This window comes from Panulirus ornatus, chromosome 3 (genome assembly GCF_036320965.1).
Source record: "Panulirus ornatus isolate Po-2019 chromosome 3, ASM3632096v1, whole genome shotgun sequence".
Lineage (NCBI taxonomy): Eukaryota > Metazoa > Arthropoda > Malacostraca > Decapoda > Palinuridae > Panulirus > Panulirus ornatus.
The window spans coordinates 19,454,190-19,598,368 of NC_092226.1; the positions used below are offsets into that span (position 1 = coordinate 19,454,190).

General features: G+C 41.8%; 2 protein-coding genes across 2 annotated transcripts; one reads left to right on the forward strand and one right to left on the reverse strand.

The window, feature by feature from the left end:
- Positions 1–5,747: 5,747 nt before the first annotated feature.
- LOC139761164 (aconitate hydratase, mitochondrial-like) lies at positions 5,748–49,404 on the reverse strand. The gene is made up of 14 exons (XM_071685140.1): positions 49,304–49,404; positions 40,253–40,410; positions 36,866–37,091; positions 36,548–36,673; positions 36,073–36,231; positions 33,050–33,236; positions 23,890–24,107; positions 19,767–19,973; positions 14,827–15,072; positions 14,616–14,708; positions 14,379–14,504; positions 12,280–12,514; positions 11,446–11,657; positions 5,748–6,956 (listed from the first exon to the last, which is right to left on the reverse strand). Exons 1-14 carry the CDS (start codon positions 49,337–49,339, stop codon positions 6,816–6,818), a joined length of 2,370 nt encoding a protein of 789 aa, XP_071541241.1. The 5' UTR covers positions 49,340–49,404; the 3' UTR covers positions 5,748–6,815.
- Positions 49,405–49,851: 447 nt separating this feature from the next.
- On the forward strand, positions 49,852–79,390 carry CCT8 (chaperonin containing TCP1 subunit 8). Its single transcript, XM_071685097.1, has 9 exons — positions 49,852–50,010; positions 51,174–51,344; positions 56,274–56,519; positions 58,539–58,718; positions 62,838–63,017; positions 69,654–69,907; positions 75,778–75,898; positions 77,224–77,361; positions 78,802–79,390. Exons 1-9 carry the CDS (start codon positions 49,951–49,953, stop codon positions 79,090–79,092), a joined length of 1,641 nt encoding a protein of 546 aa, XP_071541198.1. The 5' UTR covers positions 49,852–49,950; the 3' UTR covers positions 79,093–79,390.
- Positions 79,391–144,179: the final 64,789 nt, after the last annotated feature.

Genomic DNA, 144,179 nt, shown 5'->3' on the forward strand with positions numbered 1-144,179 from the left:
CAATTATAACTGATGAACACTAATCTTGAGCTGTCAATCGTAGTCTCAATTATTCAATGTAAAATTTGTAAGTAAGGATGGGTCGAGATCACCATTGGCCGAGATTTTTCTTTTTTTCTCTACGTATTTAATACCTAATGACGTTATATATCATCGAACACGGTATTAATCACTGTCTTATCATCACTAAATGACATACCAGTAATAAGGGTGGACCGAGCTAAACATCTCATGGTCGATAAAGGCCGAAGTCTAGGACTATCATATAAAAGGAGGCATTATGGATGGTATACAATGTTATTGTGGTTTACTTTGATCATTACGGTATAAAAGCAAGGGCATCAAAACAATAATAAAAAACGTTTCACAACTGCACTGTTTTTGGAGTTTAACGCTATCTTACCAAATACGCTCCATCCCCATTTTTGTTTTTATGCCTTTAAGGTCAAATAAGACCTATATCCGCGCTTTTTGGTTGTTATATAATAATTATACGGTAACTGATTTTATGAAAAAATAGTTCTCAGTGTAAACACGATGTATGCCGATGTTTGGAAAACCGATATGGTAAGTGTTTACATTCTTCTGTGACTAGCTGCAAACTTTTTCATTTTACGTCAAGCACAGGTCTAACAGCTTTGATTCAAATACAACTTGAGCAATTCGGAAGGCATACAATGTGCTATTCTGGTCTACTTTGGCAAATTTCGGGTTTGGTTGCACCGCTCATGAACAGGGTCATGGCCTAAAATAACATAATCTCCGCCTAATGCCTTGCGTCCCCACCAGCAGCCAACATTGATAAAGGATACGTGGATGAGGTCGCACTGAATCATACGGAGGAAAATCAAAAGCGTAAGCTATTAATGTATACCAGATGAAATGGAAAATACATACGAACGCAAATAAATTTACCTTACCAGTAGCGCCAAGAAGTACAGAACTATAAATTTACGACAGAATGGAGGATTTAAAAAAAAAATGGAAATATTGGGGACACCTTCAGCAACTATGTAAAAAAAAAAAAAAGAAAAAAAAAAGCAAGCAGACAAGGCAAAGCCTGTGTATCCCCAAATTATACAGCTTTTAAAAGCACAAACATAAAAAGATATATAACAAAAGCAATGGTCCTTCTCATTCTTGAATACCCACCAATTCCTACACAATCTCTGAGCAACTGACAAATCGAGATCTTACAAAACGTGCAGGACTATACCCTAACATTTGCTAACTATCGAAGATTTTCGTACACCTTGAACACATAACAGGTACTAGTCACAACTGAGACAACTACTCTTAACAGAGCAATTCAAGTCTGGAAGACACTAGAACAGAGATGACACTACCATACACATAATTTAAAATATTCACCATAACACGATTTGGGGATCACAATTGGTTTCCAAGGAGCAGGATTAGAATTGCTCGCCATTCCTCGTCTGTTTCCTTGCGCTACCTCGCTAACGCGGGACACGGCGGTTAAGTATCATATATATATATATATATATATATATATATATGAACCATGGTATGTGAAGCGTCTGGGGTAAACCATGGAAAGTTCTGGGGGGGGCCTGGATGTGGAAAGGGAGCTGTGGTTTCGGTGTATTACACATGACAGGTAGAGACTCAGCGTGAACGAATGTGGCCTTTTTTCTTTTCCTAGCGCTACCTCGCGCACATGCGGTGGGAGGGGGCTGTTATTTCATGTGTGGCGGGGTGGCGACGGCAGTGAATAAGGGCAGACAGTATGAATTAAGTACATGTGTATATATGTATACGTCTGGGTGTATACATATATATATATATATATATATATATATATATATATATATATATATATATATATATATATATATATATACGCTGAGATGTATAGGTATGTATATGTGCGTGTGTGGACGTGTATGTATATACATGTGTATGTGGGTAGGTTGGGCCATGCTTTCGTCTGTTTCCTTGTGTTACCTCGCTAACGGGGGAGACAGCGACAAAGTATAATCAATATATATATATATATATATATATATATATATATATATATATATATATATATATATATATATATATATATATATATAATGCTTTGTCCCTGTCTCCCGCGTTAGCGAGATAGCGCAAGGAAACAGACGAAAGAATGGCCCAACCCAACCACATACACATGTATATACATACACGTCCACACACGCAAATATACACACCTATACATCTCAACGTATACATATACATACACAGACATATACATATATACACATGTACATAATTCATATAGTATGCCTTTATTCATTCCCATCGCCACCCGCCACACATGAAATAACAACCCCCTCCCCCCTCATGTGCGCGAGGTAGCGCTAGGAAAAGACAACAAAGGCCACATTCGTTCACACTCAGTCTCTAGCTGTCATGTAATAATGCACAGAAACCACAGCTCACTTTCCACATCCAGCCCAACAGAACTTTCCATGGTTTACCCCAGACGCTTCACATGCCCTGGTTCAATCCATTGACAGCACGTCGAACCTGGTATACCACATCGTTCCAATTCACTCTATTCCTTGCCCTCCTTTCACCCTCCTGCATGTTCAGGCCCCGATCACTCAAAATCCCTTTCACTCCATCTTTCCACCTACAATTTGGTCTCCCACTTCTCGTTCCCTCCATCTCTGACACATATATCCTCTTGGTCAATCTTTCCTCACTCATTCTCTCCATGTGACCAAACTATTTCAAAAACCATCTTCTGCTCTCTCAACCACACTCTTTTTATCACCACACATCTCTCTTACCCTGTTAATACTTACTCGATCAAACCACCTCACACCACATATTGTCCTCAAACACCTCATTTCCAGCACATCCACCCTCCTCTGCACAACTATATCCATAGCCCACGCCTCGCAACCATATAACATTATTGGAACCACTATTCCTTCAAACATACTCATTTTTGCTTTCCGAGATAATGTTCTCGAATTCCACACATTCTTCACTGCTCCTAGAACTTTCGCCCCCTCCCCCACCCTATGATTCGCTTCCGCTTCCATGGTTCCATCTGCTGCCAAATTCACTCCCAGATATCTAAAACACTTCACTTCCTCCAGTTTTTCTCCATTCAAACTTCCCTCCCAACCGACTTGTCCCTCATCCCTACTGTACCTAATAAGCTTGCTCTTATTCACATTTACTCTCAGCTTTCTTCCTTCTCACACTTTACCAAACTCAGTTCTTTCACCACATTAGCATAAGCTGTGACAGATCTCTGAACACCTAATGCAATTTTGCTTGCCTTATAGGGTGATGTTAGAACACAACAGTATTTGATTTCAATAAGAATTAGCACCTTGAATAATATAATCATTGGGTTTTCTTCTTTTATCTTGAAAATCCTCGGAATCAGCCTAACCATCTTTCTACTTTCTAAAGGAGGCAACCATTGTTCTGCTGCATTCACAGAAGGTTCAACGGGTTTATAATAGAATCTGTGTCTGTCAAGTATGCATTCTGTTTTGTTTCTGGGTCCTTCATTTGCTCCATAATGGAGTTGAAACTTAACCCAAGTGAAAAGCATGTTGTTCTCTGTTGCCTAGATATCGTTTATGCCTCTCCGTAGCCTTTCAGTATCCTCTGTTGAGGTGATTTTCATACTTATTCTTGTATCATCTGCAAAGGGTGATGAGAAACTGTAGTGCATGCTTGTGTCAGTGTCAGATGTACGAAAAGGTTTCAAGGACAGTTCTTGGGGGACAAGCTTTTTCAGCATGGAGCAATGGCATGGTTTACATGTTGTGATCTGTTGGTTTAAATATTGTATATCCACTGGCCAATTTTTCTGGTTATTTCCATCTTTCACATTTTTATACTATGACATCATGGGTACATTTGTCAAATGGTTTTTACGAAGTGTGTAAATCAGGTCAAGCATTTTATTTGCTTTCCAGAGCTTCAACAAACCCATCACAGTTATCAAGCAACTGGGAAAAGCATGATCTTATCATGAAACCTTGTTGTCCTGAATTATATAGATTGATCAGTTCTATTAAGTCAGTTTACCTCTTAAGACTCTTCTGAAGATTTTAAAAATGTGCTATGTTAATAACATAGTCAATTTTGTTTTTGGACTGCTTTGCTTCCATCTTTATGGAGTGGAGCAATGCAAGTCACTTTCAAACTCTTGGGAATGATGCCAGAATCTAGACTTTTTCACCAAAGGATATCTAGTGCTTGTGTTTAATGGTTTGTATTCCTTTATGAAGACTGAGTTCCACAAGTACTGGCCTGGGACTGAATGCACTGGCATTCTCTCAATGGTCTTCTCAAAATCCTTTATTGAGGTGGTATCAGCTACATTCATCATTGAGGGATTACTGTTTAGGCAGAAGTCTTTTGGGTCATCTATCTTTAAAGTGGTTTTTGGCTGGATGAAGAATAATTCATATTGCCTTTTCAGAATCTCACTCATCTCATGACAGTCATCTGTAAAAATATGTTCTATTCTATGCAGGATAATGGAGGTTCTGGTCCTGAATTTGCACTTTGCATATGAGTAAATGGTTTCAGGTTATTTCTTATTTCATTAATATTTTTCTTCTTCCTTTTTCTTTGTTTCAAATGACATTTTGAGTTTATGGTCTCTGTATGATGTTTCACTTGACAGGTTTTCTTGCCTTTGGTGAGTGAACTGTTGCCTCTTTTGAAAGTTTGCCATTCTTTTTTGGTGAACTGTGGCCTCTTTTGAAAGTTTGCCATTCTTTTTTGCCTCCAGTAAATTGCTTATCTTTCTTGTTCTACCCTAGACCTTTAGTGATTTCTTCTTGCATGTGTATGTCTTTTGCATATTAGTCAGGTCATTTACAAACTCCTTTGTTTTTGTACCCAGGTTCCCTTTTGTGCCACAGACATCTCACTGATCACATACTCCTGTCTTATATGTTTACTATTAAATCTAAAATTATGGAATACACCTCAATTGTTAAACATATCATGTCTAGGCGGTGTTGCATTCAAACTTGTTTAGGTTGTGATCAGATAACAGGGAATTTGAGATGGTGATATCACATATTAATGCTTACATGCAGCAGACATATCCTTTTTGTATACCTACTGTTTGATCGAGTAAGTATTGAAAGGGTAAGACAGATGTGTGGTAGTAAAAAGAGTGTAGTTGAGAGAGCAGAAGAGGGTGTATTGAAATGGTTTGGCCACATGGAGAGAACGAGTGAGGAAAGATTGACAAAGAGAATATATGTGTCAGAGGTGGAGGGAATGAGGAAAAGTGGGAGACCAAATTGGAGGTGGAAGGATGGAGTGAAAAAGATTTTGAGCGATAGGGGCCTGAACATACAAGAGGGTGAAAGGTATGCAAGGAATAGAGTGAACTGGAATGATGTGGTATAATGGAGTTGACATGTTGTCAGTGGATTGAACCAGGGTATGTGAAGCGTCAGGGGCAAACCATGGAAAGTTTTGTGGGGCCTGGATGTGGAAAGGGAGCTGTGGTTTCGGTGCATTATTACATGACAGCTAGAGACTGAGTGTGAACGAATGGGGCCTTTGGTGTCTTTTCCTAGCGCTACCTCGCACACATGAGGGGGGAGGGGGTTGTTATTCCATGTATGTGGGTGGGTTGGACCATTCTTTTGTCTGTTTCCTTGTGCTACCTCACAAATGCAGGAGACAGCAAACAAAGTATAATATAATAAAAGACACTAAATAAATCAACCCTCAAGGTGGCACACAAAACATCTATGTATTAATTACAGGTTTTATTAACAACTATGTACAATTCTCACTGGTCTGAATATATAAGGTATTTGAGCATGAATTTTGTAGTTGTGTATCTAAAACATTGTCAGAGAATTTGGCTAGGACCCTGTATATACCAGTGCCAAGAACCACAAATGTAGAACAACTGTTACTTATGTACTAACAAAAGGTAGACTACCAAATGAACCATTTCTGTCTACCACCAACCCAAACATTCACCACCACAGGATCACCTCAGATTACGATAATGGTTAAATCAACAAAGAAAAAAATCAGTAACCATATTAACCAGAAAACACTAATATGGCACTAATGACAGGGTACCGAGAATATGGATTCTTCACTTTACAAAGACATTAGAGGTTGTATGCATGCTCAATGATTCTGGTGCTTTGGTAATCACCATAGTGTATATTGCTACATCTTGGGAATTCAAGAAAATTCTAGCCTTAAAAACAAAATTACCAAGATCTTCAAGAATAACGAACTTAGGTAATCAATAAACACTTAGGAACACACTTGAGACTAGTCGTTACATACCAGTTAAAAAATTAGATCAGATTTTTTCGACATCAATTTTACATCAACGCATAAGAAGGCTTTAAGATTATATACATTCCAATATTCTATCATGATGAAGTCTATTCTATCTCCCACCACTCTTTGTGGGGTGGTAGTCTACCAGCTTCAGTAAAATGTGGCAGTCACCAGTTTTGCACATACATATGAAATAATACTTAAACAGCACTATTTAGCTACAGGGCCAATTGTCTATTCCATGGGATGAAAGAAGCACAATATCACTGTGCACAATTCATATACTTGCTTTTTATTCCCTTAAGTCTACTTCAGTTCAAAATAAATATAACTTCTATTCACAATTACATTCTGGTAAAAGATCATGATCATAGTTTTTAATGATATTTCAAGAATTATGTACGACACACTATCTACATATCCTACAAAAAACTACAATTCAACATTATCTCCTAATCAATGAATTTCATAACATTTAGATTTATGTACAGAACAATATAATTTTGTACCTTATTCTACTGGCCAGCAGCTACCTCCTTCATACGATTCAGGGCTGAACCAGCCTTAAACCAGGTTATTTGCTGCTCGTTGTAAGAGTGATTTAGGAAAATTGTTTCAGTAGAACCATCAGGATGTTTGATGCGACACTCAACAGGCTGAAAGATGATCAGTAACATGTTAGAACAGATACTTTTTCCTATATTTATTCAAAATGCCTCATCTTTTCATTGCTGTGGTTCACTTAGAATCTTTTCCATACAAAGCCTAAAAACACCCCTTTAGATTTCTATGTTCATTCTGTCCTTTCAAACCACCCTTTTTGGTTCTGTGATTGTACATTTTTGTCTTCTTTTATCACACTTGTTTGCCGTTTCCCAGATTAGTTGGGCAGCATCAAGAACAGATGCAGAACAGCATAATTTGTTTACATCCACTCTCTAGCCATCATGTATGATGCAATGAAACCAGAGCCCCCACAGACCATTCCATGAGTTTCTCTGATCACTTCATTTGCCCTGGTTCTGCCAACTCATTTATTTTCCCCATCACATCAACAAACAAACTGAACAGGCATGGTAATATTGCACACCCATGATGCAGATCCACCTTCAACTGAAACCACTCACCTTCCCATGCTAGTTGCACACAGAGCTTACTTATCTACAAAAAAAAAAAAAAAAAACACTCGCTCAATTCCCTTACAGATGATAACAACAATAATAATAACAATAATAATAATAATAATAATAATAATAATGTGGGAAATGGTAAATATGTATGAAAAAAATAATAGAAATAAATTTACTTTTATTTTTTCTACGTGTTATTGAAGGCGACATGGGCAGAACTGAGGGGCTGTACACCTCCCTTCTTGTATTTCAGTTTCTAAAAGATGGAAAAAGGAGCCAAGTGTGGAGTGCTCATCCTCCTCAAAGGTTTAGGCTGGGGCATCTGAATGTGTGTGGATGAAACAAAGGTGAGAAAAAAGGGGAGACAGGCATGCTTGAGGAAAGAAACCTGACTAATCTGGCTATGAGTGAAACAACGCTCAAGGGTGAAGGTTAAGAAAGGTTTGGGAATGTCTTAGGGGTAAAGTAAAGGGTTGGTGTGAGGGCAAAAGCTATGGAAAGGTTAGCAATACTGCTAAAGCTGGAGTTGTGGAAATGTGTGAAAGAGCACAGAGAAGTGAGCTCCACCATGATGAGAGTACAAATGAAGGTGGACAGAGTGAAATGGGTTATTACATGTCCTTATGCATCTGGCCAAGAGAAGAAAGATCAAAACAGGTAAGTCTTTTTTAAGAAGCATCAGTAGTTTTTATGCAAGAGAATGGGTATTTGTGATGGATGGTTTAAATGTGAATGAATAAAACAGTGGTTGAGGGTATAACTGGGAGGAATGGGGTAATCAGTAAAAGAATGGAATGGTGAACAGCTTGCAGAATTGTGAGAGTAGGAAAGACAGTATGTGAGCATTATTGGATAACAAACTAATTGACAGGCATGCAAAACAGACTCCTGGATGTAAATGTCCTGAGAGGGACAGCTGGTGGGATGACTAATTATTAGCTGGTGGAAGTGAGTGTGAAGATATGCAAAAGTTTTCGAAAAAGAAGAAACAATACGGGTGAGAAGAGGGTAGCCTGAGTGAATGAACTTGGAAAAGAGGCTTGCGTGAAGAAATACCAGGAGTGACAGAGCAGAATGGCAAAGGTGAGAATAAAGGAAGCTAGAGGAGTGGATGAGGAATGAGAGGTACGGAAGTAGTGCTGGCATGTGCGACAGGAATGTGTGGCAAGTGGAAGGTGGGCTGGTGAGAAAGGGTAACTGGTGGAATGACAAAGTAAAGTTGCTAGTGAAAGAGAAAAGAGAGGTGTAAGGGCAGTACTTGCTGAGATATGGTGCAAATGACCAGAAGATGTACAAGAGAAAGCATGAAGTCAAGAGGAAGGTGCCGGGGTTGACAAAGAAAGTAAATGAGAACAGGGTGACTGAGTATCAGTGAACATCAGGGAAAATAAGATATTTCGGAAGGAGGTTAATACTGAGAGAAAAATAAAAAAAAATGAAAAGGAACATCAGTGAAGGAGGCAAATGGGGAACTGGTCACAGACAGTGATGATGTGAAGGGGTGATGAAGTGATTATTTCAATGGACTGCTGTATGAAATTGTTGACAGGATGACAGATGTAAAGTGTGAGGGTATGGGAGCTATGTTAAGTGAGAGAGTCATGGCAAGTCGTGTGGTGAAGAAAGAAAGAAGAGGTGGTGAAAGCTTTATGTAAGATGAAATGCAGCAAATAACTGAAGCGGATGGTATTGCACACGGATTTCATGAGAAAGGGAGTGACTGTGCAATGGATTAGTTAGCTAGGATTTTCAAAGTATAAATGGATCAATGTGAGATGTCTGAAGATCAGCAGAATTCATGTACAGTGTCACTGTACAAAGAAAAGGGGGACAAAGTTGAGAGTTTGAACTACAAAAGTATAATGTTTTCTAGTGTACCCAGCAAGTGCAAAAGAAAATAAAAATGAGGGAGGTCAAGCAGAAGGATGAAGGAGAGCAAGTATGAATATGTATATGTGTACATATGTACATGTTTGAGGACAATGTGTGGTGTGAGGTGGTTTGATCGAGTAAGTAATGTAAGAGTAAGAGAGATGTGTGGAAATAAAAAGAGCGTGGTTGAGAGAGCAGAAGAGGGTGTTTTGAAATGGTTTGGGCACATGGAGAGAATGAGTGAGGAAAGATTGACCAAGAGGATATATGTGTCGGAGGTGGAGGGAACGAGGAGAAGTGGGAGACCAAATTGGAGGTGGAAAGATGGAGTGAAAAAGATTTTGAGTGATCGGGGCCTGAACATGCAGGAGGGTGAAAGGAGGGCAAGGAATAGAGTGAATTGGATCGACGTGGTATACCGGGGTTGACGTGCTGTCAGTGGATTGAATCAGGGCATGTGAAGCGTCTGGGGTAAACCATGGAAAGTTGTGTGGGGTCTGGATGTGGAAAGGGAGCTGTGGTTTTGGGCATTATTGCATGACAGCTAGAGACTGAGTGTGAACGAATGGGGCCTTTGTTGTCTTTTCCTTGCGCTACCTCGCACACATGAGGGGGGAGGGGGATGGTATTCCATGTGTGGTGAGGTGGCAATGGGAATGAATAAAGGCAGACAGTGTGAATTGTGTGCATGGGTATATATGTATGTGTCTGTGTGTGTATATATATGTGTACATTGAGATGTATAGGTATGTATATTTGCGTGTGTGGATGTGTATGTATATACATGTGTATAGGGGTGGGTTGGGCCATTTCTTTCGTCTGTTTCCCTGCGCTACCTAGCAAACACGGGAGACAGCGACAAAGCAAAATAAATAAAATAAAATAAAATGTACATGTGTGTACATGTGTACATATGTGTATATGTACGAGTATGTTCATATATGTATATGTGTGTATGCGATTAGATGTGTCCTTTTTCATGTTTCTTTGTGCTACCTTGCTCACTCTCAGCTAAATATATATATATATATATATATATGGTATCTATCTATCTATATCTCTGGTGCCTGCTCCCTTCTGGAACTCCTTCAAGGGGGTGGCCATGGTAAAAAAAAAAAAAAAATCCATAACTAGTTAACTCCTGTGCCACTTCCAAGCCTTTACCACCACACCCTTAATAGGCCTCGGGTAGAGGGAAAGTTCAGCGCATTGTTTGCAAAGGCTCCTACTCAATGTTCCTATTGACTACTTCTATCTAATATTCCTTCCTACTACTTCTACATAACTATTACTACCTAATGCTCCTTCCTACTACTTCTACCTAATGATTCTACCTAATAGTCCTACCTAAATGTTCCTACTTAATGCTTCTACCTATTGCTCCTACCTTTCTGACAAAAGGCAGAGCTAACACATAGCACTCACCACAGGAAAATCTAGAGCTATGAAAATTAAGCTGTGTGAGCGAAGTGTTGTCAAGTGTTATGTGTGGGTGAGGCAGAAAAAAAAGACAGCTACCTGGGTCAGAGGAATGCAACATGACAGCAACTGAAGTGCTGGCTCACTACGCAGCTGCCACTAACCCACCTGATACCCAAGCGGGAGGTACTGGTAATATACCTCCCTGGTTGTTGGCTGCCTTCCAACTGCTACCATCTTGTTTTATCTATTTTTTCATTTATATCCATCTCGTCCACGATATATCTAACCGTGTCGACGAGTGTAAACTTTGTGAACATTACAGCACTCTTAAAAACTAACATAGGCTTGTCAGGACTTTAATAATTCTCTTGAGATATGTTTCCCAACCATCCTCCCTCAGTTCAGAAAATTCCATTTTCTCTAGAATTAAGTAAAGAATATATGGCATTCTAAAGACATCAACCAAAAATGACAAACTGGTGCTTACTGCATTATATAAATACCACCCTAGAATAAATGAATGATAGTGCACTAATTTGTATGACTTATCTGACTATTTTAACACCTGTTATTAGTTAACAGGCCAATGTTTACTACAGTTTGATATTAAAGTTCAAGATAATTATAGAGAGAATGTAAGTAAAAAAACAATAAAAACTGTGACAGTAATCTTTTGTGAACATCAAATGTCTGGAATTTTCTTAATGTCTACCATACTAACCTTGCCAGGTGAAAGTCCAGCTAAGTTTAGAAGCGTAATTTTGTCATTAGATCCAATCTTGTCATAGTCTGCTGGGTCAGCAAATGTGAGTGGCAGCAAACCCTGCTTCTTCAGGTTAGTTTCATGAATGCGAGCAAATGATTTTACAATAATTGCACGACCACCTAGGTGACGAGGCTCAAGAGCAGCATGTTCCCGAGAACTTCCCTCACCTAAAAAGAAAACAATCATTAGCATTAAACTTAGCTACATATCATTGAATGCCTAAGATACAATAGGTGGAAAATAAAGGCTTCTTTCTACCATAAAGAATTCTTTTCTCTGGCTATACCCAAATTTAAAAGTCTGTATTCTATTAGATATTCATATAATGTACTAGCATTCAACATTAATATCAATACAGTATGGTTTAAGAAAGAACTATTCACTAGGTAATTCTGTTGTAGAACTCAGGGATTTCAGAAGTGAAGCCTTTGTGAATGACTCTGGCTTAGAAGCCAGCTATGATTTTAGGTTAAAGAAAAATTTCATCATTGCTGTGTAGGATGTTTCAGGGAATGGTGTCAAATGCTTTGCTGACTGTGAAGGGCTTGTGGTTTATTTCCAAGATAAGATAAAGCAGAATAATGAACATACACAAAGAGAGATGTACTTACAAGAATATGCAGAAGTGGCAAAATAATGATTCCAAGGAATGGGTAGGAGCATAATCAAATCCATGTAATAGCGAATTATTCATGTTCTGACTTTATCCATCTTACCTAGCTTTACATCACATTCTAACTGCATAAACAGGAAAAAAATATTGTGAACAAAAACAGTCATTTTCCTCACCATAGTTATCATCACCAATGACACACCATTTGATGCCACTGGCCTTATAAGCACGTGCAGTGGCTGGTACAGGACCCCATTCTCCTGTTGCCTTGTTTTCTATTTGGTTCATTTCACCATTCTCTGCATTGACAGCTGTGAGGAACATATTATTAGAGATATTATCTAGGTGGCCACGGAACTTGAGCCAAGGGCCAGCAGCAGAAATGTGGTCTGTTGTGCACTTCCCTTTAACCTGTTGGAAAGAAGACAACTCTGTACAACACATTTTTGCAATCTAGACTTTCAAAAATACATGAACTTACTTTGTAGTTAGAAATATGAGATACTTAAAGCAGGAAAACCAAAGAAAATACATTGAAATTCATAAACCATGAATCTATATATAATATAGTGCTTTCTCAAGTTTACCAAGTGCACTCTGTCATGCCTCAACCTGGTTAATTCTTGGGCCTTACTCCTGCACTTTTTAGCATGTTAAGCTGAAACATTTACAAAACTTCTACACACTATAAAAGTGAAACTTGGACAAGACATTCTTCTGAAGTCATTTTATTATTGTTTTATGAATATTTTGGAAACTAAGAAAAAAAATATTTTTACTCTACATGAAAAATAGATTCACTGGGTTGGAGAGGAAAACTCAGTGAGGAGTTCTGGAGTTAGGAACGATTTTTCTTAAAGAGTTTTAAACTGCACTGTAATACAGAAAAGTACAGCAGTGTCCAGCCCCTTTCTCACTCACTAAGCAAATTTCAGTCCACAACACTTTGCTGCACAACCACAGTTTGCAGTACATACAGCCTTTCTGCTTCCACTATCATAAAAACAACCACAGTTTACAGTACATACAACCATTCTATTTCCCCTATCATTAAAACCACTGATCAATTCATCTGTTTTCAAGGTCAAATGATGTGATTATATTACGATTTAGGTCATAAACATTTTCCACATTTTTCAGCATGAGCAAGGTAGCGTCAAGAACAGATAAGCTTTGCTCTTTACTATAGAAAGAAGTCAAAGAGTTGAGGACTTCCAGCTCCCCTACTCCCACCCCTCTTGGCTGATTTCTATAACTTGAAAGGAAAACATGGGCAGTATTCTTTCTTTCTACTCCTATAAAAATGCTTCTCTATTGTATGAGGGATGTTACTGAGGATAATATGGATTAATTTACAGAAAATGTACCTAAAGGCAACTCTTTAGGAACAGAACACTTCCATAAATCAAGGACTAAATGTACATAGGGAAAAATGCTTTCTCATGGCATTTCTACAAACCACAGGACTATCAGCTTGCCCCTTGAATATCTCTACAATAAATAAAGGGCTCAAAATTCAAGTTAATAGGGTGAGGGGACTGGTAAACCAAAGGGCTGAATTGAAATGCAATGGCATACATTGCACTGAATTGACATACCTAAAACAAAGCAGCTGTGCTGGTAACTAATTTGGCATATAAAACACATCTAAAACAGATTTTTCCTTGAATTTTCTCCACTAGCTTTTACTGTGATTTTTGGTACCTGAAAGATGCAAAAATGTATCAACAACCAGAGACAGTTCAGGTATGAAAAAATGTCTCCATGGAGTGTTCACCAGAACAGCCAGTTTCTGAACCATTTTGGTTTTCAGGATCAGCTAATGGTAAAAAAGTTGGAGGTACAAGGAAGAGGAGGTTGATATAAGAGATGCTGTGAGGAACTAATTATGACAATATTTCACATGAGGAAGCCAGTGGAATAATCAAGGATGAGATAAATTTATAAATATTTCATTTATTCAACTAGTGTGAATGGATATGTTGGTCTAAATGAATCAACTTATGCGTGAAAACAGCAAAAGTAAGAAGCACATTTGTAAGTGTCAAAGTTGGCATTCCATTTCAAATCACTGGGCATTTGTTAAGTATGTGTGTGAATTGAATGTACCTGATTCATCCAATGGAATGGACAGTACAGTTCACAATGAAAAAAAGAAAGAAAAAAAAATGCTACAGCTGGGGGTAGTAAAGGATAATAATAATAGAAAAGTACATGGTGAAACTCTAGCAACCTATCTAATCTTTGTCATAAATTATGAAACTGAACTACATACCTTTATAAGAATGGTCATATCTTCTAAATCCTTGCCATTCCATTTATCAAAAGGTGATAGAAGCTGTAAGCGTTGAGATTCTGGGCTCACGTCAACACTCACATGTGAGCTATCATCTGGGGGTGACTGTGAAATTTCTTTGTAAGACTTCAAAGTTACAAACTAAGAACAAAATTATAGCAACAAAAAATAACAATAATAATAGCAGTAACTAATATTAGCCGGCTTTGTGCTCACCTGATAGGTATCTTCACCGGGGTCAAAGCCACGTGGTGGTAGTTCCTCAGCATAAGGATCCTTCAGCTTAAACTCCTTGCCATCAGCTCCCACCTAAAAGTGATCAAAATGAAAATCAACAATACTGGAAAAAAAAAGAGGAGCCAATTTTCAATCTAAGAATGAATGATTTACCGAGTAGCATATTTCAAAATGAATCATCATAACTTACCAATGTGTCACTTCGTGGGTCAAAGTCAAGCCTGCCAGCAAGAGACATGGCTGTGACCAGTTCTGGTGAGGTGACAAAAGCATGAGTGGCAGGGTTAGCATCATTACGGCCAGTAAAGTTGCGGTTATAAGACGTAACGATAGTATTCTTCTCGCCCTTCTTGACATCTTGACGATCCCATTGACCAATGCATGGGCCACATGCATTTGCTAACACAGTTCCACCAAAGGAACGGAGGGTCTCTGCCTGATGAAGGTAAAAATAATCCCAAATAAAATTCATATTAAAGTTGATGACCAAAAATTAGTTTCTACTGTATATGACCTCAACTAAATGTCGTATCAACATAAACTTTCTCCAACATTAAAGACTACAGGATACTTTTAATAATTACAATCAGCTTCACATATATCTCATATCACTTACAAGGGTTCCATACATAAATGAAATCCTAAAACTCCCATGTGAGTATCTGGTAACCAGAAATTCTTTAGGAAGTGGAGTGCTCAAGTAAGCATGAGCTCCTATGTGTAAAATGTTGATGTGCTCATTATTTCTTACTTTAATATCAATCTATCTATATGCATGAAGCCTGTTCCCATGGCAAAAGAGTCCACTTATCCCTGTTCTCACATGTCTCCCTTGCAAACTCAATTCCACACATTCTTCCACCATTTCTCTCCCTCCAGTACTCTTCAACTCTATTTTCCCATGTCATAGGCAGTCTTCCTCTCACACTAATTGTACAATCATACCCTTCTCACTAATTGTACAATCATACCCTCTCCTTGTAAACTCCCTATCTTGGATTCTTTTCACATGCCCAAACCACCTCAAAGTATTACATTTCACCCACTCTACCACTCTACAATTCATTCGCTTTGCATTCCCTCCTATACCACATCTCTCATACATCCTCTCATTTCTTTCTTCAAACTATCTAATCATATCACAGGCTCCTCTCAAACAGTTCATTTCCACAGTCTGGATTCCCAACTTTTTTGACTAGTTCCATGTGCATGTTTTGGCTGCAGAGGTCAAGGTCCGGAGGACTATTCTGTCCCTTTCTTCACTTCCATACTTACACCTCTATCCTTCATTATTCCATTAAGGGACCCAATGACTCTTTGACCCAGTACTGCTCTCTCTTCCATATCACCACACTTACTCAAGTTAGCTCCTAAATAATAAAATTCTCTTATCTCTTGCAGTCTTCTCCCCATATCTCTAAAGCACAGTTTAGTAGACTTTCTTCTTTCATTCAACAGGGTTTTGTAAAATCTACATTCACTCTCTTCCCTTTCAAACACCATTACTTTTTTCTGCATTTATCTTAAATCACCTATGCTTACACATTATAAAACACATCTACAATTCTCTGAAAATCCTCTTCACTCTCATCAAACAATACAGTATCATACAGAAACAGGCATGTCACTATCCATCATACCTCAACACCACACTCCATCACTGCACCTACTTTCCCTTGCTTGTTTCATGTTTCTTACCACTCCAACCATGTACATGTTAAAAAGCCAAGGTGAAATCAATCACACAGCCCTACTTCACACTCACATGTATATCAAAACATTCATTCAACTCTAACTCTCACAAATGCATTTGCTACTTTATAGAAGGCTTTCATACCATCCAATGGGGGACTTTAGAAGGCTTTCATACCATCCAATGGTTGTCCCCTACCCCATATATCCTTAGCATATCCCATAAAGCATCCCACTCAACTCTGGTGTATGCTTTCTTCAGATCCATAAATGCTGCACAAAGCTTCTCGCCTTTTGCTAGATACTTTTCCAGTCATTTTTACCACAAAAATCTGATCCACACATCCTCTACCTTTCCTAAAACTCCCTTGCTCCTCACTCATTCTGCATTCAGTCACTTCCATCACTATCTATGAACACTCTTGTATACAATTTTCCTGGGATACTTAACAGGCTCATTCCTCTATAATTGCTATGTACACCCTTAACACCTTTTCCTTTGAATAAGGAAATAATAACAGCTTTCATCCAACCCTCAGGCACAACTTTCTGTTTCTAAACAAAATTACATATCAAATGCATCAACTCATTCAGATTTTCTTCAACATTTCATCCACAATCCTATCCACTGCAGGTGCCTTTCCTACCTTCAACCTCATTATCGACCTTTCTACCTCACTTCTTGCTATAGGCCTATGTGCTTGTATCCTTTTCCTTTCATCCTCCAGACTCATTAATGTAACACATGCTGCCCCACCTCCCACATACATCAATTCTTCAAAGTACCCTTCATTTCACATTGTACTCATGATTCAGCAACTCCCCTTTCTTACATTTCATTCCCATTCTTACATCTAACTCTTTCCTTTTTCATCTCCTTCCAGTACAATTTTTAATTTTCCTCAAACTCTTTACTCAACTTTCTTCCAAATCTTCATCGACTCAGTTTTTCTCTTTCAGCTTCTTAACATTTTGCTTAAAGATCTTTATTCTCCCTTCCTCCTTTGCTGAACTTCCACTGGTAGTAAATTCCTTTTCACCAATCTACCATATGCCTTTTCCTTCTCTTCCACAGCATTTCTGATCCCAAATGTCCACAATGAACTTCCCTTTCTATTCTTATCTCATGACCTTGCATCAAACTACTAATTCTACAACAATTAACAGTCCTTCTCTAAACATTTTAAGCAACTCATGACTGCAACTCATGGTGCATCCCACTCATGGTGAGGTGCCTGAGGATTGGCGGAATGCTTGCATAGTGCCATTGTACAAAGGCAAAGGGGATAAAAGTGACTGCTCAAATTACAAAGGTATAAGTTTGTTGAGTATTCCTGGGAAATTATATGGGAGGGTATTGATTGAGAGGGTGAAGGCATGTACAGAGCATCAGATTGGGGAAGAGCAGTGTGGTTTCAGAAGTGGTAGGGGATGTGTGGATCAGGTGTTTGCTTTGCAGAATGTATGTGAGAAATACTTAGAAATGCAAATGGATTTGTATGTAGCATTTATGGATCTCAAGAAGGCATATAATAGAGTTGATAGAGATGCTCTGTGGAAGGTATCAAGAATATATGGTGTGGGAGGCAAGTTGTTAGAAGCAGTGAAAAGTTCTTATCGAGGATGTAAGGCATGTGTACGTGTAGGAAGAGAGGAAAGTGATTGGTTCTCAGTGAATGTTGGTCTGCAGCAGGGGTGCGTGATGTCTCCATGGTTGTTTAATTTGTTTATGGATGGGGTTGTTAGGGAGGTGAATGCAAGAGTTTTGAAAAGAGGGGCAAGTATGCAGTTTGATGTGGATGAGAGAGCTTGGGAAGTGAGTCAGTTGTTGTTCGCTGATGATACAGCACTGGTGGCTGATTCGGGTGAGAAACTGCAGAAGCTTGTGACTGAGTTTGGTAAAGTAAAGAAGAGAGCTGGGAGTAAATGTGAATAAGAGCAAGGTTATCAGGTACGGTAGGGTTAAGGGTGAAGTCAATTGGGAGGTAAGTTTAAATGGAGAAAAACTGAAGGAAGTGAAGTGTTTTAGAAATCTGGGAAAGGATCTGGCAGCGGATGGAACCATGGAAGTAGAAGTGGATCATAGGGTGGGAGAGGGGGCAAAAATTCTGGGAGCATTGAAGAATGTGTGAAAGTCAAGAACGTTATCTTGGAAAGCAAAAATGGGTATGTTTGAAGGAATAGTGGTTCCAACAATGTTATTAGTTGCGAGGCATGGGCTATAGATAGAGCAGTGTGGAGGAGGGTGGATGTGCTGGAAATGAGATGTTTGAGGACAATATGTGGAGGTGGTTTGATTGAGTAAGTAATGAAAGGGTAAGAGAGATGTGTGGTGATAAAAAGAGTGTGGTTGAGAGAGCAGAAGATGGTGTTTTGAAATGGTTTGGTCACATGGAGAGAAAGAGTGAGGAAAGATTAACAAAGAGGATATATGTGTCAGAGGTGGAGGGAACGAGAGGAAGTTGGAGACCAAATTGGAGGTGGAAAGATGGAGTGATAAGATTTTGAGCAATCGGGGCCTGAACATGCAGGAGGGTGAAAGGCGTGCAAGGAATAGAGTGAATTGGAACGATGTGGTATACCGGGGTCAACGTGCTGTCAATGGATTGAACCAGGGCATGTGAAGTGTCTGGGGTAAACCATGGAAAGTTGTGTGGGGCCTGGATGTGGAAAGGGAGCTGTGGTTTCGGCGCATTATACATGACAGCTAGAGACTGAGTGTGAACGAATGTGGCCTTTGTTGTCATTTCCTAGTGCTACCTTGCACACATGCGGGGGGAGAGGGCTGTCATTTCATGTGTGGTGACAGGAATGAATAAGGGCAGATAGTATGAATTATGTACATGTGTATATATGTATATGTCTGAGTGTGTATATATATGTATATGCTGAGATGTATAGGTATGTATATGTGTGTGTGTGGAAGTGTGTGTATATACATGTGTATGTGGGTGGGTTGGGGCATTCTTTCGTCTGTTTCCTTGCGCTACCTCGTTAATGCGGGAGACAGTGACAAAGTATAATAAAAAATAATGACTGCACCATACATCTACTGCACTTTCATCTAAACTTTCAGTCATCCTCCTTTCATTCTTTTTCCTCTATAAGCTTTTTAACATTCTGTTTACAGGAAGCCTCTTTTCCAAGCCCACTCACTTTCACCACCCTCCTCTCAACCATAACATTTCCCCTATCTATGAAGCCACTATAAACTTTCATTCTCACCTCCACTGAAAAATGGTAAGAGATCCCACCATCTGCCCATGTAAGTACACTCATGTCTCTTTAGCATGCCTATAATTCAGTACATAATCCAATAATGCCTGCTCAACATTTAGCTTACCCACATATAATTATGCACAATATGTTCCAGTAATTAATTACATTATCTATTTGTTCATGCTTGTACAATGATACAAAATCAAATTCATAACTTACAATTCCATCACGTTCAATGGTAGCACGGATCTGTTCTGATCCTGGCGTAATGTGGAAAAGAGTCTTAGCCTTAAGGCCGTGGCTCATAGCTTGTTTGACAATAGATGCACAACGACCCATGTCTTCATAGGAGGAATTAGTGCAGGAGCCAATAAGGCCAGCCTTTACTTCAACAGGCCAACCTTTCTCTCTGGCTGTATCCCCAACCTACAGAAAATACACATAATTGCATAAAAGAGGAGCAATGGTAATAGTGAAACAATTGTAAAGCATTGAAACTATTAAGGAAAAAAGAATATATAACAGCAAAAAGGTTATAGAGCTTGACTAAACTTATCCAAAACCAGCCTTTTACAATGACTGAAGCTGGAAATCCTTTTATTGTAAAATCACTTTTGTCCAAAAATGCTTGAGGAATCTGCTACTTTGGATAAAAAAAATACAGATTTTAATCTTTCATTCTTTAAAACATTTCCCATGCTTGACTGCCGTTTCCCGTTAGTGAGGTAACACTACGAACAGATGCAGAAAGGCTACATCCACTCACATCCATTCTCTAGGTGCAGAAAGGCTACATCCACTCACATCCATTGTCTAGTTGTCTGTAATGTGTAAAGCACTGAATCCACAGCTTCCTATCTATAACCAGGCCTCACAGAGCTTTCCATGGTTTACCCCGTGCGCTTCACATACCCTGGTTCAGTCTAATGGTAACATATCGACCCCAGGATACAACATTGTTCCAATTCACTCCTATCTCTTGCAAGCCTTCCACCCACCTCACTATTCAGGCCCCAATTGCTCAAAATCCTTTTCACTACATCCTTTCATCTCCAATTTAGTCTCCCTGTTTTCCTTGTCCTCTTCACTTCTGACACATATATCCTCTTTGTCAACCTTTCCACACTCAATTCTCTTCATATATCCAAACCACTTCAGCACATCCTTTTCTGCTCTCTCAACCACACTCTTTTTATTACCAAACATCTCTCTTACTGTTTCATTACTTAATCGATTAAACCACCTCATATCACATATTGTCCTCAAACATTCATTTCCAATACATACACCCTCCTCCACACAACCTAATCTATAGCCCATGCCTTGCAACCATATAAATTGTTGGGACTACTATTCCTTCAAACATACTCACTTTTGCCCTCCTAAAAAGCATTCTCTCTTTCCATGCATTCTTCAGTGCTCCCAGAACCTTCAGATATTGCCAATATCTCGTTTTATGTAGAGGATATGTTCTGCAAAAACACAGAGAAAAATGTGATGTGCAAAGCAGCTTCATGGTCAGCATTGGTGGATTCTATCGTTACCTTCACATTATGTAGCTTCTGACATCAAATAAACTTTTCTCGCAATCTTCTATTTGCTTAAAAATGCTCTGGCTCTGCTATATGGTCTTTTTTTACATAAATGCTCATAAATCTTCAGAGCTGAAGCTGAATGTTGGCAAGGCTGCTTTTCTTCCTCATTCCATGTTCTATGTACAATGAGAGCATTTTCTCCATAAGTGGATTTCTAATCCTTGTGGTTACTTTGGCATACATTGGAGGCGAGTGGACTACAGCATCAAACTTTCTCTGCTTTCATCTTTATGTTGTAGATTCCAGATTCACCAAGGTTGTAAGCATGCCCAAGCACTAATGCTCCCTCAACAGCATCAGTGAACAGTAAGATTCATTTCTAAGGTGAGAGAGGTTCTCTTCTGTTTAATAGCTGGTTCTGGGGTAAAAGATAATGTTGGATGTTTGGATGCCATATCAACAAACACAAAAACACAGCAGGTTTCAAGAAAATCACGCTATCAAGTATACCCAAATTGCACAGATCTGCATCGAACATTGGGAACTGTGAGACTGACCCTCTGATCAGAATGTAGCGTGCTCCACCCAGGAACCATGCTTACTCCACCCACCAACCCTCATGAAAGTTTTGACAGACCTACTATGCCGTGGCTCCCTCATCAGCATCGGTGCACCATAAGACCACTAGCTTTATTTCGTAAGTTACAGAGGTTCTCTTCCCTTTAACTGCAGACCCTGCATAAGAAATGTTGCTAGATATTTGGAAGCCATATTTAAAAAGCATAAACATAGCAGATTGCGGGAAAATCACATCAGCAGGTATATCCAAACTGACAAAGTAGCACATATCCACACACAATAGTGGTAACTCTAAGATTGACCTGCTAGCAGGAATGTGGGGAGCTCCACTTGGCCCACACCTACTCCACTCATCAACCTTCAATGAAGTTTTGGCACACTTTCTACTGGACACACACACACTTTAAAACATTTCACTTATTTGTAAATAATTCCTATAAAGGAGATACTGACATACACATATATATAAACATAAGCACTACCTAATGTTTCAATCTTATGCTTCTGCTTGCTGATGCCATAAATAGTCTTCATGCTTTCATGCTAATGGTGAAGTCCACCATAAATGCCACCTTGGGCTTGCCCTTAGTCTGCCTCCAGCATTACTCCATCTTCTTTTCATGGGTCAAAACTTTTCTCTTGCCCTTCATATAAGATGTAGACAGCCTCGAGGTGTTGTCAGGTAACTGCTAATAATGCCTGAAGGGCAATCAATGGTGCACAAAACACTCAATGTCCAAGACCAGTAGAGAACACCATGTCAGAAAGTACATGGGAGATAGCAAACAATCACCAGTGCCATAAAACACAAGGTGTTGAGTTGAGTTCACTAATTGCTGCAGTGCAATGCGCTCATGATCTGAAATATTTTTGCATAACTTTTTTAACTTTTAAAATTTTTTTGAATATTAGAAGATTGCCAACAGAAACTGAAAAACATACACTGGTATGAATATTTCATTGTATGGTTTTCTGCTGTTTGCCAATGTTTTTTGTTCAATTAATTGCAAATCCACACAGAATTTCTACAGAGCAATTTTCCTATGACTTGCATTTGCCTTGTGGGTTTTGATGATCAAAATTCATTGTGCACCACAAATGCAAATAAATTATTTATAGTGAACATTGAAGAAATCTCCTGATGAGCCACGAGCCCTGCTTCATAAAAACATATTGCTACAAAAAAGTGTTCCTGTATGCATATGATCCATCCAATTAAAAAAACGAAATGGAATTAAAAGATACACCTTTTACTACCTGTACACATGAATGCCTTTCTTGCGTCAGAGAGGAAGCATCAAGAACAGACAAAAAATGGCCTCATTTACAGAGATACATTCTCTGTGCTGAAACCAAAACCTATTACCCACAGCCAAGCCCTATAAACTAATTCCAGTTTACCTTGATTGCTTCAAATGCCCAGCTTCAACCTACTGATGGCACAGCAGTGCCCCCACTCCCATACACTGCAATGAGTCCATTTATTCTGCTTATTACATGTCATCTCTCCACATAACTGTTCAGATCCCTAGACTCCAAAGCCTAATAGATAACATCCATCCATCTCCTTTTAGATCTATCCCTTCCCATTGTTTCCTTCATATTTCTGAACCACTTATGCACACCCTGGTTGACCCTGTCAATCTTACCTCTCTCATGCAGTCATTCCTTATTTTATCAACCTGCCTCACACCTCAGGCATTTCACTTCCAAAACACAGATAGAGAGATAAATAGAACGCTACAGATATGCTTCTGTGGTGAAGATCCCAGTCAGGTGAGATCACAAGTGTTGTGAATGACCTATAAGTTAAGTCATGGACCAACATCATTTGGTACAATATTCTCTCCAAACAAAATGGTTAAACCATTTCTGAGAGACCTACTTCCAAATTCTGCCAATAGCAGTCAAAAGCAGATGAGCAGAGCTGGTGTTATGCTGTTGTAAACAGATGAGGGCTAAACTGAGGCTTAGCTTCATATACAGACAATAAAGCATATGCCAATCTATTACACATCCCTGAATTCTAACTGGTTGCCTCTTTACAGCAGTTTGTTGCTGGTAGTGCTACGTTTATTTACACCAAGTGACTAAATTCTGGGGCTCTCAATTTGGGGTGAATAAACATAACTGAGTCAACTCTAGAATTCAAAGGTAAACAGCATTTAGCAATGAACATTAAAAAAGAAAAAAATTGTCTTCATACAATGAAACAAGTAACTACTAACTGCATGAACAGGGTGAGCCAAATCTGGTGTGAAAGGACCATTAATATGAGGTTCCAATTCAGACAAGTTGATTTCAACAAGACGGTCATACGGAGAGCCCTCATCCGCAGTCAGCATTGAGGCATTCTCATCAGCTAGTCTGGCAATATCTTCTCGGCTGGTGGCTACAAGGTAGTCCCTCATGCGGCTATTGTATGGAAAGACTGATGTTGTAGCACCTGTGTGATGAAGAGTATTTTTTGCAGAGCATATCAATTATGTCATCACTAGGTAAATTACTAAGAGAGTAAGGTAAAAAAACAATAAAGATCAGATTAGAACTGGCAGTAAGTCTAACAAAGAAGAAAAAATGTATGATAATCACAATAGTGATTGGACAATCGATAAAGAAGCCCACAACTCAATGTGGAAAAATGTTTCAATTCAACTTGAGTAAATTACTATACATCCCAAAATTTGTATGGATTTTATCAATGATGACAGTTGGCTAAAATGTTTCCACTGGTATATAAAAAAAAATCTACAAATCAAGACTTCCAATAAACATGTTAATCATATTTGCTGGGGTTGTATATACTATAACAGCAACATGCTGGATGGGCATACTCCAAGAATTTCTATATTGCAGATATTTGGCATATTCATAGTATACAATTTCATGTCCACCACATTCACATCTAAAACATTCTTCAAATAAAGCAATGGAATTATACAAAATGAGGTTTTATATACCAAATAGTCTTTCAGAAGAGTTCACACCAAATTTCCAAAAGCAGGATTTGCATGTACATGACAACTTTATTTACCAAAAAGTTGCTTATATACTCAGTCTGAATCCACACTTACACTGGTGCATAAAAATTACTTGTTTAAAATAAAAACATTCATTTCACACTTCTCTGGAATATCTTAAAAGCCTATCAAATAATAAAATACAAAAAAATTAGTGAAGCATGGAAAAGAATAAGACACTAAGATGAATAAAAAGGAACTTGTATTAGGTTGTCAGTGAATCATGGGAACTGCAGCATACAATGCCACTACCACATGGTACTTAATAATTTTTTATTCTTGTTTGCCATTTCCTTCTCAGTGAGGTCCTTCTCAGTGAGGTAGAGACAGGAACAGATAAAGCTAGTCTTACTCACATCTGCTCTCTAGTTGTCACATATAATGTACGAAAAAAATAGACCCCCTATCCACAACCAAGCACCACAGGCCTTTCTATAGTTTCCCCTGATTACTTTATATGTCCTGGTTCTACCCAGTGATGGTATGTTGCCCCCTGTACACTGAACCATTCCAATTCACTTTATCCTGTGCACATCTTACATCATTCTACACATTCTGGCTTTAACCCCACAAAACATCTTTTACTCCATCCTTCTATCTCGAATTCAGTCTCCACCTTTTCCTTGCTCCCTACACCTCTAACCCATACATCCACCTAAGTCGGTCTCTCCTTGCTCATGCACTGCATATATCCAAACTATTTGAGCACATCTGCTTCAGCCCAACCATATTCTTGTGATTACCACACTTCTCTCATACTCTTGTTTCTTACTTGACCAAACCTCTTCACACCACATTCCTTACACTTCTACCATCCTGTTCTTTTTGATTTTGGTTCCTGCCTCAAATCCATGCAACACTGTGGGGACAATTATGCCATCAAAAATATTCATCTATGCATTCAGAGACACTGAGGGTTGACAAGTTAGTTGGGATATAAGTTTAAATGGAGAAAAATTGAAGGAAGAAGTGTTTCAGATATCTGGGAGTGGACTTAGCAGCAAATGGAACCATGGAAGCAGGGTGGGGGAGGGGACAAAGTTTCTGGGAGTGATGAAGGATGTGTGGAAGGAGAGAACATTATCTTGGAAAGCAAAAATGGGTGTTTGAAAGAATAGTAGTTCCAACAATGTTATATGGTTGCAAGGCTTGGGCTTTAGATAGGGTTGTATGGAGGAAGGATGTGTTGGAAATGAAAAATTTGAGGACAATATGTGGTGTGAGGTGGTTTGATTGAGTAAGTAATGAAAGGGTAAGAGAAATGTGTGGAAATAAAAAGTGTGTGGTAGAAAGAGCACGTGTGCTGAAATGGTTTGGACATATGGAGAGAATGAGTGAGGAAAGGCTGACAAAGAGGATTTATGTGTTAGAGGGAACAAGGAGAAGCGGAAGACCAAATTGGAGTTGGAAGGATGGAGTGAAAATTTTTTGAGCAATTGGGGTCTGAACATACTGGAGGGTGAGAGGCATGCAAGGAATAGAGTGAACTGGAATGATGTGGTATACCTGGGTCGATGTGCTGTCAATGGAACGAACCAGGGCATGTGAAACGTCTGGGGTAAATCATGGAAAGGTCTGTGGGGTTTGGATGTGAATAGGGAGCTGTGGTTGTGGTGCATTACATATGACAGCTAGAGACAGCATGAATGAATGTGGCCTTTTTTGTCTGTTTTCTTGGTGCTACCTCATTGAAGCATGGGGTAGTGATGCTGTTTCCTGTGGGGCTGGGTAGTGCCAGGAATGGATAAAGGCAAGCAAGTATGAATATATACAAGAGTATATATGTATGTGTCTATGTGTGTATGTTGATATGTATAAGGATGGGCCACTCTTTGTGTGTTTTGTTTTCTGGAGCTACCTCGCTGATGCGGGCAATAGCGATCAAGTACAATAAATATATAAATAATATGTTTGTTGAGTATGCTGGATCAGTTGTATGGGAGGGTATCGATTGAAAGGGTGAAGGCATGCACAGGGCATCAGACTGGGGAGGGGTAGTGTGGTTTCAGAAGTGGTAGAGGATGTGTGGATCAGGTATTTGCTGTAAAGAAAGTGAGAGAGGAATACTTAGAAAAATGGATGGATTTGTAAGTGGCATTTATGGGTATGGAGAGAGAGAATATGACAAGGTTGATAAAGATTCTTTGTGGAAGGTCTTAAGAATATATGGGAGGAAAGCAAAGAGATGCAGAGATTTTTCTTATCAAGGGTGTATGGCTTGTGCATGAGTAGGAAGAGAGGGGAGCAAATTGTTTCAAGCTAAGGTTGGTTTGGGGCAAAGGTGTGTGATGTCACCATGGATGTTCAGTTTGTCTGTGGATGGGATGGTGAGGGAGATAAGAACATACTGGAGAGAGGGGTGAGTATGCATTCTTTGGTGGATGAGAGGGCCTGGGAAGTCAGTCAGGTGTTGTTTGATGATGATATAGCACAGGTGGCAGATTCATGTGAGGAACTGCAGGAGTTGGTGTCTGAGTTTGGAAGAGTATGGGAAAGGAGAATCTGAGAGTGAATGAGTTTACAATAAAAACAAGGCTATTAGGTTCAGCAGGATTGTGGGATAGGTTAGCTGGGGGGTGTGAGTCTGAATGCACCAAAATTGGAGGAAGTGAAGTGTTTCAGATCTCTTGAAATGGACATGGCAGCCAATGGAACCACAGAAGTGGAAGTGAGTCACAGGGTGGGGTAGGGGTCGAAGGTTCTGGGAGTGCTGATAGCACTGACAAACGTGTGGAGAGAGAGAACGTTATCTCAGAGAGCAATAATGGGTATGTTTGAAGGAAGAGTAGTTCCAACAATATTGTACGGTTGCGAGGCATGGGCTATAGATAGGGTTATACGGAGAAGGGTGGATTTATTGGAAATGAAATGTTTGAGGACAATATGCAGTGCGAGGTGGTTTGATGCAGTAAGTAATGAAAGGGTAAGAGACGTGTAGTAATAAAGAGTGTGTGGTTTGGGAAACAGAAGGGGCTGTGTTGAAATGGTTTGGACATATGGAAAGAATTAGTGAGGAAAGGTTGACAAAGAGGATGTATGTGTCAGGGGTGGAGGGAACAAGAAGAAGAAGACCAAATTGAAGGTGAAAGGATGGAGTGAAACAGATTTTGAGTGATCAGGGCCTGAACATGCAGGAGGGTGGGAGGCATGCAAGGAATAGAGATAATTGGAACAATGTGGTATCCCAGGGTCTATGAGCTGTCAATAGACAGAACCAAGGCATGTGAAATGTTTGTGGCAAACCATGGAAAGGTCTGTGGGGCCTGGATGTGGATAGGAAGTTGTGGTTTTGGTGCATTTCACATAACAGCTTGAGAGTGAGTGTGAAGTAATGTGGCCTTTTTGTCTGTTTTCTAGTGGGGCAGAGTGGTGCCGGAAATGGATGGAGGCAAGCGAGTATCAATATATACATGTGCATATATGTATATGGCTGTATTGTGTGAGTATGTCTATGTATGTATAATGTATATCTTGATATGCATATGTATGTGTATGGGTGTGTATGTATATGAGTAGATGGGTTTTTCTTTGTCTGTTTCCTGGCCCAACCTTGCTGTCATAGGAAATGGCAATCAAGTATAATAATAATAATAATGATAATAATAAAAGGGGAAACAGAAGAAGGAGTCATGCAGGGAGTGCTCATCCTCCTCGAAGGCTCAGATTGGGGTGTCTAAATGTGTGTGGATGTAACCAAGATGAGAAAAAAGGAGAGATAGGTAGTATGTTTGAGGAAAGGAACCTGGATGTTTTGGCTCTGAGTGAAACGAAGCTCAAGGGTAAAGGGGAAGAGTGGTTTGGGAATGTCTTGGGAGTAAAGTCAGGGGTTAGTAAAAGGACAAGAGCAAGGGAAGGAGTAGCACTAATCCTGAAACAGGAGTAATAGGAGTATATGACAGAGTGTAAGAAAGTAAACTCTAGATTGATATGGGTAAAACTGAAAGTTGATGGAGAGAGATGGGTGATTAATGCTGCATATGCACCTGGGCATGAGAAGAAAGATCATGAGAGGCAAGTGTTTTGGGAGCAGCTGAGTGAGTGTTAGTAGTTTTGATGCACGAGACCGGGTTATAGTGATGGGTGATTTGAATGCAAAGGTGAGTAATGTGGCAGTTGAGGGAATAATTGGTATACATGGGGTGTTCAGTGTTGTAAATGGAAATGGTGAAGAGTTTGTAGATTTATGTGCTGAAAAAGGACTGGTGATTGGAAAACCTGGTTTAAAAAGAGAGATATACATAAGTATACGTATGTAAGTAGGAGAGATGGCCAGAGAGCATTATTGGATTACGTGTTAATTGATAGGCACGCGAAAGAGAGACTTTTGGATGTTAATTTGCTGAGAGGTGCAACTGGAGGGATGTCTGATCAAGGTGAAGACTTGTAGAGGTTTTCAGAAAGGAAGAGAGAATGTTGGGGTGAAGAGAGTGGTGAGAGTAAGTGAGCTTGGGAAGAAGACTTGTGTGAGGAAGAACCAGGAGAAACTGAGTACAGAATGGAAAAAGGTGAGAACAAAGGAAGTAAGGGGAGTGGGGGAGGAATGGGATGTATTCAGGGAAGCAGTGATGGCTTGCGCAGAAGATGCTTGTGGCATGAGAAGCGTGGGAGGTGGGCAGATTAGAAAGGGTAGTGAGTGGTGGGTGGGATGAAGAAGTAAGATTATTAGTGAAAGAGAAGAGAGAGGCATTTGGACGATTTTTGCAGGGAAATAATGCAAATGAGTGGGAGATATATAAAAGAAAGAGGCAGAAGGTCAAGAGAAAGATGCAAGAGGTGAAAAAGAGGGAAAATGATAGTTGGGGTAAGAAAGTATCATTAAATTTTAGGGAGAATAAAAGATGTTTTGGAAGGAGGTAAATAAAGTGCATAAGACAAGGGAACAAAAGGGAACTTCAGTGAAGGGGGCTAAAGGGGAGGTGATAACAAGTAGTGGTGATGTGAGGAGATGGAGTGAGTATTTTGAAGGTTTGTTGAATGTGTTTGATGACAGAGTGGCAGATATAGGGTGTTTTGGTCGAGGTGGTGTGCAAAGTGAGAGGGTTAGGGAAAACTATTTGATAAACAGAGAAGAGGTAGTAAAAGCTCTGGGGAAGATGAAAGCTGGCAAGGCAGCAGGTTTGGATGGAATTGCAGTGGAATTTATTAAAAAAGGGGGTGACTGTATTGTTGACTGGTTGGTAAGGTTACTTAATATATGTATGATTCATGGTGAGGTGCCTGAGGATTGGCAGAATGCGTGCATAGTGACATTGTACAAAGGCAAAGGGGATAAGAGTGAGTGCTCAAATTACAGAGGTATAAGTTTGTTGAGTATTCCTGGTAAATTATATATGGGAGGGTATTGATTAAGAGGGTGAAGACATGTACAGAGCATCAGATTGGGGAAGAGAAGTGTGGTTTCAGAATTGGTAGAGGATGTGTGGATCAGGTGTTTGCTTTGAAGAATGTATGTGAGAAATACTTAGAAAAGCAAATGGATTTGTATGTAGCATTTATGGATCTGGAGAAGGCATATGATAGAGTTGATAGAGATGCTCTGTGGAAGGTATCAAGAATATATGGTGTGGGAGGCAAGTTGTTAGAAGCAGTGAAAAAGTTTTTATCGAGGATGTAAGGCATGTGTACGTGTAGGAAGAGAGGAAAGTGATTGGTTCTCAGTGAATGTAGGTCTGTGATGTCTCCATGGTTGTTTAATTTGTTTATGGATGGGGTTGTTAGGAGGTGAATGCAAGTGTTTTGGAAAGAGGGGCAAGTATGCAGTCTGTTGTGGATGAGAGAGCTTGGGAAGTGAGTCAGTTGTTCGCTGATGATACAGCGCTGGTGGCTGATTCTGGTGAGAAACTGCAGAAGCTGGTGACTGAGTCTGGTAAAGTGTGAAAGAAGAAAGGTAAGAGTAAATGTGAATAAGAGCAAGGTTATTAGGTACAGTAGGGTTGAGGGTTAAGCCAACTGGGAGGCAAGTTTGAATGGAGAAAAACTGGAGGAAGTGAAGTGTTTATAGATATTTGGGAGTGGATTTGGCAGCGGATGGAACCATGGAAGCGGAAGTGAATCATAGGGTGGGGGAGGGGGTGAAAATTCTGGGAGCCTTGAAGAATGTGTGGAAGTCGAGAACATTATCTCGGAAAGCAAAAATGGCTATGTTTGAAGTAATAGTGGTTCCAACAATGTTGTATGGTTGCGAGGCGTGGGCTATGGATAGAGTTGTGCGGAGGAGGGTGGATGTGTTGGAAATGAGATGTTTGAGGACAATATGTGGTGTGAGGTGGTTTGATCGAGTAAGTAATAATAAGGTAAGAGAGGTGTGTGGTAATAAAAAGAGTGTGGTTGAGAGAGCAGAAGAGGGTGTTTTGAAATGGTTTGGTCACATGGAGAGAATGAGTGAGGAAAGATTGACCAAGAGGATATATGTGTCAGAGGTAGAGGGAACAAGGAGAAGTGGGAGACCAAATTGGAGGTGGAAAGATGGAGTGAAAAAGATTTTGAGTGATTGGGGCCTGAACATGCAGGAGGGTGAAAGGCATGCAAGGAATAGAGTGAATTGGAATGATGTGGTATACTCGGGGTCGACGTGCTGTCAATGGATTGAACAAGGGCATGTGAAGCGTCTGGGGTAAACCATGGAAAGTTCTGTGGGGCCTGGATGTGGAAAGGGAGCTGTGGTTTCGGAGCATTATTACATGACAGCTAGAGACTGAGTGTGAACGAATGGGGCCTTTGTCATCTTTTCCTAGCGCTACCTCGCACACATGAGGGGGAAGGGGGATGTTATTCCATGTGTGGCAAGGTGGCGATGGGATTGAATAAAGGCAGACAGTATGAATTATGTACATGTGTATATATGTATATGTCTGTGTGTGTATATATATGTATGCATTGTGATGTATAGGTATGTATATATGCGTGTGTGGACGTGTATGTATATACATGTGTATGTGGGTGGGTTGGGCCATTCCTTCGTCTGTTTCCTTGAGCTACCTCGCTAATGCGGGAGACAGCGACAAAGCAAAATAAAAAAATATATAATAAAATAAAATATATAATAATAATAATAATAATAATAATAATATACATACAAGTATATGAAAACTTAGAGCGGAATTTTCATCAATAAGACAACCTTGGCATTGGCTGGAGCCAACAAAACTTTACTGTGGAAACAAGTGTTTACTTGAACCAAATTTACTAAATGCTAGTCTTTCTTAAAAGAGCAATTAGTGATATGAAGTAGGAAAACCAGCAATTGTCTTTCTGTCTCGGCAAAGTAGCATTGGGAAGAATATCCTCATTTTCACACAGCCATTCTCCAGTTGCCATGCATACTGTACAGAAACCAGACTACCTTCCACAGTTAAGACACACAGACTACTTCTTTCTGAGCACTGGCTCAACCCACCAGCAGTATACTTCTCATGTGTGATCAGACTAATATGAGGGTCTAATATGAAATCCTAAGGCAACTGCATGGCATATTTAGTCTGGCAAGGTGAAAACCCATTAAAATTGACTTTGGGATGCAATAGAATAATTGCCAATTAGTTACCAAATGCAGTCCAGATCACTTGATCTTAGTCCATGATGCTGGGCATCACCTCAGAGCACATTTTTAGTAATCTTATTCACTTATAATGTTCGCTCTGCAAACACACAAAATTTTACATGATTTTCAATAGTTTAAAATCCCCTCTTCCACCCTGTAATTCACCACATCCCTATGGATCCATTCTTTGCCATGACCACTCGTAAGTACTTACTCTCACCACTTAAACACACTAAAACCATCCTACCTCACTCCCTTGCTATATCTTATAAGTTTGCTTTTGCTCACATTTGCTTTAAGCTTTCTTTTTTACACACACGCCTATGTTCTAATGCCACATTCTGGAGTTTCTCTTAGAAGTCTGTAAAATACCAGCTGCACCAGTTGGATGCAGTGTTGTCAAGGTCAAGATGGTGCTGGCAACACTGCCATCACTATTGCTAGAAACACCTCCTGCCCCACCTTGACCAACTTTTTTGGAGGAATTACTGTCCTTAAAATAATTCTCCATATGATCCAAAGATAGATAATCATTATCATCAATTTAGGATCATCTTGGTTCCATTAATCTAGCTAAATGCTGCTTAACTTCTTTCTAAGAAAACTCAAGAAAATGTACACTCATTTGCATGGTGGGGGATGACTAACTTTGGGGAGAAATTAATGTGCACTGCAAACTCGACAACGATCCAGTTCTGGTGGGTGGCTTTAAAATAAAAGCATAAAACTTCATGGGTAAATTACACTGAGAGGAATCACTCATCTCATATAAATATCCACATAAAGGAGTTAGGGGTTTAAGCACTCACAAAACCAATATCAACTTACCAATTTCAGCACCCATGTTACAGATTGTTGCCATGCCTGTGCAAGAAATGGAATCAACACCAGGTCCGAAGTACTCTACAATTGCTCCTGTGCCACCTTTCACAGTAAGAATACCAGCAACCTTGAGTATGATGTCTTTGGGTGAAGTCCACCCACTTAGTTCACCTGTAAGTTTCACACCAATCACCTGTAATTAGAAGGGATAAGTCATATAAAATGCTGAGATATATCTAGTATATCATATTTACAATCAAGTGTACTATTAAAGTTATATCTACAAACAAATGTACTATTACAGTTTTGAGTTTCATTTTGTCAAAGCCTCTGATAATTCTGAATACTTGTATTAGATCACCTCTTAACCTTCTCTTTTCTATGCTAAACAGATTCAAGTACTTTAATCTGCTCTCCCATGATTTATTTCTCAGTCTAGGAATCATCTTGACGCTGTACTCTCTCCATTCCATCTATGTTTTTTTATTTACGTTGGGAGACCAAAACTGAATATAATTTTCAAGATATGCACACCCCAATAAACTGTAAAAAGTAATGGTGATTTCCCTGGACTTCTATTCGAAGCCCTTCCTATAAATCCAAGAATTTTGTTTCCTCTTTTCACTGCTTGTGTGCACTGCTTATTTGGTTTTAACTTCCCAATCTTGCACTCTTTCCAAATGCCCAAACCATCACAAAGTATCAAGCTTCACCCAGTATAACACTCCACAATTCATTCTCTTTCTTTGCATTTTCTGTCTTACCAAATCTCTTATACATCCCCTTATTACTTTCATGCCATCTTTTTCATTACTAGATCAACCCTCTTCAAGCACATAATGGCTTCAAACACTTCACTGCCAACCAATTTACCTTATTCCATACATTCTCATCTACAGCCCATGCCTTTCATCAATACACCATTGTTGGCAATACTATACCTTTAAACATACCCATTTTTGTCATGGATTTTGACCTCTCTTTCCTAAAATTCCCTAATGCTCCCAAAAGTTTTGCACCCACCTTATGACTCAGCTTCCACTCCTACATTAACTGTCATGTCCACTCGCAGATATCTAAATTAATTCACTTACTCCAAATTTTTCCATTCAAACACATCTAAACTAACCTGTCTCTTTGCAGAGGAAACCCTGATAATCTTGCTTTTACAACATTTACTCTCAACTCTCTCCTTTCACACACTCTCCCCAACACAGACACCAACTTTAGCATTTTGTCCCTCAAATCTGACACCAGTCCCATGTCATCAACAAACAATTACTGACTGACGATACAGGTCCTTTCACCACAACAAAATAAATCCCTGTCTCTCTCTCTCCAAAAACCTTGCATTCACAGATCCACCATCATCTTGAACCATTCACCCTTATTTCTATGCACTCAAACCCGTACCTTACTCTCTTGGTAAGAATTCCTCACCGCTTCAAATAGTTTTCCTCCACATCATATATTTGTAACAATTTCCACAAAGCATTTCACTGAACCCTAGCATAAGCTTTCTGCAGATCTATTTTGCCATGTAGAGATTCATCTGTTTATTTCTCATCCACATTCTATAAAGCAAAACTTGATGCACACATCCTCTACCATTCCTGAAACCACATTGCCTCTCCCCAATCTGATGATCTGTGCATATCTTCACCCTCTCAATCACTACCCTCCCATACAACTTAACCAGGTACTCGTAAGTGAACTTACAGCTCTGTAATTCAAACACTCATCTTTGGCCCCCTTGCCTTTATAAAGTGGCACTGCAGGTAACTTCATTTATTCAAGTTTGATTCAAGCTATTTTTTGAATAATGTGCACAGTACATTTACATCTTTTATGAATTTACATGAGCTTAAGTTTGGAAAAACTTAGTCATCATTGAACTGGCAATGCAGTGGTGTGATGCTGCTGGTGTCGTGATAGAAGTGCACATATGCAACGCATGAATATGGTTATAGTCACAAAGTGCTACAGTATTGTGTTGCATTATACTGTATATGAGATGTGTTTTGCCCGTCATTAAGCCATCAAAGCATCTTTTTAAGTTCTCCAAGTACTAGTGGAGCTAAGAAGCATAAGGGTATCACCCATGACGTTAAGATGGACGTGCTCAAAAGTTATAAGGGAAGTGAAAGAATGGGTGATATTACGTGTGCCCTTGGACTTAGTGAATCTACTTTATGAATCATTCCTGAAAGTTGAGAAAAGAGCAAGGATCATCGCATCTAAGATCAAGTATTCCCAAAGATCAATCATGGTAAGAATGGAATGAAAGTTGAGCACATGGATCGAACACCGACTTCATGAAAATGTTCCAATAAGCATACTTGTGATACAAGCAAAAGCCTGTTGTAAATATGATGGCCTGGCTGCGGAAGAAGGATCAGCAAAGACACTTCAAGCAACTCTGTCCTGGATAGTTTGTGAATTTTAGGAAATGGTACAATTACCACATCTAAATGACCAGTGAGACTACTTTTGCTAATGCCACTATAGCTGAAAATTTCCAGGAACCCTCAAGACCATTAGAGAGGAAGGTGTTTATTCTCCTAAACAGGATTTTTAATGTGGATGAGACTGGTTTATTTTGGAAGAGTATGCCTTCGAGAATGTACATTTCCAGTGAAGCTAGGAATACACCACAATTTAGTTAAGTTATTTTCTGCTTTTATCAAAAAATTCATTGTACCATAAGTATATCAAAGTATTTGTATATTTCCTGGCACGTGTATTTGGTAGTTTTTCAATGGTATAATACTCGGTACTGCCTTATTCCCCTAATCTCAAACAGTATCTAATGTAAGCAACCATTTTCAAGGATTTAACTACTGCATAAATTGAGAGGTCCCTGTATACACATGGTCTACCAATCCTCAGGCACCATACCAAGATCCTTCTGTATAATGACGATACCAACTAACCAATCAACAACACAGTCATCTCCTTTCGAAAGAAATTCACCTGCAATACCATCCACTCCAGCCACATTTCATCAAATGGTGTAGTAAAGAACATACCTTTGGGCACTTGAGCTCCCAAGGTATATCAGCCATTACATCGACAGCATCTGCCCCACCAACTCCAATGCAAAGTCCTCCTAGACCACCACCATTAGGAGTGTGGGAGTCTGTTCCAATCATGAGGAGACCAGGAAAAGCGTAATTCTCCAAAATGATCTACAAAAGGAAATGTAATTTGTTTTACCTGAAAATTACTGTACAGCAACCAACTTTATATTAAGTTGTGAAAATGTTGTTTACAAAAGCAACTCGCACCTGAATTCCATGTTAAGGTATTAGATGACTATACAATTCATAATGTGAGAATGGTTTAAGGTGGGGATATTCTCCAATTTCTTTTGAAAATACAAATGAAGAGAACTGAGTATGTTTACTACCCTACTGTTATTAGACACTAACATTTACATAATACAAAGCCTCCTAGGAAGGAAGAGGAAAGATGAAAATGGAAAGGGATTAGATGTTATCACACCTGATGGATAATGCCTGAACCTGGTTTCCAAAAGCCAACCCCATACTTGGCACCTGCAGTTGAGAGGAAATTGTACACCTCTTTGTTTAACTCTATGGCTCGTTTCAAATCCTTAGGTCCATCAATCTGAAAAGCAAGTTAGATATACAATGATTAAAAGGTTAAACTCAATCCTGGTATTCAAGTAAGGATGATATTTCAGTAATAATAATAAAAAAAATCATCGGCTAATACAATGCTCCTAATTTCAACAGTTGTACAACAGTTGGGCACTTTTAGATTAATGGTTAAAACTATTCAGTTAAAGGTGAAACACACCTGTGCTTGAATGAGGTGATCACAGTGAATAGTTGAAGGCACAGCCACACGAGGAAGACCTGAGCTAATGAACTGCAACATCGCCATTTGTGCAGTAGCATCCTGCATGGCCACTCTATCAGGCCGCAGTTTCAAATAAGACTCCCCGCGTACTATGTCTTGACCAGCAGGATCATCCAAGTGGGAATACAACACTTTCTCTGATAGTGTTAGAGGACGACTCAGCCTGAAATATCGCATTTTTTCTTGCAATCAGTAGTTCAGCAAACAATAAAAAACAAAAATCATCACATGACCAATATATGCTACCCCTGTTGCTACTCTGCCCCACAGGAAACAGCATCGCTACCCCCTTCTTCAGCAAGGTAGCATCGAGAAAACAGACAAAAAGGCCACATTTGTTCACACTCAGTCTCTAACTGGGGACTGGGGAGATAGAACACTTCCCATGTATTCCCACATGTCATAGAAGGTGACTAAAGGGGGCAGAAAACCCCCCTCCTTGTATCAGAATTTCTAAAAAGGGGAAACTGTGAATAATTTGTTCATGGTTGGGGTGGTTTGGGAGGTAAATGCAAAAGTTTTGGAGAGAGGTGTGAGTATGCAGTCTGTTATGGATGAGAGGGTCTGTGAAGTGAGTCAGTTGTTTGCCGATGATACAGCTCTTGAGGCTGATTTGTCTGAGAAACTGCAGAGGTTGGTGAATGAGTCTGGAAAAGTGTGAGAAAGGAGAAAGTTGAGAGTAAATGTGAACAAGAGCAAGGTTATTAGGTTCAATAGGGTTGAGGGAAAAGTTTACTGGGACACAAGTGTGAAAGGGGAAAAACTGGAGGAAGTGAAATATTTTAGATATCTGGGAGTGGACTTAGCAGAGGATGAAACCATGGAAGCAGAAGCGAGTCACAGGATGGGAGAAGGTGCGAAGGTTCTGGGAGCGATGAAGAATGTGTATAAGGAGAGAACGTGATCTCATAGAGCAAATATGGGTATATTTGAAGGAATAGCAGTTCCAACACTGTTATGTGGTTGCAAGGCATGGGCTATGGATAGGGTTGTATGGAGGAGGGTGAATGTGTTGGTAATGAAATGTCTGAGGACATTATGTGGTGTAAGGTGGTTTGATTAAGTAATGTAAGGGAAAGAGAGATGTGTGGAAATGAAAAGAGTATGGCTGAGAGAGCAAAAGAGGATGTGTTGAAATGATTAGAACATATGGAGAGAATGAGTGAGGAAAGATTGACAAAGAGGATATATGTGTCATAGGTGAAGGGAATAAGGAGAAGCAAGAGACCAAACTGGAGGTGGAAGGATGGAGTGCATTCCTGGCACTGCCTCACAGGAGCAAAGGATATCGATGCTGTTTTCCTGTGGGGCAGGGTAGCAACAGGAATGGGTGAAGGCAAGCAAGTATGAATATGTACATGTGTATGTATGTGATCTTGGCATATGCATATGTATATGCTGATATGTATGTGTGTGTATGTGGGCGTTATGTACATATATGTGTATATGAATCGATGGGCCATTTCTTTGACTGTTTCCAAATGGCATGCAATGAATAGAGTGAATTGGAACAATGTGGTATACTGGGGTCAACGTGCAAGCCTTTCACCCTCCTGCATGTTCAGGCCCCAATCACTCAAAATCTTTTTCACTCCATCCTTCCACCTCCAATTTGGTCTCCCACTTCTCCTTGTTCCCTCCACCTCTGACACATATATCCTCCTTATCAATCTTTCCTAACTCATTCTCTCCATGTGACCAAACCATTTCAATACACCCTCTTCTGCTCTCTGGACCACACTCTTTTTATTACCACACATCTCTCGTACCCTCTCATCACTTACTCGATCAAACCACCTCACACCACATATTGCCCTCAAACATCTCATTTCCAACACATCCATCCTCCTCTGCACAACCCTATCTATAGCCCATGCCTCGCAACCATATTACATTGTTGGAACCACTATTTCTTCAAACATACCCATTTTTGCTTTCCAAGATAACGTTCTCATCTTCCACACATTTTCAATGCTCCTAGAACTTTTGCCTCCCTCCACCACTGTGTGACTCACTTCCGCTTCCATGGTTCCATCCACTGCCAAATCCACTCACAGATATCTAAAACACTTCACTTTCTCCAGTTTTTCTCCATTCAAACTTACCTCCCAGTTGACTTGTCCCTCAACCCTACTGTACCTAATAACCTTGCTCTTATTCACATTTACTCTCAGTTTTCTACTTTCACACACTTTCCCAAACTCAGTCACCAACTTCTGCAGTTTCTTCCCTGAATCAGCCACCAGCACAGTATCATCAGCAAACAGCAGCAGCAGTGCGTGATGTATCAATGGCTGTTTAATTTGTTTCTGGATGGGGTTGTTAGGGAGGTGAATGCAAGAGTTTTGGGGAGGGAGGCAAATATGCAGTCTGTTAAAGGATGAGAGGGTTTGGAAGCGAGTCAGCTGTTGTTCACTGATGATACAGCGCTGGCGGCTGATTAAGGTGAGAAACTGCAGAAGATGGTAACTGAGTTTGGCAAAGTGTGTGAAAGAAAGCTGTGAGTAAATGTGAATAAGAGCAAGGCTATTAGGTACAGTAGGGTTGAGGGACAAGTAAATTGGGAGGTAAGTTTGAAAGGAGAAAAACTGGGAGAAGTGAAGTGTTTTAGATATCTGGGAGTGGAGTTGGCAGTGAATGGAACCATGGAAGAAGTGAGTCACAGGGTGGGGGAGGGGGTGAAAGTTCTTGGAGCATTGAAAAATGTGTGGAAGGCGAGAATATTATCTTGGAAAGCAAAAATGGGTATGTTTGTAGGAATAGTGGTTCCAACAATGCTATATGGTTGTGAGGCATGGGCTATAGATAGGTTTGTGCAAAGGAGGGTGGATGTGTTGGAAGTGAGATGTTTGAAGACAATATGGGGTGTGAGGTGGTTTGATCGAGTAAGTAATGAAAGGGCAAGAGAGATGTGTGGTAATATATATATATAATGCAACTTCCCACGGTAGTGCTATGACAGAAGAAGAATGGTCTCATTGCTCACATCCACTCTCTAGCTGTCATGTATGATGAACCAAAATCAAAGCAACATAAACATAGATATAAACAAAGGTGTTACTGGACTCTCATTTGCAATGGATGTACTGTACAGTCTTTGTCAAGAACAATCTTGCTTATGTGTAGGGTGTAGCCTCAGAGCAGCAGGAGCCTTATAAAGGGATTTTCTGGGTTGCACGTCTTAATATACATAAATACAAGAAGATTCCTTTAAGCTTCAGCTCTTGGCTTCAACATCGTCTTAAAATTACTGAAACATAAACCTGGGATTGGTAATCATCTTTATACTCTCTTGGTTAATTGACATAAATTCAATTTTCTAACCTTTGTTTGACGATAGCAAGATTGGCCTGGAGTTTATCATAAGGCATTTCTGTTCCAGGGTCTAAATGGGACATGGCCACTTTTTGGGCTGCAGTAACCAGGGGAGATACATGAAAGCATCGTGCCTGTAACTGCCCTTTCACCACACTGCTCAAGTTCTGTAATAAAGACATTAATTTGCTTGTAAGACCTGTTAACTAATCAAAAACTTTGTCCATAAAATCATATTCAAAGATAGTCCATTACTCTTTACAGATTTCTCTTATTGAAAATTCCTCTACATCAAATAGTATTACCAGTGTACTGTAGCCTGAGGTACATACAGTGCAAGTTTTACCTGATATCTGTTCACTTTACATATGTGTAGATCAAACACGAGCATTTTAAAAATCTAGGCAAAGTGGTCCTTTTGTTTCTGTTGTCTTTCCAAGTTAAGGTGGCTTTTATTGGGTTCTTATAACTCTGCTACATGATTATACACTGGCCAACATGGTTAAAATGTTTCATGTATTTTTGCACAATAGATCCAAGTGTTTTCAGAATTTCTCTGTCCACAGTTTTTTGTTCCAGCATACTCGCATATCAGTACATACAGTATGTATGTACCAGTGCTCTGAGGAGCATCTGAAACAAAATGTTTAATAAACACTGCTATTTTCATTGTTTTGGAAATGACATAAGCTTCTTTTCAAATGCACAAACCTAGATAAATAATTCATCAGGGGCCTGAAGAAACAAGACTGGAATGTTGGGATATTCAAACAGTGCCCACTCCCAAGTGGCAGTTCTCTGTCGGATACAGGCTAGAACTCAATGTGTACAGTGTCTTTTCCACTCTGTTGAAAGATTGTACTTTTGCGCTGATACACACCCACCATTATAATGCTAAGAAACTGTATAAGTAGTCTGAATCCTTTCTGCTACGTCTGTGGTGAATGGACATTCATACAGAAAAAAATGTTTTTTCACACCCCTCATTAAAAAATGCTATAAGCATTACTTTGGTTATAAGGTGGGTGATCAGGATAAAAGCTGAGCCCCCTGTATTTGATGTGTTACATGTGTCAGGCTTCTCACAGCATGAGCAAAAGGTTCACATGTGCCTTTTGCCATCACCTTGGTTTGGAGTGAACCCAGAGATCACACTTCACACTGCTACTTCTGCCAAACAAATATAGATGGTATTTCTATTTCATTCATTATACTTATTCGCTGTCTCCCACGTTAGTGAGGTAGTGCTTAGGGAAACAAATGAAAGAATGGCCCTACCCACCCACATATACATGTATATATATAAACGCCCACACACGCACATATAAATACCTATACATTTCAAAGTATACATACATATACATACACAGACATATACATATATACATATTCATATTCATCCATTCCCGTCGCCACCCCACCACACATGAAATGGCACCCCCCTTCCCCCACATGTGCACAAGGTACCACTAGGAAAAATACAACAAAGGTCACATTCGTTCACATTTAGTCTCTAGCTGTCATGTGTAATGCATCGAAACCACACCTCCCTTCACACACCCCAGCCCCACTAAACTTTCCATGGTATACCCCAGACGCTTCACAGGCCCTGGTTCAATCCAGTGACAATATGTTGATCCTGGTATACCACATCGCTCCAATTCACTCTATTCCATGCACGCCTTTCACCCTCTTGTATGCTCAGGCCCCGATCGTTAAAAATCTTTTTCACTCCATCCTTCCACCTTCAATTTGGTCTCCCACTTCTTGTTCCCTCCACCTCTGACACATATATCCTTTGTCAATCTTTCCTCACTCATTCTCTCCATGTGACCAAACCATTTCAATACATCCTCTTCTGCTCTCTCAACCACATTCTTTTTATTACCACACATCTCTCTTACCCTCACATTACTTACTCGATCAAACTACCTCACACCACATATTGTCCTCAAACATTTCATTTCCAACAGATCCACCCTCCTCCGCACAACCCAATCTACAGCCCATGCCTCACAACCATATAACATTGTTGGAACCACTATTCCTTCAAACATACCCATTTTTGCCCTCTGAGATAACATTCTCGCCTTCCACACATTCTTCAATGCTACCAGAACCTTCGCCCCCTCCCCCACTCCGTGACTCATTTTCACTTCCATGGTTCCATCCGTTGCTAAATCCACTCCCAGATATCTAAAATACTTCACTAGCTCCAGTTTTTGCCATTCGAACTTACCTCCCAATTTACTTGTCCCTCAACCCTACTGAACCTAATAACCTTGTTCTTATTCACATACATTCTCAGCTTTCTTCTTTCACACACTTTACCAAACTCAGTCACCAACTTCTGCAATTTCTCACCAGAATCAGTCACCAGCGCTGTATCATCAGCGAACAACAACTGAAACTTCCGAAGCTCTCTCATCCACAACAGACTGCATACTTGCCCCTCTCGCCAAAACTCTTGCATTCACCTCCCTAACAACCCCATCCATAAACAAACAACCATGGAGACCACGGCGCAAATTGACATTCACAAGGAACCAATCACTTTACTCCTTCCTACTCGTACACATGTCTTACATCCTCGATAAAAACTTTTCACCGCTTCTAGCAACTTACCTCCCACACCATACACTCTTAACACCTTCCACATACATTCCTCAAAGCAAACACCTGATCCACACATCCTCTACCACTTCTGAAACCACACTGCTCTTCCTCAATATGATGCTCTGTACATGCCTTGACCCTTTCAATCAATACCCTCCCATATAATTTCCCAGGAATACTCAACAAACTTATACATCTGTAATTTGAACACTCACCTTTATCCCCATTGCCTTTGCACAATGGCATCATGATTATACTCTTTATCTATTTATCTATCTATTTTGCTTTGTCGCTGTCTCCAGCGTTAGTGAGGTAGCGCAAGGAAACAGACAAAAGAATGGTGCAACCCACCCACATACACATGTATATACATACATGTCCACAAACGCAAATATACATACCTATACATCTCAATGTACACACATATATACACACAAAGACATATACATATATACACATGTACACAATTCTTACTTTCTGACTTTATCTATTCCCATCGCCACCTCGCCACACATGGAATAACATCCCCCTCCCCCCTCATGTGTGCGAGGTAGCGCTAGGAAAAGACAACAGAGGCCACTTTCGTTCACATTCAGTCTCTAGCTGTCATGTAATAATGCACCGAAACCACAGCTCCCTTTCCACATCCAGGCCCCACACAACTTTCTATGGTTTACCCCAGATGCTTCACATGCCCTGGTTCAATCCATTGACAGCACGTCGACCCCGGTATACCACATCGTTCCAATTTACTCTATTCCTTTCACGCCTTTCACCCTCCAGCATGTTCAGGCCCCGATCACTCAAAATCTTGTTCACTCCATCTTTCCACCTCCAATTTGGTCTCCCACTTCTCATTCCTCCACCTCTGACACATATATCCTCTTGGTCATTCTTTCCTCACTCATTCTCTCCATGTGACCAAACCATTTCAAAACACCCTCTTCTGCTCTCTCAACCACACTCTTTTTATTTCCACATATCTCTCTTACCCTTACATTACTTACTCGATCAAACCACCTCACACCACATATTGTCCTCAAACATCTCATTTCCAGCACATCCACCCTCCTACACACAACTCTATCCATAGCCCATGCCTCGCAGCCATACAACATTGTTGGAACCACTATTCCTTCAAACATACTCATTTTTGCTTTCCGAGATAATGTTCTCGACTTCCAAACATTCTTCAAGGCTTCCAGAATTTTCGCCCCTTCCCCCACCCTACGATTCACTTCCGCTTACATGGCTCCATCCGCTGCCAGATCCACTCCCAAATATCTAAAACACTTTACTTCCTCCAGTTTTTCTCCATTCAAACTTACCTCCCAATTGACTTGACCCTCAACCCTACTGTACCTAATAACCTTGCTCTTATTCACATTTACTCTTAACTTTCTTCTCTCACACACTTTACCAAACTCAGTCACCAGCTTCTGCAGTTTCTCACATGAATCAGCCACCAGCGCCGTATCATCAGCGAACAACAACTGACTCACTTCCCAAGCTCTCTCATCCACAACAGACTGCATACTTGCCCCTCTTTCCAAAACTCTTGCATTCAATTTCCTAACAACCCCATCCATAAACAAATTAAACAACCATGGAGACATCACACACCCTTGCCGCAAACCGACATTCACTGAGAACCGATCACTTTCCTCTCTTCCTACACGTACACATACCTTCCATCCTCGATAAAACCTTTTCACTGCTTCTAACAACTTGCCTCCCACACCATATATTCTTAATACCTTCCACAGAGCATCTCTATCAACTCTATCATATGCCTTCTCCAGATCCATAAATGCTACATACAAATCCATTTGCTTTTCTAAATATTTCTCAAATACATTCTTCAAAGCAAACACCTGATCCACACATCCTCTACCACTTCTGAAACCACACTGCTCTTCCCCAATCTGATGCTCTGTGCATGCCTTCACCCTCTCAATTAATACCCTCCCATATAATTTACCAGGAATACTCAACAAACTTATACCTCTGTAATTTGAGCACTCACTCTCATCCCCTTTGCCTTTGTACATTAATGGCATTATGCAAGCATTCCGCCAATCCTCAGGCACCTCACCATGAATCATACATACATTAAATAACCTTACCAACCAGTCAACAATACAGTCATCCCCTTTTTTAATAGATTCCATTGCAATACCATCCAAACCTGCTGCCTTGCCGGCTTTCATCTTCTGCAACGCTTTTTCTACCTCTTCTCTGTTTACCAAATCATTTTCCCTAACCCTCTCACTTTGTACACCACCTCGACCAAAACACCCTATATCTGCCACTCTATCATCAAACACATTCAACAAACCTTCAAAATACTCACTCCATCTCCTTCTCACATCACCACTACTTGTTATCTCCTCATTAGCCCCCTTCACTGAAGTTCCCATTTGCTCCCTTGTCTTACGCACTTTATTTACCTCCTTCCAAAACATCTTTTTATCCTCCCTAAAATTTAATGATACTCTCTCACCCCAACTCTCATTTGCCCTCTTTTTCACCTCTTGCACCTTTCTCTTGACCTCCTGCCTCTTTCTTTTATACATATCCCACTCACTTGCATTTTTTCCCTGCAAAAATCGTCCAAATGCCTCTCTTCCCTTTCACTAATACTCTTACTTCTTCATCCCACCACTCACTACCCTTTCTAATCAACCCACCTCCCACTCTTCTCATGCCACAAGCATATTTTGCACAAGCCATCACTGATTCCCTAAATACATCCCATTCCTCCCCCACTCCCCTTACCTCCTTTGGCCTCACCTTTTTCCATTCTGTACTCAGTCTCTCCTGGTACTTCCTCACACAAGTCTCCTTCCCAAGCTCACTTACTCTCACCACTCTCTTCACCCCAACATTCTCTCTTCTTTTCTGAAAACCCCTACAAATCTTCACCTTCGCCTCCACAAGATAATGATCAGACATCCCTCCAGTTGCACCTCTCAGCACATTAACATCCAAAAGTCTCTCTTTCGCACGCCTGTCAATTAACACATAATCCAATAATGCTCTCTGGCCATCTCTCCTACTTACATACGTATACTTATGTATATCTCGCTTTTTAAACCAGGTATTCCCAATCACCAGTCCTTTTTCAGCACATAAATCTACAAGCTCTTCACCATTTCCATTTACAACACTGAACACCCCATGTATACCAATTATTCCCTCAACTGCCACATTACTCACCTTTGCATTCAAATCACCCATCACTATAATCTGGTCTTGTGCATCAAAACCACTAACACACTCATTCAGCTGCTCCCAAAACACTTGCCTCTCATGATCTTTCTTCTCATGCCTAGGTGCATATGCACCTGGGCATATATGCACTTATCATCTACTCTTATTATCTCAATATTTACCAGCTGTGTCCTCAACTGTTACCACAATACCACGTCCAGTCTTCAACAAATCTGTCTTATCTATGAAAGAATCTGTGCATCTTTTCCTCTGTAACAGTACCAGTGTAACACACCTCCAACCCTATCATACACTACATTCCTGTCTCACACAATGTTTAAAGAATTGTGTATACTGCCTGCCACTTCCCTCAGCATCTCCCCATGTATGTGGTCAATTCCATGAGCTTCCTAATTTTTAACTCAGCAAAACTTTTGAAGAGTCCTTAATTCTGTTTTCTATCATAGGTAATTCATGAGCAACTTCTGATTTTCATTCCTGCATAGCCCCAGGAACAGATGACAAACAGCCTCATCTGCTTACTTCCAAATGTACCAAAACCATGGAAATACTTGTTATTGTTTAATGGATGGCTTGTTTGATCAAAAATAAATTTTCCTGTATATTTTGGTAAGAATGTGGTAAGAAAAAGTGTTTTTTTACTAAGCTGGAAAAAAAAGAAGACATTTTAAACATGGTAAAACAATGATCAAACTTTTGATACTAAATAATTCCTCTAGACAGAGGAAAGTTTCACACTCACAAAAATGACATACAGTTCTGCATGAATTACAATTTCTAGGTGCAAAGAAAACAAAGACACAAAATTGGGTTAGTTTAGTAAACAGGATCTTATCACCATTACCTGCAGCACTCGAGATGATTGTCCTGCTATCACACTGCAAGATCTGGTGAACACACTGTAAAGTGGTCATATTGAGTCTGTTCCAGTTGTGGATGTTCAGAAAAGAGATCCAAAATATATTAGTCCCATTACAGACTCTAAGATGTTCTTGCCTATCATTTCTACAACAGTCTATTCTTAATGACAGAAGTCAGGAGCCACCCTAAAATTTTCTTAACAGGGATTGCTGAATTTCAAAATCCACCCAAAACTATTTCATAACCATTTCATAAGGAAAGAGATGACGATTTGGCTCAAAGGCCTTGAAAGGACTGCTTTGGAAGGGTACCTGTGCCTGTGATGAGTTTGGCCAAATCCACTAAGGATAATCCTGACAAGAACAGAACACAGGGGGAATGGAGAAACTCTCCAGAATTATCCCTTTTAAAATTATCCCTTTTGAAGAGGCAGGGTTAATAATAACAATCATAGGGTATATTTGGTTTATCTAAATTAAAATACCAGAAATCAAGATATACCTCGGGAGCTAAAGAGGTTAGGAAATGTTTTCATGTGTTCTGTAGATCTCTTAGCTTTCAACTACTTCAACATTAATGGTATAGTATGTATACAACCACCTACAAAAGAAAAGTATGGCAGCATCTTGTACTTCTGTTTGTACTATGAGAATTTTATTGGTGATATCACATGCATATCACAACATTTTATGTATGATTGCCTACAGCAAATGTCAGGAATTGCAATGACATGTACCATTACATTCACAAAATTCATTATTTGACTTGTTTTACAACAATACAAGTGTATCTCTGAGACCCTACTGAAATCTTTCTGATTTTTGGTAAATTTCTCTGTATTTTGGTTTTAGAGATACCAGTGAACAACTATATGAAACCCAATGGAAAATCAGTCTAAGTGTTGGTATATTTCTACTATTTTTCTAACAACCAGGTAAGGTATTTAGTGGTTCAGCTGCTATTTCACAAGAGTATTACCAACTATTACATTAATTATCCCTACATTTTCCCCAAGATCTATAACTCTTATCACTGATGTCATAATTGATACTGTTCATTAAACTGTAATGCTCTGCAACTTTTTTTGTATTCTTAATGCACTACATTGTTGAAGAAAACTACTCAATATCCTTCAAGATAACAGCACTGAATCTGCGATAAACTTATAACCCCATTCATTCAAAAGTACATTAAAACTCTTGTGTTCCCATAGAAAACTTTTCCCACGATGCAGATAAATATTCTACAAAGTATAAGATCGCTTTCAAATCTATAGTGATATTATAACCCTCAGTACCATTACCGTTTCGGACATCCATAGAATTTTGGAATCTTACAGAGTTGAAATCAGTACTCTCAGCAATTCTATGACCCTTTTCTTCTAGGCCATTTCTCCCGGAGATTATTACTTCCCTATGAAATTACAATATTGTTGGAAAATCAAAGTATTTTTTTTGTTTTTGCAGTGACGTGCGTCTAACCAGACGACCTCAAATTCCAAGTCTCCCGAGTTTCATTAAGCACATCTGTGAATACGTTACGGTAAGGTTACTACGGTAGCCCATGGTGAGGTTAGGTTTGATTGGAATGAAATGGCTTCTACGATGGTGATATTTGAACGATTCGAAACATTTCCATTGCAAATCACTTTTTGTTGATTCACCCCACCCAAAACTCCGGTTCCCACAGGGGAGGGGCCCCCATCATCATTGGATGAAGGGGAGGATATCCAAAATGGGTATTGATTTGCGGCAGCAATAAAGGTCAGATTCGTGCAACACACATCAATAATCTACGGTAAACCATAATTTCCACTTCGGAACAGATGGATGTTCGAAAAGGTAATTTTACCACATTCATAATTTCTCAAGTTTCACCTTTTCCATATTTCAATACTCATAAGTATACTGCGACATACTAATATATTTCAACGTTCATAAGTATACTGAGAAATAGTGCAAAGTTCATGCAAATGCAACATAGCCAGAGGGTCTCATTCATCTAAACAATTACCCAAGCTATGACGCACTACACATTTCTAGTCCATTTCTTCTGCAAACGAATACCTCTGTTACTATATCATATGAAAAGCTATCCACACTGTTTACACCGCTATTTCTAGACTATACATTCCCTGAAAGAGAAAGTTGCGTCATAGTCAGAAGCAGACCGGAGTCAGCTGATTGCTTCCTTCAGAAACCGGTGATTTTACCAAAAATTATCCGTTTCACAGGATTATTCACTCAACTTTACATCTGTTTTAAGAAGATTGTATCATCAAGAATAATTTGAACAAATGGTACTGAGCTTAAACTAAAAAAAATATATACAATAATAAAAAATACTGACTCGAGACAGATGCCGGGCCAACCTAACCGCCATCATTGTACCTTTACTACTGTAGATGCTACTGCCCTCTTCTGGCCATTCCCCTCTCAGGGATCATGTATGTTTAGTTTTCATCAAGATATACTTCCACCTTATTTATCGACTATAATCTTTGTAAATTCTTCAATGTATTCATCAACTTTTTATTTGTATGGTTAATTATGTAGAAGTGAGGATTATTCAAGTAATTGATCTTTATATATTTTGAAGTCTTGCACTTATGCGATATCATAGGGATGAAATTATTCACGCATAATATCCAGAGTCTAGACAGAGTACCAGTCATATCTAATTCAATGATATGAGTAGAATAACTTCCAAAAAGAGAGAACCATGGCAACCAACTTCACCGAAACCTTTACTATTCTCAAACATCGTAATTACGGCATCATAAGCATGTACACATGGAAGCTGAACATAATCATGCTCAGAAACGTAACTCAAATGACTAAAAGTGTCTGATTTGGATACTAGATGGCAGTCATATCTCAAATAATGGAATAGTCTGGAATGTTCATGAAGGATATTGGCAGGCCTGACGTGCCGTCTGCTGGGCGGCAGGCAAGACTGAGGCTGATCATCACAGTTGAACAAAATCATCACCGAAAATGGCGTTACATGTGCCCAAAGCACCTGGATTTGCATCCATGTTGAAGGATGGTGCCAGGGTAAGTCAACCGGCAATGGTTTCTGTTTGAATACTGCATAATTATATGTAGAAGTTGCGTTATATTCATTGATATACTTGCGATGAATCAGCGGCCCACATGTCCCAGCTCCCAGTCTGACACATGAAATTGTAAAGTGTTATTAAACTAATATGATCAGGATTCCTGACGTCTAGGTTAATCTAATTGAAACAGCGAAAAGTAATTTGTAGTTCAGTCGGGGTTTTAAGTTCAAAGTCAAATATGTATGGTAAAATCAATGGTGACTCACCGCTCTTTATTTGCTTGAATTATTTACTCCCCAGTAACGTAATGTATTGCTTTAGATAACGATTTCCCGGCGATTTTAACCTTTAATTATATTTGTAGCTCTAAAAGTTAAGATAATGGAATGTTATATACATTCTGTGATATTGTAACGAAAGTACAGGATGCAGTAGTTATTTTGCCGACTAGGATTCAATTGATCTCGACCAGTTCGGGATAATTGTGTGGAATGGCTCCACATCGCTGATAGTTTTTCGTATTGACTATTGGAATGCTTATGTAATGTTCAGGAAATATAGTTATGTTGATATATATATATGAAAAGTTATTGATTGTGATCAGGATTAAGGTTAATAGTCTAGATTAGTTAAATGCAATTACCCTTGAATATTGAGTCATTGTATATTGCAATGTAGTGTTAAGAGAATGGTATCTAGAGTTATTTTTTGGTGAAACATATATTTTAACCACCAAAGATATCGCTTAAGGTATATTCATGTATACTCACTTTTAATGTTATCCTCAAAATACATTGAAGGTAAAAAATGAAATTAAGTATCTTTTTGATATTAACCCTGGTGTGTGGGGCTTGGGTCATTTGCCTGTTTCAAGGCCCTTTTTGTCTGATTACGTTGTGACCTGCACTTATCATCATATCTGTATGATGCCAAAGTAATCAGGATGACTGACCCACAGACAGTTCACTTGTGAGATATTTTTCTGGTTTTTAGGACCTACAGTAATACAAGTTTGTATAGGGCTTAATTAGATCACATAGATCCAAGTATCAAGTATGTTGCTTTTTCTAATGTGTACTAATTATTGTCTTAAAGGTCAGTAAAGTGTTAAGTGCAATATAAGAAAGTTATAAGGATGGGACATTGTTTTGTTTTCAGCACTTTTCTGGGCTAGAGGAAGCAGTTTTCCGCAACATTTCGGCATGCAAGGAATTTAGCAAGACATTAAAGACTGCATATGGACCCCAGGGTCGCAATAAAATGGTCATCAATCACTTGGAGAAGCTTTTTGTTACTAATGATGCTGCTACAATAATCAGAGAGCTGGAGGTAAGATCATCCATTATTGATGTACGAAAAGTTTTCATGTTTACCATTCTGACATGTTATCTAAAGCTGACATCAGTTTGAGTTGATTATATTTCATTATTGTGCTCTGACCAAATAACTGGATGGTTACTAATTCTCATGTTCACAAGCTGAGTGGGTGTTCTGTTTACAAGATGCTCCCTTGGTAATTTATGAGAAGAATCTTTCCACCTTTTAGATAACTATATATATATATATTAACATTATTATACTTAGTCACTGTCTCCCGTGTTAGCGGGTAGCGTAAGGAAACAGACAAAAGAATGGCCCAACCCACCCACATACACGTGCATATACACAAACGCCAACACAAGCACATAGGCAAATACATTTCAACGTAATGTATGGGTGAATAGATGAATAAATGAAAAAACAACATACATATACATAGACATATACATATATACACATATACATATTCAATCTTGCTGCCTTCATCCACTACCATCGCCACCCCGACACCTGAAACAGCTCCCCCAGTGCGTGAGGTAGCGCTAGGAAAAGACAACAAAGGCCACATTTGTTCTGTCTCTAGCTTTCATATGTAATGCACTGAAATCACAGCTCCCTTTCCACATCCAGGCCCCACAAAACTTTCCATGGTTTACCCCAGACGCTTCACATGCCCTGGTTCAATCCATTAACAGCATGTCGACCCCATTATACCCCATTGTTCCAATTCACTCTATTCCTTGCACGCCTTTCACCTTCCTGTATGTTCAGGCCCCGATTGCTCAAAATCTTTTTCACTCCATCTTTCCACCTCCAATTTGGTCTCCCACTTCTTGTTCCCTCCACCTCTGGCACATATATTCTCTTTGTTAATCTTTCCTTATTCATTCTGTCCATGTGACCAAATCATTTCAATACACCCTCTTCTGCTCTCATCCACACTCTATTACCACACATCTCTCTTACCCTCTCATTACTTACTTGATCAAACCACCTCACACCACATATTGTCTTCAAACATTTCTTTTCCAACACATCCATCCTCCTCCACACAACCTTAACTATAGCCCATGCCTCACAACCATATAACATTGTTAGAACCACTATTCCTTCAAATATACCCATTTTTGCTCTCCGAGATAACATTCTCGCCTTCCACACATTCTTCAATGCTCCCAGAACCTTTACGCCCTCTCCCACTCTGTGACTCCCTTTCGATTCCATGGTTCCATCCGCTGCTAAATCCACTTCCAGATATCTAAAACACTTCCAGTTTTTCTCCATTCAAATTTACCTCCCAATTGACTTGTCCCTCAACCCTACTGAACCTAATAACCTTGATCTTATTCACCTTTACTCTTAGCTTTTTTCTTTCACACACTTTACCAAACTCAGTCACCAACCTCTGCAGTAATATAAAATACATTACTGCATCATATTTTTTATTTTTTCAGAATACAGTATTGTCTTCTTTCCTTTGTATCATTGAAATATTTATGGTAATTCAATACAATTAGCTCTTAATTGTTCATGAGCCTGGGTTCAGTTCTGACAGTGTTTGTGAATGGCTAAAATTTGCAAAATTTAGAATTTTTACGGTATGTAGAAAAAAAGGATTAGGGACCTAAGTTGCAAAAACGAAAAAAATAATTGTCACTACTTTAAACAGTAAATACTTTGTATTTATAGTATGATAAAGATTTACCGGTAAGTGCATGAATTGAAGGAAATGAAAATAAAAAAAATGATAAGGTGATTATATAAGTATACATGGGTGAATGGGATTGGCAGTAACCAAGCATAATTGGGATACTTTTTGATTGCCACATGTGTATAGGAAAGGCTGCTCTGTATATGAATGTACTGAAAATCCTGTATGGTGGAATTTCATCATTTCATGGTAGGGGAAAGTGAAATTTTTGGTGAGTTTAGGAAGAAAGGAAATGGTGTATGTGTGAAGGAATTGCTTAATGTTAGTGTGTATAAGAAGAGTCTTGTGTGCAGATATACTGAGGGATTGAATGAAGGATGGCATACAGTAAGATTAAATGAAACCAGGGTATTGGAAGAGGACTGGAAGGTATTTAGGAAGAGAAGCAATGCTGAAATGTACAGACTGTGCATGGTATGCAGAGGGTAGGATCTGGAAATACTGTATGAACAGAATGGTAATGAACAGTCCTGATAACATCTTCCAATATGTGCGGAAGGAATATGCAAAGGCTCTTCATAGGTCACTTGAAATATTGTTTGCTTGTTGTATAGAGGAAGGAGCTGTTCCAAAGATGTGAAAGAAGGCAAATGTCTTGCCTATACACAAGAAAGGTAATCGAGAAATTGTGGTGAACTGTAGGTCAGTCTTCTTTACAAGTTGGTGTGTGAAACATCAGAAGGGATAATAAATATGAAAGTTATTCCTAGCTGGGAGACAACATGGTTTCAAGGAAAGGAGGTTGAGCAGTACATTTCTGCCAGACATATATGACAGTGAGCTCTCTCTTAGATCCAAATGTTGTTAGGATAGACTGTGTATTTGTCCTGCCAGGAAGCTTTTGGCACTGCACACCATCAGAGGTTAATTTACAAACAAGATCTTCTGGTTGGAATAAAGGGTAGATTTCTCAATGGGCTGAAGATTACCTTTTATACTTCCCAACTTGCATTCTTTCCACATACCCAAACCACATTAAAGTATTTTACATTTCACCCACTTTACCACTCCACAATGCATTCCCTTTGCATTCCATGCTATACCAAATCTCTCATACAATCCCCATTTCTTTCTTCATTTCATCTAGTCATGTGGCATGCTCCTATCAAATAGCTCATTTCCACAGCCTGAATTCTTGACCTCTGTGACTCATTCTATTTCCATGCTTTGGCTTCACCTGGCACTTTTTAAAACAGACAGACTCCTAAGATGTACTGAATTTTTAGTTTTTTGAACAATCTGAGAGCCACACTGCCCCTGGGAAACACTGCATTAGAGTTACTTGTTGCCATTGGCATGTCATGGCTGAACCATTAAAGGCTAATCAGAGGCTTTGGAGTCCACCAATTATGCTGGAGAGTAAAAGGGATGATGGCTCTGAATGTTAATGAAAAGACTGGCGAGAGTAAAAGGAGGAAGCTCATGGAGAAATCTATAAGTTAAGTTTGGAGGTGCGAGGGATTGGGGACACCTACATCCTTGAGCAGGGTGTATGGATTGAAAATGGAGCTGATGAATGCAAGTTATGGGAGGATGTGGAAGGGGTGGTATGGATGATAATGGATGAAAATTATCAGAGAAGAGGACTGTTGCAGTTATGCTATCGCTGAGAGTATAGGCAAGTGTTACAGAGCATGCATGGCATAAATTAGGAATCATGAGGTGAAAGGAAAGATTGGAATTATGAAGTTTACGTGGGTATGTATATATGCTTTTGCAAGGAAGAATGGAGAGGTTAGCGAGTGAAGTGATGAATCAAAAAATGCATGGAGGAATATGGAAGAAGGGTGACAGAAAGTTTAGATGAAAGTGCAGTAAATGTAGGGATGCAGTTATGGGTGAATAAGGTGTTATAAATGTTTCAAGAAGCTTTTAAAGATTATATAATTAGTAGTTGGATACAGTGTTGTGAGATTTAGAATAAAAAGAGAAATCCATGGTGGATGGATTAGATTAGAAATGATGTGGAAGAGAAGAAAAGCATGTGGTAAATTGTTTGAAACAAATGTACCAGTGGAAGTTCAGCAGAGGAGGAGAAAAGAATATAAATGTGTGAGCAGAATATTAAGAGGCTGATAGAGGAAAGCAGAGAAAGAGTAGATGAAGATTTTGGAAGAAAGTTGAGTGAAAAGTTTAAGGAAGGGGTTGAAAAAGGAAAGAGGTGGATGTCAGAGTGGAAATGTAAATGTGGGAAGTAAGGAAGGGGAGTTGCAGAATCAAAAGGAAGAAGGAAACAGTATTTTAAAGAACTGATGAATGTGGGAAAAGGTGAAGCAGCAATTGTTACATAGAATGGAAGGGCAAGGATACAAATGCAGGGATCAGCAGCAAGAAGGGAGGTAAAAAGGGTGTGATAATGAGGTTGAAGGGAGGAAGGATATGCAGGTGGATGGGATTACAGCTGAAATGTTGAAGTGTGGAGGTGCAATTGTGATACATTGGATCCATGTAATTTAGCATGAAAGTAGAAGGTTTTGCTTGAGGATTGGGTGAAAGGTATTATTGTTCCTTTATTCAAAGGAAAAGGTGCTAAGGATGTATGTAACTGTTAAAGGAGAATAAGTCTGTTAAGTATATCAGGGAAAAGTGTATGCCTATGTTCTTGATTGATAGAATGATGGAAGTGACTGAATGGAGAATAAGTGAGGAGTAGGGAAGTTTTAGAAAAGGTAGGGTATGTGTAGATCAGAGAACATGGTTTTTTGGTTCAACTCTCAAAAAGTGAAGGAAAGTGCTGGAGGACTGTTGCCATTGTTGTTTATTAATGTTAAACCCTTACTTCGAGGCAGTGCACTGCATGCAATTTTCCTTCTTGCCCTACCTGGCCTTCCCTTCTTTTTGAAAAACCTATCTCTGCTTTGTGTTGACTACTTTGGGTTGATGCCAAGATCTGTTGAATTAGTTCACTGGCTTTGGAGAGGTAAAGGGATGATTACATCAGCCAGTGGTCATTCGCTGATTGGCTGAGAGAGCGTAACCTTCAGATGTGCAGAGGCTTTCATGATTTGAATCTGCTGAAAAGGGGGGTGAATCTGAGTTTCATTTCTGAGTTGGCGAGGTTAGAAAGACACAGTCTTCTGGAAGTAATATCTCAGTACTTGCAGGGCACCGCTTTGGAGAGGAAAGGTTTTTCACTCTTCAAGACCATTCCCTCTGGAGTGATTAGTTTTAGAGTATGTGCAATTTGTGTAGAGGTATAAATGATATATTTTTTGTGTTATTTACAGATTGAACATCCAGCAGCCAAATTGATGGTTTTAGCTTCCCAGATGCAGGAGCAGGAAATGGGAGATGGCACCAATTGGGTAATCATATTTGCAGGAGCTTTACTGGAAGCTGCAGAAGATCTGATCCGCATGGGTCTCACACCCACAGATGTAGCTGAGGGATATCAGTTAGCTCTCCATAAAGCTCTTGAAGTTTTACCCAGTCTAAAGTGTTGGGAAGTTACTGACCCACATAATGTTGAACAAGTAAGTTGTACATGATAAAGATAGGAAGTGCAAGAATGGGATTTTTTTCATATGCCAGATGAAGACTTAGTTGTCATTTTACAGCAGTGTGTACCAGGCTTCGTAGACTTTGACACGACTGAAAGATCATGATATTCTTAATTTTCATCATGACTTACAAATCATTCTGAAATTCAGATGAGTTTATGTAGTTATGTAAGTTAAAGAAAACTGATGAGCAATGAGCACCAAAAAGCTGTACTGCATGTTTGCATTTTGTATGATAGGACAGGTAGTGGCATGCTTAAGGTACTTGGGAGTAAACATGGAAGGTAAAGCAAGTCAAAAGAAAGGGGCCTAGGGTCTTCAGTGCATTGTGGAGTGTGTGGAGAGAGAGGTTAGTGTCTGTTATGGCAAAGATCGACATGTTTGAAGATATAAAGTTCCAGGAGCATTATATGGATGCCAGTCTTGGGCCCTTAGTGTAGAATGGAAAAAGTTGGATATTTGGGAAATGATTGCTTGAGAACAGTATGTGGTGTGAGGTGGGCTAATCATGGAGGAATTAAATGTAAGACTGAGTTGGTGTTTAGGGCCGTGAGTTTGAAAGACTTCACCTACTTATGCTGAAATGGTTTGAACACAAGGAGAGGATGAATGAAGAATGACTGACCCAGAGCATGTCCATGTCAAATGGAGGGAACATGGAGGAGGGGGAGACTGAGAAAGAGATGGAAGGATACAGAGGCTCTGAGGTATTGTGGCCTGAACATTCAGGAGGATGAGAGGCATGCATGGGATGGAATGAATTGCACTTAAGTGGTCCACAAGGGGTTATATGCTGTCATTCGGCTGAACCAGGGCATTATTCTATGGAACTTGGTTCTGGATTTCGTACATAATAATGAAAGCAAGAGAGTAGATCTGTGCAATTGAGGTTGTTGTTTGCTTCTGATGCTGTCATGATAATGCAGAAGTGGTTCAAATGTGAAAAAATTAATCTGTCAGTCAGACTGGAAGTTGCCACAGGTGTTGTGTGCAAATGGTATTGTGTTTGCAAAAAACAGAAGTGCTGGATTGAATAATGAGTTGCCTCAGTGATATATTTATACTGTATCTTACCTTATGTAGGAGGACATGGCTGAGTATGAATGTAAATGAATGTAGAACTACTCTGTGAAAGATTGGAAATCAGAGTATTATCATTTTTCATGATGAAGAACTAAAAATTATGAGTGTAATTCATATTTAGGTGCAAAGTTTCATAAGGATGGTTGTGGGAAATTAAGCAGAGAGGTTGCAGGAAGCTTGCTTTAAGGAGTACATGTTAGACTGAATTATGGACCTGAAACTTAAGTGGTTATTGGTCTGGACACACGAAAAATAAGAATAGAGAGTGGGATGTCTTGCATAGTATAGTTAGAAGTAGGAGGATAGATAGAGAAATGGTGTGAGAATGAAATGTGGCATGAAATCATTGGAAAGTTGCATAATTAAAAAATGTTATAACTATAGAACAAAGTAGATGAGTGATTGGTCAAGAGGATGATAGCACTGTTTAGTACAAGGGAGAGGTAGGCTGAAGGAAAGATGGGTAGATGTAATGAGAGAATTGATTAGGGTTACAAGTATGTCTGATGTCAGATGAATGACTGGATTGAATGCAGTGAAAGTATTTTGTGTACAGAGTTTATATGAATGAAGATTATCTCGCATGACACATCAATGTAGTACACAAAGTAAGAAAGCTTCCTTATCTCACATGACACATCAATGTAGTACACAACGTAAGAAAGCAAGAAGCACTTTAATCAGTGAAAATGGCTTTTTCACTTTAACTTTGACCAGAAGTTGAGAACATGTATGAAGGAATGATTTCAGTCAGTATACTCCTGATCCATCCCTTGAAATTGAGAAGGGAGTTAATGATGATAGATGGTTGAAAAATAGTTTTAATTTTTCAGCAAAGTATTCGTGCTATGTCATAAGTTACTAACACTTCATGATAGTCATTAATTGTTTCTTGCATGTTAATTACAGGTAACTAAAGCTCTGCGCACATCTATAATGAGCAAGCAGTTTGGCAATGAGGATTTCCTTGCCAGACTTGTGGCCCGTGCCTGTATTGGCATTCTTCCTGAGAAGACAACCTTCAATGTTGACAATGTGCGGATATGCAAAATTCTTGGCTCTGGAGTCCACAAGTCTGAAGTGGTGCAGGTTGGTAGAAGATGAGTTGATTTATATTATTTGTATAGTGGTAGATACTCGATGGTTGGATGAGCACAACCAGAGAAACAAAAGAAGGATGGGAAATTTAAAAAGAATTGAATGGAACTTGAAAATTGATGAACACCATTTTTGCATTCCTTAGATTCTAGCTTTTTTTGTTATACATAATTGCTGTTTCCTGCGTGAGTGTGGTAATGCCAAGAAACAGATGAAGAATGGGCCATCCACTCATATACACATTATTATTGTATTATTATTATTATACTTAACCGCTGTTTCCTGCGTCAGCGAGGTAGCGCAAGGAAACGGACGAAGAATGGCCCAACCACTCATATATACATTATTTATTTATTATATTTAATTGCTGTCTCGCATTAGCGAGGTAGCGCAGGGAAACGGATGAAAGAATGACCCAACCCACTCGCATACACATGTTTATACTTAAATGCCCACACACGCACATATACATACCTGTACATTTCAACATATACATATACATACACAGACATATACATATATACACATGTACATATTCATACTTGCCGCCTTCATCCATTCCCATTGCCACCCCACCACTTTTGAAATCGCACATGAACATACAGGTGCTGTTTCCTATGGGGTAGGGTAGCGACAGGAATGGATGAAGGCAAGTATGAATATGTACATATGTATATGTCTGTCTGTGTATGTGAGTAGATAGGTCTTTTTTTGTCAGTTTCCTTGTGCTACCTCACTAATGTGGGAAATGGCAATCAGATATGAAAAAAAGTTATTGTGTAACCCAAGGATTTTTTTAAGTTCTGCAATTTTAAGGTTGCACTTCACTGTGGAGCAAGTAGATGAAGGACTCCTTATGAGTTGAAAACATCTTGGTGAGACTGTATTCCTTTTCATCCATTGACAGTTACATGGATAGTAACTCTCGCTTGCAGTGTAATCATTTGCAGATGGAGTCTGGTGACACCTCTATGTATATATTTATTTCATCTTTTTGAGTGAAAAACTGCAGCAAATAGGTATTTTGTTTCGCTGTATACATGCACATGCTGATGTTGCTGGTGGGTAGTAGTTGGTTGGCACCCACCAGACAGGAAGGTATATACTGGTACTACCATGACAGCTAGAGACTGAGTGTGAATGAGTATGGCCTTTTATTCTGTATTCCTGGCGCTACACCGCTGAAGCAGGGGATAAGCAATGCTGTTTTCCTGTGGGGCGGGGTAGTGAGAGGAATGGATGAAGACAAGCATGAATATGTATATGTGTATGTTGGTAATGTTTGTATGTGTGCATATATGTTTACCAAATGGCGTCCTAGCTTCGTCTCTTCGATGTATATTAACTGACTGTTATATTTCTCTTGTGTCTTCCCTGATGATGTGATTATTACACAAAAGTGCACTTGGGAACTTTTCGTGTTTCATTTTCCCCGTGGACTCATAGGAATATCTTGATCACACGCAAAATTGTGATCCATTCCAATATATATATATATGTGTGTTTGTATATATTAGTGGATATGGGAGGGTATTGATTGAGAGAGTAGAGGCATGTACAGAGCATCAGATTGGGGAAGAGCATTGTGGTTTCAGAAGTGGTAGAGGATGTGTGGATCAGGTGTTTGCTTTGAAGAATGTATGTGAGAAATACTCAGAAAAACAGACGGATTTGTATGTAGCATTTATGGATCTGGAGAAGGCATATGATAGAGTTGATAGAGATGCTTTGTGGAAGGTTTTAAGAGTATATGGTGTGGGAGGTAAGGTGCTTGAGGCAGTGAAAAGTTTTTTTACCAAGGATGTATGTCATATGTATGAGTAGGAAGAGAGGAAAGTGATTGGTTCCCAGTGAATGTCGTTTTGCGACTGGTGTTTGATGCCTCCATGGTTGTTTAATATGTTTATGGATGGGGTGGTTAGGGAGGTGAATGCAAGAGTTTTGGAGAGAGGGACAAGTATGTAGTCTGTCGTGGATGAGAGGTCTTGGGAAGTGAGTCAGTTGTTGTTCACTGATGATACAGCACTGGTGGCTGATTCTGGTGAGAAACTGCAGAAGTTGGTGACTAAGTTTGGTAAAGTGTGTTAGAGAAGAAAGTTGAGAGTAAATGGGAATAAGAGCAAGGTTATTAGGTTCAGTAGGGTTGAGGGACAAGTAAATTGGGAGGTAAGTTTGAATGGAGAAAGACTGGAGGAAGTGAAGTGTTTTAGATATCTGGGAGTGGACTTTGCAGCAGATGGAACCATGTGAGCGGAAGTAAGTCACAGGGTAGGGGAGGGGGCGAAGGTTCTGGGAGCGTTAAAGAATGTGTGGAAGGCGAGAACGTTATCTTGGAGAGCAAAAGTGGGTATGTTTGAAGGAATAGTGGTTCCAACAATGTTATATGGTTGTGAGGCATAGGCTATACATAGTGTTGTCCGAAGGATGGATGTGCTGGGAATGAAATGTTTAAGGACAGTATGTGGTGTGAGGTGGTTTGATCGAGTAAGTAATGAAAGGGTAAGAGATGTGAGGTAATAAAGAGTGTGGTTTAGAGAGCAGAAGAGGGTGTGTTGAAATGGTTTGGTCACATGGAGAGAATGAGTGAGGAAAGATTGACAAATAGGTTATATGTGTCAGAGGTAGAGGGAAGAAGGAGAAGTGGGAGACCAAATTGGAGGTGGAAGGATGGAGTGAAAAAGATTTTAAGCCATCTGGGATTGAATGTACAGGAGGGTCAAAAGCGTGCAAGAAATAGAGTGAATTGGAACGATGTGGTATACTGGGGTCGACGTGCTGTCAGTGGATTGAATCAGGGCATGTGAAGCGTCTTGGGTAAACCATGGAAAGGTCTGCGGGGCCTGGTTGTGGAAAGGGAGCTGTGGTTTCGGTGCATTACACATGACAGCTAGAGACTGAGTGTGAATGAATGTGACCTTTTTTTTGTCTTTCTTGGCACTACTTTGCAAGAGGGGGAATGCTGTTTCCAGTGTGGTGTGGTGGCGATGGGAATGAAGGCAGCAAGTATGAATATGTATATGTGTATACATATGTATGTGTGTGGGTGTTTATGTATATACATGTGTGTGTGGGTGGGTTGGGCCATTCCTTGCCTGTTTCTTTCTACCTTGCTAACGCAGGACACGGCGATTAAGTATAATAAATGAATAATGATTATGAATGATTGGGGCATTCTTTGTCTGTCCTTGTGCTACCTTGCTGATGCAGGAAACAGAGATTATGTATAATAGTTATTGATAGATATAACCCACATGGGTATCGGAAGTCTTAGTAATAGCTGTGTAGTGAGCTAGCACTTCACTGGTTATCAAGCTACATTCCTTTGACCCAGGTAGCTGTCTTTTCTTGCTGCCTCAACCACACGTAGGCTGCTGGCATTATTTCCACAAACATACAATCCCTCCTTGTCACACATAGCAGTTGACAACACTTGACTCACACAACTCATTCTTTCGTAACTATTTTTCCTGTGGTGAGTGCTGTTTGTACACAGAGTGGTAGGAGCAATGGATAGAAGTAGTAGGTAGGAACATTAGATAGAAGTAGTAGGTAGACATAATAGGTTAGAAAATTAGATATACCCATTAGGTAGAAGTAGGCAGTAGGAACAGTTGGTAGAAGCCTCTGAAAACAATATGCTAGAGTTACCCTCTGCCAGTTTCCTGTTAGGGATGAGGCACTAATGGTTAAAAAGTGTTACTGGAGTTCACCAATTGCGGAGACTTTTTCCTTGGCCATCCCCTTGAGGGAGTTTCCAAAGGTAACAGGTGTCAGAGATATAGATAGATAGATAGATTGATAGATAGATGATAGATGTTGATGTTTCATGGTGGTTGATTATTCAGAAAGTTATATTAGGATTTTTAACTTTTTGATTTTAATGTTACATCTGCCTATGCATATCAGTCAGGTTCAACAAGATCTTGCACTACATAGGATATAGAATGATCTTGTATACCCTCAGACTTTTCACTATACTTATTCTCCAGTTGTTTTTGATCCAACATTTTGAAACACCAGTTCAGCATCTAGTATATTTTGTTACATCATCATACCTGTAATTCACCCTAAGGCCTTTCAACATTCTTTGTACATGAAACTTTCCAACAGGGAATGGTGTTCCAAAGAAAAGTTGAAGGCTCTGTTACATCAAAAAAGAAGGGAAAAGTTGCCGTGTATTCCTGTCCATATGATGTGACCACCACAGAGACAAAGGGAACAGTTTTGATCAAGACAGCTGATGAACTTGCCAACTTTTCACGAGGGGAGGAAACAAAGATGGAAGATGAGGTAAGTGTAAAAGAAAGGATGTTTTTTGATGCAGTATTTTGGTATTTTTCAGTTGAACAACTGTGATGACTTCTTGTTCATGAAATTGTCACTATGTTGAAATGGGGACAAGAATGAGGAAGACTAGAATGAAAAGAAATGAAACAGTTGAGCTTGAGTTTCTGTTAGTGTTCATTAGGTTGCTTCTTGTATTATTAGAAATGTGTAAATTCCTAATGCTCCTTACCATGATGTTAAAACTTGGCCCTTGAAGATATGAATGTATCAGTACTTCTGGCATTCTTTAATGCAGCAGTGTATTCCATTCATCCTGTAGTTTATTACTGCCGATGTATTTTCGCGACAAAGCAAAAAAAAAAAAAAAAAATTATTATTATTATTATTATTTTGCTTTGTCGCTCTCTCCCGCGCTTGCGAGGTAGCGCAAGGAAACAGACGAAAGAAATGGCCAAACCCACCCCCATACACATGTATATACTCACACGTCCACACATGCAAATATACATACCTATACATCTCAATGTACACATATATATACACACACAGACACATACATATATACCCATGCACACAATTCACACTGACTGCCTTTATTCATTCCCATCGCCACCTCGCCATACATGGAAATACCATCCCCCTACCCCCTCATGTGTGCGGGGTAGCGCTAGGAAAGGACAACAAAGGCCTCATTCGTTCACACTCAGTCTCTAGCTGTCATGCAATAATGCCCGAAACCACAGCTCCCTTTCCACATCCAGGCCCCACACAGCTTTCCATGGTTTACCCCAGACGCTTCACATGCCCTGATTCAATCCATTGACAGCGCGTCAACCCCGGTATACCACATCGATCCAATTCACTCTATTCCTTGCCCTCCTTTCACCCTCCTGCATGTTCAGGCCCCGATCACACAAAATCTTTTTCACTCCATCTTTCCACCTCTAATTTGGTCTCCCACTTCTCCTCGTTCCCTCCACCTCCGACACATATATCCTCTTGGTCAATCTTTCCTCACTCATTCTCTCCATGTGACCAAACCATTTCAAAACACCCTCTTCTGCTCTCTCAACCACGCTCTTTTTATTTCCACACATCTCTCTTACCCTTACATTACTTACTCGATCAAACCACCTCACACCACACATTGTCCTCAAACATCTCATTTCCAGCACATCCACCTTCCTGCGCACAACTCTATCCATAGCCCACACCTCGCAACCATACAAGATTGTTGGAACCACTATTCCTTCAAACATACCCATTTTTGCTTTCCGAGATAATGTTCTCGACTTCCACACATTCTTCAAGGCTCCCAGGATTTTCGCCCCCTCCCCCACCCTATGATTCACTTCCGCTTCCATGGTTCCATCCTCTGCCAGATCCACTCCCAGATATCTAGAACACTTTACTTCCTCCAGTTTTTCTTCATTCAAACTAACCTCCCAATTGACTTGACTCTCAACCTTACTGTACCTAATAACCTTGCTCTTATTCACATTTACTCTTAACTTTCTTCTTTCACACACTTTACCAAACTCAGTCACCAGCTTCTGCAGTTTCTCACATGAATCAGCTACCAGCGCTGTATCATCAGTGAACAACAACTGACTCACTTCCCAAGCTCTCTCATCCACAACAGACTTCATACTTGCCCCTCTTTCCAAAACTCTTGCATTCACCTCCCTAACAACCCCATCCATAAACAAATTAAACAACCATGGAGACATCACACACCCCTGCCGCAAACCTACATTCACTGAGAACCAATCACTTTCCTCTCTTCCTACACATACACATGCCTTACATCCTCGATAAAAACTTTTCACTGCTTCTAACAGCTTCCCTCCCACACCATATATTCTTAATACCTTCCACAGAGCATCTCTACCAACTCTATCATATGCCTTCTCCAGATCCATAAATGCCACATACAAATCCATTTGCTTTTCTAAGTATTTCTCTCATACATTCTTCAAGTAAATACCTGATCCACACATCCTCTACCACTTCTGAAACCACACGGCTCTTCCCCAATCTGATGCTCTGTACATGCCTTCACCCTCTCTATCAATACCCTCCCATATAATTTCCCAAGAATACTCAGCAAACTTATACCTCTGTAATTTGAGCACTCACTTTTATCCCCTTTCCCTTTTGTACAGTGGCACTATGCAAGCATTCTGCCAATCCTCATGCACCTCACCATGAGTCATACATACATTAAATAGCCTTACCAACCAGTCAACAATACAGTCACCCCCTTTTTTTAATAAATTTCACTGCAATACCATCCAAATCCACTGTCTTGCTGTCTTTCATCTTCCGCAAAGCTTTTCCTACTTCTCTGTTTACCAAGTCATTTTCCCTAACCCTCTCACTTTGCACACCACCTCGACCAGGACACCCTATATCTGCCACTCTGTCATCAAACACATTCAACAAACCTTCAAAATCCTCACACCATCTCCTTCTCACATCACCTCTACATGTTATCACCTCCCCATTACCCCCCATCACTGAAGTTCCCATTTGTTCCCTTGTGTTACACACTTTATTTACCTCCTTCGAAAAAAACTGCAGAAACTGGTTACTGAGTTTGGTAAAGTGTGTGAAAGAAGAAAGCTGAGAGTAAATGTGAATAAGAGCAAGGTTATTAGGTACAGTAGGGTTGAGGGACAAGTCAGTTGGGAGGTACATTTGAATGGAGAAAAACTGGTGGAAGTGAAGTGTTTTAGATATCTGGGAGTGGATTTGGCAGCGGATGGAAGCAGAAGTGAGTCATGGGGTGGGGGAGGGGGCGAAGGATCTGGGAGCGTTGAAAAATGTGTGGAAGGCAAGAACGTTATCTCAGAAAGCAAAAACGGGTATGTTCCGACAATGTTATATAGTTGCGAGGCGTGGGCTGTAGATAGAGATGTGCGGAGGAGGGGGAATGTGCTGGAAATGAGATGTTTGAGGACAATATGTGGTGTGAGGTGGTTTGATCGAGTAAGTAATGAAAGGGTAAGAGAGATGTGTGGTAATAAAAAGAGTGTGGTTGAGAGAGCAGAAGAGGGTGTTTTGAAATGGTTTGGTCACATGGAGAGAATGAGTGAGGAAAGATTGACAAAGAGGATATATGTGTCAGAGGTGGAGGGAACGAGGAGAAGTGGGAGACGAAATTGGAGGTGGAAAGAGTGATCGGGGCCTGAACATGCAGGAGGATGAAAGGTGTGCAATGAATAGAGTGAATTGGAATGTTGTGGTATACCTGGGGTCGACGTGCTGTCAATGGATTGAACCAGGGCATGTGAAGCGTCTGGGGTAAACCATGGAAAGTTCTGTGGGGCCTGGATGTGAAAAGGGAGCTATGGTTTCAGTGCATTATACATGACAGCTAGAGACTGAGTGTGAACAAATTGTGCCTTTGTTGTCTTTTCCTAGTGCTACCTCGCACACATGAGGGGGGAGGGGGTTGTCATTTTCATGTGTGGCAGGATGGCGACTTGAATGAATAAGGGCAGACAGTATGAATTATGTACATGTGTATATGTCTGTATGTGTATATACATGTATACGTTGAGGTGTATAGGTATGTATATGTGCATGTGTGGATGTGTATGTATATACATATGTATGTGGGTGGGTTGGGCCATTCTTTCGTCTGTTTCCTTGTGCTACCTCGCTAAGCAGGAGACAGCGACAAAGTATAAGATGAATGATAAATATATATATATACCTTAGCCACTTGCCTCAGGACTCCTTTATGTCTTCTTTAATGGGCTTCTGCAGTGCTCATGGAAGCAGGCTATATCTTCCCGGTAGGACCACAATGTAATGATATATGTGTGTTTGAGGAGAGTGACAGGGAAGTTGAGCAGTAAGTGGTCAGTGTATTCACTATGGTAGTTGCATTGTCTCCTCAGATGTGATGGTGTTTGTAATGTTTTAGGATATGGTGTCCAAAGCATAGATATGACAGTGTAAATTACATATGTATTGGGTGCATGGTCTCGATAGTTGTATGTGATGGGATGGTGTATAAGACTGTTAGGTTGTGCTTGTCGTGTCATTTTGGGATGGATATTTTTTTTTATGGATCTGTGAGTATGGGTTGCTTAAGTATGAAGCAGGGTTAAGGTTCTTATTTCTTTTTAGGTGTTGGTTAGTTACAGAGTGTTTTGGATGGAAGGGGTCTAGTACTGTTGTAAAGAATTGAGTGCTAAGTAGATTTAGATGTGACTGTAATAGGAGGATCTTTGTTGCATTGCATAATTGTTGAGTTGTTGCATTGTGTAGTTGTTGTTGCTGCTCAGCAGACAATGATTGTTGTGAGTGTTCAATTTTGTATGGTTAGCAGCTTTGTTGTATTTGCTTTTTATAGGGTGGTTGACCAGGCAGATGAGGTATTGTTTAGGGTAGAGCAGATTAATTGCTTTTAGAGGATACTTAAGGATTTTTTTCTTGTCCACAGTAACCCTTAAGCTCTGCAGTTGAGTTCCCCTAAGGAACAATTCTTTTTCCAGTCCACTTTAATCTTCCTATATGACCTTCCATTACCTCCTGCAGACTTTATTGTGAGGGTTCTTTTATATGAAGATGACCTTACAGTCAAATTGCAACACCCTGACAGTAGAAGGAACAACAAACTTATTGCACATGATACAGTAGGAACAGTAGGTCCCCCCACAGACAGACATGAATCCAACCTAAACCCATCTATCACGTTGAATGGGCTGCCGCTCCCACTCAACGACTCAAGAACATTTTTAGGAATCACATGTGATACACATGACATTCATTTACCACACCACACGCATCAAGGCAAAAACAACAAACATAATGCCATTGGAACAGTAGCTCACCTGTAATGAAATACCATCATCACTGAAGTCTCCAGTCACCTTTTTAACTCCAGACAGACATGAATTCAACCTTTGCCCTTCTCTCTTTTTGAATGGGCGATCACTCCCACTCAACACACCAATTTTATTAGGTATCACACTTGATGCTCAGTTGACATTCTCCACTTCACACATATTAATGTAGAAGCAACATACTAAATACCCTCAGAACACTAACTGGTGCCAGATATGGGTGAGAAAAAGAATGCCCTCATATCATTGACCAGTGGTTCTTCTGCACCATCTTATATTGTGTATGATCTGCTTGGTAACCCACCCTGTCAACACCTATACAGTGAAACAAAGATCTTCCTAATACAAGCTACCATAGTATGCTTTGCATTCATTTCTTTGCAACAGCACTAGACCCTTCCAATCCAAACTATTCCATAACTCACCACCAACCTTCTATTGGATATAAAGTGCTTACTGATTCTTCAAACTTCTAAAACCTATACTTACAGATCTCATATCCCTAACAAACACAACACTGACAAAAACAGACGTACACCGAGATAACCTGAAAAACACTAAGCAATCCCTTCTCCCAACTCAGGCTCAGACACCATCCCACCGGGTGTATACCCATCTGAAACCACACTACTCAGACATATTCGAGTTACATTGTCTCATCTATTCTGTGGACATCACACATCCCTACAACACTACAAATGCATATTCAACCTATCTCAAGGCTCTCTTAAAAACCTACCATAGGTATGTACACAGCATGGTAACTACTAGTTCCTCTATAACTAGATGTTCTGCTACAGTAACCAGGCTGCTTCATGCACTTCCCGAGGGGCACTTTCTAGGGTATACTGAGGAGCACAGAGCAATATGGTTGCTATAACCAGGCCACATCTACACTTACCTTAAACAAGAGTTATCCTTAACTAAATGGGGCTTTCTTGTAAAATTCGTAGCTTTTATGACGTATGTTTCCTCTGGACTGCGTCTTCACAGTTACTCTGGTTATTGTCTATCTGACCAAAAGCCAGTTTTTTACACTTATAGATTGCATTGTAGTTATCTCATGAGAACAGTTCATGTTGTACTGGTGGAGTGCAGCCAAAATTTCACCTCTAGTCTATAGGGTCCCAGGAATGATTCCAGAAACTTGATGAGGTCCACTCCTATCTGGGACTAACTCTCTCATGTGCATCATTTTCCTTTGTTGTCTTAAGTTGTGAGATGATAATCACAGCCTTACTTGCCATTTGTAAGCATCATTTTACATTGCAAAATACATTTTGTGTCTGAGCTGAATGAGTTTGCAAGTAACCCTTTACATTAAACACAGGCCTTGGCTTTAGAACACACCAGTTTGCAGGCAGTTTCTTCTCCCTGTGCAGAAGAAAGTGAGGGGAATCACCTACAGAGATATTCAGGGCTGAGGTAATGGCACACTGGATATCAGGGTCAGTATGTCACTTATAACTGTTAGGCTCAACTGCTTAATATATTACTTCAACTTCCTTGATCATCCTCTCTGGCTTGGTGGTAAGCAACTGAGTTACACTTTTTAGTGTTTTATGGTTTGTATATCTCACTTAGCACAGCTTTGTCGAATTCTGGCCCAGTGACATAAGGAGTACCTTGGGAGTTGAATGTCAGCTGAACCTTTTTGTTGTGCAAGGTCTCTGTTTTGTATACTTTCTGATGCAATATAAAATATCTTCCCTTACAGAATGATTTTTTTGTCTTTGTTATTTCTTCATACAACATTTGCTAGTGAGATTTTTTTTAACAGGTAAAAGCTCTGTCAGAAGCTGGGGTGACAGTAGTTGTAGCAGGTGGCAAGATAGGTGACCTTGCTCTTCATTACTTGAACAAGTATGACATTATGGCAGTACGTGTCATTAGCAAGTGGGATCTGCGTCGCTTGTGCAAGACAGTTGGTGCTACAATCTTACCAAAGCTAACCTGTCCAACGCAAGAAGAAATTGGATTTTGTGATCATGTGTTTGTGGATGAGGTTGGAGACACCCCTGTAACAATTTTCAGGTAAGAGCAGTAATGTCCTTTTCATTGTTACTTGAAGATCCCAGAAATTTTCTGTGTGTTTACTTGCTTGAGGGCACTGTGTAGTGTGAAGAGGGTTGATTAAGTAAGAAATGGAAGGGCAACAGAGGTATATGTTAATAAGAAGCATATGTTTGAGAGAGATGAAGAGGTTGTGCAGAAATGATTTGGATAAAGGGAGAGCATGAGTAAGGAGAGTGACTGAAAATGTGTACACTTTAGAATTAGAGGGAACAAGGAGGGGAAACTGAGAATGAATTGGAAGGATGGAGTGTTTGGGGCCTGAACATGCAGGAGAGTGAGGTGTGCAAGGAGGAGAGCAAATTAGAGGGATATTGTTTACAGGGGAAACTTGCTGTCAGTGGGCATGTGAAGTGGTCGCAGTAAATCACAGAAAGGTCTGTAGGGCCTGTTTGTAGAGAGTTACAACCTATTTTACAAGATAGATTAGAGTAGATCCCCTGGGGATAGGGGAGAAAGAATACTTCCCACGTATTCCCTGCGTGTCGTAGAAGGCGACTAAAAGGGAAGGGAGCGGGAGGCTGGAAATCCTCCCCTCTCGTTTTTTTTTTTTTTCCCAAAAAAGAAGGAACAGAGAAGAGGGCCAGGTGAGGATATTCCCTCAAAGACCCAGTCCTCTGTTCTTAACGCTACCTCGCTATCGCGGGAAATGGCAAATAGTATGAAAGAAAGAAAGAAGATTAGAGTAGATGTAGGTGATATTCCTTCATTATTTTCTGGCACTACCTTGCTAGTGCAGGAAATACTGAATGAGCATGATATTTTTATGCCATACTTTGCTGTTTCCTGGGATAGCAAGGTAAGAGTCAGGAACACACACACATAACTGTGTCATTTGCGCACATCCATTCTCTAGCTATCATGTACAGTGCAACCCAAACTAGAACCCCCAGCCCATTACTTGGCCCCATAAACCTATTTCCAGACTTGCATCATATGCCTAGGTCCAGCCAATTGATAGCATGTCACCTCCTGAATATATTGCTTGACTTCAATCTGTCCCACACATGCCTCACATTCCTTTAGGACTCCAGGAATAATGCCATCTTGGCCATATGCTTTGTGTACCTGGTGTGGAGAGAGTACTTGGAAAATCCTGTGTGAGGAGAGTATAGGAGATAGCATAGGTTAAGTGGGAGGAGATGGGGATGGAGGATTAGAAGCATGATAACCCCAAATTGAATTGGAGGAAATCAGTACACCAAAAGAGAGCAGCTTTATCATGTAGGTGGTTACTTTTAGATTGATCATGTCATATGCAATTGCAGAAGCTATTGGAGATTTTTCTAGTTAAGGACCAAAAAAGATGTAAGTATAAGAAATCAGATCAGCACACTACTATTATGGTAGTATGTTTGACTCTACATTGTACAGCTTTGCATTGATTCCCTGCAGAAATAGAAGAGGGTTGGGTTGCAGGGGAAGGGAAGAGTGTCATGGCCTGGTACACTCTGTCCCTTATGTGACAGGCCTCAAAGCAAGAGTGATCAAACTGTGACACTTGGGAGAAAGGTAAAGATTGAGTGGGAGATTGCATATAGGACTCTAAGCCATTGTAACCTCTCATATACATGAAACACTACAGGAAGCATTCCAGCAGTGAAGCAGTACCTGTTCCAGGAAAGTCAGTTAAAAAGCCAGGCAAGGATGACTGTTGAACTCTCCAATGGTGCCAAAGTTTGTTTTTCAAGGGGTGGGGATAGAGAATGTGTATGCCCAGTTAGATGTGACTGAAATAGTGTAACTATAATGAGGCGGTTCAGAAAATGAGAAGAGGTTTAGAAGTGGTTGTGAGAGTTGAGAACTTGTTTTTTTGTTTGATTATCTGTTCTAGATCATTAAGGAGGGGAAAAAAGGGAGAAGTGCAACTATGGTGTAAGGAAGAATGGAGAGGTAAAAGTTGCAAGTGAGAAGATAAATCAGAAAAATGCAGGGAGGAGTATGAAAGGAAGGTAACTGAAAGCTTAGATGGAAGTGTAATGAATGTAGGGATGTTAGTCGTGTGAATGAGGTGTTAAAGATGTTTAGAGAAATACTATTAAAGGTTGCAGAATTAGTAGTTGGATACAAGGTCCTGAGGGAGATAGGAATAAAAAAGACAATGCATGTTGGATTAGAAATGTTGTGGAAGAGATGAAGAAGACATGGTAGGTTGCTCGATAGGAATGCACCAGTGGAAATTTGGTAAAGGAGGGAGGAATACATGTAAGCAGAATTTTAAGCTGATAGAGGAAAACAAAGAAAGAGTAGATGAAGATTTTGGAGAGAAGTTCAGGGAAAAGTTTTGGGATAAAAAGAAACTATACTGGAAGGAGGTGAAAAAGGAGAGTGGATGTATGAGTGGAAATATTTATGTGGAGGTGAAAAAGGAGAGTGGATGTATGAGTGGAAATGTTTATGTGAAAAGTGTGTAGCCTAATAAAAATCAACAACTCACCCCATCCACTATATAAATGAAGACACCTTTTAACTCATTTAGTCAGAAACCATAGCTAGATATAAAAATAGCAAGGTGGATTGCCCACCAACTGTCTCTCCCATTCTTCTTTCCCACAACTTTACCTTCACCCGTCCCACCTCTTCAATTCCTCTTTACTTTATCTTAAAAAAAATGGATTGGAGGGGATCATGGCTGAAATGCTGAAGTATGGATGAGAAAGTGTGATAGAGTGGATGCATCTGATATGTAATTCAGCATGAAAACAGAAGGTTGTGCCTGAGGATTGGTTGAAAGCCATTAGTTCCTTTATCCATAGGAAAAGGTGCTAAGGATGCATGTACCAATTATAGGGGAATAAGTCTGGTAAGTATACCAGGAAAGGTGTATGCAGGAATGTTAATTGATATAGTGATTGAGGTGACTGAATGCAGAATAAGTGAAGAGTAAGTGGATTTTAGGAAAGGTAGAGGATGTGTGAATCAGATTTTTGTTGTAAAGATGACTGAAGAAATGGATTTAGTGAAAGGTAAGAAGTTGTATGCAGCTTTTATGGATCTAGAGAAAGCATATGACAGAGTTGAGAAGAATGCTTTATGGGATGTGTTTAGGATGTATGGTGTATGTGGACAACTGTTAGATGGTATGAAAGCCTTATTTAGAGGGTAAATGCATGTGTAAGAGTGGATGGAGAGTTTAGTGAATGTCTTGGCATACATGTAGGTGTGAGGCATGTGTATGAGTCGGAAGATAGGAGAGTGATTGGTTCCCAGTGAATGTTGGTCTGCAGCAGGGGTGTGTGATGTCCCCATGGTTGTTTAATTTTTTTATGGATGGGTTGGTTAGAGAGGTAAATGCAAGAGTTTTGGAGAGAGTGGCGAGTATGCAGTCTGTTGGGGATGAGAGAGCTTGGGAAGCAAGTTGTTGTTCGTCGATGATGCAGCTCTAGTGGCTGATTCCAGTGAGAAACTCCAGAAGTTGGTGACTAAGTTTGGAAAAGTGTGTGAAAGGAGAAAGTTTAGAGTAAATGTGAATAAGAGCAAGGTTATTAGGTTCAGTAAGGTTGAGGGACAAGTTAATTGGCATCTAAGTTTGAATGGAGAATTGGAGGAAATGAAGTTTTTAAGATATCTGGGAGTGGCAGCATGTGTGAATATGTACATGTGTACATATGTATGGTAAATTATATGGGAGGGTATTGATTGAGAGGGTGAAGGCATGTACAGAGCATCAGATTGGGGAAGAGCAGTGCGGTTTCAGAAGTGGTAGAGGATGTGTGGACCAGGTGTTTGCTTTGAAGAATGTATGTGAGAAATACTTAGAAAAGCAAATTGATTTGTATGTAGCATTTATGGATCTGGAGAAGGCATATGATAGAGTTGATAGAGATGCTCTGTGGAAGGTATTAAGAATATATGGTGTGGGAGGCAAGTTGTTAGAAGCAGTGAAAAGTTTTTATCGAGGATGTAAGGCATGTGTACGTGTAGGAAGAGAGGAAAGTGATTGGTTCTCAGTGAATGTAGGTTTGCGGCAGGGGTGTGTGATGTCTCCATGGTTGTTTAATTTGTTTATGGATGGGGTTGTAAGGGAGGTAAATGCAAGAGTCCTGGAAAGAGGGGCAAGTATGAAGTCTGTTGGGGATGAGAGAGCTGGGAAGTGAGTCAGTTGTTGTTCGCTGATGATACAGCGCTGGTGGCTGATTCATGTGAGAAACTGCAGAAGCTGGTGACTGAGTTTGGTAAAGTGTGTGGAAGAAGAAAGTTGAGAGTAAATGTGAATAAGAGCAAGGTTATTAGGTACAGTAGGGGTGAGGGTCAAGTCAATTGGGAGGTGAGTTTGAATGGAGAAAAACTGGAGGAAGTGAAGTGTTTTAGATATCTGGGAGTGGATCTGTCAGCGGATGGAACCATGGAAGCGGAAGTGGATCATAGGGTGGGGGAGGGGGCGAAAATTTTGGGAGCCTTGAAAAATGTGTGGAAGTCGAGAACATTATCTCGGAAAGCAAAAATGGGTATGTTTGAGGGAATAGTGGTTCCAACAATGTTTTATGGTTGCGAGGCGTGGGCTATGGATAGAGATGTGCGCAGGAGGATGGATGTGCTGGAAATGAGATGTTTGAGGACAATGTGTGGTGTGAGGTGGTTTGATCGAGTAAGTAACGTAAGGGTAAGAGAGATGTGTGGAAATAAAAAGAGCGTGGTTGAGAGAGCAGAAGAGGGTGTTTTGAAATGGTTTGGGCACATGGAGAGAATGAGTGAGGAGAGATTGACCAAGAGGATATATGTGTCGGAGGTGGAGGGAACGAGGAGAAGAGGGAGACCAAATTGGAGGTGGAAAGATGGAGTGAAAAGGATTTTGTGTGATCGGGGCCTGAACATGCAGTATGTTGAAATGTATAGGTATGTATATGTGCATGTGTGGGCATTTATGTATATACATGTGTATGTGGGTGGGTAGGGCCATTCTTTTATCCGTTTCCTTGTGCTACCTCGCTAATGCGGGAGACAGCGACAAAATATAATGAAATAAAAAGATTATGAATAGAATTGATGTAAATATGGAAGTGGAGAGAGGATTAAGGAACAGCATAGTCCTCCCAAACCTGACCTATGCAACCAAAACATGGATGTGAAATGAGGCACAGAGGTCAAGAATCCAGGCTGTTGAAATGAGGTATTTGGAATGAAAGAAATGCAAGGGTGTGTAAGAGATGTGGTATGGCAAGGAATGCAAAGGGAATGAATTGTGGAGTGGTAGAATGGGTGAAATGTAATACTTTGAGGTGGTATGGGCATATGGAAAGAATGCAAGACAGAGTTTACAAGGAGAGTGTATAATAGTATAATTAAAGGGGTTGGTGTGAGATGAAGACCCCCTTTGACATGGGCAAATAGGATGGAGGAATACTGGAGTGAGAGGAAGAATGCTTAGAATGGTGTATGTGTAGGAGGCATATATGGACAGGGAGGGATAAGTAGAGCCTTTTGCTGTTGCCACCCCTTGATGGGAGTTCCTGGAGGAAGTGGGCGTCATAGATATAGATAGATAGCCACTATGTTTACTCCTTTTTTTAGTTGACATAGCAAGAGCAGAAGCATTCTGCATTTGAAGATGTGATGGTTGAGAGTGTACAGCAATGGTAATTTATGTGAAAATAAGTCAAGGGGATAATTTGAGCTTCTCATTTATCTTAAAATAAGTCAAGGGGTAATTTCAGCTTTTCATATATCTCTCAAAACTTATAAATGAAAGTACCTTACTCCTCTACATGTCTTTGCAGGTGAAGCCTAAGCATATGTACACCAGGCTGTGTGCTTGAACCTGTGTATTTTGACTTTAGCACATTAACTCCAGTACAATACCTTGTGAATATCTTTAAGCTTCTCATTAACAGGCAAGATGGTGAGGAATCCCGAATTGCTACAATAGTCATTCGTGGGTCTACTGATAACTACATGGATGACATTGAACGTGCTGTGGATGATGCTGTCAACACTTTCAAAGGGATTTGTCGGGTAAGAAGGAATGCATCACTGACTCATAGAAAAATGTAATTTCCTATTCTTAACTTCTTTTCATTTACCATGTTTGCAACCAAGACCACTTACCCACTTTCCACATTGGTAAATTGCACTTTTTATGGGATATTTTTGCAATATCCCATTTCTTATGTAATGATGATAGATATATAGAGAGGATTAATATTTATTGTCTTTTCTTAAACATTTCTATAATGCTGCTTTCAACCAATCTAGTTGATAAATCACTCCATATGTTAACAATCCTGTTCAAGAAAAGGTGCTTTGCCTCATTCGAGGTAAAACATCTGCCCTCAATTTTGCATCCAGTACTGTGAGTGAAATTAGATGATGCAAGCCATTGATAGATTTTTAGATCAAATTATCATAGCCTTTGATGATTTTAGATATTTGGACTAGATAAACTCTTAATCTCATAGTCTTAGAATTGCTATAGAAGTCTGCTCTTAAAACATTGCAATTGTAACTGTGCAGCTGATTTCCCTCAATTATGAGTTGCTAACTGCTCCTGTCTCATAGCTGCACCTCATTCACATGATCAAACCCTTTCTTAAGAACTGCTCTCAAGTCTTACACACAGCAAAGCATGCCTAAGCCTTTCCATCTCTCATAACCATACAGCAGTGCTGAAAGAACCAATATGTAATTTCATGATTATTGTCAAACCTTTATTTTTCTAGACATTGTTCAGTAACAACATTTACACAAATGCTTTTCTAAGGCACATTCCCAGTTCTTGGTTATATACTTGTAATGAAATTGAGCACCAAGGAGTGAAGGTTAAGTTACTATTGAACGTGCTATAACTTTTTGGATACAAGTTTCATTATTACAGTTGTGGTGTGATTATATTCTGAGACTGAAAAGATGAGACTTGGTACTCTGTGAAATGCTGCAGAGCTTATCTTCAGAAGAGGCAAAAAAGTGAAAGTACAATTATTAACTTTAGTAAACTTGATACTAACTTCAGATGAATATGATGTGTTTATACTAACAGTATGATTATTGATCATTTAAGAGTGAAAGTGAATAATTGTGAACTTGGTTTACTTTCAAGGCTAGAAGAGTTTCAGTCAAAACTGTAATATGATTTGATTCATGATGTAATGGTGAGATGTGCTATTCTTTGTGATATTGCAGGGCTTTTCTTCTATCAGATACTGATGGTAAAGAGGAAATATGATATTTCATGCTTGTATTTTAAGATTTGGTATGATAGAGTGTTACTTCATAGTTACTTCATAGAAAGTGATACAGAATTTGTTCTTGATGTACTTATTGAACCTTTATTATTATTTTAGGATGGGAGTTGTGTTGCTGGTGCTGGTAGCACAGAAATTGAGCTTAGCCGTCTCGTAGAACAGTATGGCCTTCAGTGCCCAGGGCTTGAACAGTATGCCATCAAGAAATTTGCAGAAGCTCTCCGAGTTTTCCCCAAGGTGAGCATTGATGTCCTTCCCAGCACACATACACAGTGTAATCTTAGTATTTGCTTTGAAGCAGAACAGAACTTAGATGTATTATCTTATTTATATGAGAAGTTTGAGGAAATTGTTATATTAGCACAGGTAGTATGATGCTGCTGGTAAAAGAAATCAACAAAATCTGTAGTAACTGATTGGGAAATGGATTACAGTTGCCATGAACAAGGGCTTTGTGCTGAGAGTTTCTTTGGATTTACAATTAAGTAGTAGTAACATGGGTACCTTTAGCCTCAAATATAAAGGGGAAGTTAGGACAGGGGCAAGAAGAGTTTAATGAAAATTTACATATAGCAAAGGAACTTTGAGATGTACAGCAGTGAACATATAGGCAGCACTTCAGCCAGCTAGCATTTGAAGGTATAAGGTGCAAGGAACAGGTTAAGAAAGAAGTAACAAAGAAATTTTGAAAAGAATATTGTAGACAAGACATGATAAAATCCATGACTTTGCCATAAATTGATATGGGGTCATCTGTCTGTAATAGAGCAACAAATAAAGCTGAGGGATTTAGAGGAAAGAATTGTAGAGGATGATGTAACGATATGTGAGAAGCTGATAAACAAGTTCAAAGGTGTTTTCACGGTGGAAGACACATAACCGAAATGCCATTAAGATGGAATGGTGAGGAGGTTTTAGAAAACAATGAAGTATCTGGAAAAAAGAATCTAGAAAAGAATTTTAACAGTGTTCTGAAAGGTTTTTCCCATACAAGGCTCATGATTTTGCTAAAATTTCATCTTATGCCACAGATGTTACATACAAGGTTGAACAACAGTTAGTTTTTAAAGTCATGGTCACCGGGTCTTGTATACTTAATTGTTTACACATTATCTCATAAGTGGATGTGTAGATATGGATCAAACTTGTACAACGGATACCTCATGCAGTATTATGCTTTTGATTGAGTTTTCAAGGTAGAGGTTCTTGGTCAGAGTCACAAAGTCTGGACATAATTACTAGTGTGTATTTGTATATATGCTCTCTGAAGAGTGGTGAAATGGATGTAGACCGATCAGATACCATATGCATTATATAGGAAGTTCTAAAACCAAGCAAGTTTTGAAGGTTATGGGTCAGAGGTGAATGCCACAAGGTGATGCTGGCAGGGAGTGGAGGGTAAACCTCATGCTTTGTAATGTTATATGTCTATCTTTGTATATCTTTGATGCCTGTTCCTTACAGGAACTCCATTAAGGGGTGGCCACAGCAATAGCATCTCCATAACTGGTGAACTCTTGTGCTGCTTCTTAGCCTTTACTGCTGTGTAGTCGCTTCACTAATCTGTTTTTCTGCATTTCTAGAATTTCATAAAGCCTCAGATTTTGGCTCTTGATATCAGCTTTCCATAAGTTTTAGAATTGTATAAACTAATTAAATTTTTACTCCAAAATTAAGGTGCTTGCTGATAACTGTGGTGCACCAGATCAAGAGACTCTGTCCAACCTATTAGCAGCCCACACTGAAGGCAAGACAAATGCTGGCTTCGATTGTGAAGGTGATGGATCAAATGTAATTAATGCCGCAGAAAAGGAAATTTATGATCTCTACCTTACCAAGTACTGGGCTCTGAAGTATGCCACCTCAGCTGCTAACCAGATTCTTCGTGTAGATCAGATTATTATGGCAAAACGAGCTGGTGGACCAAAGGCTAGAGGAATGGGGCCACAGGATCCCGATGATGATTAGTCACAGGATAGTTACTGTGTTTTGCTCTTTCAAAATAAATTTCACAGTCTCATGCTTATTGTAGATTTTTCCTTTCCTTTGGCTGTCCTATCGACATTAAGAGTTGGAATAACACAGCTATCATTTGCTTTGTTTAGTATTGCAGATGGAAGTTTTTAACTACCTAATTGCAGCCACAGGAATATGTGAACAAATTCTAATTATCCGGATTTGAACAGTAATCTAGCTTTTCTATATCTGCTGTTATTGAAATTTTTTCCATTCACTAATGCTTTTTATATAAAGAATCTTCGCACCAGTAATTTTTATTTATCCTAATTTTGTCAATGTCCAAAACATATTGAATTACCATATTGCTGTGTAAGTTATAGCTAAAAGATGGAGGGCACAAAATTTGTAGTTAAATGAGAAGTGTGAGGTTTGTGAAAGTTGATACACAGGATGCGGTGTCAATCTTTTACCATATTGCCAACAATTTGATGTTTCAGTATTCTGACTATTTGGTTTACCTATTCTCTATTTTGTGGAGGGTGCTTCATGCAGAACCTTTGTACATAGATCTCAGCACTTCTTTTATGCATTTGCTTAACTTCATTTTTCCAAGTTCAAAATCTTGTTATAAACTGCCACTTGCCTTATTTTTATATGCTCATTTGCTTTTCTTGCTTTAACAGTGTAGCATCAGGAGCAAATCGACTGTGGCTTCACTTACAAACAGCTGATCTGTAGTTCTCATACATAATGTACACAACTTTGAGTTTAAGTTCGACCTATTTACAGGACATTGCTTCCCACATTGTACTCCATAGTTTCAGATCTTCATATGGGATTCAAGCATTTTCCTTCCTGAATGTTCAGGCCACCATACCCCAAAGCGATCTTTACTCCTCCGTTTCATCTCTGCTCAGGATCTCCTTTGCACCCTCCATGTCCAAACATAGATCCTTTTCACTAGTATGTCTTTGCTCATCCTCTCCATATGCTTAAACCACATAATCCATGACTTAGCCAGCCTTCTCAAAAAAGACAGTGCTACCAAATCTCTCATTAACACTTCAGGACTTTAAGCTCCTCTTACACTGTACCATCACACGATTCACTTCTCTGTCCATCGTTATATGTTACCTTATCAACTTTTAGTTATGTAAACCACTTGCATTTCTTCCATCAACCTACTGTTTAAACTTGCTCAAACCATCCTTTTTCACTACCCTGCAGGACTCTATTATTTTTAGTTTACATTTATGTTCAGTTTTCTTTTACACACAATCCCAAACTCTGCCACCAGTGTATGGAATTTCTCATTGGAGTCTGTCACCAGAGTCAAGTCATCAGTAAACACTAATTGACTAACTTCCTCAAACACCCCTCCCCAAGCATACTGCAGGCTTACTCCCTGCTTCAAGACCGTTGCTTTACCTCCATCCAGTTCATAAATATGTTAAGTACCCATGATAATGTTATACTTCCTTGATGCACAAATACCTTCACTTGCATTTGTATACATGCCTTATACCTGTTAAAGGCGTCCTTCTTATATTTTGGAACTTTCCATTTACTTCATATCACCGCATCTTCGATAAGGCACCTTTCAACCCTATTGTGTGCTTTCTCTTGTGATATATATGGCATATAAAAGTCACTCTTGCAAGTATTTCTCCACACATCCTGAACATTTGTTTGGAGCAAAATAGTATATGGAGGGTAATATGCTGGAAGTGGGCTGAACCAAGGCAGACCAAGCAGTCAAAGTTCAGTAAACCTTGGAAAAATTCTATGGGGCCTTGGCGGTAGATTGTGGTCTATGGTTTCTGTACATTGTACTTTACTGGTAGAGACTGGGTGAGTACAAGTGATACTATTGTTCATGTGTTGACTAATGCAACTGCTAAAGCTGAAGAGGCAATTAGACTTAAAAAGAAAAAAAATTGAAGCTAACATCTAGTCAAGTTATTTAATGTATGTATGACTCATGGTGAGATGCCTGAGGATTGGCGGAATGCGTGCATAGTGCCATTGTACAAAGGCAAAGGGGATAAGAGTGAGTGCTCAAATTACAGAGGTATAAGTTTGTTGAGTATTCCTGGTAAATTATATGGGAGGGTATTGATTGAGAGGGTGAAGGCATGTACAGAGCATCAGATTGGGGAAGAGCAGTGCGGTTTCAGAAGTGGTAGAGGATGTGTGGATCAGGTGTTTGCTTTGAAGAATGTATGTGAGAAATACTTAGAAAAGCAAATGGATTTGTATGTAGCATTTATGGATCTGGAGAAGGCATATGATAGAGTTGATAGAGATGCTCTGTGGAAGGTATTAAGAATATATGGTGTGGGAGGCAAGTTGTTAGAAGCAGTGAAAAGTTTTTATCGAGGATGTAAGGCATGTGTACGTGTAGGAAGAGAGGAAAGTGATTGGTTCTCAGTGAATGTAGGTTTGCGGCAGGGGTGTGTGATGTCTCCATGGTTGTTTAATTTGTTTATGGATGGGGTTGTTAGGGAGGTAAATGCAAGAGTCCTGGAAAGAGGGGCAAGTATGAAGTCTGTTGGGGATGAGAGAGCTTGGGAAGTGAGTCAGTTGTTGTTCGCTGATGATACAGCGCTGGTGGCTGATTCATGTGAGAAACTGCAGAAGCTGGTGACTGAGTTTGGTAAAGTGTGTGGAAGAAGAAAGTTAAGAGTAAATGTGAATAAGAGCAAGGTTATTAGGTACAGTAGGGGTGAGGGTCAAGTCAATTGGGAGGTGAGTTTGAATGGAGAAAAACTGGAGGAAGTGAAGTGTTTTAGATATCTGGGAGTGGATCTGTCAGCGGATGGAACCATGAAAGCGGAAGTGGATCATAGGGTGGGGGAGGGGGCGAAAATTTTGGGAGCCTTGAAAAATGTGTGGAAGTCGAGAACATTATCTCGGAAAGCAAAAATGGGTATGTTTGAAGGAATAGTGGTACCAACAATGTTGTATGGTTGCGAGGCGTGGGCTATGGATAGAGATGTGCGCAGGAGGATGGATGTGCTGGAAATGAGATGTTTGAGGAAAATGTGTGGTGTGAGGTGGTTTGATCGAGTAAGTAACGTAAGGGTAAGAGAGATGTGTGGAAATAAAAAGAGCGTGGTTGAGAGAGCAGAAGAGGGTGTTTTGAAATGGTTTGGGCACATGGAGAGAATGAGTGAGGAAAGATTGACCAAGAGGATATATGTGTCGGAGGTGGAGGGAACGAGGAGAAGAGGGAGACCAAATTGGAGGTGGAAAGATGGAGTGAAAAAGATTTTGTGTGATCGGGGCCTGAACATGCAGGAGGGTGAAAGGAGGGCAAGGAATAGAGTGAATTGGAGCGATGTGGTATACAGGGGTTGACGTGCTGTCAGTGGATTGAATCAAGGCATGTGAAGCGTCTGGGGTAAACCATGGAAAGCTGTGTAGGTATGTATATTTGCGTGTGTGGACGTGTGTATGTACATGTGTATGGGGGGGGGGGGGTTGGGCCATTTCTTTCGTCTGTTTCCTTGCGCTACCTCGCAAACGCGGGAGACAGCGACAAAGTATAAAAAAAAAAAAAAAAAAATCTAGTCAAGGCACCCTCTACTGCTCCAAGTCAGTTTTTTTTCTCGGCTGCTCTCGCACACCTCAGTAGACATAACTATCGTAATTCAATTTCTCATCTTCTTCGTCCTTGCTTTGGTGCTTAGGTAGTGTAAGCACTAATGTGATTCCTCAGGCACCACATCTTGGGTGAAATATACATTGAACTGCTTGACTAACCACATCATTCCCATTTCTTTAGAAACTTAACTGCAGTCCCATTTATTTCAAATGCTTTAATATATATTATTTTGGACACTCTATTTCTTTGCAACAACATTATATCCCTTCCACTCAAAGCACTTCAAAACCAACCTCTAACCTCCACGAGGAAGATAAAAGCTTACCTATGCTTCGCACTAAAGCAGCTTTGCAGATCTCATCTCAAACAACCAGCACTGACGAAACATATCTAATATAATGACATGACAAGCATTAAACAACAGCCCTGCCAATCACGTTTTAAACCTCCAGCAGATATACACTTATGTGTTTTAGACACAACCATCTGTCACAAATTACAAATACCAACAACTGGAGTTTGCTAGTTATGAAGGCTTGCCACAGATAAACATCAAGGGAGTTCCCGAAAGGAAAAGGCGTCAGAGAGATGGAACACATTACGAGGCCACTCATCCCCAAGGTACAATATCCATATTAACGAAACAGAACTTAATCTTCAAACTGACATGCACTTATTCCACAAAGACATCCATAAAACATCATACTTCCCGTCCTATGGTCCCACACATTGGATGTGGTTGGTTCGCTGAGCATTGCCCAGTAGAAGGGAATCCAAGGTCAGGAAGGTAAGGCAACATTGTCTTAGGTAAGGTTATCACTGCCTTTTCTCTTATAACCATCCCATTTGCCCCTACTCAATCTGTATGCATGTCTAAAATATACTGCATCTGCTTCCTTATCACAGCTATTCAGTAGTCCTCCAAAACACTCCCACCTTTTCATATACTTTTTTGCCCAAATGACACCCCAGTTTGTTTTACTGTTCTCTTCACGCTATTCGTATCCTAAAATATTTTCTTTTCTGAAGTTCATTGATTATCTCTCGATTTCTTATTTTTTCATTGTAGGCTCATACCTTCCTCAAGACATCCAGCCTTTTTTGTACTTTTCCTACTGACATACTCCTAACCTACAGATACTATCCATACACTTTACATATATTTTATTTTATTATTTTGCTTTGTCGCTGTCTCCCGCGTTAGCGAGGAAGCGCAAGGAAACAGACGAAAGAAGGGCCCAACCCACCCACATACACATGTATATACATACATGTCCACACAGGCAAATATACATACATATACATCTCAACGTATACATATATTCACACCAACAGACATATATACACATGTACATTATTCATACTGTCTGCCTTTATTCATTCCCTTCGCCACCTTACCACACATGAAATAGCAACCCCCTCCCCCCTCATGTGTGTGAGGTAGTGCTAGGAAAAGACAACAAAGGCCACATTCGTTCACACTCAGTCTCTAGCTGCCATGTAATAATGCTCTGAAACCACAGCTCCCTTTCCACATCCAGGCCCCACAGAACTTTCTATGGTTTACGCCAGACACTTCACATGCCCTGGTTCAATCCATTGACAGCACGTCGACCCCGGTATACCACATCGTTCCAATTCACTCTATTCCTTGCACGCCTTTCACCCTCCTGCATGTTCAGGCCCCGATCACTCAAAGTCTTTTTCACTCCATCTTTCCACCTCCAATTTGGTCTCCCACTTCTCGTTCCCTCCACCTCTGACACATTTATCCTCTTGGTCAATCTTTCCTCACTCATTCTCTCCATGTGACCAAACCATTTCAAAACACCCTCTTCTGCTCACTCAACCACACTCTTTTTATTACCACACATCTCTCTTACCCTATTATTACTTACTCGATCAAACCACCTCACACCACATATTGTCCTCAAACATCTCATTTCCAGCACATCCACCCTCCTGTGCACAACTCTATCCATAGCCCACGCCTCACAACCATACAACATTGTTGGAACCACTATTCCTTCAAACATACCCATTTTTGCTTTTGGAAATAACGTTCTCGACTTCCACACATTTTTCAACACTCCCAGAACTTTGGCCCCCTCCCCCACCCTATGATTCACTTCCACTTCCATAGTTCCATCTGCTGCCAAATCCACTCCCAGGTATCTAAAACACTTCACTTCCTCCAGTCCTCCATTCAAACTCATCCTCCCAACTGACTTGTCCCTCAACCCTACCGTACCCAACAACCTTGCTCTTATTCACACCTATTCTCAGCTTTCTTCTTTCACACACTTCACCAAACTCAGTCACCAGCTTCTGCAGTTTCTCACCCAAATCAGCCACCAGCGCTGTATCATCATCGAATATTTAACTCACCTCCCAAGCTCTCTTATCCACAACAGACTGCATATCTGCCCCACTCTCCAAAACTCCTACATTTACCTAACAACAACATCCATAAACAAATCAAACAACCACGGAGACATCACGCACCCCTGCCGCAAACCAACATTCACTGAGAGCCAATCACTTTCCTCTCCTCGCACATGTACACATGCCCCACATCCTTGATAAAAACTTCACTGCCCCAACAACTTGCCTCCCACATCACACATTCTCAATACCCTCCACAGAGCATCTCTATCATATGCCCCCTCCAGATTCACAAATGCTATATACAAATCCATTTGCTTTTCTAAGTATTTCTCACATACATTCTTCAAAGCAAACATCTGATCCACACATCCTCCACCACTTATGAAACCACACTGCTCTTCCCCAACCTGATGCTCCATATATGCCTTCACCCTCTCAATCAACACCCTCCCACAAAATTTCCCAGGAACACTCAACAAACCCATACCTCTGCAATTTGAGCACTCACCTTTATCCCCCTTGCCTTTGTACAATGGCACTATGCAAGCATTCCGCCAATCCTTAGGCACTTCACCATGAGTCACACACATTAAATAACCTTACCAACCAGCCAACAATACAGTCACCCCCTTTTTTAATAAATTCCATGAAATACCATCCAAACCCACTGCCTTGCCGGCTTTCACCTTCTGCAAAGCTTTTACTACCTCTTCTCTGTTTACCAAATCATTCTCCCTAACCCTCTCACTTTGCACACCACCTCGATCAAAACACCCTATATCTGCCACTCTATCATCAAACACACCTTCAAAATACTCACTCCATCTCCTTCTCACATCACCACTACTTGTTATCACCTCCCCATTAGCCCCCTTCAGTGATGTTCCCTTGTCTTACGTACTTTATTTACCTCCTTCCAAAACATCTTTTTGTTTTCCATAAAATTTAAAGATACTCTCTCACCCCAACTCTCATTTGCCATCTTTTTTACCTCTTGCACCTTTCTCTTGACCTCTTGCCTTTTCTTTTATACATCTCCCAGTCATTTGCATTATTTCCCTGCAAGAATCGTCCAAATGCTTCTCTCTTCTCTTTCACTAACAATCTTACTTCTTCATCCCACCACTCACTACCCTTTCTAATCTGCCCACCTCCTACGCTTCTCATGCAACAAGCATATTTTGCGCAAGCCATCACTGCTTCCCGAAATACATCCCATACCTCCCCCACTCCCCTTGCATCCTTTGTTCTCACCTTTTTCCATTCTGTACTCAGTCTCTCCTGGTACTTCCTCACACAAGTCTCCTTCCCAAGCTCACTTACTCTCACCACTCTTCACCCCAACATTCTCTCTTCTTATCTTAAAACCTCTACAAATCTTCACCTTCGCCTCCACAAGATAATGATCAGACATCCCTCCAGATGCACCTCTCAGCACATTAACATCCGAAAGTCTCTCTTTCGCGCACCTGTCAATTAACACGTAATCCAATAACGAACGCTCTCTGGCCATCTCTCCTACTTACATACGTATACTTATGTATACCTCTCTTTTTAAACCAGGTATTCCCATCACCAGTCCTTTTTCAGCACATAAATCTACAAGCTCTTCACCATGTCCATTTACAACACTGAACGCCCCATGTACACCAATTATTCCCTCAACTGCCACATTACTCACCTTTGCATTCAAATCACCCATCACTATAACCCGGTCTCATGCATCAAAACTACTAACACACTCACTCAGCTGCTCCCAAAACACTTGCCTTTCATGATCTTTCTTCTCATGTCCAGGTGCATATGCACCAATAATCACCCATCTCTCTTCATCCACTTTCAGTTTTACCCATATCAATCTAGAGTTTACTTTCTTACACTCTATCACATACTCCCACCACTGCCTTTCATGATCTTTCTTCTCATGTCCAGGTGCATATGCACCAATAATCACCCATCTCTCTTCATCCACTTTCAGTTTTACCCATATCAATCTAGAGTTTACTTTCTTACACTCTATCACATACTCCCACCACTCCTGTTTCAGTAGTGCTACTCCTTCCCTTGCTCTTGTCCTCTCACTAACCCCTGACTTTACTCGCAAGACATTCCCAACCCACTCTTCCCCTTCACCCTTGAGCTTCGTTTCACTCAGAGCCAAAACATCCAGGTTCCTTTCCTCAAACATACTACTTGTCTCTCCTATTTTCTCATCTTGGTTACATCTACACACATTTAGACACCCCAATCTGAGCCTTCGAGGAGGAGGAGCACTCCCTGCGTGACTCCTTCTTCTGTTTCCCCTTTTAGAAAGTTAAAATACGAGGAGAGGAGGGTTTCTAGCCCCCACTCTCTTCCCCTTTAGTCGCCATCTATAACATGTGAGGAATGCGTGGGAAGTATTCTTTCTCCTCTATCCCCAGGATATATATATATATATATATATATATATATATATATATATATATATATATATATATATATATATATTTCATACTACTCACCGTTTCCCACGTTAGCGAGGTATCGTTAAGATCAGAGGACAGACTTTTGAGGGAATATCCTCACTTGGCCCCCTTCTCTGTCCCTTCTTTTGGAAAATTAGAAAATGAGAGGGGATGATTTCCAGCCCCTCGCTCCCTCCCCTTTTAGTCGCCTTCTGCGACATGTAGGGAATACGTGGGAAGTATTCTTTCTTCCTAATCCCCAGGGATATATCTATATCTTTCTTTTTCTTTCATACTATTCGCCATTTCCTGCGATAGCGAGGTAGCGTTAAGAACAGAGGACTAGGCCTTTGAGGGAATATCCTCACCTGGCCCCCTTCCCTGTTCCTTCTTTTGGAAAATTAAAAAAAAAAAACGAGAGGGGAGGATTTCCAGCCCCCCTGCTCCCTTCCCTTTTAGTCGCCTTCTGCGACACGCAGGGAATACGTGGGAAGTATTCTTTCTCCCCTATCCCCAGGGATAATATATATATATATATGTATATATATATATATATATATATATATATACATATATATATATATGTATGTAGCATTTATGGATCTGGAGAAGGCATATGACAGAGTTGATAGAGATGCTCTGTGGAAGGTATTAAGAATATATGGTGTGGGAGGCAAGTTGTTAGAAGCAGTGAAAAGTTTTTATCGAGGATGTAAGGCATGTGTACGTGTAGGAAGAGAGGAAAGTGATTGATTCTCATTGAATGTAGGTTTGCGGCAGGGGTGTGTGATGTCTCCATGGTTGTTTAATTTGCTTATGGGTGGGGTTGTTAGGGAGGTGAATGCAAGAGTTTTGGAAAGAGGGGCAAGTATGCAGTCTGTTGTAGATGAGAGAGCTTGGGAAGTGAGTCAGTTGCTGTTTGCTGATGATACAGCACTGGTGACTGATTCATGTGAGAAACTGCAGAAGCTGGTGACTGAGTTTGGTAAAGTGTGTGAAAGAAGAGACTTGAGAGTAAATGTGAATAAGAGCAAGGTTATTAGGTACAGTAGGATTGAGGGACAAGTCAATTGGGAGGCAAGTTTGAATGGAGAAAAACTGGAGGAAGTGAAGTGTTTTAGATATCTGGGAGTGGATCTGGCAGCGGATGGAACCATGGAAGCGGAAGTGAATCATAGGGTGGGGGAGGGGGCGAAAGTTCTGGGAGTGTTGAAAAATGTGTGGAAGTCGAGAACGTTATCTCCAAAAGCAAAATGTTTGAAGGAATAGTGGTTCCAACAATGTTGTATGGTTGCGAGGCGTGGGCAATGGACAGAGTTATGCGGAGGACTGTGGATGTGCTGGAAATGAGATGTTTGAGGACAATATGTGGTGTGAGGTGGTTTGATCGAGTAAGTAATAATAGGGTAAGAAATGTGTGGTAATAAAAAGAGTGGTTGAAAGAGCAGAAGAGGGTGTTTTGAAATGGTTTGGTCACACGGAGAGAATGAGTAAGGAAAGATTGACCAAGAGGATATATGTGTCAGAGGTAGAGGGAACGAGAAGAGGGAGACCAAATTGGAGGTAGAAAGATGGAGTGAAAAAGATTTTGAGTGATCGGGGCCTGAACATGCAGGAGGGTGAAAGGCGTGCAAGGAATAGAGTGAATTGGAACGATGTGGTGTACCGGGGTGGACGTGCTGTCAATGGATTGAACCAGGGCATGTGAAACGTCTGGGGTAAACCATGGAAAGTTCTGTGGGGCCTGGATGTGGAAAGGGAGCTGTAGTTTCGGTGCATTATTACATGACAGCTAGAGACTGAGTGTAAACGAATGTGGCCTTTGTTGTCTTTTCCTACCGCTACCTCGCACACATGAGGGGGAGGGGGTTGTTATTTCATGTGTGTCGAGGTGGCGATTGGAATAAATAAAGGCAGACTATGAATTATGTACAGGTGTATATATGTATATGTCTGTGCGTGTATATATATGTATACGTTGAGATGTATAGGTATGTATATTTGCGTGTGTGGACGTGTATGTATATACATGTGTGTGTGGTTGGGTTGGGCCATTCTTTCGTCTGTTTCCTTGCGCTACCTCGCTAACGCGGGAGACAGCGACAAAGCAAAATGAAAATATATTAATATATATATATATATATATATATATATATATATATATATATATATATATATATATATATATATATATACACCGATTTATAACTGTCCACATTCTACCACCCCCTACCCTTTATTCATATCAGAGTTCACTCGTAGACTTAACCCTTTCACAATGGATTAAAGAAAAATTCATCTTCAACATGTAGCGGGTTTCAGCATGATTTCAAATTGTATGATAATACTACAAGCCATTTATACACCAGTCATTTACATACAATGCCATATGATTTAGATATTCAAACCATAGTTCGCATCTCAGACCTTTAACACTAACCTGTTGTGGCTTCCTGGTTCCTCAACCAAGGTGAACCGGGCGGACGCTGGTGTCCCTCACTCACCTGTAAATGTAAAAAAAATATCTGAGATGTTACTTTCCGTCAAAGACCACATTTCTTAAATTCATTTATAAGTAATTATTCTCATAATACACTAAACATAATTGGTAATAAATGAGCTTTTTGTGATATTTCGAAGACCATGGCTTATATTCATTCATCCAGCTTGGCAAAAGACTGTTTTCTCCGTAAACGACATGTCTTGGGCCAGCCTCCTAGCCAACACACACATGGACACACTACTCTCAGGGAGAATGACAAACATCTCGCTGGTCTTATATACCGTCATAAAAGACAACTAATGTATAGGGGATTTTGTGCGAGTCAATTTTTGAAGGTCGTCTTCAACAACGGTGTGTTTACGTGTCTTGAACACTGAGAGCATCTTCCACTAAGGCCTTTAACTTTTTCATTGCAGCTATCTTAAAATCCACAGTATGTGTGGGATACTCTCAAATCTTGTAAAACATGTTTCCCATAAGTTCGATACGATTAACTGGAACATATATATCTAAATGAAGTATAACTTTGTTGATTGTTTACATGTGATATGCATTCTTAGAATTATGTTGCTCCGCTGTCGGGTATTGTTTAGCATGTATACTGCCAGGTGTGATATATTGAAAGTGTTTTTGTCCCAGATATGATTATAAAGGTTTTCATGGATTATAAGGTAAGATGAAGGCGCAGATCTATAAGGCTTCCAATACATTTATAATGACCAGTGCGAGGAAAAATAATTTAGGCTGCATCATCTGCATATATGTATACACGCTCAAGCTCCAGTGAACAGAAAAAAAGTTACCGGGGTGTATATGGTATATATGCCCCAGCAGCAGTGAATGAGTTAAAACACTGGCCCGCTATCATTATGTGATCCGTGTACTCAGCAACCCCAAGATGTGATATCTCCCTTTAACCTATATCCTTATACTTGGATATTGACTCTCCCTCCAGTATCATCAGAATCACCTTCATGATCGTCAAGTTCAGGTATGATAATTGGTTGTTTTTGTCCTATATGATCTCATTTGTTTATACTGTGTGTAGTAAGGTTGAGACGCAGCTACGGAGACTGTGAGGTGTCTTTTCACCTCGGTTATCTCTGGGTAACTGTGCCTTGTTATCATTTATGCATACTTGATAGATTAGGTGGTGACAACTGGCACTAACTAATGCCTCTCATCATTAAGGATAGAATGGCATACTTCAGATGCCTGTGTGGGGATTGGACCTGCAACATTCAAAAGGCAAGGTTCCCCCAGTGTGTGTGTGTGTGTGTGTCTGCAACTTTTCGGGAAAAAAAGTCCTAGTTGGTTTAAGTACCGCTTTCGTAATTACCCTCTGCTTCTTCCTCATCTTTTGTTTCATTTATCTAGTGTCATTCTTATCTTGCACGATACATATTTGGAGACAACTCAGGAGGTATTCAGTTTCATTGTCCCTATCCTTTCTCCAGTTTCTGTAGCCATTTAGACATATACTTTGTGAGGAAAGACCGAAAGACCTGAAACTATTCCTTCTGAAGACCCACAGACTCCGAGATCTGAAGTGTTCAAAATTCTAAATACTTTCCACAATATATACGAAAATTTACCGAGATATATTCAATAAGCAGATATAATGATACGAATAAAAAAGGAATATGCAATAATAATGTTGGCAAAAGGTACTTCACACGGAGTAGTGGAGCATATACTTAACTGGTACTTGTTTTCAATACAAGAAACCCAATTTGCCACTAATCATATTCTTCCTTTTCAAAATTTAGCCGTAGGAAGATGTCTTCAAACTCATGAGGAGCTTTTACCAGGCCATACATTCCTATAGAATTTCCAGGGCAGTATCTTCCCCTTGTCCTAAAGGGTATTTACATTCCGAGAGTTACGCAGGAGGGAGTGGTGCCTTCTGCTTTACTATACTGTTCCTGCCATTATTTTTAGTCAATCAAAAGAGATTAGCATGCTATACATCAACAGGTCTTCTGTTAACTGTCCTTCCCATGTGCCCGCGTCAGTTCAACGAAATCATTTACTACGATTACGGGTCCCAGAATCTACGTTTTATTGCTGCTATTATATCTCTGGCAACATTCGATGTCGTCTGATATCTCTTGTTTCCATTTCTTGCGGCTTATTAAGTATTGTCCATAGAAAGTAAGATTTTTCGTCTAACATATTTAACATTTAATTTCTTGTACTATAGAATGTCAAATTTCTTTTACTACTTGGAAAGTGGAAGTATCTTAGGCTGATTTTGCAGAAGTAATTTTGTACTTTGTCTGAAGTGTGTGGATAGGGGCATTTGTCGTGAATAGGAATGACAAGGTCACCTAGGAGAGGGAAACCAACTCGCCTGTAAAAACAGTATAAAACGACTCTCCAGCAGTTGGATGTATTCCACAGCGGAAAGTGGCCCTCAGTGTTCAAAACGTCACCCAGGCCATGTAATGCAATGTCAGGTGTTGCAGGTAACTTGACACGACCGATAATGTTGGCAGGGTTTATACTGTTTGAGGTTTTTAACCATACATCATTCTCATTTGATTATCCGCATGGATTTCTTACTTTCATAACAACGACATTTTATGTCTTTGGCGAGTAACAAATCATAAACCTCATATCAGGTGTTGTTCCTCCTGCAGCAGTGAGCCTTGCCATGAAAGGTGGGTGAGAAACACTTCTCATCCGTGAACACCACCCGAGACCTGAAATCTAGGTTTCGCTCGGGATGGGGTTGAACGAAGGCTAACTTCCCTGTGCTGTTGTGTCTGGCGCTCCTTCCTCGCGGGAGTTCTGTGCACCGTGTGATCCGTGTTCGTACGATCTTCGCCTGACAATCAACTCAGACAAGTCCACCTGCAGGTTGTTTCTTATGGCCACTGTTATACTTAGGGGAGTTGCCTCTGCTGCCGCGGTAACTTCAGTGTCGTCTGATAGGGTGGTTCTCTGTTCCCTCTACCAACACAAGTCAACATACAGCTATATTAACGAGGACTTGACACTCTAGATTGACTAAATTGTAGACGTACTTTTCCATCGTAATTGTGGTTCAAAAGTTATGAGAAATTGTGGCGACAGCATTGATGATAGTTCCAGACATACGACTCATTTCGTTACCATCAAAACTTAGCCTTACCCGTCCTTACTCACGAACAGAGACGCTGAATTAGGCAGCTAAATAAATGTTGATGAAGGTCTCTCGTTCTCTGTACATCATTCGCCGATGCTGTTATGTCCCACCCACTTTCACAGACGCTTACTCCTTACGCAAGTGGTTAAGTGTAACGCCCTCCGCCCATCCTCTGATCCACTTTATCACGGTACTGGAGGACATGCCAACTTCCCGTGCGATATCCCGTGTGGAGAGTCAGTTATCTCGGAGCACTAACCCGTCGTCGCTCCGTAACAGCTGGGGTGGATGAAGCTTCTGATGGCTTATCACCAGCCGGTAACAACAACAACAGCACCCCACACACATGACTTATCGTAGGTTCATTGGCTGTTTAGACTTTAGACCTATCAACTGCCAGGGTCGTTATGGCCGTCAACGTAAGCTTACATCCACCAACTGAACATTCTTTGATACTTCCTCAGGTGTTAAAGATCACTCTAAGACCACAGACACTCCCACTATACACGTGACCCATGACTTATACGAGTGGGATCATAAGGGCAACTTCAAGTAAGGATACACTCAAGACTTGATGTATGTCATAGCTCTGCTCAGTCGCTCTTTCTTTGGGTACATTCGAAACCGATGTCCCTGTGATAATCGTATGGGTCCTTCCATCTCTGTGGTCTTGACGAGGCTTCAAAGAGATCAATTAGTTCCTCTCTAATTGCAGGTTTGAAGCTTCTAATAGACAACCCAACGTTGTTTTCCACATCACCTTTACTAAGTGCAAGTTTAGTTAAAACCTCAGCTTTGTCACGCTCACGGAGGTTCTTACAAGAACTTTGGTGTATTTCGTTACTGAATGCTAATAATATTTTGAAGGCTGCTCACCTTCATATCCGTAATGACATGATTTAGCCACATCCGCCTTCCAGTCATCCTTTTCTCTATTTTTTCTTTTAATCTCTTCCTCGTGTATCCAGCCTGGACAGTCTTCCATAACAACTTTGCTCTTACTGACGGGCGCTTTAGTGCTGACCCCAATCCCTACTGGTGATCTTGTCGTCTTTGTCCCTGTTGTTTCCTGTTCTGCAGGGCCCTCCTCCACCACTGGTTACCTCCGCCTTGGCCTCCATGATCGTCATCTACTGCGGTGAGGTGACCACTACTGTTGTGCCACGTCTGCGAGGATCTGAGTGGGATGTCGTTCCTCCTACCGTGCTGCGAACTCTAAGGTCACCATATCCAGCCACTCTTCTCTCCACTGAAGTAACATTTCGGGCCTCCAGCAACGGTCTTCCTCCCTCCTGCCGTCCTTCTTCCATCCTGTACCTGTGACCCAACACAGACGACTGTTTAATGTGCTCCTGTCGCAGTTGACGTCCTGTACATATTCCCGTTCTGGGAAGGTTAGTTACTTTGGCATCATCAGTGAAGTAAAGGTAACTGTGGGTTGGCTGATTGGCTGCCAGTTTCGGCTGTCAAGTCATTAAAGCCATCAATATCAAGCAACATCCACCGAACGAAGCATCTTTAACACCTTCTTCAGGTGTTACAGTTCTAAGACCACGTTCCCTCTTCGCTAAGTATGTTGCGCTTGGGACTAATGGCTTCCCGACCACGGGCCATTCAGCCAGCCAAAAGACGACCAATCGCTGCATGAAATATAATGGTACTGCCTAGTGGGCGTGGCCAGTTTCCTGAGCGCTGCGGTACATTTATAAAGGCGGAGGGGAATCCTGGGGCAGGAAGTAAGAATACGTACATATGAATGGATCTGAATGGTAGGATGGATACAAGATGAAGCTCCATCCTGTCTTTTCTTTTTTTACCACCCTGATCCAGTCATTTCTCAGTATGGATTCACCCCCCCCCTATATATATATATATATTTTTTTTTTTTTTCATACGATTCGCCATTTCCCGCATTTGCGAGGTAGCGTTAAGAACAGAGGACTGGGCCTTAGAGGGAAAATCCTCACCTGGCCCCCTTCTCTGTTCCTTCTTTTGGAAAATTAAAAAAAAACGAGAGGGGAGGATTTCCAGCCACCCGCTCCCTCCCCTTTTAGTCGCCTTCTACGACACGCAGGGAATACGTGGGAAGTATTCTTTCTCCCCTATCCCCAGGGATATATATATATATATATATATATATATATATATATATATATATATATATATATATATATATACATTTTTTTCATACATAATAAACTTTTCCCGCGTTAGCGAGGCAGCATTAAGAACAGAGGACTGAGCCTTAGAGGAAATATCCTCACTTGGCCCCTTCTCTGTTCCTTTTGGAAAATTAGAAACGAAAGGGGAGGGTTTCCAGCCCCCCGCTCCCTCCCCTTTTAGTCGCCTTCTACGACACGCAGGGAATACGTGGGAAGTATTCTTTTTCCCTCATCCCCAGGGATATATATATATATATATATATATATATATATATATATATATATATATACACATTCGCTGAGACCTAACACTTACAACCAAGTGTGTTCTTAGCCGCGTGTGTCTACGGCTGTTGCAGGAGGCAGGCGATGATGTGGTCTGAATTTCTGGCATATCGTCAGCATTCTTCAATTAACTTTTAATTACTAGGGCATTGTCCTGGGCGATGTAGTGCTGCCGGCGACGCGTACGGGGTTGAACCATCTCTCAGGTCGCATGTTTTCAGCCGCCCGTGCGCCTCTCATCGTCTCTCTTGCGGCCGAACATGACCGACTCGCTCTCCCTCAACTCAACATGCATCCATTCATTGCAGTCTCCATACATGGTCAGCAGACTCCTCGAAGACTCCATTTTTGCCCTCAGTAGGTAAGGCTGTCTGTCGTCTAGAAATGACTGAGTTCCAAGCTGAGAGCGACGTGAGTGTGGGAGAGAGGTCACTCACGAGCAGAGATCAGCGTCGCCTCAGATCGAGCGGCGGTGGTTGAACTGCGTGGCCGGCTGGGGCTCGGCGGGTTGGCCTAACCTCATACCAGGATGCCGTAACATGCCACCTCCTCTACGGAGGACCGCCACCTGGGGAGAACGCTGACTCCTGCAGACATATATGCGCCACCCTTTTCCCCACCGGATGGCCGGCCTGGGGAGGAAAAGGATGGGGGTTTTCAAGAGGGAAATTTACTGTTGAGAAAAGGATGAACGTATGGCGGAGGTGTCTCGGAGGTGTGGGTTGGTTCAATCAAAAATAGTTATTTAGTTTGTGTGCGTTGCTGGCTGGCGGGTTATTTCAATCTTAGGCCTATCAATTCCCAGGGTCATTAAGGCCACCAACGTCATTGTGTAGCCAATGTGTGGGTGGTTTGTTGGATACGTATTTGTGGTGCCTGTGGTATGTTGGTGGCTCCGGTCACAGACATAAGTCCACATATAGGTCGGGTCTTGATTAGAAAACGAGGAGGGTTAACGAGATCGATAAACAAAATGATATGATGAAATGTATTCCAAGAATTTTGGATTGATTGATTGATTCGTGACGGTGTCCCCGGTAAATTTATTGTGCCGCCCAATGCTCATACTGTGAGCTGTAGCGCACAAGGATTACAAGGGTCACAAAGGGTCTTACTCAGACCCCAGTGAGGTGATATTACATGTTACAAGTCGTATTTCAGTACATACATTACATAGTTTCATATGGTAAGTTTTACCGACGACTAGATGCAAAATGTTGGATACAAACTTAAAATTTCAGGTATTTTGTTATCAACAATAAGGTGTTGTGACATTCTGGGCAAGGTTGGTTTAGATCTATCCCTATAAGGCTTCCTTTTTTCACATTCTAAGACACAGTGTTTTAGTTTGTGTCCAAATCTTAATCACAAACTTTACAATCACACGGTTAACATCTTCAGTTAGGCCAAAGCGCCAATAGCACCTATAGCCTAGCCTCAGTCTAGCAATTACATCATGTAATCTGCTGATCGTATTACTTCCTCCATATACATGTTTTACTTGGCACATTTCACTGTGATGGAAAATGTTTCTACTTGTGCTAATCTGAACTCGTCTTCGTGCTTGAAAGAGGTCAGTTGGTTCTTTTCTAATTGCGGTGGGAAGTAAATTTGTTTCTTGTGTATCTGGCTTTCTCCTGGGGCTGTGTTTCTGGTTGTAACAGTAGCTGTTCGAAGCTGTGGCATGTCCACTCATACTGACAGGCAGACGTCAGGGTACAGCCGTGCTGTTCTATGGTCTGGTGTGGGAAGGTTCTATCCCTATGCTGAGTCAGCCACTCGTCATGGATCTGTTTCCTCGTAGACAAGGCTTTAACTTTTATTTTCTCAAGTCCAATTTCCTCATACGGACGTAAACATGTTCATGAAGCTGTACACCATACCTTGACCCTCGTCAGCTTTGTTATGGTTGAGTGTCACAAATACGAAGACGCTGCCTCGGGAGCTTCCCAGTAGTCGTCTTACTCCTCGCCAGACAGGTCTTGAATCTTTGTGGTTCAGCAACGAACTTCGGTAATTTTCCCATGGTGATTGTTTTGCTCTGCTTTTGCCTCATCTTTTAATGTCTGCTATTATTTGTGCTGTTGGTACAACAAGGTACAGCGGGCGTAGGTTAGCTTGCTAGTGGAGCGGTGGTTGATCTCTTGTGATTCCACGGATAGGGTGTCTGGAGGGCTATCAGGTGGAGGGGATCGCTATTACCTGCACTTTTCCTACGGTTTCATACCATGTGTCTGATGTGTATCCATACCTTCTGTACGCCTCCCCTCAAGGTCTGTATTGGGTGGATCGTCGTCGTCTGTAGTTTTACTCGACTCGTTCCAGTTTTTTTTTTTTTTAAGTCGCCGTCCGTCGTATTCCAGGGTCCAGGGATGAGGATTAGTGTGGTTGATCCATGTTGTGGATCTTGTGGTGAGTTGATCCACTTTCAAGAATCATACGAAGGTTACTAAACCTTCGTATGGTGTTCCCTCTTGATCTGCTTCCTGCCTGGTTTTCTGTTTCCGTTTTCTCTCCTCGTTTTTTATTCGTCTCACTGACGTGTCTCGGGTCATAACCCAGGCGGCTCCATGATGACACACACTCGACCTGCTGGAAAGTTCTCGTTCGGTGGTGAGGGACGGAGCAGAGTGCTAAAGGTAGGCCCAGAGACCGACCCGGGCCCTGAGTCTTAACCAGAATGGCCTCCAGGGTGATCACAACCGTCACTCGGGAAAGTGTCCGGGTTTGGATGCCTTCCCCGGACACTGACCCACCATTTCCTGCCTCAGGCCAACACCCTCATCAACTTAATTTCTTCAGTGAATCTGTGAGCCGCAGCTAGACCGACAATGGCTGATCAATTACGATGCATACCAGACGCAGAGTGGCCGGCCTAAGGTGCAGTGTCACCGACCTCACTGTCCCGCCTACCAGCAGGCCGGGCGCGTCCCAGGTGTTCCCTCCGTAGATCCCAGTCCAGGGCGGGAGGGCCGTGGCTGATCCAGTGATCATCACAGTTATCGACTGGTCAAGGGAGGAAGACCAGGGGAGACTTTCCTTATTAGCACAGAAGCACCTGCCAACTTGCACAGCTGCAGTGTAGGTCCTGCCTGAAATCCAACCCCTATACTTACACACACATACACACACACACACACACACGTATATATACATATACTTATTTTAATTTCTTCCCCCCCACACTTTTTTCCGCCATTTCCCGCGTTCTTGAGGTAGTGCCAGGAACAGAAGATAGACCGCATTCGCTTACATCCATTCTCTAGCTGTCATGTGTAATGGACCAAAACCACAGCTCCCTTTCCACATCCAGGCCCCATAAACCTTTCCATGGTTTACCGCGGCCGTTTCACACGCCCTGATTCTGTCCACTGAGAGCACGTCTACCCCTGTATACCACATAGTTTCAATATATTCTATCCCGTGCATATAAAACGCTAAGCACTATACCACGGAGGACCGTGTGTGTGTGTGTGTGTGTGTGTGTGTGTGTGTGTGTGTGTGTAAGAACAAATATGAGTAGGCTAGATAGGAAGCGAACGTTGCGTACTAATTGTATTGATAGTCGTGCAAAAGAGAGACTCTTGGACGTGAATGTGCTGACACGGGCAGCGGGCGGAATGTATGATCATTACTTGGTGGAGGTAAGGGTAGAGATTTGTAGTCTTTATGAAAAAGAATCATGTGGGTGGCACGAAGGTTGTGAAAATGAGTGAGCTTAGAAAAATGCTTGTGTGAAGAGATACCAGGAGAGACTTAAAGCAAATTGGCAAAGATGATAGTAAATGAAGTTAGGGGAATGGACAAGAACTGGGAGCGAGAGGAGTGTGTGGCATGCGGAAGGTCATCATGTGAAAAAAAGGGTAGTCAGTGGAAGGATGAAGAAGTTAGATTGTTAGTGATGAAGATAAAAAAGGAAGGAGTGCGAGTGACTGGGAGACTGTACGAGATAAAGCGGCAAGAAGTCAAGAAGGTGAATGGGGCTGAAAAATGGAGAAACTGGGAGTTGGGGTGACTAGGTTAAGTTGCGTGGGAGGGAGTGCGAATAACTGGGAGATATACAAAAGCAGGTGGCAGGAGATCAGGAGTAAAGTGCAGGGGATGCAAAAGAGGGTGAATGAGAGTTGGGACTGAGAGAGTATCAGCAAGTATAACCGTACTCCCTCACCATACACTACCAGTTCCCACATCCACGCAGACGATGAGTATATCCTCAACGTGTGTTACATTCACGTTACTCCCACACCCATGCTGGCCCATGGTCACGTCTCCACGCCCATACTGGCCCATGGTCACGTCTCCACGTCCATACTGGCCCTATGATCACGTCACCACGTCCTCCCTCACTGGCCTATGATCACGTCACCACCTCCACACTGGTATATCACGTCACCGCGACCTCCCTCACTGGCCTGGGGAGAGGTGTGTGCCTGCGGGTGTTGAGGTACTACATCAATATCCGGTGTTTTGTCGCCTCCCCAAAACATCCGCGACGCACAACGTCCACCCAAGGCCACTCTCGTTCCTCTTCTGGCGGCTACAGTTTAGGCGGGAGGGAGGGTTTGGGAGGGCCGGGCCTACACGGAAGCCTGGGTTTGCTCATCATACATTTGTCTGCTTGTGTGCTTTCCTCCTTGCGACTAGGCGAGGGAGGAAACCTGAAGGTGAGGTGGTCTGTGTGGCCGGGTAGGGCTGTTAGTTTGTCTACGTTAGTATTGTTTCCTGTTTGTTTATATAGGGTAGGGAGGTTTACTCTCGTGACTCTCCATCTCTAACCCATCCAACTCTTTTCCTTTTTAACACATAGGGTTTGGGGGTATTCTAGCATCACTCGCATTTTCATTCTTCTTCTTCTCTTACCTCGTTCAACGAGTTCACGAATCGCCGAACTTCCGGGTGACGTTCTCATGTTCTGCGTTCTCCTCTGACTTCTAAGAAATGTCCCGTCAACGTCACCTTTGGGGTCGTGTCTCCCCCACATCCATTTCTCCTCCACAGTGGACAGATCGAGGGCTTCCTTCCCCCTCCTCCGCAGATCCTTCCGCTCAGGTACGATATCATTCTTCGTTGTGCGTCGTCCAGCCATCACCAACAGTTGTGTGTGACTCCTCGTGTGAGGGTACACTAGACTCTGGCGATGTGTTCCTAAACATCTCATGTCCACGTACCTGAAGGTGATGTTGACGCCGATCAAAATGTAGTGTGCGATTCTTCTCGTATGATGACCTGGTGACCAGTTTGGCGTGACGTGGCCTACTCCAGACCACCTCGCTCGGACCTTAGGTCTGTGTGGTCTGTGTATCTATGTAACTCTGTCCCCTCTCGAGGCTTTGGTCATTCCCTCTCCTCCCGTCTCTAATATGGTACTTACTCTCTCGTCTGTTTGCTCCCTGTTCCATAGTAACGATTTTCTACAACCTCGACTGAATTTCATATACCATTTGTCTGACCGCCACTATACATATTCTGTTTACATCTCTCTGAAAATTCGCAGTATCTTTTACTTTGTACGTTTTATATAATCCAAGCAACATCAGCTAACATATTCGCGTATGAGTCTCGTTCAGCAAGTCATCTACATATATCAGAAACAGTCATGGCTCCACTTACCACCCACCCTCACCTTGCCTGAGAAGGTTCCCAAGACGAGTGTGTGCGCCTGTGTTGTTTGATCATCTTGTTCTTTATTAGGGTGCACTCACTCATGCTCATGCTCGCGCGTGCGTCTGTGTGTATGTGTATTTGTGTATGTGTATGTGTGTGTGTGTGTGTGTGTGTGTGTGTGTGTGTGGTGTAATTACGCATATCCTTTAATTACCTATTTGTACTGTAAGGGGGGGGGGGGTTACATTCGTGGATCCTCGCCTCTTGAACCATTTCTGTTATCATCATAACTGCCATCTGCTCTCCACATGTACCATTTCCTCATTGCCATCCTCCACTGCTGTACTCATGTACCTCTTAATACTCGACCATTCCTGGAAAGTGCGTGTATATGATCTTTGGTATATGATCTTTGGTATATAATCTTTGGTATAAAATCTTTGGTATATAATTTTTTGCATAAAATCTTTGGTATATAATCATTGGTATATAATCCGGTGTATGATCTTTGGTAGACTACATAATGTCAACACTACCATGTACTTCTCTACTACAGTTAGTATGTTTCATTCAGTATTGTTTGCATGGACCATCATCCTCCACTGTATCTTGAAAGTTAAGACAATTCTTTATTAAGAGGGATATTCCTCCTTCTCTTTTGTCTTCCCTTTCCTTCCTCACTGTCATATACCCATCTAGACAGTACTGTTGAAATGAACTATTTCTACTGCCCCGTCTCATAAACCGTCTCTACTGTTATGCACCTTTTTACACTTTTTCTATTCACTCAGCGTTCACAATTTCCGTCATATTTCTCTCTCTCTCTGGTCTCTCGTCTCCGTCATGGCTGTCCTCCTGATGATCTGCTCCAGGAACATACCTCGAGAAGGTCCTTCTGACCCTCTTTCTCTGACCCGTCCTCCTTCTCCTCCTCCCACCACTGCACTAACCGTCTTTCCTCCGGTTATTTTCCCGCTTAATTGCTCCAATTCCTCTAAGCTTGCTATCGTTATCTTTGATGATGCGTCTTAGTAACCTGATTACCTCTTCCATCCAGGACCCTCTCCATGATCTATAATCTGATTCCTCAGTGTCTTCATTGCTTGAACATCCAGTAAGTTTATTTGTCGTCGCTTCTAATCCTGTTTCTCTATGGCTAATAACCATATGCTCTCAACGTGTGTGTGTGTGTGTGTGTGTGTGTGTGTGTGTGTGTGTGAGACTGTGTGTGTGTGTGTGTGTGTGTGTGTGTGTGTGTGAGACTGTGTGACTGTGTGTGTGTGTGTGTGTGTGTGTGCACATACAAGTAAAGACATGGTATATAATGCCTCATACTGGGCAACACAAGTTGCCCAGCCTCTGTCGATACCAGTTTATTGATTAGTCCCTAAGGGAGGCTGAACAGCTGGGTTGACTGTGGGCCAAATGCCTCGCCCAGGGTTAGAATCCACATGGACCCGACCCCGGGCGGACCCTTGCTGAATCATGCTCAGTAACACCACGGAGGCCTGTGTGTGTGTGTGTGTGTGTGTGTGTGTGTGTGTGTGTGTGTGTGTGTGTGTGTGTCAGCAGTCATGACTGGTACATAACAAGTGTCAGCAGTAGTGACACTGCTTCCTCACGTCGGGTCATGTTTGTTACTCACAGGACCAAGAGTAAACAGGAAAATGGCCAGGAAACGTAAGAACAGGAGATGAACAGAATACGTATGCAATGAATGGCCAAAACGTAGTCACACAGGCACACACAGACACACAGACACACACACACACACACACACACACACACATTTTTGTATATATATATATATATATATATATATATATATATATATATATATATATATATATATATATATATATCATCCCTGGGGATAGGGGAGAAAGAATACCGCCTGCAAAAGCGTATGAAAAGTCACTTTTTGGCGTCGAAAAGCTCCTCACTTTATAGTCGCTTAGTGAGAGCTGCGCAGCTTTCAGCTTTACAAGCCTTTATAAAAATGGACCTGGGTAACTGGAGGACTCATCTATAGGAACTGGTTCTGGGGTGTTGAATCAACAAACAAATCTATAAATGAATATAATCAAATAGATAAATAGACAAATAGATGAATGAATATATATATATATATATATATATATATATATATATATATATATATATATATATATATATATATATATATATCTTTCTTTCTTTCAAACTATTCGCCATTTCCCGCATTAGCGAGGTAGCGTTAAGAACAGAGGACTGGGCCTTGAGGGAATATCCTCACCTGGCCCAATTCTCTGTTCCTTCTTTTGGAAAATTAAAAAAAAAAAAAAAACGAGAGGGGAGGATTTCCAGCCCCCCGCTCCCTCCCCTTTTAGTCGCCTTCTACGACACGCAGGGAATACGTGGGAAGTATTCTTTCTCCCCTATCCCCAGGGATAATATATATATATATATATATATATATATATATATATATATATATATATATATATATATATATATATGAGAATATATTTCTGTATGCTACCCAGAAGTTTAAAATTCAGTGGAAAGTCAAAGTCATTGTCGAGGGTATCGCATCAGAAGACATGATAACCTTGTGCTGCCACCAGCCCAGTGAGCGTCCTTCGTGTGAGTGTTGTGTTTACGGCGTAGGTGACCTGGACGAGGTCTGCCGAGACCGCCACAAGGGAAGCAGAGGCTCAGGCGGGGATGTAGGAGGTTAGTGTGTAGTGTCAAGTCAATCACACTGGAGAGGGATGACACAACAGTGACACCGACGCCTCACCTCCGCTCACCGACTGACATGTTACGTATGGAGTCTCGTCACGGCTCCGTATTGCGTCATCCACGATCCTCAGCCAGGAACAGCAGAGAGGGTTCCAGGTGTGAGCCCCACAGGATAGGAGAGGGCCCTAGGTGTGAGCACCACAGGATAGGAGAGGGTTCCAGGTGTGAGCCCCCACAGGACAGGAGTGGGCTCCAGGTGTGAGCCCCACAGGATAGGAGAGGGCCCCAGGTGTGAGCCCCCACAGGACAGGAGAGGGCCCCAGGTGTGAGCCCCCACAGGACAGGAGAGGGCCCCAGGTGTGAGCCCCACAGGACAGGTATGTGTGACATGTCTCCTTTGTTTCATCCAACTTCAGGTTGTCTATCAATCCACTGAGGACCGTCTCCTGCATCTTCTAAAGATCTTTTCCCTCATATCGACCGTCAAATGCCTTCTGGTAGTTCAACAACACACAGCCTACACACCGCGTCCTCCTTCCTAGGGCCACAGAAGTCTTTGATCATGTCTGAATTACGATCTTTTTCCCCTGTGAACCCACGCTGCCTCTCACCCAGGTCGTCTCCTCTTTGCCTTATCGTCATATCTTCTCTCGTACCTCACACACACGGTGGCCATCACACTTATCCTTCCTCCCTGTGTGTGTGTGTGTGTGTGTGTGTGTGTGTGTGTGTGTGTGTGGGAGGGATGAGTGCTGAGCAGGAGATGCACCAACAAAGGTTAATCTTCAATAATCATATGACCTAATTAAGATTCTCTTTTTTTATTCACTTATCCTCCAGAAGAAATGCTAATTTCGACTCACTTTTGATGAACGAGACGGTAATTAGATTCTGAAGCTAACACAAGGGTGACGCAGGTTGGCCCCCGCGTCACCTTAATTAGCCTTCCATTCTTCAATGAGAGAGACGAGTCCAGCCAGTGTGAGGCTTCTGAAAGGAGACTAATCCTACCGTGATTATGACGCAGGACCTTGTGTGTGTGTGTGTGTGTCCGACTCATCCCGGTCCTCCCAGCTGACGACACATGCTGCGTCAGTACCCAGGAGGGGGAGAGAGAGAGAGAGAGAGAGAGAGAGAGAGAGAGAGAGAGAGAGAGAGAGAGAGAGAGAGAGAGAGAGAGAGAGAGACCTAGCGATTATCTGATCACTGGTTTACAGCTGGGATGGAGACTGTGGCTATAATAGTGTGCATGGTAAGGACAGATAAACAGGAGGCCTGATGGTCCATAACGAAGTTATCTGCGGTTAAAATTGTTGGAGTAAGATGGTGGCAGAAACAGGATAGCATAACAGACGGGAGCTGTATGGTGGTGGAGATGGTGGGGGTTGAGGAGTCTCTCCGTGGTGGGGATGGGTGTGGGGCGAAAGTGAGGAGTGTCTATGGATGTGTTGGCTATGAAGAATCTGGCCATAAGGGTGTACCAGGGGTCGTGACTGTAACACAACCAGGAACTAGGAGTCAGAGGTCGTCACTGTAACCCAGTAAGGTACTGGGAACCAGAGGTCGTCACTGTAACCCAGTAAGGTACTGGGAACCAGAGGTCGTCACTGTAACCCAGTAAGGTACTGGGAACCAGAGGTCGTCACTGTAACCCAGTAAGGTACTGGGAACCAGAGGTCGTCACTGTAACCCAGTAAGATACTGGAAACCAGAAGTCGTCACTGTAGCCCAGTAGGGTGGGTACTGGGAACAAAAGGTCGTCACTGTAACCCAGTAAGATACTGGAAACCAGAAGTCGTCACTGTAACCCAGCAGGTTACTGGGGAGACTGTCCTATCCTGAGGTCAGGGTTAGTTAAGCAGGAGGAGAGGAGAGGCCTGGGTTACCGAAGCAGGGCCAGCAGTGCTGCCAGGGAGACATCAAACCACCTGGTAATGTCAAGAGGGAGTTACAGCTGCTGCTACTGCTGCTGTTTCCTCGAGTGTGAGATTATAATGATGTGTGTCTGGTTTAGTAGAATTATGTACAGATATACCACCACAGCAACGTATGTATCCTTTTATCTCTCTCTCTCTGTCTCTGTCTCTCTCTCTCTCTCTCTCTCTCTCTCTCTGTCTCTCTCTGTCTCTCTCTCTCTCTCTCTCTCTCTCTCTCTCTCTCTCTATATATATATATATATATATATATATATATATTATTGAATATGACCGCTGGTTTAGCATTCATATATTGTTTGCTGATGTTCTCGACTTGTCTAGCGATTATCTTCAACTCAGTTAGATTACCAATAAACTGCCCAAAATTCAAGGCTTGGGTAGAACCAAACTCAGGTAGAAACCAGTGGTTTAGTTCCTCTTAGGTATACAGCAACACAACGCAGCATGCCTTTATATGACGAACGGGTCACGACCACCACTAAATACAGAGCCCGAAGACACAACTGAGATCCTGCCACAACATCACCCCTCACGAAGGAGATGTTAGAGAAAAGGAACATCCATATCTAACACTTCACCTGATCCAAAGCGCCTGTAGATACTCGATAACCTCTACATCAAGGAGAAATCCGCGAGTATGAACCTGCAGACTAATGATCTTCTGGTGTTACCTAGCGCTCAACATCTGACCTTTCCCAGCGAAAGTGTGATCAGAACTGGTAACGTCACGTAGCAGCTCGTCCTGATGAAGTGAGGCGACCAGCTTTCATTGGTCAGGCCTAACGCTTCCATCTCTCATTCGTACATGAATATTCTTTTGATCTCTGACTTTTGTACATAAACCTAGAAAATACCATACTCTCCTTACGTAAACTTGACAATGTGCCACAAGTCACGAAACGTTGTGTTCTGTTTAGTTGTGTTGCGCTGTGTTGTGCTCCTGTATACCTAAGAAGAATTACATTACTGGTTTCTACTTGAGTTTGGTTCTACCCCTGTTATGAACTTTTCGTCAGTTGGTTGGTAATCTACCTGTACAGTACAGGAGACTCGTTCAGCAAGATGAAAACATCAGCAAGAAACTGTTAATTGCTGAATTAGTTGTCATATTTAAATGAGACATGTTTGAAACAGATCTCCTGCCAAGATACACACACACACACACACACACACACACACACACACACACACACATATATATATATATATATATATATATATATATATATATATATATATATATATATATATATATATATTTTTTTTTTTTTTTTTTCTTTTCTTTCATACTATTCGTCGTTTCCCGCGTTAGCGAGGTAGCGTTAAGAATAGAGGACTGGGCCTTTGAGGGAGTATCCTCACCTGGCCCCCTTCTCTGTTCCTTCTTTTGGAAAATAAAAAAAACCGAGAGGGGAGGATTTCCAGTCCCCCCGCTCCCTCCCCTATTAGTCGCCTTCTACGACACGCAGGGAATACGTGGTTAGCATTCTTTCTCCCCTAACCCCAGGGATGATGATGATATATATATATATATATATATATATATATATATATATATATATATATATATATATATATATTGGGCTGACGGGTAAGGATCTCTGTGTTTGGCTTAAGCTGCATAAATGTTGTATAAGAACAACACAAGATTCAAATGCTTTGTATATAACGTTAGTTAATTATGAACATCGTATTGAACCGGGCTAATTCTAATTCAATACTAACCTGTAACTCCTTGATCAAGAGGTATATCATTGAACCTACCCTTATCAAATACACAAAGGATTACAACATCATTAACTGTGATGTTCACTGTCTACTGGATGGCTTGGTCGTAGGTAAAACTTGTTAACAGATTCCTAAGTCAAGACAGGAAATCGTTTTCTGACAGCCACTGTGTCAGATCCAAACTCCACAAGCCACAAACACTTGACTACCAACGACGTCTTATCTTCATCTCTCTTTTATCTATTACTGACTGTTGTGAATCTTCTGTCTCATTGTTGTATCTTCCCTGATGATGTGATTACACGAAAGTGCACTTGAGATTTATCTTGTTTCCTCGTGTCTATCAGCAAATACTAGATCACGCGCATCATTGTGACTTTACTGCAATATATATATATATATATATATATATATATATATATATATATATATATATATATATATATATATATAACATAATGCCCTCCAATAGCAAGGATTCGAAACCCGCACAATTTGCGTGGTGGCCATCATCACAGACGAGTGGTAGGCGTGCCAAGCTATCACGCAAATTGTGCTGGGTTCGGATCCTTGCTATTGGAGGGCATTACGTGATATATATATATATATATATATATATATATATATATATATATATATATATATATATATATATATATATATATATTGTAAACGATGTTTCCACCGTTGGTGCAGTGGTGTCAGGAACAAACGAAGAAAAGCCACATTCGCTCTCATCCATTCTTTATCTGTCCTGCGTAATAAACCAAAACCACAGCTCCCCATACACAACCAAGGCTCCACAGACCTTCCCATGGTTCCCCGGACGCTTCATAATACCTGATGAACTAGCCTGCCTTGGTGTTGATAATAGGAAGGCCCTCAGCTGTATACGCTCTAAAGATCTCTGTTCAGGGGTGCATCAAGTGACACCAGATACTCTGACCTTGGAACTACACAAGACAGAGTACTCGTCCAAATCTCTCTAACTCAAACAGGATTTCACAGTAAGAGATGGGGAGGCAGTCTGAATCACGCAGACTATATCTGTATCATAATCAACTCGCTGGCAAGGCTATGTGTGACAAAGACATAAGACCATTTATCATCATCGTAATATTCTCATTAGTATCATAACTACTCCACTCAACTCACTAACTCGTCAGGGGCAGTTAGGTGGGACAGAGGTGAATGGAGGAGGCATTCATATCCGGCGAGGTTCCCCACCGTCTTGCAACGCTCGCCCCTCCACCTGAAGGTCACCATAGATAAAACATGACGCGAGAGTGAGCCATAAACACGTCGTTGTGCAGAAAACTCCTGGGAAGGGGTGGTGGTCGAGCGTCCATGACGGGAGACCCTGTACGTCGTTGCTTCTGGTGACACAACCCAGTTAAGGATTCTGGGAAGGAGGAGAAGTGCAGTAGTTAGAAGTGGCTGGGGAAAGTCTTGGTTGGTTAAAGGAACCCAAGGAGTGATGGAGAAACCCCAGGAGTGATGGAGGAGCCCTTAGATGTGATGGAGAAATCCTAGGAATGATGAAGAAACCCAAGGAGTGACGGAAAATAAAACAGGAGTGATGGAGGAACACTAGAAGTGGTGGAGAAAACCCAGGAGTGATATAGGAACCCTGAGAGTGATGGAGAAACCCCAGGAGTGATGTAGGACCTCAGGAGTGATGGAGAAAATACAAGAATGATGGGAAAACCTAGAGAGATGGAGAAAACACATGAATGATAGGAAAACCGAGAGAGATGGAGAAAATCCAGGAGTGATGGAGGAACGCCAGAAGTGATGTAAAAAACCCGGAAGTGGTGGAGAAATCCTAGGTGAATGGAGGAACTCTACGAGTGATGTAGAAAGCCCAGGGTTGATGGAGGAATCCTAGGAATGATGCAGAAAACCCAGGAGTTATGGAGAAACCCTAGGAATGAGGAGAAAAGCCCGTGAGTGATGGAATAACCCTAGGGTGATTTAGATAACCTAGGAGTAATGAAGGAACCCTTGGAGTGATGGAGATAATCCAGGAGTGATGGAGGAACTCCATGAGTATGAAGAAACTCAAGACTGATGTTAGAGCCCTAGAGTGATGGAACAAACCCGGGAGTAACGAAGGAACCCCAGGGATGATGGAAGAACCCTAGCAGTGATGGAGGAACCCCAGCAGTGATGGAGGAACCCCAGCATTGATAAAGGAACTCCAGCAGTGATGGAGGAACCCCAGCAGTGATGGAAGAACCCCAGCATTGATGGAGGAACCCCAGCATTGATGAAGGAACTCCAGCAGTGATGGAAGAACCCCAGCAGTGATGGAAGAACTCCAGGGGTGATAGAGGAACCCTAGCATTGATGAAGGAACTCCAGCAGTGATGGAAGAACTTCAGCAGTGATGGAAGAACTCCAGCAGTGATAGAAGAACCCAAACAGTGATGGAAGAACCCCAGCAGTGATGGAAGAACTCCAAGAGTGATAGAGGAACCCTAGGATTGACAGAGGAACCCTAGTAGTGACAGAGGAACCCCAGGAGTGACCGAGGAACCTCAGGAGTGACCGAGGAATCTCAGGAGTGACCGAGGAACCCCAGGAGTGACAGATGAACCTAGCAGTGACAGAGAAACCCCAGGAGTGACTGAGGAACCCCAGGAGTGACTGAGGAACCCCAGGAGTGACAGATGAACCTAGTAGTGACAGAGAAACCCCAGGAGTGACTGAGGAACCTCAGGAGTGACTGAGGAACCCTAGTAGTGACAGAGGAACCCCAGGAGTGACTGAGGAACCTCAGGAGTGACTGAGGAACCCTAGTAGTGACAGAGGAACCCCAGGAGTGACTGAGGAACCCCAGGAGTGACTGAGGAGTCTCGGGAGTGAGGCAGAAACCCCAGCAGTGATCAACTGGTAGAGCAATGGTTGTGGCTGCTGGTTCTGGTGTGATTGGGGTGACTGTAGTTGTGATTATCATTGTTATTGTTGTTGTTGATGCTCCTGGGGTTATTGTATCCGTCATGCATCGTACCGTTGGTACCGCTGTTGTAGATTCTGTAGTCGGGGGGGTCGTTGATGTAGTTGTGTGAACTGGTGATGTTGGACGTGTTGCAGCTGTGGTTGATATGTAGTTCTCGATGGTCCTCCCTCCTCCTTGCTCCTCCTGTGGTTGTTATTGTGGCGGTTGTGATCGTCGGTGCCTCTCTGTTGTGGAGGTTGTGAGCGTCGGTGCCTCTCTGTTGTGGAGGTTGTGAGCGTCGGTGCCTCTCTGTTGTGGAGGTTGTAAGCGTCGGTGCCTCTCTGTTGTGGAGGTTGTGAGTGTCGGTGCCTCTCTGTTATAGAGGTTGTGAGCGTCGGTGCCTCTCTGTTGTGGAGGTTGTGAGCGTCGGTGCCTCTCTGTTGTGGAGGTTGTGAGCGTCGGTGCCTCTCTGTTGTGGAGGTTGTGAGCGTCGGTGCCTCTCTGTTGTGGAGGTTGTGAGCGTCGGTGCCTCTCTGTTGTGGAGGTTGTGAGTGTCGGTGCCTCTCTGTTGTGGAGGTTGTGAGCGTCGGTGCGTCTCTGTCGTGGAGGTTGTGAGTGTCGGTGCCTCTCTGTTGTGGAGGTTGTAAGCGTCGGTGCCTCTCTGTTGTGGAGGCTGTAAGCGTCGGTGCCTCTTGTTGTGGCTGTTGTGAGCGTCGGTCCCTCTCTGTTGTGGAGGTTGTGAGCGTTGATGCCTCTCTGTTATAGAGGTTGTGAGCGTCGGTGCCTCTCTGTTATAGAGGTTGTGAGCGTCGGTGCCTCTCTGTTGTGGAGGTTGTGAGCGTCGGTGCCTCTCTGTTGTGGAGGTTGTGAGTGTCGGTGCCTCTCTGTTGTGGAGGTGGAGCCTGCCTGTTGTGAGGGAAGGGTTGCCTCGGGTTCCGCTGATCCGGTGGCCGAAATATATTTGTCAATATCATGGCAGGAGAACCTCATATGCCCCAGCCCGGGATCTTGTGGAGGTCGAGTCAATTGGGGTCATGATATCTTGGCTCAGACATGTATGCTGCAAGTCATCATTTGCCGCCTTAGGTTGACACTGTACACACACACACACACACACACACACACACACACACACACACACACACAATCGTGGAAACTATACACAAAACTTAACAATTTCTATGGTCACATACAACGAAAAGTGAAGTTCGGTTGCCAGAAACCGACCAGGGCTTTGTGGTGGAAGGTTCTGTGAAACCCTCAGTGAAGGAGAAGGGTGATGGGCGCCTCTGGCTTCCCATTCTGAGGGAAGGGTAAGGCAATGGGAGGAATGGTCCAGTAAAAGATATCAAGAAGCGAAGGAGCTTTGCTATATGGTGTAGCGAAGAAACAGATGGTATTGCAGCCAGCCAACATTCGTAGAATTTAAGAGAACAAGAAACAAATACACCAGGATGGGAAAGGGAGAACAAAGAAACTTAAAGATAAAAAGAACATTGTGGATAAGGCAAGGGACGATGCGAAACTTTTGGAAAAAATTCATCAGGAGTAAACTGTAGGTTAAAGAGTGGCTAATCTGGCTAAGGGTTTCAGAGGGAAGAATTGTGGAGGTTGATGTAAGGATATGTGAGGAACTGAATAACAAGTTTAAAAGTATTTTCACAGTGGAAGACATTATAGCCCCAACGCCAGTGAAATGGGATGGGGAAAGCACCGAGGTATCCAGAAAAGACATTAACAGAAGAGTAAAAGAGCTCGGCCCATACAAGGCTCACGGTCGTAATGAAATTGTATTACTCGTAGTGAAGATTTGTGTGGACACTATGACACATCTCTTGAAATACTTTTTAAGATGTTGCCGGAGAAAGGCAAAGTGCCAATGGAGTGGAAAATGGGTAAACGTCATACTTGTTTATATGAATGGAGACTGGGAAGAGGACCTGGACTACATATTGGCCTCAGTGACGAGTGTGGTCTGGAAAAGATAATCAGAGAGCAAACTGATAACTTTCTACAGAGGAAAGTTCACCTAGGCCAGGAATTAAACAATCTACCTAAGTTTTAAAGAAAGGAAGCTATGGGTAACGAACTTCTCAGATCTCTACGAAAGAGTGAGGTCTGTCATAGACAAGAGGGAAGGCTGGGTTGATTGTACCTGGACTGCCAGAAAGCATTTGACACTGTGACGCAGGTCAGGCTGATTAAGAAACTGGATCATCAGACAGGATGGCGAGATCCTTTAATGGCGAGATCATCATATGAGAAAAAGGCAACAAAAGACACAAGTCAAAACAGCCCTCGTAGAATGGGTTGAGGTACGCAACGGAGTGTCGTAGGGTTCCTTCCTGGGACCATTACCCTTCCTGATCTATGCGAATATGTCAGCAGATGATGTAAAGGTCATAGGGGAAGTGAAAATTATGGAGGATTGCATCAACTTATAAGGAGACCATGACAGACTCCGTGGCTAGTCTGGTACATGGTTGTCGAGGTTCAACGCGAGTAATAAGAATAATGAGGATGCGTCATACTGAGAGAAAGCCTTTGATATTATCATCACGTAGCAGGAAATAAACTGTAGGTTCTGTGTGTGAACAACACTTTGAGAGGATACTGTCCCAGGCCTGTGTTGGTGGTTTCACACCATTCGAGACCAGCCAACCGTCTGCTAGCAAGTGTCAGACCTGCAGTAACTTCATGAATGAGGAAACATTCAGGTAGGTACTCACGTCCGACACAATGCTAAAGCTGGAATAGTTCTTTTCTTTTTCCTCACATTTGGTCACCGGGTCTAATGAAGTAGAAAGAGCTAATAGTGGAAGAGCAGAGCCTAGTAACAAAGATGATGCCAGACCAATGACCGCTGAGTTATAGGGAAGGAAGGAGGGGGGGGGGGGTGAGGTGAGGTTTGACCCGATCAAAACCTTCAAGCTTTTGAAACAGATCAACGACGCAGACAGTGACCAGTTCGTTGGGATATGCAGGGGCTAGAGCGACCAGAGGACAGAACATGAAATCTAAGTATGGTATATAAGTGATGGATGAATGGAATAAAATGACCGGATGCATGGTGAATAAAGATTAGTATAGAATGTTGAGATGGGTGGGTGGGTAACGAGCATTTAACTCCCTCACTGCACCGTACAACAAGGGAAATAGGTAACAGTAATTACACACACACACACACACACACACACACACACACACATATATATATATATATATATATATATATATATATATATATATATATATATATATATATATATATATATATATATATATATTTACACCAAGAAAACGCCCAAAGAAGACGGACTTAATGTACCTGAAGACTATTCCACATTTTCTTCCCTGGCGGACGTAAGATGTGCAGGAAAAATGCTTAATAACCTTAAGGAGATTTACTTCATGCAGGAGTGTCCGAGGAGATAGTCCCCCAGGGTAATGTTCTTAACCTTGTAGCAACAGAGTCAACTTGCTTGTGTCAACAGTTTAGCGAGGAACGCCCACACCCTCCCCGGCGTCAAAGGTCCAGGAAAAGAGTCAGCTTGCAGAGGGAGAGGGAGAGGCGCGGTGGCGGAGGGGGAGAGGCGGGCAGAGACCGACCCTCCCAGCCTTGCAAATGGCCCTCCAGGAAGGACCCTGTCACCCTCGTTAAGAGCTCTCTCGTTCTCCAAGAAAAGGCTTCGACAGTGGATTTTTCGTCCCATCTTTTGAACTCGTTTGCCTCGGACCATTATACCTCCGGTCCAAGGTTAATGTTGCAGGTATGAGGGCTTGGGAGGTGGGTGGGATGAGACCCCGCTGTGGGAGTGGGTAAGTACGTCGGACCCTCCTGTAGGGTGGGGTGGGGGAGGTCAGACCACTTTCCATAACTCATCCTTCGCATATATATATATATATATATATATATATATATATATATATATATATATATATATATATATATATATATATATACACATATATCCCTGGGGATAGGGGAGAAAGAATACTTCCCACGTATTCCCTGCGTGTCGTAGAAGGCGACTAAAAGGGGAGGGAGCGGGTGGCTGGATATCCTTCCCTCTCGTTTTCTAATTTTCCAAAAGAAGGAACAGAGAAGGGGGCCAGGTATATATATAATGATTATAATCCATTTTTGAAGTAACCACTCTTCCAGTCTCCTCGTCAACACTTAGTGTGTATACATAACGCAGATCACTTTACCCAACACATATGCACAGATTCTAATCTGGTCATAGAAGACGTGGCTCGGCCGATGGCTAAGTTAAGTACAAATTTGAATTATTAGAATCACGTAACGACTTTCACGCGCATATTAAGGTGCGGAGAAAAAAATCATGAGGGACGACATAAGTTTCTGATATAATGTCACTGATGAAAAGTTCAAGAATTATAACCTTACTTTCGCACAGAAAACGGTGACCAAGATGTCCTCCGCCTTCCACCAATTCAAGTCGTTGTAGACTCTGGCACACGCGCGATGTGGCCCATATACTGTACTAATATTACTCAACCGTTATCGTAAGTCAATGATTGACTTAAAGTAGTTCTTATATACGGTAAGGATACAGTCCTGTCTGGCGAAGGAAGTTGCCTGACGCACGATGACTTACCCACTCGCCCTATGCACAGTTGCCATTAATTCACCCATTTTCCTTGGCAGGATCGAAATTGCCAGCTGCTGGGGTAATACATATTTCAAAAGATATTGAAGTATGTTATATTACTTTTCATTACATTATATGATATACTATATAGGCTACATAAAGAAGGAAGTTGTACACATAAAATACCTAACCTGCATACACAGTTTTCAGATATTCAGCTTTTATATTGGCATGATGTAAATGGGTGGGTGCTGGGTTGATAAGATTTCGGGGAAAAAATATGGTTTTGATACGCGGGAATTTTGTGCTGGCAATATGAGGGGTGGTATTAAGAATGGCGGAGTGTATGGTTATAACATTGAACAATGCAGTTCCGTCGTTCTCCCTTAAGAGTGATCAGACGAGTGTCTGAAGGGCCGGATTCAACTTTTATTTCTGAATCGGTGGTTCAGAAGAAATTGCTGGTACTGTAAACATGCAAGTGCCCAGCAGCAAGAGCTAGGGAAGGGATTTTAATGATAAATCTAGTCACATCTAATGACAAAAGTTACACTTGCCCTTACAAACATCCTCCACTTCCCGAGTGACTTCCACTGCCATAGAAAGACCCTCTGTTTCTGTTCAGCTTATCTGTGTCTGTATCATCGCACACCCTCCAGAACACACACACACACACACACACACACACACACACCATTCACGGAACACTGTCACACGATGGCAACCGTTCCTTACGCTTAAGAAGCCCAGAGCACTGGAACACGCGATGATAACCAGGCAGCTGCAGCGAGGCTGGTCCACCAACCACCAGGTCCAGGACGGACAACGTTCCACACAGTGTGTTATCTTGGAGGGAAAATGTTACTGTGTCGCCCACAAGGTCTGGACGTCCCCCTGCCTGAGTGTTGCTGCCTCTGTGGTATACTGGCCACAATGGCTCCTGGTGTCACGTTGACCAGCGTCCTGCCTCCTGCTGGCTTTTCACACTGGCCTACGACACCGAGCCTCACAGCTGTATGATGTGAGGGTATCTCTTTGGGATAGGATCCTCCTCCCTCTCCACCCTCACCTCACAACTCCCTCCAGCTCCCTGCCACCCTTCCCTGCCCCCTTTACTCCTCGTAGTACCTGAAGGTGGCGGTGGCGGCTGGGTGGCCCTCCTTACGCCGAGCAGTCAATACAGGTTCCTCGTCTCAACACCATAGCTTAACGAGCATGAATATTAATGAGCTTGGCTTCTGCTGTTGCTGAATCAGTGACCTATCCCAGTGACCTAGCTTAATGACCTCACTCAATAGCCTCAATCAGTGACCTAGTTCACTGTCTTACTCAATGACCTGGCTCAATGACCTGGCTCAGTCACCTAACTCAAGTTTTTAGTGATCAAGTGCTTAAAGTACTAACACCTGAGCGATGGATCCTCATGATGCGTCGGAATTCATGTTGTGTCCATCACCCTCTGCAAGACTGGTAGTGTATGTTGGTGAGGTAGTACAGTGCGCTACCTCAATTTTGCGCGTGATCAAGATATTCCTATGAGTCCATATCCTACTGTTGTTGCCCGAAGCTTTACATATATACATATATATATATATATATATATATATATATATATATATATATATATATATATATATATATATTATCCCTGGGGATAGGGGAGAAAGAATACTTCCCACGTATTCCCTGCGTGTCGTAGAAGGCGACTAAAAGGGAAGGGAGCGGGGGGCTGGAAATCCTCCCCTCTCGTTTTTTTTTTTTTTTTTTTTTAATTTTCCAAAAGAAGGAACAGAGAAGAGGTCCAGGTGAGGATATTCCTTCAAAGGCCCAGTCCTCTGTTCTTAACGCTACCTCGCTATCGCGGGAAATAGCGAATAGTATGAAAAAAAAAAAAAAAAAAAATATATATATATATATATATATATATATATATATATATATATATATATATATATATATATATATATATATATTTATCTATTTATATATATAACCAGGGGAGAAAGAATACTTCCCACGTATTCCCTGCATGTCGTAGAAGGCGACTAAAAGGGGAGGGAGCGGGGGGGCTGGAAATCCTCCCTTTTCGTTTTTTGGTTTTCCAAAAGAGGAGCAAAGAAGGTGCCCAAGTGAGGACATTCCCTCAAAGGCTCAGTCCTCTGTTCTTAACGCTACCTCGCTAACGCGGGAAATGGCGAATAATATATATATATATATATATATATATATATATATATATATATATATATATGTAATGATTCTTACGTAAATAGTTCTTGCGCTGGCAATGGAATATATTTTTGACTTCTCAGAGCACGACCGTGTTTATACTCTGGGTCAGAGTTGATAATGTTGGAAAGTTCCTCACGGTCAGGTGAGCTGCAGGTGTCCACTGTACTGATTAGCCGTGCAGACCCTGGCGCCTGGCTAATGTTCCACATAATTAACCGATATTATCTTTACCTGCCCGCCGATTGCTTCGGTGTACCTGTTGCTCTTACTGTTATCGGTTGCTTTAACTATACATCCGTTGCTGTATATCTGTTACTGTTTATCTGTTGCTTTTACTGTATATCTGTTGCTGCACATCTGTTGTTGTTACTGTTGTGAGTTGTCACTATATATCCGATGATACTTATCTGTTACCATTCATCTGTTGCTTTTACTATATATCCGTTGCTGTTGCTGTATATCTGTTGCTGTTGCTGTATATCTGTTGCTGTTGCTGTATATCTGTTGCTTTAATCATATACATACATGTTTACCAAATGGCGTCCTACCAAATATATATCTGTTGCTGTATTTCTTTTGCTTTTACTATAGATCTGTTGCTATGATGTGTATCTGCTACTGTTTCTTTATATCGTTCCCTGTTGCTGTTTATCTACTATCTGTACATTTGCTGCCTCATTGCTGTATGATTGGTTGCTCTGTATTTGCTGCCGCTGATGATGCACACCTGCTTGCCACTACAGGTGTGTGTGTGTGTGTGTGTGTTGTATACCTACCGTTCATTCATTACATCAACACAGCCACAGTTAAATGAATCAGGAGGATGGACCAGTGGAGGGAACAGCACTAAGAATGATAAACACATGCGAGTGTAAAACTCTCTCCCTCTACAGTTACCTATAAATGGGTAAATAGAAATAGGTAATATCAAATAGGTAAATACGAATAGGTAAATCCCAACAGGTAAACACAAACATATACTTACATATACCCTAAATAATGATAGGTGAGTACCAAATTGGTGATTACACACTTACAGATGAGCCAATGATACAGAACAAGGAGTCCCTGCTGAACTGAGTAAATTCTTTAGGGAAAATCAACTGTAAATCGAAATTCCACAGGAGAGAGAGAGAGAGAGAGAGAGAGAGAGAGAGAGAGAGAGAGAGAGAGAGAGAGAGAGAGAGAGAGAGAGAGGAGGAGACGTGGTCCAATGGTTGCTTTAAGTCCAATAAAAGTTAAGACATGATATGGAGAAGACAAATAAGGTACGACAGCCAGGCCACGTATGTGAGGGATGTGGAAAACGAAGAATGAACCTCTGACACCCGAATGAGTCTGGAGGAACAGAAGAAGAGAAATTAAGTCTATATAGCATTCGAGAATCGTAAAACTCTTTCATAAATTTACTTGGAACAAAATATTAGCAAAAGAACAGACGATGGTGCAGGAGGATTGAGAGAGAATGTTAGGGAAAGGTGGGCTTATGTGAAGGTCTTCATTGGTCGGTTCTGAAGGGAACTGCCACTTTTACATGACCACCGAGTCCTCCTTAGTGGAATGAAGGAGGCATCATGGAAAGATGAGATGTTGATTAAGATGAAATGTTAATTAGGTCATGGTCGATCTAGATATACCCATGAAACTAATGGACCTCCTGAGAGCTTGACCTATTTTCTCAACGTGCAGAAACACTTGACCGATCAGGATAGATGTTATGCAATCGCGTCATGAGGGAGGGACTGGCACCAGGAGAGTGAGAGAGAGATCGACTATCAAGCCCGTGTATAGGAGACACAGTAGACATATAACATTAGACCACAGTCCACTACCCCTGACGGCCACAGTCTTTCAAACTCCTGGTTACTCGGAAGCGAATGGATGAATGCTTGACAACGTGGAAGTTACTGAAATAAGGAGCATCTTGGCCCAGAGGAGAGAACTTGTGGTGTTTAATGACACGGTGGCGACCAGGCTAGAGGCAAGACCTGGATGGCTGGACAGTGTGTGTAGACGAAGGTTCCTTTCTGGTTGTGGGTTACGACACCAGGTATCTGTGTGCCACGACATAAGAACCCCATGTGTTGGCAATGACTCCAATCAATACCCGGGTCGCTGAGTCCTTCCTGAAGTGGCTAGGGACCAGAACCTGGCGTTGGGTCACCGGCGGGCTAACTAACTGACGGTAAATTAGCAAGTCAGATCCAGCCATAACCTTGTTGCCTACAACTGTCACCTGTCCCGAAAAGTCGCGGGGAAGGTAATGCATCATAACCTACTCTTGTAAGTGGCTTAGGAAGATGGGTGTAGTTGGGTACCTGATGGGGTACTCTTCTGATGCAAGAGCCATGGTTGGTGTGGGCGGTATTGGTGGGGTTGTGGTGGTGGTGGTGCTGGTGGTGGTTGTAGGAGGAGGAAGTGATGCTTGTGGGTAGTACTGAAGTGCCACTTAAAGGTAGTGGCGGTGCCACTTGAAGGTAGTGATGTTGATCCTTGATGGTAGTAGTAGTGGTCACACTTGTAGATGTTGATGATGACAGTTGTAGGTCACGATTGATGACAGTTGTAGGTCACGATGATGACACTCCCACACAGTAGTGGTGACTCTTGCACGTTCTCTCTCTCACACACACACACACACACACACACACTGAGGTCAGAGTCATCACCTGCCCCTCAGTACTGACGCCAGACATGATTCCCTCGGTATACGATTACTGGAATGAAGGTAATGGCGAGGCTAACGTCGTTCCAAGGACGCAGTACACCATCAGGACCAATGATCTTGATCTACATCTCATATGACGTTACGTATAGCCTTCCCACCCACCTCTCTCTCTCTCTCTCTCTCTCTCTCTCTCTCTCTCTCTCTCTCTCTCTCTCTTGCTATATCTCCCCTCTAATGTACGGCGTCCTTTACACTCGCTCTACTGAGGAAGTCACAAATGAAGAAGGCGACCTCTCCCTCCTCCGCTATCAACAGTGGTGTCCCTCAAGGTGAGCACTATTGCTTACGTTTTTTGATATATATATATATATATATATATATATATATATATATATATATATATATATATATATATTTCTCACACAAGCGACCCCTCTCTCTTTTCACCATCTAAATCTAAACGTCGGAGATACCATTCACCTCACTTATCATTTCCTTTCCTCTTTTCAAAACTCAATTATCTTTTTTTTCCTCTCAGGGAGCACATCTCCACTTCCGTGAACGTCGTCTCTCCCAAGAGAAATGCAGATTGAAATTTCCGAAACCTCCTCCCGGCACTGTGTTACTCCACCGAGACTTCCTTATGAGGCGCTTGGAAAATGCTGTAGTGGAGAGCATCAAGAAACAGACAGTGACGAGGGACGCTCCAGGGGTCCAGCTGATCTTAGACGAGCGCACAGCCGTATCCCTTTCAATAACGGAGAGGATCATCGGACAGTATAAGGAAGGAGACACAACCACTCTACAGGTTCACTGCCTTTCAAAACAAAAGAGAAACAGTTACTGATCCTTTAAAGCAAGAGGATTGACTGGCAGGTGGAACAGGGTAGACTTTTTACTAAATACGTCGGTTGATGAACGAGAGTCTGGAAATGGTGAACACTCGATTGCTGGGAGGAAGAGAAGCCAGTAACTGACCAGGAACATCACAGCCAGGAACACTGGTCCTACTGTGTACCATAGAAACACCTGTGCTTCAAAATCCTTTGGGATGGTAACGTAAGCACAGAGTGGGCGTTGAGATACACCAGGCGGGTGTGTAAACACCATAAAACCTTCCTCAAAGGATCCTTAAACACAAAATGGCCTGTAACAGCACATTAAATGTAAATACCAGAAGGCCTGCATACAAGACTGGGGCCTGTAAGCCATCCAGGGGTGGTAGACCACAGGGATGGGTCTGTGTCATACAGTAGAGACCTCCTCCACGACTGACCCTCACTCTACGTTTTATCATCCTCCAGGGATACAGAGAAAGGGAGAGCCCCGCCTGTTGCCGCTGGCCATGAATCACCACACAGAGGACGTAGGAAAAGTTCCCCACCCGAGGCCAGCACCAGCGCTCTGAGGAAGCACGGAGGCTACGGGAAAAATGATAATAAAAGAGTCCCCACACCTGCCACTAGAACTGGGTGACCCACAAAGTTTCTTCTTTGTCGCTGGTCTATCGATTTCTTCAGCGTGCAATATGCGTGGTTGGCCTGGATAGAACGGGTGAATATTGGGTCATAGTAAACACTGAGGTGTGAGCTTGGCGGGGAGGGAGGGAACCTGTGTTCTACTTGAGATGGGGTTAGGTGGTGAGGACCTGTCTGATACCTGGTGGCGACAGGGACCTGTTTGGTACCTGGTGACGAGGACCTGTCTGTTACCTGTTGCAGGAAGAACCTGTGTGGTACCTGGTGATGAGGACCTGTCTGTTATTACCTGGTGGCAGCAGGGGCCTGTGTGGTACCTGGTGACGAGGACCTGTCTGTTACCTGGTGCAGGAAGAACCTGTGTGGTACCTGGTGATGAGGACCTGTCTGTTATTACCTGGTGGCAGCAGGGACCTGTGTGGTACAGAAGAGGAGGACTATGTAATGCCTAGGAGAGCGAGGAGGACTCGTCCTTAACTACCTGTACTGTGAGGGGGAGGAAGCTTTACGCTACTGGAGCCCCATCTCTTGACCCATCATCTCTACCATCATACAACTGATCCACCTTCTATATGATGTCTGCATTTATTCTTTACTCATTCAGTTTATTCCACACATCTTGTACTATAAAAGTAATTCTTCAGATATCTTTAACAAGTTTCATACTAAACTTCAAGTTACGTCATCTGGTTGTTGTATTCCTGCCTCTTTCGAGGGACTGTGTATTGCCCATCCCATCATTCTGGTTTGTAGACTTAAAAAGTTGTGATCAGGACATCACTCACTCTTCTCTCTTCCATGGCCTCTAGCCTTCCTCTGTAACCCATCTCTCTTAATTCTGGTATAATCTTCTCTCAACCTGGTGCTGTGATCAACCTCGAGAAGCGTAAACTAGTATGACCCTTCTATACGAGATGAACAGTTTGCTGAATATTTCCTCATCCGTGAACATAAATGCAATTCGAATATTCCTCGCCAGATAGTCGGTCTCTTTAATCCTTTCCCTAAGGTGGGGCTCTGTCGATAGGTTAGGGACGATGTCGAACTCCCATTCTCTTTCATGCGCGAATTCCTTCAGCTTATATCCTGTTTGGTACCCGAGGGTGGTGATGGGGCACCTGCGTTGTACACAGGTGGCGAGGGATGGAGCCTGGCCACCCGCCCCTTCTCCAGCATCACCACAAAGTCATGGACTGCTGCTCCTCCTCACCTCCTGACAGATCTTGGAATTGAGGAAATTCTACAGCTGAGGGCATCATCGTCATCGTAACGGGCAGATCATACAGACAAATGCTATACTTCTCTCTCTCCCGTCGTCTGATACTGTAAGGCAACTTAGTTCAGTCTCACTTCGTTTATCGCACTCTGTCTCACTTTCTGTTCTCTAGCGTTACAGTTTGCCTTTCTCTTTCTCTGTCTCTGTCAATGTCCTCCACTGTTGTCCATCTCTCTCTCTCTCTCTCTCTCTCTCTCTCTCTCTCTCTCTCTCTCTCTCTCTCTCTCTCTCTCTCTCTCTCTCTCATCTATCCACTTTCCTCTTCCCCTTCCACCCCGCCTCACCCTGCGCTTCCTGCCCTCCGCCACAGAGCTATACGTTGCCCCTGCCCCAGTGTACGTCACGCGGTAGCCATCACTAACCAAGTGCCACTTTAATCAATTTTCCGTAACCTACTGGATGGCTTGGTTGGAGGGGGGGGGGGGGAAGGCGAGGGGAACGAGGTAAGAGACAGGATGGTGTGACGAGGGGAGGAAAGGGGGAGAGGGGGAGGGGAGATAGGGGGGAGGAGAGGTGAGATGAGGGGAGAGAGGAGGTAACAAGGGTTGTGGTTCAAAGAGTACAGGTCGTCTGTGCACCACAGCTAAGGTGGGTGAGGGAGGTTCAGGGCGTGTCTGGTTGGAGGAGGTTTGGTGTGAGAAACCTGGCAGTCATCATGCTTCCGTGGTTGTGTTGTGTGAGTGTGTATGTCAACCATGAATATAGCACGGTTCATTGTATTCAGGCCGCCAGTTGTGTTGTGTGAGTGTGTATGTCAACCATGAATATAGCACGGTTCATTGTATTCAGGCCGCCATTCGCCTGAAGATAAGTAGATGAGGAATTACATAACTGGGAGCCACAGTAGTAATTAGATGATCACAAGAGAAATAAGAACGAGATGTGGCGGTATAGTTCGACGTTTTGGATAAGTTCACGGGTTGAGTTTGTTTACATAACAGCACACGAAGTTTGACGGAGCATATACCATGTGGTTTATATATCATACATTTAGTGATGATTAGCTGAACATTAAGCGATCTAAAGTTATATGCTGGTGGAACTGGAGCAATATTGTGCTGACATACATCATGTATTTCATAGCGAACATTAAGTAATGAATATTCGGATAATGAACATTAAGTACATCAAGTAATGAATATTCGGATAGTGAACATTAAGTACATTAAGTAATGAATATTCGGATAATGAACATTAAGTACATCAAGTAATGAATATTCGGATAGTGAACATTAAGTACATTAAGTAATAAATATTCGGATAATGAACATTAAGTACATCAAGTAATGAATATTCGGATGGTGAATATTAAGTACATTAAGTAATGAATATTCGGATAGTGAACATTAAGTACATTAAGTAATGAATATTCGGATAGTGAATATTAATTACATTAAGTAATGAATATCCGGATAGTGAACATTAAGTACATTAAGTGATGAATATCCGGATAGTGAACATTAAGTACATTAAGTGATGAATATCCGGATAGTGAACATTAAGTACATTAAGTAATGAATATTCGGATAGTGAACATTAAGTACATTAAGTAATGAATATTCAGACATTGGTAGCGTTACAGTACTACAGTCGAAATGTTGACCTGGTGGCCCGAGGGAGCTGCTCTGTGTGTGTGTGTGTGTGTGTGTGTGTGTGTGTGTGTGGTAATGCATGGCCCTCGCACCGCGAGGTCTACCGTTGATCTCCGTGTGACCTGCGCCCTGGTCCTCCTCTCTCAGTGATTCTGGTGAGTGTGTTGTCGTGACCCTGAGTCATCATGTGCCAGACTGTGTTGTAAGTAAATTTACCTTTTCTCAACTTCCTTTGTTTGGTTTTCTTCTGTTCTCTGGTCCCCTGACACATACCATCCTCTCTGGCCGTTCCATTACGGTAATCATTGCTGGAGCGACACCTCCCCACCTCGTTATCCCATCAACAGATGTGTCCCACAAGGTCCTGTCTTATCACCTACTCTCTTTCTCTCTTTCGTGATCTCTTTACAACTTCTAGCCTCATTCCGTCTTCAGGTGACGAATTTCATTCTGCGTGCGTCAACACTTCCTCTCCTCCTCATTCCAATACTCGTTCAATTTTTCGTACTGAACATAATTTCCTCCAACGTTCGGGGTTGTGCAACATCCCTGCGCGGGGAAGCAGTAACCTGGTTACGCTCAGTAGTGTTGAAATGGAATGTCTTCCTGTGTCTCTAAGAATCACTGAATTTTTACGCTGAAGGATCAAGTCACGAACAAAAGTACACGTCAAGACAAGACCTTAGTTGAAGTGACAAAGGAGAGTATTCACGAATTTTAGACGAAGCGAAAAGCCTGTCTTTTAAAAAGCACCAGGTCATAGTTATTGGGAAAGACATAAGGGGGGTAGAGAGTTCTAAAGCTTCGAGGTGAAGGAAGGAAACAATTATCAAAACGGCCCACCTTTGAGTTGCCAGTGGCCATACCATAATCATGTGACGCAGCAGCTTGCCGAGTATTGCGTGGTTTAGCCTAGTGGTGGGGGCACACAAGCAGCCAGCTCTCGAATGCAAAAACCAAAGTAATACCTATAGAAGAGGGAAAGTGAACCAACATTGTTGTTTAAAGCAAGTGGGTCAAATTTTGAAGTTTGCTTGGGGGGAATTGATAAGCTTGGACAGCTCTCGATCCACATTCATAGAGTAAGGTTGCACTCCAATTAATAAAACAGCGCTTCATAAAAGGACGCTCAGTTTCTTAAAAGCAGACTTAGCTATTTCCATGATGTGGGGTTTGCAAGACAGAGTGGATGTTACCGTAATACCAAGTATGTTCATTGAGTCAAGAGGTGGAATCACAGCACCGTCGAAGGAGAGGAAAGTTGTAAGGAATTTTCGATGGCGAAATGGGCAGAAACTGGGTCTTGGGGGCACTAAATGCAACCAGATTTCGTCTACTCAGTGAGACATCCTGTCCAAGTCTGAGTTTATCAAGGAAGCTGTGTCGCGACGAGATGCAGATCAACTGAGATAAGGAGCAGAACTGAAGGATGTGAAGGAATGCAGGTGTTGATTCGTCAGCCTGTGAGGCGCAAATCGTTGGTGAAAAGCAGGAAAAGTTGAGGAGACAGAACAGAACCTTGAGGGACACCGCTGTTGATGAAGAAAGAGGGGGGGGGGGGTGATCCATCAATAACCACAGAGATAGAACTGTCAGAGAGGAATCAATCTATGAGGGAGCAAAGTGAGGGAGGGAAACCAAAAGAACGGAGCTTGGAGATAAGACACAGATGCCACAGCCCGTCAAAAGCTTTGGACATATCAAGGGCAGCGACATAGATTTTCCCAAAATATTTCAAGGATGATTTAACAGACTTTAGTAGGATGGGAGAGAATATACTCTGGCTTTTGCTTTACAGAAGTCACGCTGGTGATCAGGAAGAAGACTGTGAGATTGAAGATGTCTGAGGATATAAGAACTGAAGAGGGATTCAAAGAGTTTGGAAATTGTAGATGTCAAAATATTAGGACAATAGTTAAAGGGACTAGAACGACCATCCTTCATACGAAGACATGCAAGAAACTTGTTCATAAAAAAAAAAGATGTAAAGGAGACTTTTATAGCATTAGAGTGGTGGATGAATGGAGCAGAATGACTGAGGAGATGGTTAACCCAGACAACGAACATGAATCGAAGAAACTGTATGATAGTAGGGAGTGTTGAAGAGATGGGGCTCTCACGAGTGTGAAACTCCCTCCCGTACAGCACAGGCACACAACCACACACATCGTATCTCCACATCGTATCTACACCCTCACGCGCTGTTTCTTTCGCCCTTGAAGAATCACGTGTCTACCCCCACCCCCCGCGCCTTTCTCACATTACCACGCCTCCACACGCCTCCTCACCCCTACGCCATCATGTACTTAACTGGTAATTACATGTTTCATGCTCTCTCACCCAACAATGTTTACCTCTCCCACGCTCTCCCACGCTCCTACTTCGCCACCTTCTCTCACCCCTCCAGCGCCTCTTCCCCCACGCCTCCTGGTCCAGACGCTGCCAGCGTTGCAGGTAAATCCCATTGCTGGAAGACACTGGGTTCCCTGTACGTCACTGGAAATCCAGGCGGCAGCAGAGGCTGGGGATTGCAGGGACGTGGGCTGGAGGGAGGTAGGGGGATATTAGGGGAGTCATGAGTTGGAGTGGCGGTGGGAGAGGGGAATGCTGAGGTCATCTCAGGTGAGAGGGGCGGGGTGTTTACTTTCCTCAGCATCCACTCCCAGGTATCTATAAAACACTCCACTTTCTCCAGGTTCTCTCCATTCAAACTAACTTACAACCCAACATATCTCGCTCCCCTGCTAAACCTCATATCCTTAATTCTATCTACATAAACTCTTGGTTTCTTCCTTTCACACGCTCTCCCAAACTCGTACACCAGTTTCTTTAGTTTCAATATCGAGTCGACCACCAGAGCTGTGTCATCCGCAAACATCAACTAACTCACTTTCCGGGCCCCCTCCACCCCCAGGAAACTGTGGACCCGCCTCCCTCTCTCCAAGACCCTCGCTACCCCACGGTGACATCACACACCCTTGTTGCAGAGCCACCATCTACTGGAACCGCTCATCCTCTTCCCTTCCTACTTCCACATACGCATTATTCTCTCGGTAAAAACTCCTCATTGCTTCTAGCACCTCTCGTCTCTCGCCACATATTCGTAACACTTTCCAAAAGACATTTCTATAAACGCTATCATATGTCTTCCTTCTCTTTCTCTAAGTATTTCTCACAAGTTTTTAAAGGTAAACACTTGAGCCACACATCCTCTACCACTCCTAAAGCCGCATTGTTTCTCCCTAACCTGATACTCATTGCATGCCACCACGCTCTCAATCACCAGGTAAAGGTACTAATGTAATTCGAAAATTCACTTTTACCTCCCTTGCCTTTGCATGATGGCACTAAACAGTCATACCCTGAAAGTCCTGACTAATCAAAAAATACTGTCAGTTCCTTTCTGGAGAAATTCAGCTGCAGTCTCGCCTATTCCAGCCGCCTTGCCACGCTCCATCTTACGCAAGGCTTTCAATACCTCTTCACTTTTCACAGAACCATTTGCTATGACTCTTGCTACACATACTTCCCCATCCTAAACACCCTGTCACCTAACACATTCAACAAGCCTTCAAAATACTCATTTCATCTCCTCTTTACTTTTTCTTTGCCTGTTACCATTTTACCATGGACTCTAATCAATGATGCTCTAATACGTTGTCTTAACCTCCTCACACTATTCCCCTTAACCAGAGCACTGTTAGTACGATCCCTGATGTTTACCGACACCCTCTTACCTCCATTCTTATTTGTTCACTAATTTTGCCACTTCACCTTCTTCTTGTCCTTCTGCCGCATTCTTTTGTACATCTCCCAATCACACGCACTCCTTGCCAGTTATCTCCCAACAACCCGCTTTTCTCCTTCACTACCAACTCAACTTCTCCATCCCGCCACTCAAACGTCTGCATCCTACCTGCCGCATGTTCCATTCTTCATCTCTACATATAAGCTGTGCTTCCTTAAATGCCCTCCATATCTCACCCATTCCCCCACCAATACACAGGACGGGTCTGCTCTGGCCCCACCAGTACCAGAACGGGTCTGCTCTGGCCCCACCATTACCAGGACGGGTCTGCTCTGGCCCCACCAGTACACACGACGGGTCTACTTTAGCCTAACCAATGCATAGAAAGGGTCTAACCTAACCTAACCAATGCATAGGACGGGTCTAACCTAACCTAACCAATGCATAGGACGGGTCTAACCTAACCTAACCAATTCAAAGGACGGGTCTAACGTAACCTAATCAATACATAGGATGGGTCTAACCTAACCTATCTTAACCTCACCAGTACATGGGATGGGTCTGCTCTGGCCCTACCAGTACTGAGGTTGAGTCTGCTCTGACCCTACCTGTCTATGGATCGGGGTCAGAGGATGATACGCTAAGACCCTCCTAATGCAGCGACATCCCGGAGAATCCACGAGTCAGAGCAGAATGGTATGTTGATGATCACGTGTACTGTTTACCTCGTGTGATGCTGACAGACGACACTGGATTCTGGAATCAGGTGGTGGACGGGTCGTAGGACTCACTGTGAGGTTAGGTTATCCCATCATCCCATCCCATCATCCCAAATGGGGACCCGGTGGTCTGTTGCTGTTTGGATTCTACTGTATTATTTGTACCATAGACATGGCCAGGTTACTTGTATCTTATACAGTGGATCTTGGTTTAATGCCTTCTTCCCCTTGATAGATGGTTCATGATCCCCTGCCTTAAACATGCGGTACCCACTGAGATATGAGGTCAGGTCACCTAGCTGACCTTTTTCCAGGTCACCAAGCTGATCTAGTCATTAGCCTCTCTCTCTCTAGAGAGAGAAACCAGGTCATCACTTCCTCTGGAGTGCCTTTCTCCGTGTGTGGGTCAAAACTTTCAGCTGTAGATGAGCGGCAGTTGCTAGTTTTAATGAGGCGCTAGACTCTGCATTTCTTAGTCAGCAGTGTTTTAATATTCGCGTTATTATCATGATCATTATTATTATTATTATTATTATTATTATTATTATTATTATTATTATTTTGTATTATTATTATTTTGTATTATTATTATTTTGCTTTGTCGCTGTCTCCCGCGTTTGCGAGGTAGCGCAAGGAAACAGACGAAAGAAATGGCCATTATTATTATTATTATTGTTATTATTATCATTATTATTATTATTATTATTATCATTATTATCATCATCATTATTACTATTATTATTATAATCATCATTATCATTATCATTATTAGTATTATTATTATTATCATTATTATTATTATCATTATCATTATTATTATTATTATTGTTATTATTATTATCATTATTATTATTATCATTATCATTATTATTATTTCAGAATATCTTTTTTCTATTACTATGTTTTCCTTGGTGAAAGAAGGGTATAGGGCGTGTAGGAGCCCAGGACGGAACCTGGCTGTGGGTGGGATAGGACTCGCGGGAGACAAGGACGTGGCCTGGCCCGGGGGATAGGACTCGCGGGAGTCAAGGACGTGGCCTGGCCTGGCCCGGGGGATAGGAACAACATGCGTCCATCATCCTGACGGGACACCATCCATCTCGGGTCCTCACCAGCCGGGCCAGCAGATGCCGGGACGAACATTAAACCTCAATAAACCGTATGTAAACCCAGAGAAGCCCAATGACCATGAATGAACCAACACAACATCTCAACAAAACCTAAAGCAAACTGTGTGTAAACCCAGAGAAGCCCAATGACCATGAATAAACCAACACAACATCTCAACAAAACCTAAAGCAAACTGTATATAAACCCAGAGAAGCCCAATGACCATGAATAAACCAACACAACACCTCAACAAAACCTAAACCAAACTAAACGCAAACTTAACGAAGCATAAGAGAACCTTTGTTCAACCCGAGAAAACCAAACGAAAGAAAGTTTAACTAAACCAGAAACTAAACATCAACAATATTGCTGGAATCAAGACCAAACCACAGGTCAACAAAACGAATCAACCTAACTTTAATCCATACATATAGACCGCAGCACAGCTAGGCCTCCCAACACTTACCTAGATCCCATTTTGAACTTGAGACAACCTGCGAGACGTAAACACAAACGTATGAGACTTCCACCTAAGGAAGTGAGTGGAGGTAAACAACTCTGTTGCTGGGACCTGCCTCCCCTTCCCCTGAGCGCCACTACCTCGTCATCCGGACCTGGGTCGCTGGCTCAGGCACTCTCCATGACTGTCATTACTGGCGCTCAAGCTCTCTCCCTTCCGAGTGCAACCCTTCAGTAAACAATTCAGAGGGAAGGTTAACCAGAGAGAGGGATGTGCCTCACTGAACTATGTCTGAAACAAAAGATATTAGGGATGTTCTGTGGAGGAGATACAGACGGCCAGTCAGCTAGCCAGCATAAGAGAGATACAAGGGAACTGGTACTGGGTACAGCAGGATGAGACGAAGGAACAGAAAAACAAATGTGAGAACAATTTTGTGGACAATATTGTGGACAATCAGTTCATCATGAAACGACTGTTCGTTAATGGACAGCTAATCAGGTTCATGGATTCTTAATGAAAAGGTGTAGATGATGATAATAATGATGATGATGATGTAAAGATAGGCGCGGAACTGAGTTACAAACTCCAAAGCGTTTACACAGTGGAAGACACTAAACCCTTAACACCAGTGGCATGAACTTGGAAGGAGGTACTAGAAAACATCAGATTTTCTGGAGAAGACAAGTTGATTGGGAGAGAACTTGGACCCCGTGTGCAGCTCACGGTATTGATCAAGTGTGTAATATGTGCCGGGGATGTGTGCAGATACGCTTGACTTGCCGCTTGAAAGGTGGTTGAAGATGTCTCAGGAAGGTAGGTCGAGTGTCGTGGAAATGGAAGAAGGCAAACGTCGTTCCCAACTTTAAGGAAGGAGATTGGGAAGTTGATCAAAACCTTTAAGAAAGAAGATCAGAACCTTCAAGAACCTTTATGAAAGGAGATCAGAATCTTTAAGAACCTTTAAGAAAGGAGATCAGAACCTTTAAGAACCTTTAAGAAAGGAGATCAGAACCTTTAAGAACCTTTAAGAAAGGAGATCAGAATCTTTAAGAACCTTTAAAAAAGGAGATCAGAACCTTAACAACCTTTAAGAAAGGAGATCAGAATCTTTAAGAACCTTTAAGAAAGGAGATCAGAACCTTTAAGAACCTTTAAGAAAGGAGATCAGAATCTTTAAAAACCTTTAAGAAAGGAGATCAGAACCTTTAAGAACCTTTAAGAAAGGAGATCAGAATCTTTAAGAACCTTTAAAAAAGATCAGAACCTTGAAGAACCTTTAAGAAAGGAGATTAGAACCTTTAAGACTCTCTAAGAAAGGAGATTGGGAAGTTGATCAAAACCTTTAAGTTTTCAGACAAAGTTTGATTTGTACGACATGAACATTTCTTTGACAGTTGTGAAGGCAGGACAACCAGAGGCCATAGCAACAACCCTTAATGTATCAGACTAATGAATGAATGGAACAAAGCTAAGTAATGAGATTATGAGTGTGGACACCATACGGCTCAAAATGTTGTACACCAAAGAAAGTTTAAGATATGGGGCCCCACGATTGTCGAACTTCCTCCCCGTGCCGCAAAATAAGGAAATTACAAACAAGTAATTACACACACACACACACACACACACACACACACACACCCTCACTGGAGGGGAAGGGGATGCTATTTCATGTGTGGCAGGGTGGCGACGAGAATGGATGAAGGTAGCAAGTATGAATATGTACATGTGTATATATGTATGTGTTTTTGTACGTATGTTTAAGTATGTATACGTTGAAATGTATATGTATGTATATGTGCGTGTGTGGGCGTTTATGTATAAACATGTCTATGTGGGTGGGTTGGGCCATTTCTCGTCTGTTTCCTTGCGCTACCTCGCTAACGCGGGAGACAGCGATTAAGTATAATGATAATATATATATATATATATATATATATATATATATATATATATATATATATATATATATATATATATATGGGGAGGTGATAACAAGTAGCGGTGATGTGAGAAGGAGATGGAATGAGTATTTTGAAGGTTTGTTGAATGTGTCTGATGACAGAGTGGCAGATATAGGGTGTTTTGGTCGAGGTGGTGTGCAAAGTGAGAGGGTTAGGGAAAATGATTTGGTAAACAGAGAAGAGGTAGTAAAAGCTTTGCGGAAGATGAAAGCCGGCAAGGCAGCAGGTTTGGATGGTATTGCAGTGGAATTTATTAAAAAAGGGGGTGACTGTATTGTTGACTGGTTGGTAAGGTTATTTAATGTATGTATGATTCATGGTGAGGTGCCTGAGGATTGGCGGAATGCGTGCATAGTGCCATTGTACAAAGGCAAAGGGGATAAGAGTGAGTGCTCAAATTACAGAGGTATAAGTTTGTTGAGTATTCCTGGGAAATTATATGGGAGGGTATTGATTGAGAGGGTGAAGGCATGTACAGAGCATCAGATTGGGGAAGAGCAGTGCGGTTTCAGAAGTGGTAGAGGATGTGTGGATCAGGTGTTTGCTTTGAAGAATGTATGTGAGAAATACTTAGAAAAGCAAATGGATTTGTACGTAGCATTTATGGATCTGGAGAAGGCATATGATAGAGTTGATAGAGATGCTCTGTGGAAGGTATTAAGAATATATGGTGTGGGAGGCAAGTTGTTAGAAGCAGTGAAAAGTTTTTATCGAGGATGTAAGGCATGTGTACGTGTAGGAAGAGAGGAAAGTGATTGGTTCTCAGTGAATGTAGGTTTGCGGCAGGGGTGTGTGATGTCTCCATGGTTGTTTAATTTGTTTATGGATGGGGTTGTTAGGGAGGTAAATGCAAGAGTCCTGGAAAGAGGGGCAAGTATGAAGTCTGTTGGGGATGAGAGAGCTTGGGAAGTGAGTCAGTTGTTGTTCGCTGATGATACAGCGCTGGTGGCTGATTCATGTGAGAAACTGCAGAAGCTGGTGACTGAGTTTGGTAAAGTGTGTGGAAGAAGAAAGTTAAGAGTAAATGTGAATAAGAGCAAGGTTATTAGGTACAGTAGGGGTGAGGGTCAAGTCAATTGGGAGGTGAGTTTGAATGGAGAAAAACCGGAGGAAGTGAAGTGTTTTAGATATCTGGGAGTGGATCTGTCAGCGGATGGAACCATGGAAGCGGAAGTGGATCATAGGGTGGGGGAGGGGGCGAAAATTTTGGGAGCCTTGAAAAATGTGTGGAAGTCGAGAACATTATCTCGGAAAGCAAAAATGGGTATGTTTGAAGGAATAGTGGTTCCAACAATGTTGTATGGTTGCGAGGCGTGGGCTATGGATAGAGATGTGCGCAGGAGGATGGATGTGCTGGAAATGAGATGTTTGAGGAAAATGTGTGGTGTGAGGTGGTTTGATCGAGTAAGTAACGTAAGGGTAAGAGAGATGTGTGGAAATAAAAAGAGCGTGGTTGAGAGAGCAGAAGAGGGTGTTTTGAAATGGTTTGGGCACATGGAGAGAATGAGTGAGGAAAGATTGACCAAGAGGATATATGTGTCGGAGGTGGAGGGAACGAGGAGAAGAGGGAGACCAAATTGGAGGTGGAAAGATGGAGTGAAAAAGATTTTGTGTGATCGGGGCCTGAACATGCAGGAGGGTGAAAGGAGGGCAAGGAATAGAGTGAATTGGAGCGATGTGGTATACAGGGGTTGACGTGCTGTCAGTGGATTGAATCAAGGCATGTGAAGCGTCTGGGGTAAACCATGGAAAGCTGTGTAGGTATGTATATTTGCGTGTGTGGACGTGTGTATGTACATGTGTATGGGGGGGGGGGGGGGGGTTGGGCCATTTCTTTCGTCTGTTTCCTTGCGCTACCTCGCAAACGCGGGAGACAGCGACAAAGTATAAAAAAAAAAAAAAAAAAAAAAATATATATATATATATATATATATATATATATATATATATATATATATATATATATTGAAATTGCAAGTATGAGCGTTACCATTACGAATCATTTTGATCATCCACATAACTTGCTACGCTTACGTCATCTCCTCACCCACACCTCCAGCATGACTGTCATGTACAACCTCGCCCACCGCCTCTCCGCAACTTCCCCTCACCATCTAGGCGCGCCTCCATTACGAGAATGACCTGGGCGTGGCTTCACTTCTAATGACGTCAATCATTAATCGAAGTGGAGGTATTTCTTGGAAGCAACAACACCTCCTCCTCCCGGTGGTGCACAGAAAACGGGCATCACCTGAGGAGAGGCGAGAGTCTGGCGCTTATGATTAATCTTATGAAGTCGTCTTTGCGGCCCAAGCGCCCCCTTGGAGTTCCTCCTCACTGCTCACATACATCTATACTGACGAGGGAATTAGTGACTTAAAGAACCGCATTGATTTCCCCCGGGAATATAATTCGTTGGTCATCACAAAGTCTTTGATTTTGTGAAGAACGTAAAGTCTTTAGAAAGCTCCCTCACCGAGGTATCACAAGGCTCCACTTAAGGCAAAACAGATGCCGGTAGCTGAACTCCGGCAGATGGTATGTTAGTCGCAATAACTAAGGCGGAATTCCAATGTAACATGGTGGGTAAAACCGCCCTTACTTCCCATTCATATCAACCATTATTTTTTTTTCTAGCATAGCCGAACACGGCACAGCCAAAGCTTCATTCCCTGAACGTCAGTCAACCTATGAATCAATTATTTTCCCTCAGGCAGCGTTACAGGCAGAATCAAATGTGTTGACAGCAAACGAGACTCTTGTGTGTGTCGGTATCGTACATGGTTTGGTCTGTGTCCTGATGCTGTGAATAGAAACAGGTTAGAAATGTGGATGAACCTGCCACTGATCGCTAAATGCTATGGAACTATAGCATTATGCTATGGAACTATAGCATCATGCTATGGAATTATAGCATCATGTTATGAATCTATAGCGTCTTGATATGAATCTTTAACAACATGCTATTGAACTATAGCAACATGCTATGGGATTATAACACCATACTTTGGATCTATAACATATGCTATGGAACTATAACATCATGCTATGATGTATAACATTCTACAATGGAACTATGCCATGAAACTATAACAGCATGCTATGATGTACAACATACTGCAACGGAACTATAGCATCATGCTATGGAACTATAGCATCATGCTATGGAACTATAGCATCATGCTATGGAACTATAGCATCATGCTATGGAACTATAGCATCATGCTATGGAACTATAGCATCATGCTATGGAACTATAGCATCATGCTATGGAACTATAGCATCATGCTATGGAACTATAGCATCATGCTATGGAACTATAGCATCATGCTATGGAACTATAGCATCATGCTATGGAACTATAGCATCATGCTATGGATCTCTAACATGATGCTATGTGAATGTGTCATAATGAATTCATGTGTTTATCCCCATCAATATAAGCGATATCGGTCTGACTCATCATTAAGTGTTTAACTCATCTGTTACTCCTCATAAGTGAGTTTGATTCTTTAACGTATTTCAACAACTTATCTTTGACGTATGTCAAAAGAAATAATTACGGTAAGATTATGTAAGAACTATTAATACTAACTCGATACTGAAATGACCATTACTGCTAATGATAATCATCGTAACCTAATCTCATCGAAAGAAAAAACACTCCGAAATTTTTGAAAATCCGAGTCAAAGTGCGCCATGGCGCTGGTCCGCCCTGATAATGATGCTACTGATGAAGGCGATACAAACACCAGCCACTATCCCCGCGGCCAGGTCCAACCTCCGCTCCACCATGGAACCGGCGGCCAGCGGGTAATACCCAACCACCACTGGACCAGTGGTCATGGTGTGCCTTCCCGCCTCCACTGGAGAGAGAGAGAGAAAGAGAGAGAGAGAGAGAGAGAGAGAGAGAGAGAGAGAGAGAGAGAGAGAGAGAGAATGTCCCCCCTCTCCTCCCTTTCCCCCTGGCTAACGCAATTGAAATCTCCGTGGGGCATCGCCGGCGGGTGTTGAGTTTTCGAGGTATTTATATACCTGTTGTCTTCGGATTTAGCTACACGAACTGGACCAATACATAGTTCCAGGCCGACGGCTGCCACCGAGAGTGTAAATGGGCAAAATTCCTTAATGATGACGTTCCTCTGCGTGCTAAACTGGGCGACGTGAGGTACGAAATTACGTTCCACCTCACCAGGGAACACATCGCCTTGCAGTGAACTGAGATACATCGAGGGGATCACATTTCTCCTCTGAACGCTGGGTTGACACGTAAGTCTTGGCTCATCCACATCACACCTCTCGCTTCCCTACTACCTCCTCTGAGCAAGTCGTTACGACCCTTCGCTATGATGACCTGGCTTTTTAAACCTGATCCTTTAAGGTCAAGGTCAAAGGTCAGGTCACTATACCGTCATGCCATCGTGGTCAAGAGGATTTATTTCTGTCTATTCTTCCATAGTTCCTTTTAATTAGCGTTGGTTTGATTAAGTTACGTTTATTTTAGTTCTGTTTTGGATGTAAGAATGGTGTCAAAAAGCCGTGGAAAATAGGTCGCTTCTTTCTTGACTAAAAAAAAAGAAAATGATAATTGTATTGATAATGATAACCACGACCTCTGAAAGCACAGTAGGACGACACGAACGACTGCAGATGAAACCCGTCGGTTCATATTCAAGAGAAGCAGCTCACGAGGTGTTGGAGAGACATGAAGACAACGACGATACACACTACAGACACGTCCGAGATCTGGACAACAGCACAAACATGGAACATCTTAGGTTACCTCGAAGCCTCACAACACTCAGGGAGGGAGGCTCCAGTCATCCATCTTAGGTTACCTCGAAGCCTCACAACACTCAGGGAGGCTCCAGTCATCCATCTTAGGTTACCTCGAAGCCTCACAACACTCAGGGAGGCTCCAGTCATCCATCTTAGGTTACCTCGAAGCCTCACAACACTCAGGGAGGCTCCAGTCATCCATCTTGGGTTACCTCGAAGCCTCACAACACTCAGGGAGGCTCCAGTCATCCATCTTGGGTTACTTCGAAGCCTCACAACACTCAGGGAGGCTCCAGTCATCCATCTTAGGTTACTTCGAAGCCTCACAACACTCAGGGAGGCTCCAGTCATCCATCTTAGGTTACCTCGAAGACTCACAACACTCAGGGAGGCTCCAGTCATCCATCGATGTACACAATGAACGATGTTTAGCTCAGTGACTCTCCTAGAAGAAAAAGGTACTCCCCCAGTCTGCCAGGGGTATACAAATAAGCTACCAACAACACGCTTCCAGATATAATCCCTCACATGCATCAAAAGACTAACACCATACACCTGTACACACGCTTCAGTCTTCTTGTTCTATTTCAAACTATCCCTTTACCCCTGTCCCGCCTCTTCTTCCTTTCCTCTAACCACTTTATCAAAAAGAGAGAGAAAATAAGCAATCTTTCCCGTCTCGACACAACAGTTTGATAAGAAAGTAATGTTATTGTCTTCCAGTCTCACTCGAGGTGGCGAATGTTAACACAGGGAATTAGTCCAGTGTAGGGACATTACCAGGCCCACCCGACCCGCCTCTCTCTCTCTCTCTCTCTCTCTCTCTCTCTCTCTCTCTCTCTCTCTCTCTCTCTCCAGACACACCTCCTCCTCCTCCTCCTCCACCTACTAACTCCCAGCCCATCTTATCCCACCTCCTCCCACCCAACCCTCCTCCGTTTCTTCCTCCTCCCTCTGTTTGCTTACCCCTGCCACATCGCTGCCTCACCAGAGGAATCTCTGAGAGTTTAATTTCTGGCCGTCGGCGGATCAACAGCCGAGCTGTAAAACCTCTCTCAGCCCAGCACACACCGGTCAGCAGACCTGATGTAAGGTGTCTCAGCGTGTGGGAAATAAATGACACAAAGGGAAAAGAAAAAGGAAGTAGATTAGAGGAGGATGGCGAGGAAAGGAATGGGAAGAAGGAGAGAAGGAAGGATTAGTGACTGAGGAAAGTATAAGATACAAGACATCAATATTGAAGGGAACCAACCAACAAGTCGATAGGTGCTGCTTGCCACCTGTATCCCCACTGTTCATAGTAATTATAATCCATGATACACCATACTGCCTCGAGTGACACTACACAATTACCTGTACCAGGCCACATCTCTACTGACACTACAGACAATTACCTGGACTGGGTTACACCGTACACGGGACCCAGGCTACACTGGACACTGGAGCTGGGTCATCCTAAAGAGGGTGTGGTCTGCGCACGGGGCACTGAGGACGGCAGACGATGGAGTGGACGACACCTGCTGTTGTCTAGGATTCTTTTCCACCGAACTCGGATGGACTAACCTACTGGTATAGATCATCTACTATGAGGTTTCCGGCGATCTACTCTCTGAAGCTGAGTTCAGCTACACTAGCGAATTTGGGCACTCCGGGCCCCTAGTGCTGTCACATCCTCCTCCACCACCTCCACGTCCTACCTCCCTGGCCGCAACTTCCCAAGTCACCACCAACACTCCATTTCTCCCTGCATATCACAACCTCCCTCTCCACCACCACTCCCTCTTTCCCTGGCCACCACACCCTCCCTCACCTCCAACGCTCCCTCAGTCCCTGGCTACCACACCCTGAAATGTGGAATGGCAGTGTTCATTGGTTTGATAATTCAACGTCGCATTTTACTGTTCATACCTTCTATTTTGTCGGAACGCACGTCACGTTACCAATGAAATATTTTCACGTAAATACCTCACTCCTTCAGCCAGCAATTAATACATGAATATGGTCGTTGTAAAAGGCTTTGTTGATTGGGAGAAACACTTCCACCTTTATGAATACAAACTGCGTTCTGGCAGGAACTGTTGTGGAATCTTCTGTTCCCTACATAAAGAAAATTGTTTGAAGGTTATTTCAGATGTGACAGTTCGATGGAAGACTTGATTTGTGAAGGACATCTGCTGACGTGACCGTACATTGATGAATCAATCAGGTACAACCCTCCCACCTTAGTGTTCCTTACCATGGCTTCTGTGTCTGTTTCCTACGTGTATATATCCATGTTGTGTGGAGTTGCCCACCTGCGTCAATATATCTACACATTTGTAAAATACAAGATCAATTACAGAGATAAAATGTTGTTACGCATTAATACATATCAGGTACATTTCATGGACACATTAACATAAACTGTGGACATATAAAGTCTGAAGTGTTCATGTGAGGCAGCTCTCCTCCCCGCCTCCATTTCCCTTCCCCCCACACCCCAGTGTGCGGGGTGTGAAGATGCCGGAAGATGACCAGAGACTCCAGCGTTACCTTGTGTTACCTGACTTTTGAACTGTACTTCCTCTGTGTAATATATCTCACTCGTAATGATTCTGTTACGTGATGTCAATGGATTGAACCAGGGCAAGTAAAGCGTCTGGGGTAAACCATGGAAAGTTTTGTGGGGCCTGGGTGTGGAAAGGGAGCTGTGGTTTTGGTGCATTACAATGACAGATAGAGACTGAATGTGAACGATTGTGGCCTTTTGTTGTCTTTTCCTAGCGCTACCTCGCGCACACGCGTGCGGGGGGAGGGGAGTGCCATTTCATGTGTGGCGTGGTGGCGACGAGATTGGATGAAGGCAGCAAGTATGAGTATGTACATATGTATGTATGTATGTGTATGTCTGTGTATGTATATGTAGGTATACGTTGAAATGTATAGGAATGTATATGTGCGTGTGTGGACGTGTATGTATATACATGTGTATGTGGTTGGGTTGGGCCATTCTTTCGTCTGTTTCCTTGCGGTACCTAGCTAACGCGGGAGACAAGAACAAAGTATAATAAAAAAAGAAATAAAAACAGATGACTGTGCCTCATAAGGAATATCCTCACTTGGCCGCCTTCTCTGTTCCTTCTTTTGGAAAAGTAAAAACAGGAGGGGAGGATTTCCAGCCCCCCGCTCCTTCCCCTTTTAGTCGCCCTCTACGACACGCAGGGAATACGTGGGAAGTATTCTTTCTCTCAGATTCCTGGGTTATCGTAGCGGCGTGTGTGTGTGTGTGTGTGTGTGTGTGTGTGTGTGTGTGTGTGTGTGTGTGTGACACATGTCTGTACCCAAGTGTTGGTGGCCTTCTGCAGGACGAATGACATGAGAGCCAGACATGAGGACCATGTGACTGATGATAAACAACTCTGCTGCTCTTAAAGGACACAGATTGACTGTGTCATGACTTCATAGTGTTCAGTGACTGGCCACTAGTGCCAAGGCAAGTGATTGGCCGCGAGAGCCAAGGCTATGAATTGGCCACTAATGCCAAGGCCAATGATTGGCCATTAGTGCCCAAACTAGTGATGGAATGCAAAGGAATTCAAACTAAAACACTGGGTCCAATCTAGGGTGCTTGTGACGGTGGTAGAAGCTCACAGATCAGTGTGGTAAACGGTATAATGTACACAGGTAAGTGCGGGTGTCACTGCGGCTATGAAGGCGCAAGTGGTCAAAGTCATTGACTTGAAGCGAAGTAATTTTTTCCTTATGTTATCTGGGACGACATGGGCAACTGAGACCACTAATCCAGGCCATCTCATTAACGCGATATATATATATATATATATATATATATATATATATATATATATATATATATATATATATATATACCCTAGCCTGAACCCGTCACCCATCTTATCGACTAACCAAGTCTGTTCATAATCGTATCTACACTACTGCTTTCAGTCACTCTAGTTGGCAAATCGTTTCATACCTTAACAATCCTGTTAACTTGATAGATCAAGATTATATCAAGGCCTCTGATCATTTCGAATACTTATATTAGATCACCTCTTAACCTTCTCTTTTCTAAGTGAAATAGACTCAAGTTTAACCTCATCTCGTACGATTTGTTTCTCAGTCCGGGAACCTCGGTAGGTCGACGCTGTACTCTCTCTCTCTATTATGTCTTTTTTCTTCTTAGTTTTTAGGAAAGATGAACAAACTGAAGACAATGTTCAAGATGTGGACGAACCAACGAACTGTGAAGAGTGAGGATGATTTCCCTCAGGCTTAAATTCGGAGACTGTACATGTCAAACCAAGAAGTTTGTTCGCTGTTTACACGACTACTGTGCACTGCTTACTTAGTTTTAGGTCACCAGAGATCATTGCGCCCAAGGGTTTTTTTTCCCCTCATTCACCTTTTGCAGTTCAACAGAATCTATGCTGTACCTTCCCTCTTCGTTTTTTTAACTTCCGATACGTAAAACTTTGCACCATTCGTTGATAGAATACATTTGTCACCTACGAGTCATCAGTGCGTCTACGTTAGTTTGAAGCTGTAGACTTTCAACTTCATTTGTAGATTAATTTTCCAGCTTTGTATTATCAGCGGATTTTGATATCGTGCAGTACAGTCCATTGTCAATATCATTAATATATATATATATATATATATATATATATATATATATATATATATATATATATATATATATATATATATATATATATATATAAGAGAAAGAGAACCGGTCCCAAGATTAATCCTTGTGGCACTCCACTTATCACGTGTAACCATCCTGAAGGTTCACCATTAATCACCACTCTTCACGTACATCCAGTTAAACAATTTCTTGTCCACTGAAGTACAACCTCATTAATGCCATGTGACTCAATTTTTTTCTAGTAATATTCAATGCGGAACCTTATCGAATTCTTTTTTTGAAAGTGCTTTACTTTTGTCATACATGCAGATTATATCATCAAACAAAGCAAGCAGATTTGTCAAACATGAACGATTTCGTCGAGAACTACGCTGGGAATCGTCATTAGGTAGTGCTCCTCGAAATGCTTCACACGTCTCGAGCAATGGTTCCCACAAGTTCTCCTACTACGAACTTTAAGCTAAAAGGACGATAATTTCTGGGCAGTGACTTGATTACCTTTTTTTTTTTTTATTCGAATTTCGGTGTTATATTGGCAAACTTTCATTCATTGAAAACTTTTCCCTTAGGAAGTGGCTTGTTGAACAGGACAGACAGGGGCTTAACTATCTCATCTGTCGCTTCTTTAATCACTTTAGGAGTAAACTTATCAGGATCTGCCATTTCATTCATTTTCATTCCATTTGTTACTAAAAGTATGTCTTCGGTTTGGATGTCAATATGGTGAAGATTCTCCTCTCTTATCAGTGAAATTGGACTCGGGGCCAGGCTTGTGATTGGCCACTAATTCCAAGGCCAGTGATTGGCCACAATTGCCAAAGTCAGTGATTGGCCGCTAGTGCCAAGACCAGCGATTGGCCACAATTGCCAAAGTCAGTGATTGGCCGCTGGTGCCAAGGCCAGTGATTGGCCACCAGTGTAAAGGTTGATGATTGGTCACTAGTGCCAAGGTCAGTAACAGGTTCCATTTTGTTGTCTCTCTAATGTGTACATAACGAGGAGAGAGGATCTACACTCCATTTGCATAAACTCTAATAATAGTACACTGTTCCAGTACATGTTCAGCCATGTTCAGCACCTTATGTGTCCCAGTACAAGTTCAGCCATGTTTCAGTACCTTATATGTCCCAGTACATGTTCAGCCATGTTTAGTACCTTATATGTCCCAGTACATGTTCAGCCATGTTCAGTACCTTATGTGTCCCAGTACAAGTTCAGCCATGTTCAGTACCTTATGTGTCCCAGTACATGTTCAGCCATGTTCAGTACCTTATGTGTCCCAGTACAAGTTCAGCCATGTTCAGTACCTTATGTGTCTCAGTACATGTTCAGCCATGTTCAGCGCCTTATGTGTCTCAGTACATGTTCAGCCATGTTCAGCACCTTATGTGTCCCAGTACATGTTCAGCCATGTTTCAGTACCTTATGTGTCCCAGTACATGTTCAGCCATGTTCAGCGCCTTATGTGTCTCAGTACATGTTCAGCCATGTTCAGCACCTTATGTGTCCCAGTACATGTTCAGCCATGTTTCAGTACCTTATGTGTCCCAGTACATGTTCAGCCATGTTCAGTACCTTATGTGTCCCAGTACAAGTTCAGCCATGTTCAGCACCTTATGTGTCCCAGTACATGTTCAGCCATGTTTCAGTACCTTATGTGTCCCAGTACATGTTCAGCCATGTTCAGTACCTTATGTGTCCCAGTACAAGTTCAGCCATGTTCAGCGCCATACACAGGGACACATAAGATGACGTCTCGCCTCGTCCTCGGGCTCTGTCCTTCTTCAGTCCCGCCCGAGCAGACAACCCTGTCATAGTTATACAAGCTCGTCTGCAGAAGTGTGTCTTGGTGAGTCATGTTGCTGGCGCCATCCCTACTGGACCTAGAGCCAATGTTCTCTCGTACCTGTCAGGTCTCTTGTCCAGCTGCAGGCTGGAGCTGGCCTACAGGTTGGCTTCGGGAGTGGTGAAGTCTCTTGTATAGCAAACCCTGCCATGCCTCCAGCGTGTGTCCTCTTGGTTTAGCGCTTATGTCTCACTTCTGTTTCTGAGTTCTCCAGTCAAGCTGTGAGCTTTCTGCTATTTAAAGAAAGCTTCTTTTTCTTCGTCTGCAGGTCTCCAAGCTCTGTCACCCTCAAGCTCTATTGCCTCTAACCTCTACTACCAGTGTTCTTCTCTGGGCTATGTGATCCCACCTTCTTCCAGGGCACGTCAGTCGTCTGGACGGTCCGGGACACGTCAGTCACCTGACCCATCCACAGCACGTCAGACATGTGTCAAGAGCTTCCACTGGACACCACAACATCAGTGATCTCCACAGTCCTCCGTGTCCTCCGATACTTCAGAAAGA

What these genes read in the sequence shown, in the direction of transcription:
- CCT8 (XM_071685097.1), top strand. Translation starts at nt 49,951, where the DNA reads ATGGCGTTACATGTGCCCAAAGCACCTGGATTTGCATCCATGTTGAAG. An exon ending in AAACAAAGATGGAAGATGAG is followed by an intron (nt 63,018 to 69,653) that starts GTAAGTGTAAAA and finishes TTTTTTTAACAG; the next exon opens with GTAAAAGCTCTGTCAGAAGC. An exon ending in CTCTCCGAGTTTTCCCCAAG is followed by an intron (nt 77,362 to 78,801) that starts GTGAGCATTGAT and finishes TCCAAAATTAAG; the next exon opens with GTGCTTGCTGATAACTGTGG.
- LOC139761164 (XM_071685140.1), bottom strand. Translation starts at nt 49,339, where the DNA reads ATGATGGCGGTTAGGTTGGCCCGGCATCTGTCTCGA. An exon ending in GGGAGCTCAAGTGCCCAAAG is followed by an intron (nt 33,237 to 36,072) that starts GTATGTTCTTTA and finishes TTCTAATTACAG; the next exon opens with GTGATTGGTGTGAAACTTAC. An exon ending in CCGGTGAAGATACCTATCAG is followed by an intron (nt 14,505 to 14,615) that starts GTGAGCACAAAG and finishes GAAATTTCACAG; the next exon opens with TCACCCCCAGATGATAGCTC.